A 121,896-nucleotide genomic window follows, 5' to 3' on the forward strand; every position below is an offset into this window, starting at 1 on the left:
TTTTTGCCAGTCTCTCTTGGGTCTCCCCAGGCAGTTGGGGGATAGTTTAGTAGTCAGCCAGGGAAATGTGGGGAGCGATAGTTCTACTATGGCTCTCTCATTTCTAGGACCTCCCCCTTAGACTTCTGCTGGTCCAATGCTCCCCCAGGTGGGTCTGCACCCTCATGCTAGCAAAGCTGAGGCTTTCCCCATTCAGTTTTCTACTGTGCTCACCACATTTAGCTTATAAAGGCTAACCCACAAGTTTGCTGGTTTCTGACCAGATCCATGCTGCTAAGAACTAGGGCAGGGATGGGAGCAGCCTGGGCAAGAAGGTCATAGACTCTCAAGGTTCTTACCCTTAGCTCCAACAGTTTTGAAAATAAACACTTCTTAATTTGTTGTCTCCATTTGGTAAATTTCTGGAGCCCTGAATGATTGTTTTTGTTTATTTTGTCTAGTTGAGCACTTAATTCTTATGGAAAGGATTCACCAACCTTTTCATAGCTGGAAGTTCCCTCTGGTTCATTCTTTCTGGATAATGATCTTTCAGGATGTAGTAAGAACCCTGGCCGGTGTGGCTTGGTTGGTCGGAGGGTCGTCCCATACATTAAAAGGTGGCAGGTTCAATTCCTGGTCAGGTTATATGCCCAGGTTGTGGGTTTGATCCCCAGTTGGGGCATGTGTGGGAGGCAGCTAATCAATGTTTCTCTCTCTTTCTCTCCCTTCCTCTCTAAAAATCAATAAAAATTAAAAAAAAGATGTAACAAAGAATATAAACCTGTTTAATTGCCCTGGCTTAGTAAATCTATTTGGGGGAATTGTATAATCAAGTTAGAAATAACTGAAATGTACAGCATTTGGAAAGCAGTTAAAAGAATTTCATTATCATGATAAAAGACCACCTGGACTTGAAACAGGATCGTTTGAGGATGCATCCGTGCACATTCTCGGTTTGTGCATGCTAACTAAAACTGTGTTTATGTATTCTGATAAAGACATGAGGTGCATTTATAGAGATAGTTTAATATTTAGTTTCCTAATGTCTATAAAATTACTTAAATTCATGATTTTTAAAATTAACATAATTGTTTTCACCCTTCATGTTTAGTGTGTTTATATCTGCATGGATTTTGTAAACATTGAATTTGTTAGACATACCATTATATTTTAAAAGAACTTTAATATTATTTTTGCTATGTTTTTTATATTTGATATATTTAACATGCCTGATGCATGGTTCTGTTTACTTGTTTGTTTTGCAACTAAAACTTGAAAAGTTAAGTTGCCTTCCTGGTCATTACTCTAGAATTTCTAATATGAAAAATGTCCCCTTCTACCAATAATTCACAAGGCTTGTTTCTTCCAGCAAAATCCTTGACAAGAGAAAAAAATTCCTTTAGTCATTTGGAAGGATTTTGAACCATATTGTTTGCCTGTGCTGTGAGACCTATTCAAAGTCATTGCATGAATTCTCCCTCACATTGCTGATGGATAAAACTGCATTGTGCTTGCTTGCAGGACACACCCCTTCCTAACTACTTTCTCCTGAGTTTCTCGTGCATGCACCCCCACCTCCCCACACACACACTCCCCCTAGGTACAGTGTAATTGATATTGTGCAAGATCAAGATCAAGTATGAAAAGGTGAGCTTAACATTTGGCAAATCTCAGAGAGGCAAAAATCTAAGTCCTTAACCAATAGTGTTCCTTCTTAGAGGAACAAGAGGGCAACTGTATTTCACTAAGCCAATGGCTGAAAAAAATGAATCATGAATTGAACATGTTAAAATTATACAATTTAATTAATGGGAGTATAACAGTATTATTTCTTTTTTAAAAAAGTAGCAGAGCCATCAATTCAAATTAATCATAATGCTTGGCAGAGTTTATTTCAATCCACAATTAATAGGGAGACATTTTTTGAGCTCTTCCTATACATGAACTTCTAAATGTCTAGATTTGGCATTTAGAGATAGATATAAGAGTCCTTGCCCTCAGGTATAAAAGATAAATATAATAATTGGCAGCACATGATGAAGGAAGGCAGATGTAGAGAGAATAAAGATTTCTCTGGGGGCTAGGATGGTTTGTTCATTCATTTAACCACATGAATGGAACATTTACTACATTGTAAGCATTGTTCAAGGTGCTGGAGAACATGCTGAATAGACATGGGTCTCTGCTGTCATTGAGCTTGCATTCTAGTAGGGGAAGGTACATAACAAACACACAAATATACACTGTAATGCCAGGTACTATGATGAATAATAAAGTGGGGTGATGGAATAGAGAGAGACTAGGTGGGGAGAGGGCATTCTGTTTCAGATATGTTTGTCAGGAAAGGTCTCTCTGAGAAGAGGGCATTTTAATGGAGCAATGAATTGTATGGTGAGGAGTAGTCAAATTCTGAATATATTTGATGGTAGAGTCTAGAGGATTTACTGATGGACCAGGTGTAGGTGTGAGGAAAAGAGGAGTCAAGGATGAATCATAGATATTTGAGTGAATGGTGATGTCATTTATTCAGATGAAGAAGACTTGGGAAGAATAGATTTTTGCTTTAGCTGTGCTAAGGTTTGAGGTGCTTGTTAGCCATGTAAGAGGAGCTATTGAGAAGAAAACTAGATATTCAAAATTTTAATTCAAGGGTCAAGGGGGATGTAAATTTGAATCATCAATATATAGATAGTATTTAAAGCCATGGGACTAGATGAGATATCCTAGGAGTTAGTATATATGGGGGCGGGGGGAGGAAAGAGTGCTGAGGACTGAATGAATGTTGGGATATTACAATATTTGGGGTTTGGAAGGTGAGCCAGTAAAGAAGACCGAGAAGAAGTGGTCACTGAGATAGAAGGAAAGCTGGGAGAATGAAGCATCCTAGAAAGCAAGAGAAGGAAGTGTTTCAATAAGCTGGAAGTGATCACATGTGTCAGATGCTGTCTGAAAGGCCTCATTGGATGAGGACTGGGAGTGACCAATGAATTAGAAAAGATCAAGTCATTGGCAACTTAGGAAGAGTAGTTTTAGTGGAATTTTACAATCTTATGAGTGGGTTGAGGAAATAATGGGAGGTAAATAATATATAGGCAATTCTTTTGAGGAGTTTTGCTATAAGGAAGACAAAGGAATAGGGCAGTAACTAGGGGTTGACCAGAAGGTATTTGCTTAAGTGGGAGAAATTGCAGTGTAGGGTATTTATATTTAATGGTAATGGTTCGATATAGGATGGAAAAATCAAGGATGCAAAAGCAAAATTCTCGTGATACCTTAATCAATAAAGTAATTAAAAAAAATAAAACTACACACTTTCTCTTATTAAGAAAGCAACAATAAAGACAGCAAATTTACCATATAAAAAACAAACAAAACAAAAACAAAATTCTCAAGCAGAGCATAAGCAGAGGATGGGCCTTACACAGGAGCTGGGACTGTTTATCCACTGGACAAGGAGGGAAGGCAGAAGAGACGGTTCAGATGCAAATAGGTTGGAATATTTGGTGATGAGAGGATATGAAAGCTCTCCTTTGAGAGAAGAGATTGTAAACGTGTTACATCAGAGAGTAGGAGAATGAGTTGACTAAGACCACAGGAAAGTTAATGGTTTAAGTGAGTGGAAGTTGTCTTTAGGTTGAGAAGATGAGCTTATAAGTATTTGTTCATAAAAATATAAGAGGATTTGGTAACAGATTGGTAATAAGGATTTGGCTCATTTATTTTTTAGATTTCTTTCTGAAGTCTAGGCTTCAGGAACAAGATATCCAGAGCAGAACTACTTCTTTCTACGCTCGCATGTGCAACCCCTGGGTCTCCCTGTTGGGGGTGAGTAGTTACATTTTTATCTCAATTGTCCTTGTGACATAATTCAAGGACAATTGGAGATGTGTGTGATCTCAGGGTTGGGGCTGTGGGAAGGAAAGAGGAGAGTCTTAATCAGGAGCAATGTCATTTAATTACCTGTTATATTAGAATTTAGTCAAGACTACAAATGGCAAGACTGCATTTAGTGCAGCATTTATTTTAATCAGTGGGCTACTTGTAAAATAATTAAGCATCTGTGATAACCTCTGGGTCACTAAATTTCTAGGTATACCAAATTAGCATAATTTCACTTTGTTTCTTCTAGGGAGGAATAGGACAAGGAACTAGGAGACAATAACTATTTATTGATAGTTGGTACTTTCAGAGGGTATCTTCTCAAATATCTGCTTAAGTGAGGTTGTTGTTGTTTTTTAAAATTATGAGTGAACTTCAATTAAGCAGACTTTTATAGTGATCAAAGGTTGATGAGCGGGACTAGCCTTGTGGTTTGCCTACAATGTGATGAACCATTAGGTGACTTGCCTTTCCTGCTGTTTCCACAGGCCGTTGGGTCTCTTGTCATCATGTTTGTGATCCAGTGGGTCTACACTCTGATCAACATGTGTGTTGCTGCCGTTGTGTATTTCTACATTGGTCGGGCCAGTCCCGGGCTTCACCTTGGTAAGCAGCAGAGCCATTTTGCCGCCACCTTCCTCTTTCTCTTTAGCATCCACTGAAGAAATGTGTTTTGAGCACCAATTAAATGCCAACACGGACAGATATGAATCCCATTTTCAAGTAGCTTATAGTCTCGGGGGCGGGGACTATGACATGCACATAAATGATAAAACAATTACTTGTGAGATTTATAAGACATGTAGAAGTAAAATGGTTGATAACAATAGCACAAGAGCCAGGAGGGAAGAAATGGAAATACACTGTTTTAACTTTCTGATGCTATATGTGAAGTACTATAATATCACTTAGACGTGGACTGTGATAAGTTAAAAATGTGTACTACAAACTCTAAAGCAACCATTAAAAAATAACAAAGAGTTATAGCTAGTAAGCCAATAAAGGAGATAAAATTGAATTTTAAAATACTCAAATCAAAATAAAGCAGAAAAAGTAGAAAATATAATAAAGGGCATATGGGACAAACAAAAAGCACATAACAAGGAAGTTTATATAAACCTAGCCATATCAATAATCACACTAAAAATAAACGGTCTAAACACTCTCAATAAAGTGATCTAAACACTGAGGTTTTCAGATTGAATAAAAATGCATGATATAACTATATGATACCTACAAGAAACCTACTTTAAATATAAAGACACAAAATAAGTTAAAAATAAAAAGATGGGAAAAGATACAATAATGTGAATCAAAACAAAGCTGGAGTGACTATATTACTATCAGGCAAAATAGATTTTAGAGAAAAGAATATTACCAGGAAAAAAGGATTATTTCATGAAGATAAAGTAAAAAATTCATGAAGAGGACATAAAAAATCTTAACCTTTATGCACTTAAAAATAGAGCTTTAAAATATATGAAGTAAAACCTGGTATAACAAGAAATAGAAAAATTCAAAATTAAAATAAGAGGTTTCAATACCTCTCTCAATTATTGACAAAAACAAGTAGGCTTAACATTGGTAAGACATTAGCAGGCTTGAATAACATTATCCACAAACCTAGATAAACTAAGATTTATAGACCATTCCACCTAACAGAAGAATATATGTTCTTTTTAAATATAAATGAAATATTTACCATATTTTCAGGACATAAAAAGTCCCGATATATTTAAAGGTATTCAAGTAAATTCAAGAACAAAGTATGTTCTCTGACCAAAGGAGAAGTAAGTTAGAAATAAATACCAGAAAGATATCTAGTATTGAAAAATCCCCAAATATTTAGAAACTAAAAAACATTAAATAACACTAAATGACTAAGAACACTAAACGATGCTAAATCAAGTAAAGAAATGAAATAATTCAGGGTTCAAAGAAGAAATAATAAGTAACACTACAAAATATTTCAAACTGAATGAAAATGAAAATATAACATCAAAATTGTGGGATGCAGCTAATTCGGTACTTAGAAGGAAGTTTATAGCATCAAATGTTCATATTAGAAAAGAAGAAAGGTCTTAAATCAATGACCCCCACTTCCAACTTAAGAAAACTAGAGAAAGAAGAGCAAATTAAACCCAAATAAGAGAAACAAAGAAGCAATGAAGATAAAAGTAGAAATCAATAATATATAAAACAGAAAAAAGTAGAGAATGCAAATAAAACAAGAAACTGGTTATGTGATATCAATACAGTTGACAAACTTTATCCAGAGTGATCATAATATTTTGGAGAACTACACACCAATATCCCTCATGACCATAGATACAAAAATTTGTAACGAAGTTTTACCAAGTTGAATAAAAAAATATAAAAAGGATAATACATTGTAACCAAATAAGTTTATCTCAGGAATTCAAGGTTGGTTTAACATTCTGAATTATTCTATGTAATTCACCATATTTACAGACTAGAAGAGGAAAACAAAAACATTTATGAGAAGAAAGTAAAGAGGAAATGAAAGAAATAAATGAAGGCATATACTAAGTTCATGAATTGGAAGATTCAATATTCTTAAGAAATTAATTCTCCCCAAATTGCTCTATAGATTCGACATAATCCCAATAAAAATCTCTGCTGCCTTTTTTGTGGAAGTTAGCAAGCAGACTCTAAAATATTTATATGAGCCCTGGCTTGTGTGGCTCAGGTGGTTGGAGCATCATCCTGTGCACCAGAAGGTCGTGGATTCGATTCCCAGTCAGGGCACATACCTAGGTTGTGGGTTCAATCGCCAGTTGGGACATGTGCAAGAGGCAACCTATCACTATATCTTTCGCCCATTGATGTTTCTCTCTCTCTCTCTCTCTCTTCCCCTCTCCCTCTCCCTCTCCCTCTCCCTCTCCCTCTCCCTCTCTAAAAATCAGTAAAACAATAAAATAAAATACTTATATGGAAAGTCATAAGCATATGAAAAGATGCTCAACATGATTAGTGATTAGGAAATACAAATTAAAACCACAATATTATACTACTACACACCTATTAGAGGAGTTAATATTAAAAATACTGATCATGCCAAGTGTTGGCAAGGATGTGGAGCAACTAGAACTATCGTATACTACTGGTGGAAATAAAATAATACAATCACTTTGTAAAACAGTTTGGCAGGTTATTAAAAGTTAAACATATGCCTGCCATATGAACTAGCCAATGTACTCCTACAATGGAATACTCAGTAATAAAAGGAACATACAATAACATGGATGAAACTCATATAATTATGCTGAGTGCAAGAAACCAGACAAAAAGAGTATATAGGGGTGGTCTCCAGTTGTCTGGTATGTGGCCCTCGCATGATTTAGGGCAGGGGCCTATTGGCTCTTTGTGTGAGAATATGGGGGTGTGGGCTCTGGTTTGGTTGATTTGTATGTCACAGGGGTGTTCGCAGGGGAGTTCTTTGCTGTCTCAGGATCAAGGCCCCAAATGTCAGAGCATCAAGAATATAATCGTAAGAAAGTATAATCAATACTCTACGGTGATTTCAGTTATTTCTCAACAATAAAGCTATTTAAAAACATACATTTGAGAGCCCTTTTCAACAAAATTCTATGATGCCCCGATTTCAAATAAAGCAATTAGTTCTAAGTCCTAACTAAATGAACCACAGCAATGCAGGCAAACGGAAGAAAACATTCTTCAGAATTAGAACAATTTGATGTATATTTTTGAAAGAAATGCACTTCATACACTTGAAGTCACATGCACATTAAGAATAATGCTTCTGAGGACTTTTGGTGAAGATGGTGGAGTAGAAGGGAGAGCAGTAAGTCCCAGAGTGAAGACATGCCCTGCTCAGGCCCTCGGGGTGACCTGTGAGGAAAACCCCGGTCTCTCAGTTCAGGATCCTTCAAAAGCCACCCTCCTCAGTGAAGCCTCGCTGCGATGGTTAATTTTTTGTGTCACCTTGACGGGGCCACAGTTCCCTGATTAAACATTATTTGTGGGTGTGTCTGTGAGGGTGTTTAAGAAACAATAACAATGCTTTAGAAAAGTCATGCGAACAAGAGGTCCTTATACCAGCTAATTTAAGGGACAGAATATATTTTAAATAACACAGTGGTTACATCAGTGATTGCCTCTAACTTTCTTAGGAGTTAGTTTGATCGTAAGAAATTAAAATCATTCCCAGAAATCTATTCACAGGAAGGTATAACATAAAATTTCAGGCCAGTCTCCAAATAAAATTTAGATAACTTAGAACCCAAATGACCACAAGTAAGAAAGGTCAGCTGATAGAATGTTTGTTTATTTGCTTCCTCCTGACAACATCAGAATATGTTAGAAACTTTCTATTTGCAATTGTAGATATTAAAGCAAATATGTATAATTTAGAAGAACATTGTATAAAATGACATTTGATTTGGTTTCCTAAAGTTATATGTAATTCGTTATATGAGATTTAAAAAACAACAACACCCACACCAAAGAAGGGATGAGGTTTTTGTTTTGTTTTTTAAAAATGTTGATTAGGCCCAGCTGGTGTGGCTCAGTGGTTGAGTGTCATAGATCCATTCCTGATCAGGGCGCATGCCTGGGTTGCAGGCTCGATACCAAGTAGGGGGCGTGCAGGAGGCAATTATCAATGATTCGCCCTCATCATTGATGTTTCTATCTCTTCCTCTCCCTTCCTCTCTGAAATCAATAAAAAAATATTTTTTAAAAGCTGATTAGCCCTATTCTAATTAGTGTGTCTGATGTCAGTATAGTCAGTCAGTATCAACAACAATCTCACTTCAAACTTCAGCTCTAACATTTCTACACGGTGAGCAATTGGATTCAAACCCGTGGAAAAGTTCCGGAGTGCCAGCCCCTGTGGGTGTGGGGAGTGTTACAAGATGAAGAAGATGTGCTTCCTATCTTCCAAGGGCGTGTGGTCTAGTAGGGGATTTTATAGCACATGTTTAACACATAGTTTGAATCTAAGAAAAAAATATCAAAATTTTTTAAATTCATAGGACTGAAGTTAGCAAGTCGTCTGCTTTTTTCTCTATAGCACTTTATTCAGTTTCTTTCTTGAGAATTTGGAATTTAGAAATAAATTTTTGGAAACTACATATGGGTACGATGTCCTTAGCAGGCTGCTGTCAGGGAATATTATAATGAATATTGTTTGGTTAGACTGAAAAAGGAAAAAAAATTGTACTAATTGTGCATGTGTGTCAGGAGATATATATTCTATTAAAACTGGGACTCTAGATGCATATCTAGAGCCTTCATCAATATTCATGTATATGTCTTCCCTGTAGGATCAGCCTCCAACTTCAGCTTTTTCAGATGGATGAGGTCTCTTCTGCTCCCTTCCTGCAGGTCAGTGCTAATCTGGGGCCAGGACCAGGGTGGATGAGTGTCCTGTGTCCCACTCCTAACTGGGCGAGGGTGAATTGTGTGCGGGAACCCAACAATTGAGACCCTGGAGGAGACTCAGGTTTTGCTCCTCACTGCCCTCCCCCACCCAGGCTCAGCTCATCAGAAACTTCCTCTGGCTCATGTCCTCCTGCTTTCTATCCTCAGGAATCATGAACAGGGGCCTTATTTAGAATCTGATTGCGGGTGCTAAGTCCAGAGAGCTACTCTCAGTGAGCTCACAGTCCGAGACACACCAGCATCAGTACATCATCACACACAAGGTTAAGCCCAAAGGCCGTTGATCTGACTGTGTTGGTGAAAGTGCAGAAGCCAAGTACAGAAATATATAGAGTAGGGATCTTGGGGGATTTCTGGGGCACCTCCATGTTCAAACAAACAGGGAAAGGGAAGAATCGACTCTCCTGAGAAATAGGAGAAGGCCTCATAGAGCACATAAGATTTCCTGAGTGCCCGAATCTCTTTCCTCCTCCTTCACCTTTCACCCTTCCGGAGACAATGCTACCTCACCTTCGAAGGCCTTGGGACTCTAGGAAATTACTTCCCTCCTCCTTCGCTAACAGTGAGGAACCAACGCTGGAGGCTGGGCAAATCCAGGCAGAACTCAATCAAATGTTTATTTGGTTTCATTTTGTTGGTTTGTTTTTGAAAATCTAGATGTCTGGGTTGCACTTGCCAATATTTCTACCTTCCATGCCCAGACATTGCTAATGGACTATGGAACCCTTTCCCTTGGATCCCGATGTACATTCAGAGTCCCCCCCCCCCCCCCACCTCCCATATTGTTAATTGTGATGTAGACAGATAACATAAAATGTAGCATTTTACCCTTTTTAAGTGTACAGTTCAGTGGTGTTAAGTACATTTATATTGTTGTGCCACCACCGCCACCATGCATCTCCAGAACTCTCTGTCTTGCAAAAACAGAAACACTCCGTCTAGTAAACAGTACCCCCCCCCTTCCTGCCTTCCAAGAATCCTTTTTAAGACAAGTCTTTATAAGCACTACCAATTTGTTCAAGATTGCACAAGCAATTAAACTTTGCTGCTAGAGCCTGGGAGGATGAAGACAAAGGAGCAGGGGCCATGGAAACTGACAGGGTAAAGGCTGGGAGGGAGGGTGGTGTGTGCGGAGATCCCTGTCACCTGCTTGGAAGCTGGGCTAACATTCTGCGCGGAGCTATGGGAGGGGTGGGTCACCTCTTTGCCTCTCTTCCAGTCTGAGGCACCAGGCTGGGTGACTCAGATCACAACACTCCCGCTCTGGTGTCTTTTCCCTGTCACCTCGTCCTGAGGAAAAGTTGAGTTTCAGTGGAAATAGCTTCTGTGTAGAGGCTGCCTATAGATCTGGGGCTGGAGCTGATGAGTGGTTAAGAGTATGGGGCCCTGTCTGTTTTACAGGGATATTTTTAGGCATTTGCAGTGTTAAAGCCTACACATGACCATGGGAGGGCAATACTCCTTATGCTGCGTTCTGAATTCCTAGAATTTCACCTCTGAGGTCACTGTAGTGCTATGTAGAAAGGAGAATGTATCAGGAGGAGATTATTCTTAGAAGAGGGCAATACTTTGGTTGGAACAGAACCCAGTCCACACTATACATAGCTCCGTGGGCTTGTGAAGTGGGCGATGGAGGCATCAGCTAACTCTCAACATTGCACTTGCTGGCCTCACCATGGCTCCTGAGCGATGTTTTGTGATGATTACTTAGGAAGGTGAAAGGATCAAGAAATGTGATTTTTTTTTTTTTAAAAAGTAGAAATTGGTAGCTGTGTTTTCTGTTTTGTAATTTTGAAGGTTGTTTGTTTGTCTGCTTGTTTACAACTATGGACCCAGATGCTCTTCAAAATCAAAGAAGAGGAATGGTGTAGTGAAGGTGTTTGGGCAAAGGAATTTGATTAAATTGCTCCCTCTATGACATCCACAATTCCCAGAATTGTGTAAAATTTTGCCTGACCTTGAGAAAGCTTTCTTTCCTAAAGTCCTAGTAACTCCCCAGGTAAGAATTTTTAGACCATTCTAGATTAGAAAATGAGGCATATTATTACCAGAACTAAGAAGAATGCAATGGTTTCACCTTTTAAAACAAACAAACAAACAAACAAACCAGCATCAATGAAAAAAAAAATGCATTGGCAAAAACACTTCTTGCCCTCTTCTAAGTTGTTCATTGGTCTGGCATTTTTGACACTTCTCAACTTTATTTCTTGAAGGTTCAACCTTAATAGAAGTTAATTCATTTCTCAGAAAACCTCAACCTAATTCATATATGTTCTCAGTGGCTGCAAGGTCTTCATCGTGTGACCTGAATTTCTGTAGCAGCACTTTTTGCCAAAGTCAGTTGAAGCTTTCTGTTGAACTTTTAAAGATTGAAACGTTAGATTTATACCTTTAAAAATGTTTTTACAACTATCAAATATATCCCGTATTTAAACAATTGACATGACTACTTGAAAAGTCGGTGATTCTTTTCGGTTAAATTTCTGAGGGGCAATCACCTCTCAGGTATGGCGAAGGCTTTGGCCCAGGGAGGTGGGGCGGTTTTTCTGAGGCCACTGGGCTGATGGGGGGCAGAGCCATGCCTGTGTCCGTCTTCTGTACATCCCCGACCTCCGGTTGGAGCTCCCCTTACTCCTTAGCCTCTGGCACTTTCCTCGTGTGTCCCAGTTTATTTATTTATTTATTTTTCATATATTTTTATTGATTTTTTACAGAGAGGAAGAGAGAGGGATAGAGAGTTAGAAACATCGATGAGAGAGAAACATCGATCAGCTGCCTCTTGCATACCCCCTACTGGGGATGTGCCCGCAACCAAGGTACATGCCCTTGATCGGAATCGAACCTGGGACCCTTCAGTCCGCAGGCTGACGCTCTATCCAGTGAGCCAAACCGGCTTTGGCGTGTCCCAGTTTATTCCAGCTCCAACTGTGTGTAGGCACGTCAGTGACAGTGGAGTCCACACCGGGACTGTTCTCTGTCTTCAGGCCAACGTGGGGTCAAAGCCTTTGTAGTTTGTCGCGTAGCTGCTTGCTATGTCAGCCTTAGCTCTGGAAATCATTCCTCACTCAACTTTCTTTCCCGTGAACCAAAGAGGTTTCTCTTTCTACTCTCCTCTGGTTTTCAGCCTCTCCATTCCATTATTTCACTTGACAAAAAAGCAAAGAAATGCTATCGAGTCCCCACATGACACTGTTTGGATGGTTATTTTGTACACTTTTATACATGTATGCTAAAGAAAGGTAAAAGTCACTTCTCTCCCTATTTTATACTCATTTCTCACACTTTATTCATAAACATTTGTACATGTAACTTGCACCAGTTATGTTTTTTTTTAATTTTATTTTGTTGTTTAAAGTATTACAAATAGTAATACATATGTCTCCTTTTTTTTCCCCCCATTGACCTTCCCCTGGCCTCCCCAACACCCCCCCTCCTCCCCCCTGCTCCCAGTGTCTTGCATCCATTGGTTATGCTTATATGCATGCATGCAAGTCCTTCGGTTGATCTCTTACCTACCCGCCCCAACTCGCCCCAGCCTTCCCGCTGCAGTTTGACAGTCTGTTCCATGCTTCTCTGCCTCATGAACAAAAACAGATACAGCTGTGTTTTTTAACGTACATGTTCAATAATAAGCACAATAATGTTTTTTTGCAAATACTTTTTCTGTCCCTGGGGAGACTCCTCCTCCCTGTTCAGCGCTTGGTCTTGCCTTCTGATGGGCCTGTGTGTTTCTCTCCCCGAAGGAGCTTGCGATCCCCACAAGAGCAGATCGTTTTGGCGCCGTCCCTGGCGAGGGTTGACATGGAGATGACTCAGCTCACCCAAGAGAACGCAGACTTCGCCACTCGGGACCGCTACCACCACTCCTCCCGTGTGAGCCGAGACCAGCTGATGCCTCCGTACTAGAGTGCTGAGCACTCGGTCCTGGGCCGCAGGGCCTCCTCTCCTGGAGCTGCCTCGTGCTCCGTGGACTCCACTCCCAGAGCCCTTGTGGAGCTGGTTCTCCTCAGTAAGAAACGCAGAGACCTGTCCTCCCACTGCCGTTTTGGACAATGAGCATCTGCATTCTGGTCTGGCCCACCACCGCCAAGCAGGGCAGCCACGGGAATGGCAGTGGCTCTGAAACACACTCCCGGTTGGAAGAGCTCCCCACGGACACCGAGACCCACGGGTGTGGAGGACCAGACCAGACTGCTTGTTCCCAGGGCCTCAATAAATGGTTGTTTAAATTTTTATTTTATTATTTACTCATTGAATAAATAATGCACCCACATGGTTCCAAACCCCAAAGTATAATCATATACACTGAGTGGCCAGATTATTATGATCTCTGAACGCATAATAATCTGGCCACTCAGTGTATATCCTATATAATAAAAGGCTAATATGCAAATTGTCCCCTCGACTAGCAGGCAGGCCGGTCAACCGCCCATGTCCCCTCCCCCTGGCCAGGCTGGCCAGACCCCACCCATGCACAAATTCATGCACCAGGCCTCTAATATATATACTGAGTGGCCAGATTATTATGCGTTCAGAAATCATAATAATCTGGCCACTCAGTGTATATAGTGAAGAACCTCCCTCTCGTCCTTGCTCCCCGTCTGTTCAGTTCCATTCCCTGCCCCAGAGGTCACCACACTGTTTTTATATTTGCTTCCAGCGTTCCTTGATGATAGACCAGCAAATAGGAATGGGGATGCTTATTACTCCCCTTTTATACACAAAAGATAGCGTATTATACATGTGTTCCGCACCTTGCTTTTCCCCTTAACGATCTATCTTGGAGACATTGCCATATCATTACATATACAGTTTCCTCATTATTTTTCATTGTATGAATGCACTGTAATTTATTTCATCAGTTCCACAATCGTGGCATTTGGATTACTTCCAGTCTTTTGCTGCTATTATAATCAGTTCTGCATTGAATAATCTTGTGCATATGTACAAGCGAAAAGAATTTCTGAAGGATAAATTCCCAAACGTGGCATTGCAAGATCAAAGAGTACATGCCTCTGTAAGCTATTTGTGTGTAGTGAAGGTCTTTTTAATTAAAAAGGTAAATTATCATGATTACCCAATGGTTCATGTTCTCAAAAGCATTTATGGTCCCCAGCTCTCCCCACACCTTTGCAGCTGGGTTTTTTTTTTTTTTGGTATAAATGCATGAGGGGCAGGACTATTTTGGTTCCTCTGTGAGCTCAGCATTCATCACAAGCATCCAGGCCTTAGTGGCTCCCCCACATCAGTGGAGCGCCGGGCCCAGAGTCAGTGGTTTCTCTGCCGAGCCCGGAGGGAAGTACTGCTGGGTCAGTTACCACCTCTCTCTTCCGTGGGAGAGGCTCTCCACAGTCAGTGTGCTCAGAATCACCTGGCAGGCTTGTTGAAAGTGCAGCTTTCTGCACCTCACCCATAGATTTCTTATTTAGTAAGTTTGAGAGTCCTGGGCTTTACTTTTTTAAAAAATATATTTCTATTGATTTTAGAGAGGAAGGGAGAGAGAGAGAGAAACATCAGTGATGAGAGAGAATCATCTATCGGCTGTCTCCTGCATGCCTCCTTCTGGGGACTGAGGCCACCACCTGGGCATGTGCCCTGACAGAATCAAACTATGACCTCCTGGTTCATAGGTCAGTGCTCAACCACTGAGCTACACTGGCTGGCTAAAATTCCTTTATTCTTTTTTTTGGTGTGTGGTTTATATTTATTTATTTAAACTTTTTTTTTTTTTTGAAAGTATTACAGATGTCCCCTTTCCCCGCTCCATTGACTGCCTCTACCCCACACCCGCTCCTCCCAGGTCTTACCACTCTATTGTCTGTGTCCCTGGGCTATGCATATATGCATATAAATTCCCCGGTTAATCTCCCCACCCACCCCTCCTCCCTCACCTTCCCTCTGAGATTCCTCAGTCTGTCCCATGCTTCTATGCCTCTGGATCTATTTTGTTCATCAGTTTATTTTGTTCATTAGACTCCACATATGAATGAGATCACGTGATACTTCTCTGACTGGCTTATTTCGCTCAGCATAATACTCTCCAGGTCCCTCCATGCTGTCTCAAATGGTAAGAGATTCTTTTTTCTTTTCTTTTTTTTTTTTACAGCTGCATAGTATTCCATCATATAAATGTACCAAAGCTTTTTTATCCACTTGTGTACTGAGGGGAACTTTGGCTGTTCCCAGATCTTAGCTATTGTAAATTGTGCTGCTGTGAACATAAGGGTGCATATATTCTTTCTGATTGGTGTTTTGGATTTATGTCACTTTGAAGTGGGCTCACTTGGGAAGGAGTTGGTATATAGTTGCAAACTCATGGGTTTTGGGGATGAAAATCTCTGAATCCTGGATCTTACCAGTTCTGTGCCCTGGGGCAGGCTTCTTAACCTCACAGAGCCTTGATTTCCTTCTCTGTGAAATGGGAATTAGAATTCTGCCTGCGGCCAAGTGGAGTTGTGAATTCTAAAGTCGGACACACTTTGGAGAGGAAATGAAGGTGGAAGAGGTGTCATAAAAGTGTTCTTCTCCCACCCCTGCGGATTCCATGTCACTTACTGTGGGGACAGAGAAAGAAGGGAAGAAGGAAGGAAGGAAGGAAGGAAGGAAAAGAAGGAAGGAAGGAATGAATGGAAGGAAGGAAGGAAGGAAGGAAGGAAGGGGAAACTGCAGTGATTCTTGGCACCTGCCAGCCTGAAATTTCAGAGCGAGTGGAGTCCTGCTGCTTCAACCAGCCACACTGTCTCATCGGCCACAGACACAGTGGGACACCTTCACTGGCCAACAGCAGGAAATCTGCACCGGCCCAGCCACAGGGAGGAGAACCAACAAGGGTTACCACCTGGTCACCATTTCAACTCTGCCTCCCCCTCCCACACCCTTGGTTATTACACGCATTGGGCCACTTTCCTATATCCCTTCTCTCAGGCTTCTCCCTTCCCTTCCCAGAGCCTTAGGAATTTTTCTTAGACATCAAAAATCCTACGCCCTCTCTGGTTCTTTTGAACCGAGGCTTACTCTAGAGCAAATTACCCACTCCTTGCCATGTCTTATACCCTCGATGTCCGCATAGATGCCAAAGAGTGGGTCCGAGGTGGTGCTTGCACAGCTGGGGTTATTCCATACTGTTTGCACTTCTCAGCAGGCAAGGGAATACAGAGGTCTGTGCTCACCACACACCACGCAGCACTCTGGCATCAGGGAGATACCCCTGGGCTCCTGGCAGGAGGCTCTCAAGCAGAAATGGATGCTAGTGTATTGGCTTGAGCAGCAAGCACAGGCGTGAGCCTCTGACTCTTGAGGCAGGGGAGGGGGAGGTCACATTAAGTCAGAGGCAACGCAGATGGCAAGAAAGACCCACCCGCATCAGGGGGTCCCCCGTTGGCTGTGCTCCTGGGCACGCAGCCCATTTCCCAGCATCAAGGCTGGTGCACTTTCCCTGGACCCAAGACTGAGGGGCTGGGGTGAGTGGAGGGCAGAGAACAGTTGACCAGTCATTGAGGTGAGGGCGGCCACAAGCCTGCTTCTAAAAGAGGCAGAAGCAGTTCTGTCTCAAAAATAGTAGAGAGCTTCGGTTTTTAGCCTATTTTATTGTTTCTTAAAAAACACACCTATGAGTGTGTGTAAGTGTGTGTGTGTGCATGCACGAGCGTGTCCTCTTCTGACTGTGTTCGTCAGAGAAGGCCCTCTGTAAAAAAATAAATAAAATTTTAAAAAAAGCTGGCCTCAGCAAATGGGAAGCCTGGCTTAAACCATGGGCCACGTGGTCTATGTCAGATTCACTCTGAAGCCCTGAGGGTGAGTGGCATTTGAAAGGATGAGCAGTCGTGCCCCAGCAGCCAGCTAGCGGGCTCGAGGAGTGCTCCTCGGTGCGATGTGACATGTGCCATATGTGGTAAGAGGTTGAGGGTGGAGAAAACAACACTGCTTTCACATACGAACCCCAAACGGAAAGTCTCAGCGGGAGGTGCTCCCGTGGCAGTGGCAGGTTTTCATTGAGCTGCTTGTCAGGTGAGCACCTCTGTGTAACTCTATGTATCTGTATTGGTCAGGGTGGACTTGCTGCTACAACAAACAGCCCCTCAAATCTCAGTGGCTTGGCACTTGATACATGTATGTCTGCTTCATATTGCAGTCTGACACAAGTCAGAGAGCTCTACACGGTCATTCAGGGACCTGGTCACGGCAATGCCTGGGCCCCATGGTCATGGCACCCGCTGCAGCTGTGACCCTGCAATTCATGATCAGCCCTTAAAATTCAGTAAGAAAATCTGTATTGAGCCAGGCGTTATGCTAGACACTCATATTCATTGTCTCCTTCGATCCTCAGAACAACTCAATGAAGAAGGTCCTGTTGTGTCCCCCAAATTACAGAGGAGGAGACAAAGGCTCAGGAAAGTTAGGTAACTCACTCGAGGTCACATAGCCAGTAAGTGGCAGAGCTGGATTTGAACTCAGATCTCTCCTGATCACTCCTCACAGTCCCCATGGAGGCCAGCATAGACCTTGTCTTCTCTCTGTAAGTTCCCATCTACTCCTTCTTCACCTCTAGAGCAGGTGGGCAAGCTATACCCTCTGGGCCAAATCAAGCCCAGGGTCTGTGTTTTATTTCATTTTATTTTAATTGAAGTAAAATCCACACAAAATAAAATTGACCATTTTAATCACTGCCTAGTTTTGAAAATCGAGTTTTATTGGGACACAGCCACGCCCATTTGTTCACTGGCTGCTTTTGCCCAGCACCAGCAGAGTTGAGTAGCTGAGACAGAGACCACATAGCCCATGAAACCTGAAACGTCCCCTCTCCGGCCCTTTGTGGAAGTTTCCTGGATCCTGCTTTAGAGGGTTTGCTCTGGGCCCAGGCCTTGGGAAGGTTTGCTCAGACATCTGTATCTCCACTAGGAAACGCCTCTCCTTCCTAAAGGTAAACACTCCTCCTTTGCTAGAGGCTACACTTTGACACCTCCTGGGCCTACCCCCTCATCCACCCCTGTTTCCTCCTCCTTCCCTTGTACTACCCCCCCCCCCCCCGCCCCCGACACACACACACACACACACACACACACACACACACACAGGCAAGTCCTGGGAAATACACACCTGTGCCTGGTCTGCCAGGTGCCATCCATTTTTCTTTCTTTCTATGCCAAATGCCTGGTATAAATTATTTACACCTGGATATCCCACTTTCTCTCTGTATACTTTCCCTCCTCACCCTCCACAATCCAATGTCTGCCCTTTAGCAGCCTTTTGGATACATCTCCATGTTGATGTCTTGCAGTTACATGAAATTCACATAATCTACCCAGCATCCCCATCTTTGCTAATGCCATATTCTCCTGGTCTCCTACTGTCTCAAATCATACTGGGAGGCCATCTTTGCATCCAACTCTCTCTCTCTCTCTCTCTCTCTCTCTCTCTTTCTCTCTCTCTCTCACACACACACACACACACACACACACACACACACACACACACACAACTTTGCTATACTTACATCTGTTCTGTCACCAGATTCAACCTGTTGCCTTTTTTGGAAATGACTCTTGGGTTGCTCTCTTCCTCATTCCCACCATCCATTCCTCAGCCCAGGCCTTCATCACTTCACGTCTGGATCCCTGCGGTGGCTCCTGACTGGCCTCCCTGCCTCCCTCTGACACTGCTAATCTGCTCTCCCCAGCTCATTTTCAAATACAGAGCTCAGACAGAACTGGGCCCTTGGTGTCTGCCTGTGGCCTTCTTTCCAGAGTCCTCTCCCCATGCTCCCTGTTATACTGAACACAGCAGGTCTCTGTAGATAGCACCTATTACTTTTTTCCACTTAAAATGTTCTCATCTGTCTTCTTTGCTTGGTAAACTCCTTCAGGAATGCATTCTAATGTCACGTCTCTAGGAAAGCCTTCTCCAGAAAATCCTCAATGTTCTCAGAGCATGTGGTTCATACTTACATAAGATACTTTATATTATTCTTATTATGGATCTGTCTTTTCACCTAATCTGATGGCTAGTCAAGGGCAGGGACTCTCTATATCTTTCTCATCCCTGTGTACCAAGAGCCCAGCATAGTGCCTGCTGGCACAGAGTAGGTGCTCAGTAAATGCTCCTCGAGCAACCACTTTGCTCATGTGTCTCTGCCCTGAAAACTTACACTGTCTCTATTTCCTACGGCACTAAGTTTAAGGCAGTGGTTTCAACCCTGGCTGCACATTAGAATCACCTGGAGAGCTTTTAAAGAATACTGATGCCCAGGCCTCGTGGCCAGAGATTCTCATTAGGTAGGTGGGATCCAGGCACTGACCTTTTGTAAAAACTCACTGGGCAATTCTAATGTCCAGCCAGGGGTGCGGATCACTAGTCTATGCCTAGTTCTCAAGGCTCTCATTCATTTCTCCATCTCTTCACGAGCCCTCGTGTGGCTCCCTTCCTGACTTGTTCTCTCATTCCGGCCATCTTCTCCCCCCACTCAGATGAAGGCAGGGACCCTGCCGCTTTGCATGCCCTGAATGCCAAGCACAGGGCTGCCAGTGTCATGGAAGCCGAGGGCCCAAGCCTCCGAGCACAGGGTTTGTTTGGTTGGGCGGGGAGGAGGAGTTGGGTGGGAGCTGGTGGCGGGTGCCTAGCCTATGCCCACAGCAGTGTGGGAACAGCACCAGCTTCCCTACACTAGCAAATGCCCCGTGCTGGCAGAGAGCACAGAGCCTTAGGTTTGCTCTGCTGCTCAGCAGACATGTAGCCCTGTTTCCTGTCCCACACTCTTGTCTGATTCTCTCCTTACGATGCAGGGTAGTGGACGGGGCACTGGGCTGGTATCTGAAGACAAATGCAGTCCTGGCCTCCGTGTGTCCTCTGTGGGTATGCCCCTATTCCTTGGGGGTGGGGGAGGAAAGCTGGGCCCGTCTCTTGGGTCCTTACAGCTCAGAGAGGATGTGTGTGTGTGTGTGTGTGTGTGTGTGTGTGTGTGTGTGTGTGTGTCCAGGATCCTCTAGCTTATAAACCATGGTCACTTGGAAGGGGCAAAAGATGTCTTGGCCACATGTTCCCACTTGTCCATGTAAAACTGAGACCTTTGGCCCTAACTGGTTTGGCTCAGTGGATAGAGCGTCGGCCTGCGGACTGAAGGGTCCCAGGTTCGATTCCAGTCAAGGGCATATACCTTGGTTGCAGGCACATCCCCAGTGGGGAGTGTGCAGGAGGCAGCTGATCGATGTTTCTCTCTCATCAATGTATCTAACTCTCCATCTGTCTCCTTTCCTCTCTGTAAAAAAATCAATAAAATATATTTAAAAACACAACAACTAAGACCTTTGGAAACAGGACATTTTGATACATTTACCGTCAAACCTTAGTTCTCCAACGTCTCCCATCTCAAACAATTCGCTTCTCAATCCAACAACCCTTTCATGCTGATCCCTGTATGATCAGTCACATGTCTCTTAGGCGACAAACAAAGGAGAGAATGTGTGAGTATTAGTCAGTTTACCACTGTTAACATCTCAGAAAATCATGCTGTGAATATTTCCTTTTTGCTTTTGTTGCTGCTTATTATTATTAAATTTTCATTTTTTACTATACATTTCATTTCCTTTTTGTTAAACTTTCATTTACATTTTATGTCTGTTTTGTCTTTAAAGTGTTTATTTATAGATTAAACAGTACATTAGACATGTACTGTATATAAGACAGGTTAAAATGGAATCATTTGGGAGTCTGGAACGGATTAATTCAATTTACATTAGAAAAATGGGAAAAAATACTTTGTTTTTTGAACAGCCTTCCGGAACGAATTAAGTTCGAGAACCAAGGTTCCACTGTATTACCTTTTATTTATTATTTATTTATCCTTTATTGCCTACAATGGGTCAAGGATTCGGGAGATCTTTTGTCTAATGAAAGTCACAGATTCAATGATTATTTTCAAAATTTAAAAACAGATAAATCAAGAGCCTCATAATGTAACTGTTAATAATTTCTTCTTTAATAAAATGATGTCCTTGATTTTTGCATGATACTTTTCCCCTCATCTCCATCATCTTACCCACCTACCAAAAGGAGAGATTACATATTTTGCAGATGAAAAAACGGAGCCTCACTGAGGTTCATTGATTGGCTCAAAGTCGTGGGACTGGAGAAGAGAGAAGCCAGAACGAGGACCCATGTGTTCTGCTTCCTATTCCAGAGCCCTTTTCTAAAACATCCCACTTGGTCATCTATCTCCATGTTTCCCAATGGAAATAGTTTTGTCTCCTGATTATAAAAGTAATACATGCCTTCAAAAGAAACACAGATGAAGGGTAATGGCAGCACTATTTGTAATCGCTGTTAAATGGCCATTAACAATAGAAGGGCAAATAAATTGTGGGCTAGCTCCACCATGGGTACCATTGATTTGGAGAATGAAGAGTCTGTTACTACAGGCAACAATCTGGGTGAATCTCACTATCACAATGCTGAGCCATAGAAGCTAGACACAAGAGAGTACATGTTACAGCATTCTGTTGATATAAAAGACAAAACCAGGTGTTTTGTATTGTATCCAAAAATACTAATCTAGCCCTGGCTAGTTTTTCTCAGTGGTTAGAGTGTCAGCCCTCGCACTAAAGGGTCTCAGGTTTGATTCCCAGTCAAGGGCATGTACCTTAATTGTAGGTTCAATCCCTGGCCCCAGTTGGGGCGCCAGTGGGAGGCAACCAATCGATGTGTCTCTCTCACATCCATGTTTCCCTCTCTCTCCTCCTCCCCTCTCCCTTCTCTAAAAATCAATGGAAAAAATATTCTCACTCCTTGAGTGAGGATTAAATTTAAAAAACAAACACCACTAATCTATCCTGGAAGAGATCAGGATGGTGGTGACTTGTGTGGGGAGAAGGACAGGAGGGGAGCATGGGCACCTTTCCGTCTGAGTGCTGACCCACTGATGCTGTTAGTTGGCATTAGTGAGCTCGGTGTGGCCCTCTACAGGTGCACTTTTCTCTATGTAAGCCATATTTCAATAAAAACGTTTTAAATAGTTGCTCATGCTCTTGTAAGAAATTCAGACAACACAGAGAAGTCCACATAGTCCTCAAACAATTTAAAGAATAAAACCCAGAGAATGTAAAAGTTTATTTCATAAATATTTAAAGCATGTATTTAGTTCTGTGTGACAGTTTGTTAAAGAGAAGAAGCACAGCACGGTCGGTGTGGCTCAGTGGTTGAGTGTTGACCTATGAACCAGGAGATCATGGTTTGATTCCCGGTCAGGACATATGCCTGGGTTGCGGGCTCGATCCCCAGTGTGGGGCTTTCAGGAGGCAGCCGATCAATGATTCTCTCATCATTGGTGTTTCTATCTCTCTCTCCGTCCCCCTTCCTCTCTCTCTCTCTGAAATCAATAAAAATATGTTGTTTTTTTAAGAGAGAGAGAGAGAGAGAGAGAGAGAGAGAGAGAGAGAGAGAGACAAGAGGAGAGGAGAGGAGAGGAAAGGAGAGGAGAGGAGAGGAGAGGAGAGGAGAGAAGAGAAGAGGAGAAGAGAAGAGAAGAGAAGAGAAGAGAAGAGAAGAGAAGAGAAGAGAAGAGAAGAGAAGAGAAGAGAAGAGAAGAAGCAGAAAAGAGAAGGGGAGAAAAATGGGAATGAGTTGCTTGGAAGAAAGGCATAAAAGGAGAGCCTGGTGGGGACGGAGAGAGAGGGTTGTGCCAGGAGGCGCTCAGGGATGCAAAGGGAGACAAGAAGAAAGCAGAGACGGAGATACCCAGAAACAGCCCCACAAAGAGACCCCAGAAAACAGTAGGCGATATAGAGAACGGCCAAAGAGTGCGAGGCTCACTGAGGTGCAGAGGAACAGCAAACCCCCAGCCTCCCAGCGAGCGGAGAGGAGTGGCAAGAGGACTGGATGAGAGGCGAGTGTGGCTGTTTACCTGCCTGCTCACCTGCACTGTGGGAGAGGAGTGAGCGATCGCGCTTTTTGACAGGCGGGGAGGGGAGCTTTGCAGTCACACGAAGACGTTGCCCTCCCAGTGCCGCTGGCTCTGGGCCTGGCACTTGGAAAGAGCTCATCAAATATGTGTTGACTGGCTGATGGAAGGAAATGCCACCTGAAAACCCAGCCCCTCTGCCCACAGGGGGACCTTCACCTCTGGGTTTTCTCTCCTGCCCTCGGGCCCTGACCACTTTGTCCAGGGTCCTGGCCTGCCAAGCACTTCCCTGCCGGCTCCAGGGAGGATTTTTCACACTGGAAGGTTTTTGCAAAATAGACCGCTTTATCAGAATCCTGTTGCGTCGGAGAATGTTCCTGGCTCGTTGACGTTTACAGTGCGTAACCGATTTTATCAGAGGAATGTTGTTTGGAATGAAATGGTCCTCTCAGATGGGCAGACAAGAAACGGAAGGTCATTCGAGGACCCACCCCAGGCTGTCTCAGTTGGAACTCAAGATTGCTGGACGTGATGCTTGGGAGCCTGGCCAAGCCATGAGCAAGCCTTCCTCCCTGGAGGCGGCCCCAGCCTTCAGCAGCGGATTGCAGTGTTTACATTCTCACCTTGGCCCTCCAGTGCAAATGCCTTGGAGCCCTGCACCAGCTGGGGGAGAAGCAGCAAGGGGTCCTTGGCTTGGGGTCCAGCAAGCAGCCCAGCTCAGCCCCAACAAAAGGAAACCATTCTTGACATTCCAGAAAGAAGACAGTGAGGCTGATCCCGGGAGGTCAAAAATAAGGAGATGGGTTTATCCCTTCAGTTCTCTTGTCAACGTTCCAAGGCACTCTGCTTCCTGGAGCTCTGAGCAAGACAGTGCCGGTGTAGCAAGCATTGCCTGGATGCCCCGCATTCTCTCTTTTCTGTGATAACCCTGGCGCTGTCAGGGCCAGCTCAGCAGCTTCTGTCTTCAGAGGTTCTTGATGTTTCACTGGACAGAGAAAAGGACTGAGTGGTTTGCAGAGACTGATATGGGAAGGGAGGATGGGACAGGAGAGGTCAGAAGTCTTCGTTCCTGGAGGGAGGGAATCTACCCTGAAGCGGATGAGGGCTGAGGTGCCCCAGCTCAGACCAAGGATGCTGGATGCTGGTCCGCAGAGAGGAGCAAGTTGGGAACAGCTGGTGCTGCTGGACGCACTCCACTCATCTCTAAGAGCCCTGGACAGGGCTGGCATTCTAGCACATCTCTCCCACTCTCTGCAACTATTTCTCCGCTTCTTCATTGTAGTGGACAAAATTGTGTCCCTCAAAAGATAAGCTCAAGTCCTAGCTCCTGGTACCTGTGCATGTGACTTTATTTAAAAAGATCTTTGCAGATGTAATCAAGTTAAAATGAGATCATACTGAATTAGGCTGCGCCCTAGATCCAGTGACTCGTGTCCTGACAAGAAGACTACATGAAGTGATGCATCCACAAGCCAAGGAACACCAAGGGTGGCCACAACCACCAGAAATTAGGAGGCTAGGAAGAATTCTTTCCTAGGGCTTTCAGGGGGAGGGAGGATGGCCCTGCTGACTCCTTGATTTTGGTCTTCCAGCCTCCAGATCTGTGAGAAGATAAACTTCTGTTGTTTTAAGTCACCAAGTTTGTGGTGCTCTGTTACAGCAGCCCTGGAAAACAAATATATTGTGTTCCTCAAATTTTAAAACTCCTCAGGCCCCATCCTTTCAGTCCTTCTACTCTTAGCAAATATCCTTGTCTCCTACATTACTAAGAAAATTGAGGTCCTCTTAAAACCCTCAGACAGAAATTCAAACCCCTTCGCTGTGCCACCATCTCCTCTTTCCTCCTCCCAATGCCAGTCCCTCTGCCTACACTATGGATTCCATCCCCTTCTGCTTCTCAGAAACCTTAACCTTATCAGTTTCCTCCTTCATAAAGCAGTTGAGTCAGTTGATCGCTTAACCATCTTTTCTCTTTCTTAGAATTTTTATTTTCTCTCTCCCAAGTATACCCTTTCTTGTTCAAATTCTCCCACTAAAAACAAGAAAAAGTCCCCTACTCCTACATTCCCCTGTAGTTACTGCCCTAACTCACTCTTCCCCTCAAAGCCAAACTCTCTCCACCAGCTTGCTCCATTGTTGCTTCTGCTCCAATCACTCCATTGAAACCTTTCCTGTTTTGGTAAGATGACTTCCATGTTGCTAAAACCAATGGATATTTTCCATCTTTACCTTAGATGATCTTTTGGCCTCCTTCCCTTTGTCCCCGTGACATGACTATCTCCTGGATTTCCTCCCATGTCCCCATGGCTTCTTCCCAGTCTCCTTTGCGACTCAGTCTCTTCTCCCAGCCATCTCATGTGTGTCTTTAGGGTTCACTCTACTCTCTTCCCTAGGTGATCTGACTCCCTTCTATGCAGATCTAGACCTCAAACTAGAACCTCTCCTCTCAGCTCCAAATTACCCCATCTCAGAGTTACCCCAGACCCAAGGCCAAAACAAAGTTAATGATCTTGACCTCAAACATCTAGTTCTCATCCATTGCTCCCTCTCCTTGTGCATGGTACCACCATCCATCCATCCAATCACGAAAGCCAGATCTCAGGAAGTCTTTGACCTCTCTTCCTCCTCCTCCATATCTTTTTAATTATACATCCTACAACCTCAAGAAGCATCCATATGCTTCTCTGAACTCATTTCTATCATCCTTGTCCAAGAATTATTATTTCTCACTTGGAGTTCAGGCAAGAGCTCTTATTTCTTTCTAAATCATTCTCCATTTCATAGCCAGAATGATGATTTCCAATTGCAAATCATGTCACTCCTCACCACTTTATCTCCTCTGTCTACATCTTACCTCACATCTCCCTAACTGAAAACATTAAAATGACTTCCCTAAATTTTTTGTTATTGTTAATCCTCACCTGAGGATATATATTTTCCATTGATTTTTAGAGAGATTAAAAGGGGGGGGGGGCGGGAGAGAGAGAGAGAGAGAGAAAAGAGAGAGAGAGAAACATCGATGTGAAAGAGACACAATGATTGGTTGCCTCCCACACGAGCCCTGACCAGGGCTGGGGATTGAGCCTACGATCAAACCCGTGGCCCTACAGCCCGCAGATGGACACTCTACCCACTGAGCCAAACCAGCCTGGGCCCTAAATTTTTTAAGATAAAGCAAAAATCTTTAAAATGGAGCAGTAGGGTCTGCCTGATCTGGTTGCTATCAAAGCCTTCAGCCTCACTCTCTTTCCTAGATGATTCCTCCACGCTCTTTCTCACTCCAGGCACATTAGCTTTCTTTTGGTCCTTTACATTTATCTCAATGCCTCCTGCCTCAGGGCCTTTGCACATACTCTCCCCATTCTCCTTTGCCTGATTAACAGCCAACATATCAATAGCCTACATAGCTTTCAGATCATGGCTCAATCTCATGTTTACAGCAAAACCTAATACCCCCTCCCTAGTGCTGTGCTTTAGAGCACTTTCCACAGTGACAAGTTTGCATTTATGTTCTTTTGATTACTGACTGTTTCCTCCAAACCTTTAAGATCTGTGTGGTCTGAGACTCACCCAATACCAGCACAGTGCCAGGCACAGAGTAGACACTTAATAAATATTAGTTCAATGACTGAATAAAAGAAAGAAGCTACTATGTTGGGTCCTGGGGTTACAAAGATGAGTATGGCATTGAACTTCCCAGAAAGCAGCTCATAGATTGGGGGTGGGAAGAGACAAGCAGATGAGAGGATGAGTAAACAGATCCGGGGTGTAACAGGGTAATGAGCACACAGCAGAGGAGCAGGCCAGAGGACACGATGATGCCTGGGCCCAGCTCACCACCCCCAGATGAAGCTCAGTCCCGGCGTCTGTGACTGATCTCTCAGTAGTCACCGCCCCAGCACTGTATCCCAGCCATGGCGATGCTACCACTGCCACAGATTCTGCAGGGGCACTGTCCTCGGGAACTGGGTACACTTTGAACCTGTTCAGAATGCAGTGTTATTAAAGGCTCTGGTTACAATAATAGCATTGTGTAGCGTGTTTCGGTCAGAAGAGCTCCTGGTGCCTTCCGGACAGTGATCTCATCATGTCCTCAGACCAACCCCGGGAGGCAGCAAACGGTAAAGATTTGTCTTCCCACTGTACAGCTGGGGAGACTGAGGTCAATAGAGATCACTTGACTTGGCCAAGGATTGAGAACAGCTCAGGATCAGAACTTGGCGAGAACCCAAGGCCCTCTCTCCGGGGTCCACCAGCCAGACCAATTGGCAGAGGCCTGCTCAGGCCAAGGATGTGCTGCAGCAAAAGCCTCAGGCTTGTTTTCTTTGGTGCAGAAGCGTATGTCATCACCCCTTGGAACTGCAGAATGTTAAAGCAAATGGGCCCTCAGAGATCATCTGACTCAACACCCTTGTTCTAGGAAGGAGGAAACTGATGAATTTCCTTTACCCTTCCTTTCCTTTCCCTTCCCTGCTGATATTGAGTGGCAGGGTAGAGATTGCTAGATGTCTACTTAAACCCCGTCTCCCCTTCTTTGCTTATATGGCTAGCCTGTATTTCTCAGACACCTTTACAGTTGGGCGAGCCACGTGACCATGTTCTCTCCAGTGGGATGTAAGAGGAAGTAAAGCATGCCACTTTCAAAACCTCCCATGCTCACACCTCCATCAAAACCTCCCATGCTCACACCTCCATGTTCTTTTCACCTCTGGCTAACTGAGATGTCAATTCCAAGGGCAACTTTGGAAGCCTTCCATACATTAAAGAATGGCAGAGCTGCCATAGTGTGGATCCCTGAAGGACTGTGTAAAGAGTCACCCCACTGGCCTAAACAGCAGTGCCTAAGGCTGTTACGGGAACAAGAAGAATAAAACATCTATCATGTAAAGCTGCTGCATTTGGGGGGCCTATTTGTCACTGCAGCCTCGCCTAAACCTAATCTAATTAACTCAAGTAGAAACAGGAAAAGCTCTGACTACAGACAGCATTGGGTAGTGGAGACACTGGACTCATGGCTGATTTCACTGTCAAACACTTTGGAATATTCCCACACCCCCTCTGGAGAGGTTAGGAATGCTTGACTCCTCACTCAGTCCAGAAATTTGGTCTGAGGTTGCATCCCACCTGTTTCATTATACATTAATGAACCCCCAGAGCTGGAATGGATCTGAAATATCATCTGATTTATCCCCCTGGCTCCAGATAGGGCCTCTTCTAAACCATCTGAAATGACCATCAAAATTCTTGTCTGGATTTTTATATCTCTGGGAAGTAAACACTACAAATGTCCTTGAGCCTTAAGCTCCTGTTTCATACTAGTATATTCTTGCTACTGTGTTAAGTCTTTATTGAACCCTAAAACAAGAGAGCTGGAGCACTCCCTTGCAATCATCTAGGACAGGGGTGGGGAGCCTTTTTCTGCCAAGGGCTATTTGGATATTTCTAACATCATTTCATGGGCCTTACAAAATTATCAACTTAAAAATTAGCCTGCTCTATGTGGTCAAACATTTAATTAATTCACCCTTAATGCCTTGGAAGGGCCAGACCAAATGATTTCACGGGCCTTATACAGCCCTTGGGCCGGACATTCCCCATCCCTGATCTCGGAGGTCGATCTTTGTTTTACAGATGAGGAAACTGAGGCCCAGATCACAGTTAAAACAGGGGCAAAATTAGGACAAGAAGCACGGGCTCTAAGACCAAGTTGACTACTCTTTCCAAAGTTCTATCCACCTCCAACTTGCTCTTGCTGTTTCCTCTTGTTCTGTCCTAGGAGGAGATTAAAAAATGCAGAGGTTCATCTTCACTGTGATCCACCTTTCCAGGTTCTCCTGTGTCTCCCTCTCCTCCAAACCCTACTCAGCTGGCCCGGCCGGCATGGCTCAGTGGTTGAGTGTCGACCTATGATCCAGGAGGTCATAGTTTCATTCCCAGTCAGGGCATATGCCCGGGTTGCGGGCTTGATCCCCAGTGTGGGGCATGCAGGGGGCAGCCAATCAATGATTCTCTCTCATCATTGATGTTTCTATCTCCCTCTCCCTCTTCCTTCCTCTCTGAAATCAATAAAAATATATCTTATAAAACAAAAATCCCTACTCGGCTGACCTGAACTTGATCATGGCTCTTAGAAGGTAGAGAGAAGATCAGAGAGGAATGAATCCGCGGTGCCTACAGGGAAGGCACACGTGGAAGGTGCACAATTGCTCCTTGGGCCTTGATAATGAAGGCAGAGTCTCTAATGGGATCTCTGAATCCACAGGAGAAGCCCGTAAGGACCATTAACCCTTGACCATTACTGGTTGCCTGTGGTGATAACTCGTGCTTTGTGAAATGTCCTCTGAGGAAGGAAGGGAGCCACAGTGGCCAAAACTCTAAGCACAGTGTCTTGGCGCGTTGGGGCTTGTCTGTCTGTGTCTGAGCAGCTGGGCAGTCCCGCTGTTAGTATGAGAGGGGGATCCTGAGAAGTTGAGCTGGAGCCATGAGAGCAAACCAAGTTACTTGCAGAGGGATCATTGTATGGCACTTTCTTGGAAAGACCTAGGAATTCCCACGTGAGGGCCCTGGAAAGTTGGGTTTTTGTGGTTCTTCAAAAACAAAACAAAATAAACCCTAATTGTTCCTCCTCGCTCCCCTCTTTAAGGTGAGCTTGTCTATACAGAGCATCCTCCTGTGTTCTGCCCAGGGACTCACTTGGACCGAATCACCAGAAAGCGGGCCTAGGTCCATCGGCAGCTGCCCGGGACGCCCTGATCTGCGCGTTCCCCTGGAGGTGGATTGCGGAGCTCTGGATGTCAACAGAGAAGGCAGAGAGATGGTGGCGAGACAGGCCTGGAAGGGAAGTCCAAACTCAGTTTCCTGAGCATCTGGTGCTCAAACAGGGGCCCCCAATGGAACGGATGAGATCCCCAAGGAGCTCCGGTTTTCATTTCAGTGGCGACATTGTCTGAATTACTGCAAATTCTGAATAATGGGAAGGGTCCAGAATTAATGATGCCACGTGACCATGCACCTTCGGGTCTAGCTTCAGAACCTTGAGCAAGTTCTTTTCCATTTTGAGCCCCTCTTTCTTTACCTAGAAATGAAGAGGCTTGCAGCCCCAACATTAGACATTTTATCATTTATTTACTGGAGAGGGAGGGGAGATGGACCCATAAAGGACTTTATTTTAGCAGGAAAATCTGTTTACACCAAATCTTTGACTCTCTCCCCTGAAGGTTGCCATCTAAAATTCAGTGATTTCTGTGTGTCTTTTTGGTTGAATTTGCGATCGGTAGCCCTTTTCCTGACGGCGTTTGTCCTAGCAGCGCCTGAACTCACAGTTTTCTTTTCCCTGCCGCCTGCCTGGGTGTCCTGGTGGGGGCCATTCTGCAGAACTCTGGTGTGAGCCAAAGGCAGTGGTCGAATGGGGATGGAGTCCAGGCTTGAGAGGAGGGCGCGGTGAGGAGGACTCCCGCACTGGCCTCAGGGTGAGGCGTTGGGCTTGGCAGCAGCGGACCCAGCACCAGCCCTGGGGCCGGAGGGGGGGGGGGGGGAGACACTTCAAATGAGTATGGGGCGGCGACGCCCGGGTTGGGGGTCAGGGGCACGGGTCCCACTGCTCCACCTTATCGAAGCACCTGGTAAAGTCTAGTTCGTGCGAATTTCATCACCCAGGACCTGCTTTTCACTGTGTGCAACGAAGGAGTTGGGAAATTCTGGTTCCTGATTCGGAAGACTGGCCTTTTCAAATGCAAAACAACGCGAGTGTGTGTGTGTGTGTGTGTGTGTGTGTGTGTGTGTGTGTGTGCGCGCGCGCGCGTGTGTGTGTGTGTGTGTGTGTAAGAGACCCAAGTTGACTGGCTCTGTGGCTGTCACCGCGTGGTCCCAGCCGGCCGCCCCGCCCCCGCCCCCTTCCTGCCCTCTCCCCGCCCCCGGCCCGGCCGCCCGGCGGGTGATGTCAACCCGCGGAGGAGCCGCCCGCCCCGCGACCCGCCTGGGCTAATTAGCATGTAGCGGCGCCGGGGCCGCCTCCGCCGCGCCCGGCCGGCCCCCGGGCCCCCCCCCCCGCGGCTCCCCCACAACTTTTGAGGCGGAGACTGCGCTCCCAGCCTCACTTCGCCGACTTCCCCGGCCCGCCAGGCACCCGCCGCCGCTCCCCTCGCCCCGCGCCCGCCCCGCGCGCCGGGCTTATGAGCGCGGGCGGCCGCCGCCACCATGGCCTCGCCGCGCGCCTCGCGGTGGCCGCCGCCGCTCCCGCTGCTGCTGCTGCTGCTGCTGCCGCTGCTGCTGCCCGCCGCCCCCGGGACACGGGGCCAGCCGTCCGCCCCGGGCCGCGGGGCGCCTCTCGCAGGCGCGGGGCTGGCGCGGCCGCCGGAGCCCGGCCCCGAGCACGAGCTGCAGGCGCCGCCACCCGCCCCGCCCCGGGCGCGCCGCGGGCCCGCGCCCCCCGGACCCCGCCGGTCGGCCCCTGCGCCGGACGCCGCTGTCCCCCGAGGCGGGAGCGCGGGTGAGTGAGAGCCGGGAGCCGGCGCCCTGCGAGCCTGGGTTGGGGGCGTGGGCGCGCCCCGCTCTGCACCCCCCGCCCTAGGCCCCTGCGCGCTGCCCGCCCGCCCGCCCGGGTGGGGGCCCCGCTGACCTGTGCGGACGTGGGAGCCCGAGGGCGGGCTGCGGGGGAGGCACCAGCGGGTGGAGTGGATTTCCTAGACGATTTCGCTGGTGGCTGGGCCGGGGGGTGTGACCGTCCTGTTTTCCCTCCACCCCTTGGAAGGAAACTTATCTCCCATGGTGTACCCCGGGCCCCCAACCCCACAGACACACCCCCCATTAAAAGGAAAGAAAAGGGGAAAACCCCAAACCTTCCCAAGCGCCTCTACCACCTCTCTGAGGGATGACGTCCGGCCTGTCCAGTCCCCAGTTCACTTCTTTTCCTCTGGATAAAGAAGTGGCCTCTTCAGGTACAGAGCCTGACTTTCAGATATAAATAACTAATTTTTACAGAATCCCAGTCCTTGGGATATTGTAAAGGACAAAGGATGGACCTGGAAACAAAACACTCTACTGGTTCACTCTGAAAGCTGAAGGACTGGGGGAGGGGGGGGGAGGGTTTGCAAGGTCGAACCCCTGCAAGACAAACGCTGACACGGGACTGTCCCTGGGCCTTTTCCTCTCCTTTCTCTACATACACAGCCCCTGTCCGACCTGCGCCGAGGACCTGCCCACTCCCCTGCGCTCCTTTTCATCCAGTTCCTTCCTTAGGTCTGGGAGAAATGCTAAAGACGCCGGGAAACTCCAGCCACACTACCATTGTGACCTTGGGAATGCCACCTCTTTAGATCTGTTTTTCCGTCTGTGATATGGAGGCAGTGATCCCTGTTCCTCCTGGCCTCCTAGTGATGATGTGACAAAATGAAAGTAAAAAGAATGGAAAGTGCTTTGAACCAAGTCAGCAATGTGGTGGCGTTAGCCAATGCCTTCCTGTGAGTGACACAGGCACCGGCTCTCCCAGGGTTACCCTGGCGAAGCTTCTAACACCAGATGCTGATGTGGAGTTTAGGTGAAGGTGGTGAAGATTTTATCCCCCTGGTTGGCACTTCATTTACGTTTCCCACATCGCACAAACTTTGTGGTATAGGAATTAGCTTCCTCTAATTCAATAAGGCTGGGGGGGGGGGGGGAGGAAGTATATAAAAAAAGAACTCTGATCCTCCAGTGAAAACTCAACTCCATATTCAGTAGTACTCCCATCGTTGCAAAATACCTTGTCTTGGAATTTCTAAGTCACTGGCACAAGATGGAGAAACTGAGGAACAGTAAGGGCAGGGAGAGGAAGACCAGCTTCGGAAGACCAGCTGGAGACACACCCACAGGGACTCCGATTGTAAATGACTTACAACGCACATTGTTTTAAGTTCCACGGGAAGGAATTAAGAACATAAAGGAGCACATTTCCTGGCTTTCTTGCACTAGGAAAGGAACTAAGGAACGCTGTAGTAAGTGGAGCGAGTGCAGGGGACTGAGGCCGTGTCAGAGGAGACCCAGGCATGGAAGACTGGTTTCTCTGGCTGGTAACCAGGCTTTCTTAGCTTCGGCCCTCATCTTCTTAGGGGATGGGTGGGAGGGATGAAGCCTTGCAGGAAGGTGGTGGTGGGACCTTTGGCTGGATGGAGCTGGCCATGAGTCTCCTTTTTTTTCTTTCTTTCTTTTTTTTTTTTAAATATATTTTATTGATTTTTTTTTTTTTTTACAGAGAGGAAGAGAGAGGAATAGAGAGTTAGAAACATCGATGAGAGAGAAACATCGATCAGCTGCCTCCTGCACACCCCCCACTGGGGATGTGCCCGCAACCAAGGTACATGCCCTTGACCGGAATCGAACTTGGGACCCTTGAGTCCGCAGGCCGACGCTCTATCCACTGAGCCAAACCGGTTTTGGCTCTTTCTTTCTTTTTTTAAAAAAAATATATTTTATTGATTTATTACAGAGTGGAAGGGAGAGGGAGAGTTAGAAACATCAATGAGAGAGAAACATCGATCAGCTGCCCCCTGCACACCCTCTCCTGGGGATGTGCCCGCAATCAAGGTACATGTCCTTGACCGGAATCGAACTTGGGACCCTTGAGTCCGAAGGCCGACGCTCTATCCACTAAGCCAAACCAGTTAGGGCAGCCTTCCTTTTCTTATGGCTGGGAATCCCTACACGTCTCAGAAAGCTAGGGGTTAGTCACAGAGAGCTAGGTGTTACAGGGACCCTGGCAGTGGAGGGAAACTGGTTTAGGGGACTCAGCAGGTGAGAATTGGGGCTGAGTTTTTTCTTCTAGCCAAGGACTCCCTCTCTGCTTTAAGTGACCCACCTGTCCTCACAGGTTCGGCAGAGGACTCTGCTAGTCTTGGCTTTACAACCTTCCCAGTTTGATTCCTTTTGGGAGATGGGAGCGATGGAGACTTCAGGTGCCTGAGATCTGGCAGAATGCACGGTAGAGTCCCAGAGAGCAGGCAGGCAGGAGGCGGAGTAGTCCAACACGTCTCTTACATAGGAGGGTCTGTCCTGGTGCCCCCTGAAGGCCGCCCAAGGGTGATCTAAGGCTCCTGGATCTCAAGGCGGGTGTTAGAAATCTGGGTTAGGAGAGAGGAAATTGATTGCCTATTGAAAACCGCTAGAAGCTACTAGCATGACTGAGGGCATGACCTGTGCTTGTTTTCTGGTGGTGGCTCAAACAATGCCACTTCATCGGGAAAGAAAGAAGAAGAGAACTGTGTTGCCTGATTTCAGTGAGTCTGAGTTTCCTAATAACCCCCAAGGATTTCTCTGGGCCATTTTGGATTGGCCATCATGTACCACAAGACACATTCAGTTAGCTCCCCAGGCAGCAGTCTCCACGCTGAAGGGCCTCCAGAGGCCCGCTGGTCCACATTGCGTCCCACGGGTGTATCTGACGTCTCAGCAGCCGGCAGATGGCCGTCCAGGCTGTGCACCAGCGTTTTTTTGTGTGTGTGTTTGGGGAGGTGCTCCCTCCTGCTGGTAATGAGCCCAAGTCTAACAAAGGATGTGTTTTGATTGTTGGGAAGCTGCTTGCAGCCCCTTCTGCTTGCAGGAATGCTCCTGGTCAGAGGCTGGCCCTCTGGCTTGGGCGGAGGGAGGTATCCTTCTCTTCCTGGGGCCATTTCTAGTCCTTTGCCTCCTCTTGACAAAGTCGAGGTTCTCACTCTTAAGTAACCGCACTTGCAGATTCTGTCCGTGGGTTGTTGGCTGCAAGGCCCAGGAGAGCAGCGCCCCACCCCACCCCACAGCCGTCCTTAAGCTTTTGTGCTCACCTCTCTGGCTGTTTAGTTGTTGCTGGTAATTCAGCCATTGGAGATAGAGAGGATGACAAGTCCTGGGGATTTGCTTTTACGTGTGTGTGTGTGTGTGTGTGTGTGTGTGTGTGTGTGTGTTAAACAACCCCAGAGCTTCTAAGCCACAGATTTAAGCTGGTTTTTATATGCCTTGATGTTTGCAACTTATAGGCCATGCTTTAATTGTGAGGTCTGCAGATGAGGGGAGGGGGAGGCTTAAGTCACAATGAGAATCAATGCAGGAGGAAAGAACTTTCCCGCCCAAAAAGGGAAATGACGCTGAGGAGCTGAGCAGCCAGCCCAAGGAATAATAATCGTAGAAAAATGCAGTTCCCTGGGGTAAAGGAAGCGCTATGAGCCCAGTCCCTCCTGGGCTGTTACATAGCTGTCGCCTAAACTGCTGTAACTTTGTGGGCCAACTTTGTCATTAGGCTTTAGCTGCTGGGGAGGCCAATACACGGGGCCGTGGAAACCGGGGCTGGGCAAGAGGCAGCCAGGCTTTCCTCTAGGAGTTCGGCCACCTCTGTCCTGGCCAAGGCCCGGGGCGGTGAGGGGGGTGGGGATTCCTGAGAAGCCTGCTTGCTTTGATGGAGGGTGTCCCAAATAGAAGGACGGGTGTGGGGAAAGGGACTCTCCACACCTGTGTGTGTTTAAAAGCCACATCCTTTTCACCCGGCAGAACCCCTTTTATTGCTTCCCTCGGCGTGGGTGCAATTGCTGCACTGCTCTTTTCTGCCCAAGAGCTGAATGGTGTGGGCAGAGGGAGAGTGAAAGGTGTTTGATGCCCAGCCGGGCAGTGACTGCGTTCCCCGTCCTGGAGGCAGCCTCTGCCCTCCCGGTGATCCCCTGCGCCTTCCAGCAGCTCTGCCCAGCTGGCGGAAAACACGGTGCTTGGAGTTGACTAGTCTCAGAGTCGCTTCGAAAGAAAGCAAGCGGAGGACAGATGGCAGTCGAGTTTTCACAAGCCCCTTATTGCCTTCTTCAGCGGCTCCCCTCTGCCCCCAGACCCCTTTTGTATAAACGCTGGCGTCGGCTGTAATAAATGCCTCTCCCTTTGAAGACGCCTAGGGCAGCGACAGGGAAGGAGATTGTTGGTCCCTCTTTGGACTTCATGCCTTGAGCACGTACCTGTGGTGGGAGCTTGCCCGTGCCTCATCCCAGTTAGACTGAGAGCTGGTGAGGCTAGATCACACAGTAAATGGAGGAGGCAGAGTTTGAATCGGTTTGACCAAATTGACTTGCGCTTTTCACAATGCCATGCAGCCTCAGTTTTCCCATTGGTAAAATGTGAGGAGTTGTTCTAATCGCTAAGATCCCCTCCAGTGCAGCATTCTTCTTCCTCTCTTTTCCAGGCCCTTGCTTGTGCCCCTTTTTATAGAGTAGGGACTAAGATCGAAGTGTGGCAGATGTCTCAGTCTGTGTCACGTCTGACTGATGTATAAATCAGAAAATATTTACATTTCTATGGACGAGGAGGCTGTGGCAGGTGGTAGGGAGGTTTGCAGTGCAAGCCTACCATACCCCCAGGGAACAGGCAGTGTTTTGAAGGCACAAACATCAAACTTGTAAAAAGTGCCATTATGACCCTAACCGGTTTGGCTCAGTGGATAGAGCGTCGGCCTGCGGACTGAAGGGTCCCAGGTTCGATTCCGGTCAAGGGCATGTACCTTGGTTGCGGGCACATCCCCTGTAGGGAGTGTGCGGGAGGCAGCTGACCGATGTTTCTCTCTCATCTATGTTTCTAGCTCTCTATCCCTCTCCCTTCCTCTCTGTAAACAATAAAAATATATTTTTTTTAAAAGCGCAACGATGCATTAGTGATTCGTAAGTGAAAGTCACAGGGAGATCACACACTGACCGAAGGAGTGGTGCGGGCAGATGGGCTGCCGAGAGGCTGCTGGGGGTGGTAGTCCGGGGAGACTTCCGAGCGAAGACGGCGTTGACTGGGGTAGGGGTAGACAGAGGCGAGGAGGGCATTGGCACCAGCAAAATCGCAAACAGGAAAAAGCTCAGGACTTTTAACATGGAGGTGGTCAACAGCCAGGGAGGCGGGGTTGGGGCCGGGAGAGGACGGGGGAGACTAGTTGGGCTCCGGGATAACTGGACTCATTGAAGACGAGACGGGAACGGAGGCTCCGGGCAGGTGGTGGGGGGCTGTAGAGGCCTGATTAAGGCGTTTGTTTTTGTCACATTGCATTGAGATGGCTTTTGAGGAAGGGGTGGTATCATTTGCTTGTTCCTTATTCTTTTGTGCTTGGTACTGGGACCCCATGGATGAAGCACATGCAGATATGCCCTCCCTACAGCCGGGAGTTTTGCAGAAATGTTGAATGTTGGCAGGCATGGCCTCCATACGTGGGGAGGAAAAGACCGAAAACAGTGCATGGGCTCGAATGGGGGTAGCGGACCTTGAAAGGGAGCGATGGGAGGGCCGTTTAAAAGGGTGAGGCAGGAGGCCCCGGTGGCCGCCTGGCGGTGGGGATGCTGGGACAGTGGAGAGGCGCTGGCGTGCCGTCCGAGTCCGCCGGAGCTCCCGGGGCTCGCCCCGCCGAGGCTGTAGCCCGTCTCAGGGGGGGCATCTGTGGACAGTTGGGAATGTGGAGCTGAACTGGGGAGAAGTCGGGCCGGAGTCGGCCTGGAGGGGCTGAAGCCACAGGACAAGAGGAAGCCTCCGACTGGGTGGAGAACAGCAGTGTGGCTGGTGGGGGAGGAAGTGGCGCCGGCCCGGGAGCCAGCCCCGCCTGAAGGCGCGTGAGGGCTGGCTGAGCAGTTTGGATCGGGCAGGGGCTTGGCAGATGGTTTGAATATAGGGCCCAGTTTATGCCCAGAATGTGACGGTCTGTGAAGGGACATGCAGTTTGACGTGTTATCCGTGTGGACTTGTCTCATCCGGGCACTATCCAAGTTATCAGGAAAAGGGAGACGGGGGGAGCATGAGGCCTGAGGAAAGGCCATTGGATTTGATTCCCAGAGGCTGAGGGGAGCCTTTAAGAGTTCAGGAAGAAGCCTGCTCACCGTGTGGGAGACGGCAGATGTTGCCCTCCCTGGACACAGTTTAACAGTGACACGAAAGAGGCAAGTCAGGGAGAACCAGCACCCTTGATGCCCAGCCTCTAAACCTGGTGTCAACTCCCCACTCTTCCCACGTCGGAAATGGGCAACATCATCTACTTCGTTACTTAAACAAGAAGCCTAGAGGCTACCCTCCATTCTTCTCCTTTCCTCACCCTCTACTCCTTCCTTCCTTCCTTCCTTCCTTCCTTCCTTCCTTCCTTCCTTCCTTCCTTCCTTCCTTCCTTCCCTCCCTCCCTCCCTCCCTCCCTCCCTCCCTCCCTCCCTCCCTTCCTTCCTTCCTCTCCAGTAGATTCTGTTTCTAGATTATTCTTTGTCTGCACTGCTCTTTTCTCTTTTCCCTGTGTGCACTGCTGCTCTCCCTCTAATCCATGCTCACGGAAGCCCAAGTGATCTTCTTAAAATGTAATTCAGGTCACCTCACTCTCGGACTGAAAACCCTCCAAGGACTCTGCGTTGTACTTAGAATAAAATCCAGACTCCCTGTTGGAATGTAAGGTCTGCAGGATCCGACCCTGCCAACCCTCTGGCCTCATCTTGCTCCACACCGGACAACTCTCTATACGTCAGACTTTTTCCTGTCCTGAAGACTAGGCACATGGCGTCCCCTGCCTGGAGTGGAACCAGCCTCCTAGCCAGTGCAGATGCCCTAAGGCCGGAACAAGCTTGGGTGTGTGAGACTGGAGAGAAGGAAGGCCATGGTGGCCAGGTCATGTAGTTGCCATGAGAACCCCAGTGAGGAGGTCCGATTGTCTTCTGGGCTCCATGGAGGGGTTTCAGCAGAGGAGTGATGTGGAGGGTGGACCGTGGGAAGACCAGAGGAAGTGACGGGGAGAAGCCAGGGCTAGTTCCGTGCCTGAGCCATGCTAAGCTCTCATGGTGGTGGTTGAATAAATGATTGCTCAAAGAGAAAATGGGTCCAGATGTCAAAGTTGGAGGTGGAGAGAGGAATGCATGCTTGCAGTATTCTTCCTGACTGAGCTAGCCTCAAGTTCCCGGATCATCAAAACACGGAGTAGGCTAGTCAATACCTTCCTGAGGCTTTACCCCCCAAAAACAGTGGGAGAGTGGGCTGGACAGTCTTCTCTGGGTGAGGGAGAGGGCAGGGCTGCCACTGGGGCAGAGCAGAGAGGCCTGTATTCTTGCTGTGGGGTGGGGTGGCGTCCATGATACCCAACTGGGGTGCTGTGGCGGGGGAGGGTCTCTGGAGCCCAGGGTTTAGATGTAAGTATCTGAAGTGTTTGCCTTTTCCTTGTGTTCCTGCCTCCCTCCGTGGCCCAGGAGCTGTCAGAGGGTGAGGAGGCTTCTCCCTTCAGGCAGGGCCCTGCTCCCTGACATTTGTTCCCCTGCCAGACCAGGGACCCTCTGCCCAGAGGGGCCTGGCTTACCATCAGTCAACAGTGAGGCCTTGAGGTGACATTTTTTGACTTAGGCTCAGGTTAAAGTGCTCACATTTTGGTATTTCCAAGCTGTGTGGTCATCTTTAAAAAAAAAACCAAACACACAAAATATTTTTATTGATTTCAGAGAGGAAGGGAGAGAGGGGAGAGAGAGAGAGAAACATCAACGATGAGAGAGAATCATTGATCAGCTGCCTCCTGCATGCCCCGCCCACAACCCCGGCATGTGCCCTGACCCAGAATGGAACCCTGACCGCCTGGTTCATAGGTTGATGCTCAACCCCTGAGTCACACCAGCAGGACTGTGTGGTCATCTTTACTTTTTAAAAATTATAACATTAATTTTTTTCTTCATTATAAACATTTTATGTGTTTGTCATACAATTTGGAAGTTAAAGAGAAAAACAAATAAAATATCTCCTGTATTTCAACTACTAGAAGTGTATTAAAACATTAGCAATTCTTATTCTTTCTCATTTATATGGAATATAAAATTTTATTTATCCGTATGAATGTCTAGTATAACTACTGTTGCATTACACCATAACTTTTTTTGTTGTTTTTAAGCTATTTTTTTATTGGATATACAGACTGTTTTCAGTTTTTCACTAGTATAAATAATGCTGTGATAAACATCTTTGTACATCAGTTTTTGTATTTGTACCTGATTATTGGCTTAGTGTCAATTCCTGGATGTGGAAAATTTAAGATGCTGACAGCACTACCAAATGGTCCCTTAGAATTGTACCAAATAATACTTTCACTGGACATTTTGATTAAAACAGAGCACTTTCTCCTATCCTTCTTTTTCACCCAGGTATCTTCTGATAGTGCTGTGTGGGGGGCCATCCCAGCATTGCTCTCCTAACCCCATTTCCTGAAACTCCTTGGGCTAGTCCGAGGCAAGGTGGAGAGAGGATGCTTCAGTGGGTGACTTGGCAGGATGTGTGGTGAGCAGGAAGCCTGGTGGACACTCCTGGTGGAAGTGGGTTCCTCTGGAGAATCTGGCAAGCTTTGCCGTGGGTGTGTCGAGGTGACTGCATCTGGGCAGGGAGGCAGCCTAGCAAAGTGTTTTGGCAAAGTGCCGAGACAGGAGGCAAGCAGTGTTTTAGAAGGAACTGGAGTGCAAAATTTGGGATGGGACAAGAGAATGCCACTGGGACCTGTATCTTTCTAAATGAGAGCCATTTCATTGGCAGTGATTGATGCTTTACATTGTGGAGTACTGGGCAAAATTAGATTTTAGATTTTAGGTCTATAAGAACATTTTGAGAATTATAGACTCAGGGTCAGAAGGGACCTTAAAAGGTCCATCTTTATTCATTAAATGATGGAAAAGCCTACTTCCAAAATGAGGAGGAAAGAGAAGGCTTCCGTATCATTCCAGAGCTCCACTCTTTGGCCTCATCTTCCCTAGTTAATTTCCAGCCAGAGTCGGTGAATCTCACTTGGTGCTCAGAAACTTTTGGTGTCTTTGTTCAGGGCATGATGCAAAATGCGAGGTCACCTTCGATTGGGAGATTATGTGATAAATCCAGATGCTTCCAGCCAACTCGCAGACACAGGTAGTCCTGGAAGGTGCTGGAAACCAGTGAAGCTGTTTCACAACCACCATCGTGACGGTCAGAGCTGCAGTTGGGGGTGGAAATGGTACTCCAGCAGCCCGGAGTGGCTAGAGGTGAAAGCTGGTCCAGAAGTTCAAGTTTTGGCTCATCCTCTTCGTCAGTATGACTTTGAGCAAATCACATCCACTTCTGGGCCTCTATTTCTTTATTATGAAATGCGCGGTTGGTCCATCCCAAGCTAAAAGCTCCGTTCCTGCGAGGGCCCACCTTTGTCCTGTGAACCTGCCGACTTCCGCAATGCTGGCGTGAAGTGTGAGGAGACCAGCACCTGGTTTCTGAGCTCAGGGTCCAGGGGCTGGGAGCCTGCAGAGGGTCGAGGAAAGGCGCCTCACAGAGGATCTGCGTGTAGCCCTGCAGGTGAGCCTGCTAGACCTCCAGCTCCTTGAGAGGAAGCAGCAGGTTCTATCCATCTTCGTTCCCTGGTGCCTAGCACGGGCCTCAGCCCAAGGAGCATCTGTCCAGCCTGCAGCCTCAGCTGCCTCGTGGTACTGCAGTCACGCCCGCACCACGCGGCCTGGGATTCCTGTCATAAGGAGCTGGCAAGACATCTGCCAAGTTTACAGAGGCTGTTAAACATGGGCCCTTTGTTTTTTCTTTAGTATTTTGTTTCTGGGGTACTTGTGCTCCGTGGAACTATTCTGGCTTTCCTGTCATGTAAGAATAGTTGAGGGAAAGCTCACAGTCAGGTGGGGTTGGTGGGGGCTTGAGGGGAGGCTCTGACCTCACTGGAGACCCTGAATAACAGCGCCGCCCACCTCCCTGCGCTGGAATGGAGTTGGGTGGCTGGAGGCAAGGAGATGGACTTTATAAGTTTGACAAGTTTCTGCTCAGGATCTTTGCTAAGTTGGGAGATGAAGACCAAGGAGGAAGACACGGTAAGAAGAGACCAGAGGCCAAGGTCAAGCTCCGCAGTTGGCCCTGCACCGTCCTGGGCCAGCGAACTGAAGCAGTCACATTGGAAGAAGGAGTAGCAAGCGTGCAGGGAGAGATGCTGGTTGTAATCTGGTGGGAGGATAGTCTTTGCACAAGGTCGTGATGAGTGATTATCGTATGTTAGGCCAGTATTGAAAACCACTCCTTTTTCCTTCCCTGAGTGGCCGGAGGAGACAGAAACAGCTTCAACTTGGGGGCGAGTGTCACTCCTCTAGGCCCTGGGGTGAGGCTATGTGGTGAGACTTTTTCTGGGATCACCTTTTTCCAGGGTGTGGATAAGAGCCTTGCTGGCTTTGCAGTCACCGACCTGGGAGGTCCTGGCTTGGGGGCCAGATTGCTCAGTTCAAATCCCAGCAGTGCCACTTGCCGGCTGTGGGAGCTTGGGAGGTTATTCAGCCTCTCTGTGCCATCCGTTTCTCACCCGTCAAATGGGTTATTACTAGGCCTCACTCAGGGAATGTAAGTGTCATGTAACCCCTGCCCAGCGGATTGCTCAGGGCCTGGGCAGGAGTGTTTTGCAAGCACTGGGAACCATGATGCTACTAAAACCAATGCCTACTTATCCAGACCATCGCGTTGCTGACAGCACCCACACGTCTCCGGGCTTCTTGGTCAGGGGGCAACCTCTGAATGCAAAGGGCTCAAGTCTACCTCCCAAGGACCTCTGTCACTTGGTCCTTCCTCTCCCAGGACCCCTGCCAGCCTCACCCCTTGGTATTCCTAGAACTTTCTCTTCATCCTTAGCTTCGGGTGCAGAGCGGAAAGAGCAAGATTTGAAGTGAGAAAAAGTAAATGCCACAGTCCTCACCTGGAGACCCGATTAACACACATGAGGCAATTAGGACTTGATAAAAACAGGATGTGAGGGTTTGCTGCAAAATAATAATACTTTAAAAATCGATCATACTGGGACCTGTGTGGCCGGTGAGTGCTCCCCTTCTGCTCAGAACCTTTGGAGGCTCTTGACACACGCCTCAAAGCGTTTGAAGGAGTTGGGAGAGCCCGCATGTGGGCCACAGGGACTCACTAGTGTTTCTTTGCAATGAAACCTCCTTCTGGATTCCAAATAGGGTCCCCACCTCCATCTCCTGCATCAGTCACTAGATTGGGCTTTGAATTTTTGTCTGTTTCCAAAACAATCCAAATCCACTGTCGAGGGATGGAAATTCAGGAAACTGGAGAGTATTGTTCAGGCTCTATTGAATATTGGAGAATTGGAGAATCCAACTTGGGCAATCAGCATTGTTGGAATAGGTATGTCTTAATGGGACCACTTTGAAGAGGCTCCTATCCATTGGAGAGGTGAATTCTTGGGGTTTGTTAGGAATCATTAGCCGCTGGAAGAGCTAGGGAAGGGAGATGCCAGTGGCGGCTCCAGAGCTCTGTTGGGGTCAGAGGACTTTTGGTCTTAACTCCTTCACTTTCTAGCTCAGTGGCACTGGGCAGCTACCTCATGCCTCTGGTCTTAATCGCCGCCTGTGAAAAATGGGCGTCATAATAGTACCTCTTTTGCTCCTTAACAAGGCTTTTGAGGCAGAACAAATATAATTATGACTGCAACTGCAATTTGAGGTATGGACATTGCGAGTAATTTGAGTCACAATAAAAGGAACTATGGGCCAGGTGTTTCACCTCTGCGCCTGGGTCCATGTCTGTAAAATGGAGATGATCATCCCAGTTCTGTCCACTTCACAGGGTTTTGTGGGGGGTAAAATGAATTAATCCACGTGGACAAGCTTCGTAAACACGTGCTGTGTGTGTGTGCGTGCGTCGTCAGCGCTTCCCAGAACACATAGCGTCATGACCATGCTAAGTGAGGTGGGGGTTCATAAAGAAAGTAGATGCAGGAGGGTGAGCAGAAGGTTGGAGAGGCGGTGTGGAGAGGGAGAACACACGAGGCAACCTCAGTGGCCTTTTTCAGTCCTTCACCTCGGTCCTCTCGGCTCCTCGGGTTGCCATGGTGAACTCTGGCCCACTCCTCCCTCCCACCTGCTGGGATGCTCACAGTTCTGCCCTTGGCCTTCCGCCTCCAGCTCAGTTCGGTGAACATTTATTGAGCACCTCCCCGGAGCCACAGTCCTTCATAAGGGACATGGAAATGGCGAACAAGACAAAGGAATAGCGAGGGAGAGTTGTCTCCGGGAAGACTTCCTGGAAGTGGTGGCGTCTGAGCTGGTTGTGAGAAATGAGTCCGGTTCTGCCAGAAGGCCGAGGGGAAGGTGAGCAGGGTATTCCAGGTGGATAGGACGGCAGGAATGAAGGAACGAGGCGTGGAGGGAAAACTTAGCATGGCTTCACCCATCTTCCTTGAGGGGGGTCTTCTCAGAACTGCCTGCCTTCTCTTCAGAAGTCCAGTTCCCTGCCTTCAGCTGCCTGCATGCCAGACATCCATCCACACAACAGGTGACGGTTTTAAATGCAGACATGTCACCCTCTCCTCCGCCATCACCCACCCTCCCTTTGGTTATTATTAACTCACCAACGTCTCTGTCGCACATTCAAGGCCTCAGCCATCTTTGCCTCGCCTTTTCTACTCCTGTGTGACCACCGTCGACTCCCCGCTCCTCTCTTCCTTCCCTCTCCCGATTCCTGTCGGCTCTTCACTCCATTTGGACCGTGAGCTGCGCAGGCTGTCCAGGTTGCAATGCTCCCTGTGCGGGGGAGCCTGCGGCGTGCGGGTCCCCCACCTGCGGAGACCGCCGCCCTTCCTGGCTTTCCTCGTCCGAAGTTGGGGCTGCTTTGGAAGCTCTCGGTCTTTGTTTTGCTCTTGCCTTTCTTATCCTTCACTCTTTCCCTACTGCTGTGTTTTTAAAAGTTGGGCTTCTTTGGAGCCAGACAGACCTGGGTGGGGTCCTGTTCTACTGTGTAACTTTGGCAGTTCACTTCCCCTCACTGCAGCTCAGGAAAGCGGGGTGATGGCGGCACCCAGCTCTCAGGGCTGCCCTGAGGATTAACTGGGACAGGGCGGCTGAGGTGCTCAGCATGGCGCCTGCAGGGAGCAGATGCCACACACAATCCCCAGTTCCCCTCCTGGGGTGTGTGTGTGTGTGTGTGTGTGTGTGTGTGTGTGTCAGCTTTTTCATCCTCCCCAGCTTCATTTCTCCCTCCCTCTGTAAGTTTCTCCCTTTTGTTCTATTTCTCTTTTCACCCCCTTCCTTTTTCCTCTCTCTGTTTTATCTGTGTTTTTTTTTTCTTAGCTGGCATTGGCCTACAACTGATTTTTAATGTGTTGGTTATATTTGAATCGAGTGTCAGGTTTCCCAGCCTTCATTTAAAAAGTCCATTAGTAAGCTTCTAATTTATCCCTTTAAATAGCTCTTAGGTATCCAAGCCTGGAGGGTCCTGGGGGGCCGAGGTGAGCACTCGCCCTTCAGTGACAACAGTGGTCATGCCCCCCCTCCCCCCCACCCAGTTCAGGCCTCAGGCCCTTTCTGCGGCTGCAGCATTCCACTGTGTGCATTTTCTGACGCTGTACACTTCCCAGACAAATGATGTTTCTATGATTTCCTTAGTGTCCTGGGCCACTTCACACAGGTCTGTAGATTAAATTAACCGCGGAACTTACAACAGTCGGCCGCCCACGCCCAGGGAGTGTTGCAAGCCGGGGCCACAGGGCATTAAATCTGCCCCGCCGCCCCGGTAGCCGGCCCCTCTTCCTGCCCCCTCTCCCCTTCCTCCTCGGAACCAGGATGTTTTTTCCTTGCTTTTTTATTGTTTCGCTAACCTGGCAGGCCTCCTTAGGTGGAGCCCTGCCACCAGGCTTCCTCTCGGGGTGTGATCAAATGTTGGGGTGACAGGGCAGCCCCTTCCCCGTCCTGGCTGCCCCACCTTCACCCCCGGGCGCCACGGGGAGCGGCTGGGGTCTCCTCTTCAGCCCCTCTGCCGGGTGTTTCGTGTTCTAACGCTGAAAGGGGCAAAGACAAGGGAGGCGCCAGGGAGACACCCCCCAGGAACAAGGTAGGCACCCCGGGCAGAAAGCCTTGTTGTTGACTTAGTTAATTGAATGAGAATCTTCCGACCTTGGACCCTAGGGCTTTGTCTCAAGTTTTTTTGTTTTGTTTTGTTTTTCTTTGTTTAAATCCGTAGAATTCATTTCTAAAGTTAAGAGCTTGAGGTCACTTCAAGGTCTTCATCTTTCACTCAAGCCTGGGTAGGCAGCCTCTCTTATCGCCCCCGGGCCACCTCAGGGGTCATTCCTTTTCGGAAGCCTGACCCCAGACTCGGGTCAGCAGATCCTGGTCCCGGTCGCAGGTCAGTCCCGCAGGCCTGTCTTTCTCCCCAGAGGATGGTCCCTGAGCCAGAGCTGCTGTCTCGCACGCCTGGTAAACTTTATACTTTCCATGACTAGAGGCTGTTCCAGGGGAGTCTTTTTTAAAAACTCAGGTCATCGGCTCTCAAGTCCAAACACTTCTCAATGTGCATGGTTCTTCTTAGGGCCTCTCCTTTCAGGGCAAGAACAAGGAAGGAAACGAAACTCCCCGTGAGCCCTGGACAGTTCAGATCAAGGGCTGAGTCTTTTGTTCACACAAACTCATTTGGCTCCTAAACACCCTCCACCCAGATTCATGACATCCGCAGCAGCCTTTCAAAACACAGCCCGGCGCGGCCAGCTGAGTGGGAGGCTGCCTTTCTGGTGAGGGCGCAGCCACCTGCCCCCCACGCCCCCGGGTTCCTGTGTGCCCCAGAATATCCCACCGCTGGCCATCCGGCCCCGAAATCCCCCTCGTTTAGAGGATTCCTGGGGTGAACACTGTGATCTGGATGGAGGAGAGGGCGGGAGCCCGGAAGGGAGGATGGGATTCTGGTCTCAGCCCTGCGCCTCCAAACTCTCAGGGCTGCCCCGCTCCTCACACCCCAGCTGCGAGGGCGGGCGTTGTTTACCTGGGTCAGCTCTCTTGGAAGTGGTAATCTCCTGGAGGCAGACTCGGCCTTGTCTTGTGTGTGGATGATACTCAGTAAATGTATATATAACAAAATATACGTAACATCACATTTACCATGTTAGCCATTTTTAAGGGCACAAATCATTGGCATTAAGCACATTCGTAGTGTTGTGCAAACGTCACCACCATCCATTTCTAGAACTTTTCATCACCCCTAATAGAAACGTATTAAGTAATGACTCCCCATGCTTCCCTCCCCCCAGCCCTTGCTAATCTCTAGTCTACTTCCTGTCTCTATGACTTCGCCTCTTCTAGGTACTTCATACAAGAAGAACCATACATTATTTGTCCTATTGTGTCTGGCTTATTTCACTTGTCATAATGTTTTCAAGTTTCCCCCATGTTGAGGCATGTATCAGATTTTCTTTCCTTTTTTAAGGGTAAATAATATTCCATTGTATAGAAATACGTTTTGTTTATCCATGTACCCATTGGTGGGCAGTTGGGTTGCTTCTACCTTTTGGCTATTGTGAATACTGCTTCAGTAAACATGGGTGGGTGTACATGTATATGCTTTCAGTTCTTTTTATTTATTTATTTATTTTTGAGAGAGAGAGAGAGGAAAGAGAGAGAGAGAGAGAGAGAAACATCAATCATTTGGCTCCCATATATGCCCCGGCTGAGAATTGAACCCACAACCTGGGCATATACCCTGTCTTGGACTTGAACCCGCCATCTTTTGGTTTACGGGACAATGTTCCAACCAACTGAACCACATGGACCAGGGCCCTGCTTTCAATTCTATGTGTATATACTTAGCAGGGGATCATATGGTAATTCTATGCTTAAATTTTGAGGATCCACCAAATTGTTTTCCACAGTGGCTGCACCATTTTGCATTCCACCCGCAATGCAAGAAGTCTCCAATTTCTCCACGTCCTTGCCAACACTTGTTATTTTCCTTATTTCTTTTTCGTAATAGCTATCCTAAGAAATATGAAAGTAAACTTTTTGAATTCATAAATGCCACTCACTAGCTGTGGATCTTGAACTGTTACTGCCCCTTCTGGAGCCCAGTCCTGTCATCTGAGGGTCAGACTAGTGGTTGCTATGGTCCCTAAGGGGGGAAGGTCATCTTTGGAGAGGGATGGGGGCGTCCAAGACAACCCAGCTAATTTCCCAACTCAGGCCAGAATGAATGAGGCAAAGCACTGTGGATGCTAGCTAGTGAAGCAGTCTGCAGGCCACACTGTTAATTAGGGGAGAGCCGCCTGACTTTTCGGTCCGCATTGGTTTTCATATGGGTGGTTAATTGGGAAATGAAAGAGCTGGCCCTAGTCCCTACCCTGCCACTTATTTTCTGGGTTACCCTGGGAAGGTGACCTTCGTACTGAGCCTCGGCCTTCTCTTCTGTGAAATGGGGTAAGAATGCCTGTCCTGCCTGCCACTTAGAATGTCAGGATCTAACAGGTTCATTTAAGGCCCCGGAATTATCCCATGAAAAGCGCTTTGCAGGTTGTAAATATGTGGGATTTCTTGACTCGATCTCTGGGAATAGGAGCATCGTTTTGTTCTCCACAAAGTTTCTGTGGACCCTCCTTTTGCAGTCCTGGGGTCCATGGCCTCTCTCTGCTGCATCCCAGCACCTACCACCTTCCTGGCCGCTGCTTTTAAATTTGTCCTATCCTTCCCTCGTCACCCGTGTCTCTTTCACTGGCTCTTCTCCTCCCTCCAGGTTCAAGTTTCCCTTTAATCCAGTCCTTGACCCTTTACATGCCATCTCCTTGCCCTTCCTTCTCATCCATTGTCCCCAATATTAACTGCCGGTTGGACCTTTCCCCTTGGAGGTTCCAGCCTCACCCCAAACTTCACATTTCAGAAAGAGGCTTTTCTTGTCCCTCAAACTTGTTCTCCATCCTGCCTCTACTCTTCCTTGTGATCCTTCTTTTCACGGCCCGTGAGATTCCTCCCTGACATTGAAGCTGATTTAAAAGTCCTCTTGTGCAGTCCTCCAGCTAACACCGTGCAGCTGTTGTCTAGCAAGTCTGTCTGACTCCAAAGCCCCTGGGATGCTCACCGTCTCCTTCCTCCCAGGGAGACACGAGGCCGCGCCATGCCGTTGGGTTTAAGGCTGAAGTTGAAGGCCAGTGGGACCTTTCTGGCCCTGACATTCGGGGTGGGATAGAATGGCACCTGGGTCCAGAGTGAGTCTCTCTGCGGGTGAGCGTGTGACCTTGAATAATCACCTCATCAGGCTGCTCCTCAGTTTCCCCAGGATTCCCACTTGACCGGCTGACATGGGCATTAAATGAGATAACACATGTGGAAACACTTCGCACTTAGTGAAGTCTGAATCTCAAGAGGGAAGTGAACAGAGAGGGCTGGCGCGTCCACTCTGTGCCCCAGAAACCCGAGACTGTGGCTGGCAGCACTTGACACATGGCCTGCTGAAGCCATGTGTGGGGGCGCCCGGCCCTCCGGGAGGAAATTGCCTCTTTGGATGACACAGTGCACTCCCGTCCACGCCCACTCCACTGCTCAGAAACAATGCACGTTGAAAAACCCCCATTCATGGGGTGGGTGGGTGACGAGGAGTTGACTCTGTAGCAGCTGCTAATTAGGAAATCCTACTCCCAGGCTGTGCTAGTGTCCCTGATGATGTTGGTTCACAAACAGATGTTTCGGAACATTAAGACTCTACAGAAGTGGAAATTGTCAACTGGTGGGCGGGGGGGGGGGGGGGGGTGGGGAGGGGGGGGGGCAGAGCAGGCAAAGCAATAAAACTGCCTTGTTAGTTTAATCTCCAATCACGGTTCAAGGGAAAGTGATGGCCTGACCCAGGGGGCTGAGTGGAGAGGGAAGGATGGTATTTCCAGCTCAAAAGCGACCTGGGAAATCGGGACAGCTAACCTCCAATGTGAGGCTGATGGGTGTGGTTGGGTTACCACAGGATGTGGGGGGATTTAAGCAGTTGTCTCTGACCATCAGGGGAGAGGGGTGTCAGCGGTGAGGAGTACCAGCTTCTGCCGAGCCTCAGGGTGCCCCCCCGTCCCAGCATCTCCCCTAAGTGTCTGGTGGGCACAGCCTCTTCTTTTCACTCCCCGTCTGGCCCAGGCTCTGCAGCCTGAGCATCCCTTCTCCTTCCCACTTCTCCAGGGCATTTCTCTTCTCCCGAGACCTCTCCCTGCTGTGAAGGTCCCTGTTCCGTCCTGCCCACTTTTCTCTGAATTACTCTCCCACTCGGGGTTCAGACCTGTGCTGAACAGGAGCCACAGACCAGATTCAACTGCACTAGCCCTAAGCAACTCAGGGCTTCTGAAAGGACCCGTCCTTTGCCTTGAATAAATATTGTATCATGTGACCCATCGTTCTCCCTGACATACAACATGGAACGGTGTAAAGCACTTGGGTGATCACAATCAACTGAGACCTTGAGTGGCTGAGGGTGGGCTGGGTGCCGCCTGCCCCCGCCACCTGCTTTGCTAATCCCTCATCGGAGGCATAGTTCAAGGGCAATAGACGAGGTGGAGGGACATCTGAGTTCATGGGGCCGCAGGATACCGCTCTTTTGGAACTCCAGGCAGTGACATCCGGGGCCAGTCATGCCAGAGGCGCTCACTCTGTGCCCCCAGGTCTCCCTGCACCTGCCAGGAGGGGTCCCTGGAGCAGAGCTGGAGCCAGGCAGCACCCAGCAGCTGCTCAGCCAGCCCCAGTCCTTTCATCAGAATGCACGGCTTACGTTCAGGAGGGCATGGGTGGGGCCTTCACCTCTGGGACCAGCTCTGATCCGCTGCCTGGAGATGGTTTGGGAGACTGAGCCAGGACGGATTAGCAGGGCCTGCCAAAGCCGTCCCCACATCTGTTTGTTAAACGTCGATCGACCTCAATCCATTGAACAGCTGTGATGTAAACCACTCACTATGTACCGGATACTGTTCGGAGCTCTCGCGTGTACTGTTACAGCCCAGGGAGGTGGTACTCTCACTGTCCCCATTTTACAGATGAAGAAGCCAAGGCCCGGGGAAATCATGTCTCTTGTCTAAGGTCGTAGAGCCTGTAAGAGGGAGAGCCAGAAGTCCCGTCCTGACAGCCTGACTTGCACCACGGCCTGTGTTACCACTGCCTGTCTTACTGAGAAACCGAGCTCTGGGTCCAGGCATGGAGCCGGAGGCAGGCTCTTTTCCTTCTAGATGCTTTTCCTTCTAGATGAGAGGGCGTTTGCATAGGGAACACAGATTCACAGGCATGGGTAACGTAAGCGACTTTTTCATGTTGCCTCCGGGGTCCCCGGGGGAAGAAAGAGAAAGATCCCTAGATAAAGGACAAAAAGGTAAAGAGTTTCTCACCGGTGTAGGCAACGGTGGCACTGTGACCCGGGGAAGAGGGTGGAGGTGGCGTCACAAAGGCAGGTCTCAGTTCAGCAGGACCTGGAAGGGGCAGCACTCACCAGGGTTGTGTCTTGTCTGCGCTCTGGAGAGGTGGGCCCTGGCGCCTCTCCGTGATCAGGCCTCCCGCCCAGGCCACCGCTGGTGCTGAGAGAAGTTAAGCATCCAGAGGCTGAGTGGTCCAGGCATGAGTCAGATCATCAGTCCTTCAGGTGAGCAGTCACAGGCCACTCACACGCTCACGTTTCAGAAATGGCACGGGAGCCCAAGCCCACATATTAATTAGCAATTTGCGTGAACCAGCTTTATATTTAAGTCTACAGGCTTCACCTCCCTTACAAGGTGGCTTCCGGACCTGGAGATACCAAGATACCAACTTTTTTTGTTCTTTTTCTTAGGAGATGCATTTTTAAAAAAGATGTGGTGTTTGTTTGTTTTTAATCCTCACCCAAGGACATGCCTAAGTAGAGGGAGGGATGGAGGAAGAGAGAGAAAAATATCAATGCAAGAGAGGAACCGTGATCGGTTGCCTTCCAGGATCAAACCCACAACCCTGACCGAGAACAGACCCAGCAGCCTTTAGGTGCCCAGGACGGCACTCCCCACCCCCGGGCCACTCCTGCCAGGCTGTAAGAGATGTGTTTTTAATGACACGGGATCATATGGCTCATTCCAATTTGTAATTTATGTTTTTACTTAATAATAGAGGGTGAGCATAATACATATGTAAAACTACTACTAATATATTTTGGTCCGTTCTTTAAAAATTTTATTTTCTCATAATGAAGTTAACCAATTCCCAATTGCAGACATATAGGTCATTTCCAGTTTTCATTTTTGTAGACAATGCTGTCATAAATTTCCCCATGCCTGAAACTTTGTGTACTTCTTTAATGATTTCCTTGGAATTAATTTCCAGAAATGGAATCCCTGGGTCAAAATATAGGCCCATTTTTAAAGCTTTTGAGATGGATTACAAAATTTCTTCCGAGAAAGAATGTGCTCACATGACATTCTTACCAACATCATACACAGTGTCCGTTTTCAGGTGTACAGCATAGTGGTTAGATAACCATATACTTTCTGAGTGGTCCCCCCTCCCCCCGATATTTCAAGTACCCATGGTAGCAAATGTCCATTTTCTCTATACCTGCAATGACATGAGGTATAATTTTTTAAAATCTTTGCCCATTTGATAGGAAAGGAAAATATATAAACATTTTAAAATGTCTTTTCTAGTTTGTATTATTTTATTTCTTTTCAACAATATTTTCATATATTTTTCTTCTCCACCTATTTTCTTTTGTGAATCATGCATTCATGTTCTTTGCCCCTGAGATGTACACCTTGGGAATGTGAAGGAGTTCTTCATGTATTAAGAATGCTAAACTTAGCATGTGCTGCAGACATTTACCCCGGTTTGTTATTCAACTTTTATAAAATTTTACTTTTATTTTTATCCAACTTATACATAGTATAAAAATCAAATATGTATTCTATAAAGCTGTTATAGAAACCCTGCCCACTCCTATCATCATTTTCTGCTTCCTAGAATCAACCATTTTCAACCCTTTTAACTGATTCTCTTTGTGCTTACATCCAGATCTGTAAATAACATGCTTCTGTTGCTATTGATTGATTTTTTTTTGTTTGTTTTGGTTTTAGGCAATAGTCATAGCTTTCTCTCAATGGAAATTTTATATCATTTCAAGCTATACCATTCAGAAGTGACATACTCTATTTCTATTCCTTACAGTTCAATTTGAAGAACTTCAAAATGCATTGTTGACACGATTTAAAGTTACCTTTCTCCTACAATGTGATTCTGATTGTACCCTCCCAATTTATGTGATGTTGTTAGCCAGGATTTGCTCTGTCTTATTTTGTTAATCCCACAAGTGAGAAATTGTTTTTATAAATCCATTATTTCTTTATATTTATGTACATATTTACCATTTTCTTTGCTCATTATTTCTTCTTGCATCTCATAGCTTTCATCCAGGATTATTTTTCTTCTGCTTGAAATAAATTCTCCATAATTTCCTTTAGTGGATGTGGTTGATAAACTCAAATTTGACTGAAATGTTTCTATTTTGAAACATAGTCTTCAAGATGTTTTTCAAAGATAGTTTTGCCGAGTATTCAATTCTGTTTTTCCTCTCTCAGCACATAGAAACTATCCAGTATCTTTTGGCTTCCATGGCTGCTGTTGAAAAGTCAGCAGTTAGACTGTCATCTTCTATAGATGGCTTGTCATTTTTTTCATGTGGGAGTTTTTTAAGACCTATTTTTTTCTGTGATTTTCTGCAGTTTCACTATGACAGGGGTTTATATTTCTTTTTTTATTTAGTTCTCCAAGGTTTGCAGGGTTTCCTTACTCTGAGGATTCATAATTTTTATTAGTTCTGTAAAATTCTCAGCCATTATCCTGTGGACTATTGCTATTTCTTCTTGATTTCTCTTCTCCTAGAACCCCAGTTAGATATATGTTGGACTTTCTCACTTTATCTTCCTTTTGTATCTTCACCTGGTTTTCATATTGTCTGTCTTTTTATGTCATCTAGGCATTCTCTTGTAATCCTTAATTCTCTTTTCAACCATATTTAATCTGCTGCTGCATTTCCTAATTTTAATTATTATATTATTTCATTTCTAGAATTTCCATTTAGGCTTTTAAAAAGACATTATTTATAATGTTTTTTCTCTCATTTTCAATTTCTTAGTTATTTTCATGTAATTTTATGTACTTATATTTTTTGTCTGATAATTCCAATATTTGAAGTCTTTGCTTGTCCAGTTTGCTGACTTGTGTCCATGGATACCTTTTCCCTTGTATATTTTGTGATTTTTTTTTTTTTTACTGTGATCTCTTATTCCTTAGAATTTATCAGTAAATTATGAAATTGGATTGTGGTCATGTTCATTTAGAGAGCATTCACATTTGTTTCGGCCAGGTACCTGAAGGCACTATATATCAGGACCACTATTTTCCGTGTGTGTGTGTGTGTGTGTGTGTGTGTGTGTGTGTGTGTGTTCAAGACCGCTTTTAAGCACATTTGGCTTGAGTTGTACCCAACATAGATATTTTGAGTTTGTGCTGCATTTGCACATGAGGGCCAGCTTTATGGTTACAAATTCTTGGCAGAGATTTCTTTTTCTTTTACCTAAGATCAGGATTGAAGGACCTTGCTGTTTTCCTTCTGCAGGACAAGTTGGTTTCTGTTTGCCTGACACCCAGGGTATAGCTCTGGTTCCCGCTTGATACAGCAGTTTCCTCTCAGACTCCCTCCTTGAGAGTTTTGTCTTCTGTCTCTTGCATCCTCGTAGCTCTCAGAACAGAATTTCAAGGTCACAAATGTTGAGCAGGTGCCTCAGGGAAGCTGCCAGCTTCAGAATTAGCTTACCTCCCCCTCTGCGGCCCCCATGAATTTCAGTTCTTGCTTCATTTTTGGCCTCAGAAGATTAAATTCTTTACTTCTTGACAATGCAACAATACATTTAGATATATTTTTAAAAATATTTTATTCAGCACTTTGTATTTAGTGGCAAGGTTATTTGGGAACCTCAGGACTATCGTCTGTCTACCTTTTAGTTTTGTTTATAGTGTGCATTTTTTTCTTCTTCCAGGGAGAGAGTGGTTCCATGCCAGCCATGTCCTGTTTCCTGTGGCTATTCTTTTCCTTTTGGAGACTGCAGTGGAGTTCCTTGACTTGACTGGGGTCTGGGACTTCCACTCCTTACCCCTAAAGACGGGGGCAGTGCTACCTCCTTGGAGGCCCAGCTACATAAGTCTCACATTCATCTCAGGGTATAATCGAGCTAAATTCATTTCCTTATCTTTGCTCGTGGCTTGCCAGCTTTGGGGCATGGGTTTTGAGTCCCTTCTATCGTCCCGTAATCACGTTTTTTCCTGGCTTTTGAGAATAACGTCTCTCATTGTACCAAGAGGATGGAGAAAGCATCCTCAAACCCTTTCACCGCCTCTTGGGAGGCCAGCTTGCCTCCGCAGCTCAGACAGGAAGAACGAAGGGAACGTGTCAGATGGGTCACCGCTCTTCACTGTCCGAGTTTCAAGTTCAGTTTAGGGACTTTGCAGCTGCCCCTGGAAACATCCCTCCACATCCCATTTCTGGGTGAGTTTGTGCCTTGCCTGTCGGGGGCTGGGCCCCAGAGGAGTACAGATAGATGCCCGGACAACGTCCCCGCCTCTTCAGGAAGCTTCCCCTGATGATCGCTTACAGGAAACAGAATAGGAAGCGTGAAAACAGTAATCTCAAGGGATTGGGGAAGGAAATGACTCCCTGAGGAAAGTTTGTCAGAATCTCTTATGGAAGTTTTTATAGCCACCACCCTGCCAACCCCACTGCTCCTGGTAGGCGTAGTCCAGAGTGGGGAAGTGCTGAGAACGATGGATCTAGAATTGCACTGTCCAATGTGGTAGCTATTGTGGCTGTTGAGCTCTTAAAGCATGGCTCGTAAAATACTCACTGGGATTTAAAAGTTTAATACAAAAAATGCAGATATCTCAATAATTTTTACATCAATTCGATATTGCAGTGGTACTATTTTGGATGTCAGGTTAAATAACATATGTATTCAAATTAATTTCACCTGTCTCTTTTCACTTTCTAAAATGTGGCTACTAGAAAATTTAAAGTTACATCTGTGATACGCCTTCCCGGGTTGGACTTGGGTGTCCACCCACCTGCCCTGACTCTGACCTCTCTGCCTTGATAAATGACCTTGACACTACACGACGATTTCCTCTGCGCCCTCAGCTTTAACTTCATCCTCACAGCGTTGTTAACCAATGTCCCCTTTGTGATCCTCTTGGGTGACATGGAAGTAAATGATCACTTAAAATGCTTTCTAATATGCATTCCTAATTCATAGACTTCAAGCAATAGTGCGTCCTCATAGGCACCATTTCCTCAGCACCTCTGAACTGGAAGTAAGCGAGAACGGGGGGCTTGGCTCTAACGCTCCTCCTCTTCAGCACTTTACCTTCCAGCGGAGCACAGCTGAGAGCTGAGGGCGTGGGCTTCAAGATGGCTTCCTGGTAACTTCAGCAAAGTGGGGGGAAAAAGAGCGCCTACCTCCCATAAGTGCAAGGATTACATGAATGGGTGCATGTGAAGTGTGTAAATTAATGATTGGCACATACACACACACACACCACAATTCCCTTTATTATTAATTTTAACAAAACAAGATCATACTCTAAATTCTATTTTGAAGCCTGTTGTTTTAACTCAATGGTACCTGTAAAATATCTTTATTATATAACATATTTTTTAATGACCTCATGTATCCTTTCATATGGATATACTGCAACTGGTTTAATTGATCTGCTATAGGAATTTTAGGTTTTCTTCCCTTCCTTTCATCTCTCTCTCTCTCTCTCTCTCCCTCCCTCTCTCCTTTCTTCCTCCATTCCTGTGAAGTTACTGCATCAAACCCATGTACATTACTAAGGTTTTGGTAAAATGGCCAAATCCTCGCATGTTTTGCCAGAACGATGCACGTCCCGCCTCCTGCCTACAAGAGTAGGTGTAGGATTAAGAGCTGCCAGCTTTTACCCCCTCCCATCGAGAAGGCACGTTCACAGCCTCGTGCTCATGAAGACCTCCCTTCCCTCCGCTCACACCTGCCCTGCGTCCCATGCCCCTCCCTGAGCCTGCCCAGCTGCCGGAGGACCCCGTCCTCTTCCCTGAGCCCCGCATTGGTCTCTCTCAGTTTTCATCATTCGTTCCACGTGCTGTAAAATTTAACCCTATAAACTATTGTTGCTTCCTAATTTCTTCCAATGGATTGATTGTAAGAATAATTACTGTAGGGGGTAGGTTGCGGGGGTGGGGGGTGGGGCGGGGAGAAGAGAGGTGAAAATATTATCCTTGAATCCACTTCTTACGGACAAAGCTGCTCATGGTTTCTGAAGGTTCCTTTCTCTTTCCAGAAGCCAGCAGGTTCCCACCGGTCCATTTTCTGTTTGTTTCAGCTGCTGTACGGAACCACTGGCCAGAAGGCAACACTGAGCCCCACGCAGGAAACGTCACCTTTGATCAGAATCAAGCGGACTTTTCCACGTTGGCCTCCGAGGAGGGGGTGAAGGTTCAGACCCCCGACCAGAGCCACGCTCCTTCAGATGCTCCAGAAAACTTCACTCCGCACGCTGAAACAGCAGGTGCTGGAGGAGCAAACCACTCCTTGAGGAGAACCAGGGTCACCACTTCCCCTGCTGGGCCCGAGCGAGCAACAGCTCTGACTTCCCCGAGCACCACCTCAGGTGAGTTTGTGCTGACGACGCCCACTTCATGTAGAAAACCATTTCTGCCAGTCTCCTCTCTTCCTCCCTGAGCCTCGGTACCATCGCGGGGTCCTGGGTGGGGATCAGCCCTGTGACTTGGGCTGTACCTGTGGCACGCTGAGGTGAACCGAGTTAGAAGTCTCAACCAGACCAGGGTGCCGATTTGCGGAGAGGCCTGTCCAGTCCCAGAGAGTCTACGTTCCAGGGCCGGTCTGAATGCAGACAGCGCCCAGTGACCCTGCCACACGCTGCAAGTATCAGCGGCGCCACGTGCAGTGGCGTGTGTGTGTGTGTGTGTGTGTCTGTGTGTGTGTGTGTGTCAATGTGGCTCAAATAGATGTTCCTTCTCCAGTCTGCACAGCTGGCGGTTTGCTGTTTTCAGCAAAGGTTTTCAAGAAGGGGCCGGGGCTGGATGAACAAGATTTGATTGAGGAAGGAAAGCCAGAAAATGAGCGCTGATTAAGTCCCTGCAACACACAGCGTGTCTGGTCTCAGTCCTCACATTATCCTCCGCGTAGGAATTTGGAAACTGAAGCTCAGAGAAGTCAGTCCATCCAAAGGGTGTAGGTCAAACAGCTAACAGGTTTCAGAGCTGGGATCTGAGCCTCAGTCTGTGGATCTGAGCGAGATGCCAGAGCAGCTAGGGGTGGGCGCCTGGACCACGTGAGGGATGCTACAGAGGAGAGAAGCGGGGGCTCTTTGTGGGGCTGCAAGGCCAGCAGCCTCCCTTGGGGGAGGCGTGAGTCCCAGAGCAGAGGAGCAGCGGGTAGGTGGTTGGGGGGATGGGGTTGGGGACAATTGTGGAGGACTTTAAAAGGCTGGCAGTTTAGGTTTGCTGTAGTGGCCAGAGTTCCTGAAGGTTTCTGATCCAGACAGTGACATGATTGAAGTGAACTGGGGAGGAGTCACCTGGCAGGCAGGTCTGAGAGGTCTGGGAGGGAGATGGGCTGAAGGGAACCTGGAGTCTGGGGGACCAGGCTCTGACCGGGAGGTCTGCTGGCGGGACATCATTGTTGCTGTTTGCTTTCAGCCTTGGGAAGGCTTCCCCTGCCAGCCAGCAGTCCAGGGTCAGAAGGAAGAAGTGCCCCTTCTCACCCAGAGAGCAGAACCTCCTGGGGTTCCCCGGCGAGGGACACGGGGCTCTCCGAAGAAGTGACCGTGCAGACCCATGTGGCCACTTCAGTTCTGAGCCAGTCCTCTCGTCCTGCCTTGGAGATGGGAGAAGAGGCCCCACTCTCCAGGAAGGGGAATTCCTCAGAGCCAGAGCTCTCCGGGCTGGTTTTCCCCAGGACCTCGGCTTCCTCCCCGCCCTCAGGTCACTCCGCAGGTGAGCACCCCATCCCCATCCCCGCCTATTATATTATCCTATATAATAAAAGCCTAATATATTAAGTGTCCGGTCGTCCGGTTGGCCCTTCAACCAATCAAAGTGTAATATGCTAATGATATGCTAAGGCCGTTCAACCGCTCGCTATGATGTGCACTGACCACCAGGAGGCAGATGCTCCAACTGGTAGGTTAGCTTGCTGCTGGGGTCTGGCCGATCAGGACTGAGTGAGATGGGCTGGACACACCCTGGAGCTCTCCTGCGGTCCCTTCCCGGCTGGCCAACCTCTCTGGATGACTTGGAAGTCATTCAGAATAGAAGTAACAGAATAGAAGTAAATAGACGTGCAAAGCCAGACTTGCTTGTCACAGGGGCCAAGGGGAACAGGCATTAAGCACAAATGCAAAGTATTTGGGGTAAAAGTACAACCCACACAATTGATCTCAGTATTGAAGTTCATCTTTAAAATATGTTTTCTTTAAGGAGGAAAATAGCTGGTTTGGTGGCTGCTCTAAGCCTTTCTGTCCACCAGCCCCTGCTTTTCCCTTTCCCCCCACATACATACATACATCCATAGCAAAGTCTAAGTGTTGCTGGTGTGAATTCTTGCACAGGAGGTCACATGCCGGAGTGAATGAAGTGCTGAGCATTGTTTCATTTGATTAGGAATTAGATTTGTTGTTCTTCACTGTTGCAAAAGTTTCTTTCAGTGGCAAAGATAACAGATAGGCATTTTTCTAGGCATCATTTAAAAAAATATGTTTTTATTGATTTCAGAAAGAGGAAGGGAAAGAGAGACAGAAACATCAATGATGAGAGTGAATCATTGATGGGCTGCCTCCCGCACACCCCCTACTGGGGATCGAGCCCGCAACCCAGGCATGTGCCCTGACCAGGAATCGAACCGTGACCTCCTGATTCATGTGTCAATACTCAATCATTGAGCCACACTGGCCAGGCTAGGCATCTTTTTTTTTTTTTTTTTAAATCATACAACGCAGGTATTTGCAAGGCTGCAGGAGTGGAGTACCGTATTTTCCAGCATATAAGACGACTGGGCGTATAAGATTTTCCAGGGTTAAAAAGTAGTCTTATACACCGGAAAATACGGTACATGTTGCTAATAATATGGTCTCAATACATACATCAAAAGAATTATAAGGTACCGTATTTTCCGGCATATAAGATGACAACCCAGGAAAATCTTATACGCCCAGTCGTCTTATATGCCGGAAAATACGGGTACTCACCTTTCTGCTGTTTCAATTCCTCCTCATCAGTTCAGTCTCGCTCAGATGTTCCCGTCTCCACGAAGCCTTTCTTCAGCCCCTGACCCTGAGTCATGTACCTTGTCACACTAGGTTAGCGAATGCCTGTCTGCCCCGATGGCTCATAATCCTCTTGAGCACATTGGCGGTGCCTGTTACTTCTCTTAGGTGCCCCACTGCCTGGAACAGGTCTGGGTGATAAGTCATGGGAGCAGCATACGCCCAAATACCACCCAGACCCGGGCCAACGAGGATGCTGGGAACGGCCCACCTTTGCTCTTCCCTGAGGTTTTGGGCCGACGCGGGGCGCGCCGCAGGCGCTTTCATCCCCGTGCCCAGGGAGCAGGGCAGAGAGGGTGGCAGATATTCTTGGGGAAGGGAAGTTAGGCTGCTTTAGAACTGGCCACTTCAGAATGTTTAGGGGTCAGAGGTTTTGAGAAGTACTTTGCAAGACGAGGGGTTTGGGTTTATGTCATCAAAGTGAAGGCCGAATCCAGAGGTCCTCTCTGTAATGCCTGTTTAAAGCCACCGCTTCCTCCCCCGTGTACTCCGTACCCCGTTTCCTGCTCACTGGGATGTGTGTGATTTACGATTCGTGTCTTTCCGAGATTGCTTTTTAAGATCGTTCTCAAACGTCGGTGAGATCGGATGAAAGCTGCGATCCTTTCCAGCTTCAGAGTCCTGTGGTTCGGTGATTTACCACCAGCTCCACTAAAGGGTGGGAAGGAAGCATTTTTGAAGAAGCCACACTTCGGTTCTGATCAGGGTCATTTAATATTTATAAGTTAAATTCAGCCCATGACTGTGGTGTAGTTGAAAATCAGCTGATGTTTCTAACTTGACTGCCCTTGACTCTGTGGTCCCTTGTATTTTTCCACATTAAAAAAATAGTATTCGGTCTTCAGATTCCTTTTAGAACCTTGTGCACCTAATTTTAAAGAGAAGCACCCTGTCTTTCCAGTGCTTGAGTCTTTCCCTGAGCATTTCTCTTCCTTCTCCGCGAACTGGATGCTCTGTGCTGGGTGGAGTCCCACCTCCTTCTCAGGTGCAGAACAGGGAGTTGCTGCTATTAAATGAGGGGATCGCCGGGCACCCAGGAAGCCTGGATCCAGCCGCCAGCCTCCTCTCCTCCCTGTGGGGATGCAGAGGGGACAGGCACAGGGACCTAAAGCCAACTGGGGAACGAAGTTCTGCTTCACTTTTCAGGCGGGGCTAGTACCCACTCACCTGCTAACTGGAGCTCTGGCGTGCCTCCTCCCTCCCATTGCAGCTACATCTTGAGATTTTACTATCTCTTTCTGGCCACAGGATCCAGAAGCTCCAGGCAGATGGGCAAGAGTGCTGAGAGGGCTGGCGGGACTTGTCAGGAGCAGACTGGGGTTGCCGGCCCAGCTGGCCGATCTGTAGAATAGGAGTGAAGAGGAAGTGTGGCGGGGGCGGGGGGGGGGTGTAGAACGCGGGGGGGGGGGGGTGTTTTTTGACGCTTGGCCACTCCATACACTAATAAATGTGGCTCAGTGAGGCCCTGGCACTTACACTGGTCAGATGAGTGGCGCTCCTCACGGGGGTCAGTACGGTGGCAGCCAGGAGCCCAGCCCAGGGAGAATGGGGCTCCTTACTTGAAACATGAAGGGATGAGAGCAGATGATCCTGAAGAGTCTTTCTAGTTTCAGCATCTGTCACTCCAGCCTTTTCACTCGGTGCCTCCTTTCACCCCTCACTCTGCCGCACAGAAGCAGGCACGTGGCACATCCTCTTCTGAGGAGTTATTTGCTTCCCACAAGAAATCGTATGGCAACGAACGGATGCATGCAAGCAGGTGTAGGCCCAGAGAGCTAAATCAGATTTAGAACAAGAGGTGGGAAGCCATTTGAAATTATTTTTCTTGCTGCTTTACATTTTTTTGCTGCTTTATATCTTCCTATACTTTCCATAATGACCATATATTATCCTATATAATAAAAGCCTAATATACTAAGTGTCCGGTCGTCCAGTTGGCCCTTCATCCAATCAAAGCGTAATATGCTAATGATATGCTAAGGCCGTTCAACCACTCACTATGATGTGCACTGACCACCAGGAGGCAGATGCTCCGACCGGTAGGTTAGCTTGCTGCTGGGGTCAGGCCGATCAGGACTGAGTGAGACGGGCCAGACACACCCTGGAGCCCTCCTGCGGTCCCTCTCCAGCTGGCCAACCTCTTAAATCCTTCCCCTGCTCTGATCGTGCACTGGTGGGGTCCCTTGGCCTGGCCTGCGCCCTCTCGCCATCAGGGACCCCTTGGGGGGATGTCCAAGAGCCGGTTTCGACCCAACAGCGGAACCACTGGTCACTATGATGTGCACGGACCACCAGGGGGCAGATGCTCAATGCAGGAGCTGCTCCCTGGCGGTCAGTGCGCTCCCACAGGGGGGTGCCACTTAGCCAGAAGCCGGGCTCACAGACTGGGAGGTCTGCTGGTGGAACATTCATTGCCTCCGCAGCAGTCGGCCATCCCCCAAAGTGCTCCTGGACTGCAGGAGGGTGCAGGCTGGGCTAAGGGAAAAAGGGAAAGGGAAAAAACTAAGTAAAGCAACTGACAGGGAAAAACAGTTTCTCTTTTGAAGGTGGAAAGAGATATGTGTGTGTTGAATTGTGTGAGAGCAGCTACAATGGAGCACTAAATTTAGTGCCGAGCTTCCTGGAAACCAGGGCACAAAGGGAAACCGGGTGGGGCATGAGATTGTTGTCCGATAAGGTAAGCATACAATTCCATCCGTGGGCATAAGTGTTTTGGGGGCAGTAAATTCTAAGAGGAATATTTATATAAGCAATGCTGAGGATCATAATAGAAAATGCCATCAATTGCTAGTTTGTGGAAATAGTGCTAATGTTCTTTAGAAGGTGGTATTTTATATAGATTCTCAATTGGAGCTGCGGGTGTAATAATGGATCTCGACTCATGAAAGTATTTCTGTGGGCGCTGAGCTAATGTGGTCCAGGTAAATTGCTTTGCGGTGATTTCACTTTGTAAAGAAAGAGAGCGTAAGTCACGGAGAGTTAGCATATGTTTCTCAAATCTGAGCTGCTTCAGCTGGATTTTTGGCAGGTTCTGGGTAGCAGTCAAGCCAAGGCTGAGCATTCTGGTGCGTGCCTGAGGCTCCCGTGTTTGTGCTGGGAGAGGAGACTGACCCCCACACTTGACCAGCCGAGGAGGCGTTCTTTTCACCTCCTATAATGGGAGTCAGGGAACGGGGCTTGTTTCTGCTCCCACATGGACGGTCTTCCCATTTTTGAATGGCTGCTTTAACCTTTTGCACTCGGATGTCGAGTGTGACTCGACACGGTTAGCATCGGTAGCAGCTCGTATGTCGAATTGTATTGAATGTATCCATAATTTGAAATATTAAAAAATCCAAATAAATAAGTTTGTATGAAAAGAAGCTCCAGTTTTTTATTCTACTGCCGCGCTTTGTAAAATCTGGGGTATTTAAAAAATTAAATCCCGAGTAGAATAAAGGAATCGAGAAAAAAGCAAGCGAGTGCAAAGGGTTAAGGGTAGACATGAACAAGGAGAGGCAGCTACTAGCTCATCGATAGAGCTGGCCTGTTCATTTAGAAACGCGGTAAATGTCCCCCTCTGTGTAGGCGCTCAGTTAGCGGTGTGAGCGGTGACCGTCGATTAGTTTGACCAAACATTTTGTCGTTTTAGTAAGAGGCACCACTCCGAGGAAGTCTTCACACTGCTTCAGAACTGGAACCGAGAGCGTTCTGTGAGGTTCCGTGTACCAAGGTCTTACTTGCCACAGCATATAAAGGTGCATACAAAGTACTGGCACGTCGCAATTGGTCTGTCAGTGGCAGCTTTCAATAATGATGATAATGCGTTGCCGAAGCAAATGTTCCACAGAGCCCTCGGGGTCGGGGAGAACACAGCCACTTTCCTTCTGTGACTGTCGGCATGGATGCCTGTTGTCATCGTGTTTCTGTCCATGGCTTTGCTGGACAGGTAGTCAGGCCGAGTCCAGTATAACCCGCCGCCGCACGTTGAACCGATGAAATAATAACGTTTACTGGGAATACAAGTGCCTTGGAAGAGCACCCGGCAACCCGATAAGGCTGTAACTCGGTGGATTTAGACGGTAGCTGTCATGAAGTGAGGCCTGGGGAGCTCAGTGGTTGAGGGAGGATTTGGGATGTACCGATACACAGTATGCTTTCCTTGTGTTAGACTACGGAGTTTGTGTTCTAAGCAGAGGTGGGTTTAGGTAAGCTGGGACTCTGTGTTTGTGCCTGGCTCTTTCTTTTCCCTGGTTTTAATTCCTAGTTGTATGGATCGCCTGCATCTTCATTTTGTCTTCATAAAGGGCCGGTGACTGGGGCTGCCGGCCGTGGGCTGTGCTGTAGGCATAGCTGGTGCTACGGTTTGTACGCGAGTACGAGGAAGCTTTGGGTTTCCTACGCTCTTTCTGATTATACTTAATACTTATTTGCACTTTTGGTCAGAACTGCACATAGGACTGGCCTTCAAGGAAACATTTATAATGAGAACTTGCTTTTTTCTTTCCTGGGTCATAATTAACAGCTTGCAACCTTTCGTTGTAAGGTATAGAGTCCTTTTCATTATTTTTGGCAGAAAAAGAAAAATGACACTCTTTTTTTTTCTCTTGCCTTTGGATCTCGCCTGCATGCTTCTTCCCACTGACCAGCCTTTCCTGCAGGCTGTTCCTGTTTGGAGTGAGGATTTCGGCGTGCCCTCTGAGGTCTGTGCCCAGGGTGCCTTGCAGAACGTACTCTGTGAGCAAGCGACCTGGGCAGACTGTGCGTTTTGAACAACGGTGCATAATTCAGTTCTTAGAGGTTCCTGATGATTATTAACCCAGTCTCTGCCATGGGCTCCTCAGAAAAACCGTTCCCAGCCTGGAGTCCGTGATCTCCTAGGGAACCTTGTAGAATGTAAACGTAAGAGCTGCCTCCGGAGCCCGAAGAGGTGAAGTACACGAATGGAGCCTGTTTGCTTTGGGCTGGAATTAAATCAGTGGGGTGACAAGGACCGTCTCCTGCTGGTTAGGAACTCTCTTACGTAATCAATGCATTTCAGCCCGTCGTCTTTCAAACCGTAAGATTCACGGTTGCCCTGAGGGGGGAGATAATAGAGAACCCTCGGTGGTGACAGGCTGCGGATTGTTGTTCTGGGCGGTGTTCCTGCTGGGCAGAGCCCGAGGCCTCCTCAGTGGTGACCTGGAGCTGGGTGCCTGGAACGCCCGTTGCGTTCACTTTTATGTATGGGGTTTTCTTCTGTAATAGCATTTGAACATAAGGTTACAGCTGCTAAAATAAAGCAAGCAAAAACCTGTACTTTACCACAATGGCCTGTCCTATATAAGTTATAAGGTGAATTCAAGAGTACTCGTTTCTTCCTCTATAGACGCCAAGGCAGCCCTGGCCGGTTGCTCAGTGGTTAGAGCGCCGGCCCATGCACCAAGGTTCCCAAGTTCGATTTCGATCAAGGGCACATACCTGGGTTGCAGGTTCCTCGCCCCGGTTGGGGCTCATGGGGGAGGCAACAAATTGATGTGGCTCTCTCACATCAATGTTTCTCTCCCCCTCTCTCTCTCTCTTCTCTCCCCCTCCCCCCTGCCTTCCACTCTCTCTAAATCAATGGGGCAGGGGGATATCCTCCAGTGAGGATTAACAACAACAAAAAATGTGTTTATCTCTATCAGGTCCACATGATTTAGATTTATCTACCAAAATGTAATAGACATTATTTGTATTTAGATACAGCCCTGATTTTTTTCACCCTCCCCAGGAGTCTTGAAGCTTTTTTTTTTTTTTTTCTTTCTCCATTTTAGCTTCTGGAAGTATGGACGAGCTAAACAACTCCACGGCTCCTCACAGCCCCTCGGTCAGCTGGGCAAAGAGTGTGCAGGTTGCCACCACCTTCCCCAGTGACGTCCCAAGGGTGACCCAGTCTTTAACTGTGAGCGCGGGACAGCTAAACGACACAGAAGGTTTCCCTGAGGACTCTGAAGTTGCCCCAACGTCAGCATCACTTCATTCTTCACCAGCTGTGGCCGAATTGAGGAGAAACACCGGAATGACCAGGAGTCTAGGGGATGGGAAATTCAGTGAGTCATCCACAGAAAATGGATTTGGCCTTACATCTTCTGAGGTCTCAGTGGGATTTTGGCAAAATGATTCCCCAAGTAAGTATTCAATTTTGCTTGATCTATTATAGACATTTAGAAATTGTTGGCACATCACCCCATCACCAAAAGGTTTTGAGTTCAATTTCTGGTCAGGGCACATATCTAGGGAAGTGTATGGCAGGCAACCAATCAATGTTCCTCTCTCATATTGATGTTTCTCTCTCTCTCTCTCTCTCTCTCTCTCTCTCTCTCTCTCTCTTTCTCTCTCTCTCTCTCTCTCTTTCTCTCTCTTCCCCCCTCTCTTCCCCTCCCCCCGCCCCTGTCCTCCTTCTCCTCTCTCTGAAATCGATGGAAACATATCCTTGGGTGAGGATTGAAGAAAAATACATTGTTGGATTTTCTTAAGGGATGGCGTCCAGACCACTTACAGTCTCTAAGAAACAGAATGTCCCTCTGTGGCACCATCTCTCCCCTAGTGTATCACATCATCACACTTCGATTTGCATCCTTATGAAACAGTGTGAAGTGCGCCCAGCAGGCACTCCTCCTGCTTTCTGTAGATGGCGAAACCCAGGGTCAGGGGTTTGGGCAGAGCTGCGACCTCAGCCTCGGACCCTTCACTGCTGAGTGGGTCTTGTCACTGCAGCATCGTCTCCAAAGGGAGAGCTGCCTCTTTAAAACTAGTTTGAGTTACTTTATAGATCATCCTCAGAGCTACACCGTGCAGATACAAATATATTCCCCAAATTCCTACAGCAAAATTAGAAAAATCTGTATGAATAATAGGCCTGGTTTAGGAAAAGGTTTCTGCCCGAGCCCTGTATTGAGGTGTGTTGTATTTTATTGGGCATAACTTCCTCTCTCCCTTGACCCCCTCTGGGGAAAGAGAATATAGTACTCAAGCCTACAGGCTCTTGGGCTGCTTTGCACATGCGGGTGAAAAGCTCCCCTCGTCACCAGCGTTTATTTTTAGTATTGCTATCTTATGGACACTGAAGAATTTTGAATTAGTTATTTAGAATATGAAAATGCTTGTCAGGTTACACATATAATACATTCTATGCAAGGTCATCCTGAAGGGAACCTTCCTCAAGGGGACATGTCAGTGGTGGAGGGGTCTCTGTCACATCCATGTAATGGCATTTCCCCCTGACACCTTGCAGTCTCGGAAGGACCCCAGCAGGCCAGCCGCTCTGATAAGAGGAATGGGAGCCCCGTGTCTCGGACTGAGTCTGTGTCTGGGTCAGTGCCGTTGGGCGGAGCTGGAGAGAGCACTGCACCCTGGATCTTGACCAACAGCAAGACATTTGAAGATGTGACAGGAAGCTCTACTTCCTACCCTGGAGTTGTGAACTCTTCCGTTTTGACCCAGTTCTCAGCCTCTGCCCCACAGCCTAGAGGAAGTGACACCGTGCTGGGGGGAGGGAGCGACGCCGAGCTGGCCACCGAGTCTTCGTCCTCCTCCTCCTCAGAAAGCCTGGAGTCCTCAGCACCGCGCGGTGAACGCTCAAGTGAGTCCCCCCTGCACACACGGGGCCCCGTGGAGGGGACAGGGCTGGCCAGGCCTCTGGTCTGCAGCACAGCAAGGCCACGCGTTAATGAAACAGCTCCACAGGATACTCTAGTGTCAGTGGTCCCAGGCCACTCTTCCAGCTGGTGAACATAGATATACCTGCATGTCCCCCACCTTTTTCTGGCACCTCTCCACAGAGTTGCTGTTGCCACCTGCCCCTCCCACAGAGAGCCCAGGGACCCCTCTGTCCACATCCTTCCACTGCCTATAGCCCACCTCACACCCTCCTGCCTGCCTCAATCCCACAGTTCACCCCCGGTCCAGGCACTCATCAAGGGAGACTCTCTTTTGTAATCGACTTAGTGAGATATAATTCACATCCTATACAATTCTCCCATTTAAAGTGTACAGTTCAGTAGTTGTTAGTATACGTACAAAGTTACAGAACCATCACTACTATCTACTCCCAGAAGATTTTCCATCACCTCAGAAAGGAACCCGGTGCCAGAGGTCACCCCCCATTCTCTCCTCCTTTCAGCCTCTGGCAGCCACTAAGTTGTTTTTTGTCTCTCCATGGGTTTTCCTAGTCTAGACATTTTCTACAAATGGAATCATACGATCTGTAGCCTTTGGTGTTTTTCACTCAGCATAATGTTTTCAAGGTCCATCTGTGTCAGTACTCCATTCCTTTTTATGGCTAAATAATAGTCCTCTGTATGGATGTACCACATTTTGTTTATCTTTTTATCAGTTGATAGATGTGTAGGTTTTTTTAAAATCTTCTGGCTGTTAGGAATTATAACTGTTGCGAACATCCTAGTGCTAGTTTTTGTGTGGACTCGTGTTTTCAATTCTCTTGGGTTGTGGGTTAAATAGTAACTCTATTTTTAACCTTTAGAAGAACTGTCCATCTCTTTTCTAAATCTTCCCACCAGCAATTTGCAAGGGTTCCTTCCAGTTGCTCAGCATCTTTACCAACACTTGTTAGAGTCCATCTTTTCTGACTGTCGCCATCCTGATGGGTGTGCTGTGGTGTCTCGTTGTGGGTTTGACTTGCATTTTCCAGCTGAGCATCTTTTCATGTGCTCATTGGCCATTTGTGTGTCTTCCTTGGAAATGTGCACTCAGATCTCTTGGCTATTTTTAAATGGGGTTATTTGCCCTTTTTTGAGGTGGAGAGTTCTTTGTGTATTCTGGCTGCCAGTCCCTTCTCAGATACGTGATTTGCAGGCATTTCCTCCCGTTCCTGGGCCATCATTTCACTTCCTATGGCATTATTTGCAGCACAGCAGTTCTTAATTTTGGTGAAGTCCAATTTATCAATTTGAGAAAACTTTTCATTTTCCTTCCTAAAAATGTTTTTGGGTAATTTTTAAAAACTATTATCAGCAGCCCTATCCATGTGAATTGTATGCTGACTAAAGCAAAAATGCATTAACTTATCATTTAAATTTATAATAGGTTTAAATTCGTACCTCCTCACCACCAATAATAAATAACATCTCCATTTGCCCCATCCTAACTAATGAGGAAAATTAGCATGTGATCACTACTCATGTGATGTGATGTGAGAAAGCGCATCTGGGTGGAGGATACCCGTGTGCCCTTTTGTGCCTGTGCATGGAAAATGCGTTCTCTGTCTCCTAAACCCAGGGATCATTTTCCGCCCTCACCATTGTGGGGCTCAGACTTGTCCCCCTTCAAACCCGGAGCTGAGGTTCTGCAGCCTTTCCTTCCCCTTCCCTTCAGGACCCTTTGCTCTGCAGCGCCTGCTCTGTTGCTTCTTGTAGACAGTGGAGCAGGTCTCGGGGCTGGGTTGTAACGTGCTGGACACGGAATAGCCTCGTTCCTGAAACCGCTGCACTGCGGTTGACACGGTGCTTTATCTCGTTTCCTCTGATCGCCCAGAGCTGACTCTGCCAGCCAGCCTTTCGGAGTTCTCCAGCTTCCTTTTTGGATTCAGATGGAGCCCCTGTTCCAGGTCATGACTCCACGGGGGTGTCCGTCAGCCTGATGGGGCTGTTTGCCTGAAGTGTGTCTAGCAGGTCTTTTCGGTCTCCCCACCCCAGGCCCTGTCCTCTTTACCTAGGGAACTTGTGCTCCGATCCGCTCAGCTCTCGAGCCTCCCCTGGCGGGTCTTCCATGGGTCCCCTAGGCCCTTCAGCCCAAGTCAAGTAACCTCCTCCCCTGGTTCCTGGCTCCTGGGTGCTGCTCCAGGCCCCCGTGCATCCCTGTCCCCCTCACTCCTATCTCTCGTGAAGTGAACTTACCTAACCCTCAGCTTTACCTTCGTTTTCCATCAAGGTGTGTCCATGGGGCAGCAAGAGCTAGTCTGGTCTGGGAATAGGAATAAGAACCAGGAGAAGAGCCTGTTTTCTCTCATAGAACCAGGTTATGAAGTATTTAGGCCAAGAAAAATTGAGCCTCACTTCCACACCCAAAAAAGGAAGGAAGGGATATTTATTCACGGGTCACCTGTCCCTATTCCATCCCCACCAAGAAAATAAAACAAATGCATTCAAAACACACACACACACACACACACACACACACACACACACACACACACACACCAAGCCTGCCTTTAACCTCTGATCACAAGAACGAACTCTACAGAAGGACAGGCCGTGTGTCACGTCATGCCTCGCTGGTCCTACAGGAGGTGAGAGCCTTCGGGGTCACGTGGGCTCCCTGCTCGGTCTCGTCAGGAGGTCTAAAGCCCCAGTGGGGTTGTTAGTCTTTTGCCCACTCTTCACCTCCCCCGCAGCCACCACCGATTTCCCTGACATAAGCTGTTTATTATGTATCGCCCACCAAAAACATTGCTCCTGTTCACTTAAGTACTAAACCTTCCCATGAGTCCGGGTCCCCTGCACATGCTGACCCGCAGCGCCTCCCGAGTGTCCGTCCCTGACCGGCGTCTGCAGGAACACCGCACGCCTGGCGTTCTCAGATAAAGACCCTGAGGAAACCCAGGGGAGCGTTCGGGCTAACGCAGTCCAGGAAGCCAGGCTTATTCCCGAGACTCAAGTCCATGCTGTTGTTGTCTCCCCTGCATTGACCCCCGCCCCCCTGCACTGACCCGTCATCCCCTTTTCAATCTTTTTTATTGAATTTTTTGGGGTGACACTGATTAACAAAAGTATACAGGTTTCAGGCGCACCATGTCACAACACGTCATCTGTACACTGTCCTGTGTGTTCCCCACCCCAAGCCAACGTCTCCGTCCGTCCGTCACCATTTATCTTCCCCAAGCCCTTCTTCACCTCCTCCCCTCCTCTTCCTCCCGGCAATCGGCAATCCCCGCAGTGCTGTCCGTGTCCATGAGTTCTTCTTTTTTCCTCAACACCCCTCCGTTCCCCCCAGGGCTGTCAGCCCGCTCTCTGTCTATATCTGCCTCTATTTTGCAGTTAGTTCATTTTGTTTATTCAGTTCCACGTGGGAGTGAAATCCGGTGGTATTTGTCTTCCCCTTTGCAATCTCCTCGTAGCCACTGAAGATGGTCCTGAGCTGGGAGTCAGTGCCGACCCACAGGAGGGGTCCGAGGGGACCCACGGAGCCCGCGCTCACAGCCCCCACACTTCAGCCACTTTCACTGGAAACGGGGAGCGCACACTGCGCTCCGTCACCAACCGGACTTCCGGGGATGAGGGGCGCTCCCAGACGGCACCCCGAGAAGCAGAGAGCGCCACTCCCCATGGGAACGTGACCGCGGCTGGTAAGGCTCCTCGGGGGTGATGGGCTGGATCTCTTTCCACGCTCCTGCAGCTCCTCGCTCAGCTCGCCCACGGTCCCAGAATGATTAAGTTCGCATCCACCCCAAGTACCTTACAAGCTCTTTAGGAAGAGAACTTTCTGGGTTCTCCCCCCTCCCCCCTCAGCCCGCCCCCCACTTACCTAAGGCGTTGGCCAGTGGTGTCTGCCAGGATGCTTAAATAAAAGAGAACAGCCACTTTGCGGCTGAGGCCAATCTCCTGGGAAAGAAATCTCTCATTATTCGGAATGGAAAGTTGGGAGGGCTTTCCTTTTTCCATTTAGGCGTAACAATTGTTCTATTTGGGGTCTTAAGAGCTTTTAAGATACCCATTTGCTTTTATCAAGAAAGGCCTGTGGAAGAAATCTGGGCCCGTTCCCTAGTCTTCGGGCCCTCGCCCCACTTCTCCTTTATTCCCATTTCCTTTGCCGCCACCGCGTTCCTCACCGGAGGTGAACCTGCGCTCAGACCAGGCCCTGCCCGCCTTCTGCGCGGTCTCTCTGGAGAGCTCGCCGCTGGAAGCCGCGTCTCCAAAGGAAGTTCGTGGAGAGGACGCTGGCAGTCGGTCCTCAGTGGGCGTTCAGGGGGTTGCCTGTTTGCTTAGTTGGCCTAACTTTGGTTTTCCCCTTGGCAGTCACTGGAATTATCTACCATCCGGCGAGCGGCACAGACACCGAACGGAGGCCTTCCAGCCGCCACACAGACCACACCTACGTCTCCTCCACTTTCACCAAAGGGGAACGAGCACTGCTGTCCATCACAGACAACAGCTCCGCCCCGGACACGAGGGAGAGTGCCACCTCTTCTGTTAAGATCTCAAACTCCTCACGTTCGGACGCTCCTTCCCCGTCTCAGGTGCAGACGGAAAGAAGTAACGTCTCATCCTTCGGAGGGGCGTACGCTCCTCCTTCCACTGAGTCCCTGGGTCTGCATACAGCCCACCTCCCATCCTACACGCCCACCATGAATACGTCAGGCGCCTGGGATCTTCCGGGCACGCGTACTGGACGGGTCAGCGACTCGCCTCCTTCGTCGGGGCCGCCTCTGCCCCCGCCCTCCGTGTCACAGCCCCTCCAGTCCTTCTCCCCGACCTTATCCTCCACCAGGGCCTCCGCTCACCCACCGGCGTCCACCCCCGACGCGCCCACGCCTTTGCCTTCCTCGCCACCCCCTTCGCCCGTATCCCTGACAGTCCCTGCCCCTGTCTCAGTGTCCGTGTCCCAGGCAACCCTTTCGCCTTCATCTCTTACGCTGGCCCTGCCCGGGGCCAGGGACACTCCCGTGACTGCAGTTCGGACGGCGACCGTGGCATCGTCGGTGGCCATGCTCTCCCAGAGCCAAACAGCGGATCCTAAGAATCAGAGCAACCCACACCACGAAAAAGTGGCCACGGAATCAAAGCCCCCGAGCTGGGAGTCTCTGCCCACAGAGGCCCCGGTGAGCTCTGCTTCGGGGATCCCCGTGGCCCCCGCTTTCACAGAGCCCTCCACGGAGCCAACCCTTCCAGCCACAAGCACCGGCTTGGCCCGGACGCCTCCAGCGTTGACAGCCACCACTCCCAAGACGCCCCCTCCCCCCGTGCCCACTCCCGACCCCTCGTCAAGCACAGCCACTCGGATGGCCGGCCCCCCCGCAGTGCAGACCACGGCTGGGGAGCAGTTCTTGCCGACCAGCCCTGAAATTCCAGCGCCACGGACCTCCACAGACGTCGTCGTCACCACAAAAAGGAACCAAGTGCCTGTCGATGGTGCCACCCGACGGAGCTCCCTGACCAGCGTACCCACGTCAGCAACGGTGTTGACCACGGGCAGCCCGGCTTCCCATTTCCTCAGGACATCTCCCTCTCCCCGGAGCACCCACGCCTCTCCGGCGGAAGTGTCGTCCCCCCGGGCCACCACCTCCCGTGCTCAGAGCGGCACGCAGTCCCCCACGGCACGGTCGTCTCCAGCCTCAGGTAGCGCACAGTCACACGAGCACCGAGTGCTGGGCGGGGGTCGTGGGCACGTGTGGCTGTGGCTGCTGTTGGCAGTAGCACAGTGTGGGATGCTCTCCAGTGCTTCCCGCAGGAGCACTTAAAGCATAACATATTGCCACCTCATCTCCTCACCCCTGAGTTACATAATCCCTCCCCAACAAGGAGGAGAGGATGCCACTGGCTGGGCGGCATCAGTAGCCGGTGTAGCTGTCGCTTGTAATGCCCCGCACCTGAAAGAGCTTTTCAAGCACGCCCTCAGCTCTCCCAGAGCGGCCGCGGCACGCGCTGGAGGGTAGAGGCAACGCAGTCGAGAAGCTTTAGGCGGCCTGGCTGAGGCACCTAGTGAGTCGGTGACTGCTCCCCGGTCAGAGCCCGCGCTTCTGGGCCGGGCAGGTGGCTCCACAGTCACCTGGGAGGCTTCCCTCGGTCCAGGTGGAAGCCCTGGCCCCTTTGTGTCCCTCAGATTACGTTGCTGGTTGGTAGATGTGGGTGTGTGTGTGTGTCGGGGGGGCGGGTAGGTGGGCATGTTCCATAAGATGGTGACGGACTAACCTGTCCCATAGTGACTGCACGGTGACTGAAGCTATCTTGAAGTTCCGGTACACACGTGACTCTTGGTCGTGTGAGGAAAGGGAGAAGTAAGACGGTCTGTCTTTTGATGTCCTATTTAGAAGTGGACACGTGGCCGTCCAGACCCAGGGAGGGACGGCTGCTGGTGCTGACGGGGTGCAATGGAGACGGTGTCCTAGGAAAGAGAGGACGGGACGTGCTCTGTAGTGACTGCAGCAGGGACTGTTAGTGGCAGGGTTCCCCGCGTCAGCCATCAGCCGTCTGGTGGCTGGAGGGTCATGTGCCGCCTGCCCGCCCCACGGTGCCACGAGGCTCAGTGCCCCCTCTGTACCCGTGATCCCAGCACCCCTGGGCAATGAAAGCTGGATCCTTCCCCTGGGAAGGGTGGGACCCCTGCTTCAGAGTTCACAGGGCTTCGTTGCCAGCAGCCAGATACACACCATCTCCCTTCGCTGATTGCGGCCCTTGCAGTGGCACCTGTGGGCGGGAGTTAGCATCATCACTGGCTGGTGATGTGGACTTTGCAGCAGGACCCGTGGGCTCAGGGTTCGCTGATCGCTGCTGAGCTTCGACGGGTGATTTCAGCTCCGTGAAAGCAGCGGCGAGGCGTAGGAGCACCGTCTTTAGGGTTAGCCCCGTGGTCGGCAAACTGCGGCTCGCGAGCCACATGCGGCTCTTTGGCCCCTGGAGTGTGGCTCTTCCACAAAATACCACGGCCTGGGCGAGTCTATTTTGAAGAAGTGGTGTTAGAAGAAGTTTAAGTTTAAAAAATTTGGCTCGCAAAAGAAATTTCAATCGTTGTACTGTTGATATTTGGCTCTGTTGACTAATGAGTTTGCCGACCACGGGGTTAGCCCATCGGTTTTCAGGGTTATTCTTTCGGAGTTAGAAACCTTGACTTCCGCCTTCTTTTTCTCATTCTACCACCGCTTCTCTCCTTGGAGATGATGCAGCTATTTTGTGGGATTCGGCTTTTCTACGTATGTGTCAGACACCTTTACTCGGGAGCGTGACAATGCAGGTTACACAGGCCGAAGCAGAGAGCTGTGGTCACTGCCCTCGGGAGCTGGGAGTCCAAGATGACATGGAAGCCAGCGCATCGTTGGGTCCAGATGACGCCTACAGGGCTGGCTCATCGTTACGTTACGTAAAGAGCTGGCATGGTCATGCTCCCCTCCAGTCGGCTTTCTAAATGATGGCACAACCTGTGGAGGCCCACCTGTTATTACGTTTTGAGGTTTTCGGATAAAGGGAAAGCTTGCTGCAGGAGGATGGTTGATCAGGGATCCTTTTCCCCTTGATATGTGTTTTAAATGGGCATTCGTTCCAGTAGAATTTCTAAGGATCACAAGGCAGAGTCATCGTCCATCCTGCGCGGAGGGGCCTGTGAGCAGCCTTTAAGCCAGTTCTTGCGCTCAGGGGTCCAGTTGTCCGGCGCTGTGTCTGCCCACCAGCGGGCGCCAGAATCCAGGCCCACCGCGTCTCAGTCGCCCCTCTCGGGAACCCCTTCTGTTTTCGTACTGTGGCCTTTCAGGGCAAGTAAACAGAGATAAGTGAGGATCAAATATTAGCCAGGAGAATTAAATATTTACCGAGAGCTGCCTTTACATTTCCTGTGCGGTTAACTGCTTTGTTCCTGGAATGTGTTTTAGTGAACAGCTGTGCCCCTAACCCTTGCCGCCACGATGGGAAATGCGTTGTGGACCCCGCCCGCCGTGGGCATCGATGCGTGTGCTCAGCTTCCTGGCAAGGGGAGGACTGCAGTGTGGGTAAGAGGAAAAGCCATCCCCGGGGGTCTACAGTCCAGTAGCACATCGAGGGAGGCAGCAAACTCGTTTTTTCTCCAAAATGCAGGGGAGTGAGATGTTTAAATGGATGCCCTGCTTGCTTGAGCTTAACCCACTCATTGTCATCTGCAGAATAATGTCAGACCGTGAGGCTGACAGGTCTCCAGATCTGGCCTCATGCTGTGGGCTCCCTACACTGCGGCCACCCTGGGCCATGCTCGGCTCCCCAAAGACCCCTCCGCTTTGCTCTCCTGGCCTCCACTGTGCTGGTGCCTCAGCCTAGAACCCCCCGCCCACCTCCCATGTCTGCTTATTAAAGTTCTTCTAGTTTTAGTCCAGATATCATTTGAAACAGTCTTTTTTTTTCTTTTTGTCTTTTTTTCTTATTGTTGACGCTATTACAGCTAGAAAACAGTCTTAATCCCCCCCCCTCCATTACAATCTGCTACTCTTTCTGTTCCTCCCAATCCTGCCTCGTGTTTACAGTTAGCTCTGTGCACAGCTGCCTCCACCCTTAATAGGCTGGTAGCCCCTTGGGAATAAGGGGAGTGTCCTACTGGTCTCTGGGGCCCCACTGCACCTCGTGCCTTTGGGCCCTTCGTCCGTGCTTACTGTGCTGGCTTATGGCTTTGCTGTCGGATACAGATTCAGGGTGGCCTGTGTTCTATCCTCTGCAGATGTGAATGAATGCCTCTCCAACCCCTGCCCACCCCTGGCCGTGTGCAACAACACTCAGGGATCCTTCACCTGCAGATGCCCCATTGGGTACCAGTTGGAAAAAGGAATATGCAATTTGGGTAAGAGGGTTAGTCTGTTCTTTCTACACCACACTGTGTTTTGCAAAGTGACATAAAAAGTGACATTGCTTTTCTCCCTAATGGAAACCAGTATTAGTCTGAGCTGTAGTTTAAGGAAGAAAGAAGTGGAGGCTGCCTCTTGTCCCACCACTTAGGGAGATAGCACCTGATATGAAACCTTTTTGGTGTGCATGATATGTTTACATAGCTGAAATCATGTGATATTTGTACAAACTTTACATCTTAAACATCTTCCCCGTGTTATTAAAAATATGATACAAACTTCTTAATGACTGCATAAGTATGCCATGGTTTGTGCCTAAACTGTTTGCTTCACCATTTCACCCTGCAGTTAGAAAAATAAATACGTATATATCAAAGAATATTCTAACTACATTGTTGAAAAAATATATTTTAGGGAGAGAAAAAAGAAGGGAAAAAAAAACCCTGATTGTCCTACCAAATTCACACGTTCTTTTTGTTTTTAAAAACAATCTTCATGTTATTACCCATAGGCAGATATATTTTTACAAAGCTGTTGCCATGCTTGTACCATGCAATTTATCACATTTTGTTTCCTAATTTGATAAGATTCACGAAGCTGGTGATTTTAGCTGTACTCACTGCTTTAAGATGAAGACATAAACAGCCCACATGGAGACTAAGGCCCTGACCAGGTGCTCAGTGGCCAGGTGTATACAATTGCTTGATTGGAAGCCAGGTTTCCAGCCCCATCCCTCCTATCACAGGATAATGTGTCAGTTGTGAGGGCTTTCTTGCACACAGTGTATAGCCCTGTATTGGAATGCCTGAGTCCAGTACATAACTGGAAGAAATTAGAAGCAAAGGACATCGAGTTATTATCTAAGCTCGATAAGGAAACTGGCAGGTAAAGGGACTCATCTTTGAATCACCTTAAACCGCCCCGTGTGGTACTGAACACACAGAAAGTACTCAATCAATTTTATTGTGAGAACAGGTGTCTTTGTCTTTTGAAAATATCATTTGCATGAACTCCTCTTGCCTATAGGCTGGGGGGAATCATCAGACTTTTTGGAAGGTTGTGTCCAACAACAAATCTAAAACAACTTAGTAAGGAGTGTGAGGTCCTTTATTCAAGGGAAGCCACCCACGGAGGGGAGTGCAGTGCCTCCCAGGAGCGGAGCACTCCTCCTGGGGGACGGTGGGCAAGAGCGAGTGCTGCAGAGGGTTCGAAGTGGGACCGAGGTGGAAACAGGGTGTGATTGGCGGAGGTTGCATATCTGACCTTACTGAGAAAAATCAAGGAACTAGGAAATAAGTGTAGGGCCCAGGGCTGGCGTGGTGTTGGGGAGTGGCTGGCTGGAAATACTGTGTTTCTGGCCCGGCAGAGCCTAGAAATGTATGTCAACAGTTGCTACTCTATTGAAATAATGGTAGAATTTTGAAAATTGGTTAAAATACAAGGATTAAATCAAAGCATTAAAGAAAGAAAAATAGGAATATAGATATCAGTCAAAATCCAGAAGTCCTCTTATTCTAATAGTTTATTTGCTTTTGGGGAACCCATTCCACTTAGCTGCACCCTATAAGCCAGGAGTTTCGGATTAAGAATGGAGAAGGTGGACATGATTTTGTTTGGAAGCCGTGTGCAAAGCACACCTGCCCGGGAACGCAGATGCCTGGCTGCCAGCCCCAGAGCCACCACCTGCAGCCCATGACCCCTGAGCCTCAATTTCCTCATCTGTAACGCCAGGTCACCCCCTGGTCTGCTTCCCACTCAGGCTTCTTGTGAGCATCAAATAAAAGGATGTATTTGAGCAAGTTTTGAAAATGGTAGTGTTCTCCAAGAAAAGAAAAGAAGAAAATGGTAGAGTCCTCCAGATGGGAGCTATCATTTAACATTAGTCTTTAGCCGCTTGGGCCGATTGGACCAGAATTGAAAGCAATGAAAATAATAAACTACTCTGAATACAAAGGAATAAGTATGGGTCTTAAAAAAAAATCATTTCAATAACCTGCGTAAATCAGTAGTTAAATTTGAAGTAAAGAATTGCCTTAACCCGGCTGGTGTGGCTCAGTGGTTGAACGTTGACCTATGAACCAGGAGGTAACGGTACAATTCATGGTCAGGGGACATGCCCGGGTTGTGGGCTTGATCCTCAGTAGGGGATGCGCAGGAGGTAGCCGATTAATGATTCTTTCTCATCATTGATGTTTCTATCTCTCTCTCCCTCTCTCTTCCTCTCTGATAGCAATAAAAACATTTTTTTAAAAAGCTGCCTGAAAGCTAGGGGATGTAACTGCAGGCATGAGGATGTCTGTGTGCCAGGGAGAGTGTAGGGCTGGGAGGATGCTATGTGATGCCATCTTCACGTGCACATTCGCTCTGAAAGTGGAGGTCACATTTACTTTAAAAAATGATTTTTTTAAGACCCATACTTATTCCTTTGTATTCAGAGTAGTTTATTATTTTCATTGCTTTCAATTTACTGTCGTGATTCAGAAGAGATCTGTGTTCTTAACATTTGCATCTGTATGTTTCTATGCAGAGCGTCTGGGTATAAGCCTGGACCTGTGAGATGTAAAGATGAAGGAGCAGATGAGGGTTCTGGAAGCCTGTGTGTGGAGTGTCCCTGGGGCACCAGTATTGGGAGGAGAGTGGGTCGATTGTGTTAACAATCATCTTTCCCTTTTCAAGTCATTTAACTTCATTGTTCATAAACATCAGAGGAACATGCAAATTAGAGCATGCTAAAATGCTTTCATTTGGCCAAGACTGTTTTCAAAGAGCTCCCTGCTGCTCAGAAAGAGTCCAAAGCAGCTGGCTCCACTGAACTGTAGAACAAGCAGAAGGATGTTAAATAAGGATTAAGGGCTTCAGACAGTAAGTATAAGATGTTAAATGTTTTCCCTGGCTCGTTTGTGAGCCTTTTTCTTAATTCAGCAAGCAAGCTTTCTGTGAAAAAGCAGCTTCAGGGGTTTCTGTGTTTCGGGTTATTATTGTCTTCCTGTCCAGAGGGGAAGGTAAGAATTTAATATAAAGGAAGATAAGAGCCAGATATAAAGCAGTCTATACTAATGTTTGTTTGCCTGCCCGTTTGTAAGTTCCATTCCCCTCAGGCCCAATCAGCACAAATTGATATTAACTAGAATTTGATTTTATGGATGACATGGGCCTTGAAAATGGGGCTGCTCTCTTTCATGTCTGAATCCAACATTATCTTGAATACTAGAAGCCCGGTGCACGAAATTCGTGCACGGCGGGGGGTTGTCCCTCAGCCCAGCCTGTACCCTCTCCAATCTGGGACTACTGGAGGGATGTCCGACTGCCCGTTTAGGCCCACCAGGATCGGGCCTAAACGGGCAGTCGGACATCCCTCTCACAATCCAGGACTGCTGGCTCCCAACTGCTTGCCTGCCTGCCTTCCTGATTGCCCCTAACTGCTTCTGCCTGCCAGCCTGATCACCCCCTAACCACTCCACTGCCAGCCTGGTTGATGCTTAACTGCTCCCCTGCCAGCCTGTTTGCCCCCAACTTCCCTCCTCTGCCAGCCTGGCCACTCCTAACTGCCCTCTCCTGCAGAGTTGATCACCTCCAACTGCCCTCCCTTGCAAGCCTGGTCCCTCTCAACTGCCCTCCCTTGCAGGCCTGGTCCCTCACAACTGCCCTCCCTTGCAGGCCGGGTGCCTCCCAACTGCCCTCTCCTGCTGGCCATCTTGTGGTGGCCATCTTGTGTCCACATGGGGGCAGGATCTTTGACCACATGGGAGCAGCTATATTGTGTGTTGCAGTGATGATCAATCTGCATATTACTCTTTTATTAGATAGGATAGAGGCCTGGTACAGGGGTGGGGGCCAGCTGGTTTGCCCTGAAGGGTGTCCCGGATCAGGTGGGGGTCCCCTTGGGGCGTGGGGCAGCCTGAGCGAGGGGCCTGTGGTGGTTTGCAGGCCGGCCACGCCCCCTGGCAACCCGAGGGGAAGCCCTGGTATCTGGAATTTATTTTCCTTCTACAATTGAAACTTTGTAGCCTAGAGCGGAGCCAAGCCTGCTGCTCCCTCCAGGGCAGCAGCCATTTCTGTGGCAGTTAATTCACCTTCTACAATTGAAACTTTGTAGCCTTAAGCGGGTGCGCCCGGCCAGGGTGTGCGGAAAGCTTTGCTTCCCCTGTTGCTGCCGGCAACCCTGGCCTGCTCTCTCAAGCTCCATTCTGCCGCCATTTGTTTGAATTTGTTTACCTTCTATAATTGAAACTTGGTAGCTTGAGTGGAGGCTTAGGCCTGCAATGGCTATGGAAAGCTTGGCTTCCTCTGTTACCTGGGAAACCTTGCTCTCTGTGGCTGTAGCCATCTTGGATTGGGGTTAATTTGCATACTCACCCTGATTGGATGGTGGGCGTGGCTTGGCTGGTGGGCGTGGCTTATGTAGCGGAGTGATGGTTAATTTGCATATTACCATTTTATTAGAGAGGATGGGTCATTTCATTACATGGCCTATGACCGTGGAGTCTGGCAGCCCCCGGGAGTGGGGTCCCGTTACAGAGGTTTGGAGCCTCTCTTTGTAGCCCTGTGATTGTCCTCAGAATATCAGATTCCTCGGGGGTGCTGAGGTGTAGAGGAATGTGGGAGATGGGCACACATGAGGTTAAATGTTCATTTTGGCCCTTGGGAAGTTATAGTGATAAAGAGGGCATTTCCTCTGAACAAAAGGAATAGGGGTTGATGGGGTGATTCTGGGGAGAAGAGGAAACCTAAGCATGCCCTTGAAGGTCAGGACTTGTCAACCTGGTAAAAGCCCTGAAGTGCAAGAGCTCTCCTCTCTCTAGAGCAAGCATGTCACACTCAAAGGCTAACGCGGGCCAAATAAACAAGGTGTAAGTTTATGTGGGCCGCAAAAAAACAGAAGCTTCAATTTTCACAGAGACGTAGGTTTATTTTGATAGAGACATGCTGAATTCAAAGGGCTGAAATAAATGAGTAATTGTCAACATAAAATAAAAGAACATTTTAATAAAAATTAATACTTTTTCTTGAACATTAACTGACCAGACACTGAATAACTGCACAAATTAATAAGCGTAATGCAAATAAACCTATGTTTCTTGTTCTCCAAAAGTGAAACATTTCCTTTCAAGCCCACACCAAACAAGTCAGTACAAGACTAATGATGTGGCAATCGGCTGCCAAAATATTCGCTGCTAGTATTAGTGGAGAGAAATGGTGTGCCTGTGCGTAAGGCACGTAAGGGAAATGAATGCAACACGATTATAGTAATCAGTCCTTAGCGAACGTTGTAGTTCGTTACTAATAATTACGTATACAAGGATATTGTAAAAATTAAGTTACAAAATTTTTTAAAAATGTTTCTAACATACCATTATATTGACTGGGCCACAAAAATATTTGTTGTGGGCCCCCTGCGGCCCGCAGGCCATGAGTTTGACATGCTTGCTCTAAAGCGCTATGCCCGGCCAGTGTGAATCAGTGGTTGAGCATTGACCTATGAACCAGAAGCTCACAGATTCCCAGTCAGGGTGCATGCCCGGGTTGCGGTCTCAATCCCCAGTGTGGGGCATGCAGGAGGCAGCTGATCAATTATTCTCTCTCATCATTGATGTTTCTATCTTTCTCTCCCTCTCCCTGCCTCTCTGAAATCTATATATATGAAAGCCTAATATGCAAAGTGTCCCCTTGGGAGTTTGACCAAACAGGAGATCACTAGCTATGACGTGCGCTGACCACCAGGAGGCGGCATGGAACGAAGGAAGGCCCCAGCCAGCAGCTGCTAGGGACCCTACCCGTGCACGAATTTTGTGCACTGGGCCTCTAGTAAATAAATAAAGCATTATGGGGCCCGAGAAGCACTTTTTGTGTCTGGCCCCACGTCTCCCTCCTGGAGTTATGTAGTTTGGGCCAGCTCATCTTTCTTCTTTGCCACAGCTTTACTGGGCATCTATTATGGGAAGGCCATTAGAGAGACGTCAGGCAGGCTCCTCTCAGCAGCCTTCCCTCCCACACAAAGGGCTCCTTGGAGTCTCTCACCCAAAGGGTTACTCAGTCTGAGCCATCAGCTCAGCTCAGTAGGGGCTCACCTACGTGGAGAGGAGCCCAGAGAGGGGAGGTGGTCTTTGAGGTGGGGTAAAGCCGGGTGCCCCGGATATTTACAGACACACAGCCTTGTGTAGGTCAACCTCTCGTGTAGCCTAACGGGTTATGTTTTTATTTGCAGTTAGAACCTTCGTGACAGAGTTTAAATTAAAGAAAACGTTTCCCAATTCCACCGTGGAAAAACATTCGGACCTGCGTGAAGTTGAAAACGAGGTCACCAAAACGGTAAGTTTTCTGAAAGGCGTCTTCCTTCTAGGCCTTTGTTTTCTAGAACAGATTTCATTCAGAATTGGGAGCCTCCTGGGGGTCAGCTGTGTCTCCCGGGCTGTCCATTTCTGTTATGTGTGGAAGGTAAACTTCGGGGGTAGAATAAAAGGCCTCTCCGAAACGGAGGGGGGTGTTGAGAAGCAGCGGTCCCCAGGAGGGGTGTTTCTTCGAAGGTGTCCTCGCGGGCAGCCTTTGTCGGTGGGTTGCAGTTTCTTTTCCCTGTGTAAACTGACAGCCACAGACCGGTAGATGACGTGAACCTGTAAAAGCTGTTGGTGGAGAGGGAAGACCCAGAACATCCCGCAGCCCTCCTGCCGCGGACCCGCTGTGTGGACCCGCTGTGTTCTCTGGGTTTAGGGACGTGGGGAGGCTAGCGCTCTTTTTCTCCAAGGGAATGCCAAAAGGGGAGCCGTTCGTCCTGGTTATCCAGGGGGAGAATTCACCGCATAGATTATCGAGGGGCCTTTGATTCTCCTATCCCTCTCGGCTTACTTTTTGTCAGGGGGGAAAAAAAGGAAGGGAGGGAGGGAGGGAGGGAGGGAGGGGAAAATGGAGAGGAAGAAAGAAGAGATGAAATGAAACAGTATATTTTGCCTCTCAACTGCTATCTGAGTCTAACATTTGGTGTCTAGAAAACCAAAGTTTGCCATTAAAATAAGTTCTAGAGATCAGTCTCTTTCTGATTTCAGTTTTACTTGTTCTTTATGGGTGGGAGTTAGTGTAGTAGCCACAACCTCGAGGATTTTACAGGACTGTGGATTTCATTTGCAAACTTGAGGTTGCAGTTCTGTTTCCGTATGTCCCGCGCACCTGCTCTGACAGGGTTTGACAGGTGCCTCACTAAGAGGTATTCTGACACCAGGACACATGGAAAACGGAGGCCCTGGAAGCTGATGATGTTGCCTGAGCTCACACCCAGCAGGTGCCAGGTTAGGGAGCAGGCCGCCGCCAGACCACCCTCAGGCCTGACACCAGTTGCAAATTCGGGGATCCCCAGACACCCCCCTCGATTTGACGATTCACTAGGGCTCACAGGTCGCGCCTGAGGCTGTTGCACCACGGTTATGGCTCGTTACAGTGAACAGGTCCAGGGTACAGCCAGCCAAGGGAAGAGAGGCATGGGACAGGGCCCCAGAGGGTTCCAGATGTGGCGCTTCAGTTGTCCTCTCCCCACGGGGCCACGCACAGGGTTGGCGCCTCTGGGCAGTGATGTGCATAGTATTCACGGAGCGTGCCAGCCAGGGAAGCTCGCCTGAGTCTTGGTGGCTAGAGCCAATACGTTGTGCTCGCTTCAGCAGCACATGCACTAACATTAGGGCCAAGACCTAGACATGGTCAACTGCCCATAGGCCTGACCTCGGGGTCCAGCCCCTCTGGAGGTCCAGGGGCTCCCATATAACTCAAAGCGCTCACCATCAATCATGCTTCTAGACTCTCTGGAGTGGCCCAGGCCCCCGGGTAAACAAAGGCAGGCCATTCCAAGGCTTAGACCTACCTCCCAGGAGCCTCAGGCCAGACCTCTCTTTGGGCAGGGTTTAATTTTTTACTATAGAGCAGGTTTTATGTCTACTTTTACATCTTCTAACCCTATACCCGGCGTTCTGGTCACTCCACCACACCTGCCTCTTGGTCAGTCTTTCCTTGTAAGATAGCACAGGGCTGAGAGCCCCGTGCCCAGGTGCAGTCCTTCCATTACTCAGCGCTCCGTGGCTGCTCTGACTTGTTAAGTTGGACCCAGGATCAGCCTATCCCTTATGAGCGAAGTGACACCCCCACCCCAGGAAATAGTGGAGATTTAGGCAGTGACTGAAGAAGCCACTCAAGTGGCCCTTCCCAAGATGCCATTCTGTTCTGAACTGCGCCGCTTCTGTCTTTACCTGGGAGGAGGAAAGCTTGAGAACTAATGCCAGTAATAAGTCATTGCCTATCAAAATATAAAGCCGTGTCCTACGAAGCCATAAAGGCCTGATAACATCCCATGTTTGAATCCTTCTTCTGAAGAGCGAGATGTACCTGACACACGGGCCGGGAGGCCAGGTGCATCTGCACTGCCCAATGTATTGAAACCCCCTGCTGCCTGGAAGGAATCCCTGGCCCCAAAGTGTGTGTGTGGAGGGGACGGGGGGGGGGGGGGGGGGTGAGGGGGGGGAGAGAGACAGGGAGGCAGGCATGGTGCTTTCATTACACCCTGAGGGGTTTCCTGCTCTCTCTGAGGGCACAAGGCACACGGGCAGAGTCACTCTCAACAAAAGGGTTCTTGACCCACGTAATGTAATTTCCCATGTTTGCCGAGGACCTGTCTTAGAGTCGGGTCAACTCGCTGTACATCAGGAGGGGCCTGCTTGGGACCTGCCGGACCTGGGGCAGCGGGAAGGAACCAGCCTTTTCATAAGGCTCGCTCACTAGGCGAAGTCCAAATAAACAGTTGCCTCGGAGTTTCTTGAGACCCGGGGTCTTAGAAGAGATCTGCTGCTTTGAAGATGTTTTGCATCCAAGGGTGCTGTTCAGAACATCCGCCCCTGCCAAGATTTGCCCCACTGATTCACGCTCTGCCTCTCTTCCTTTGTACTCGCGGGGCCACAGAATAGGCGCAGGAAGGCATTTAAGAAGGGAACACAAAAAGCACACCACTCCTCTGTCAAGCCCCCTGCTGACAACCTGATGGCTGCAAAATGCCTGTTTAGCACCGAGAATAGGAAATCGGTTCCAGCTCTAAGGCTTTTGTCTAGCTCACAGTTAACAGACAAACCTGTTCTTCCTTCCAGCTGAATATGTGTTTTTCAGTGTTACCTGGTTATACCCGATCCACAGTTCGTGCTTCAGGGTAAGTGCATTCGCTTGTGAACCAGTCTATAGAAGGGGGAGGGTATTGGCACGTGGGTGGCAGCAGTAAACCCGGGCCCTCTTTTGACCAAGCCACAGGGTGACCCAGGGCCAAAGTCACTGGACCTTCATGCCGTCCCATTCATTCCCTCGCTGGGCAATGGAGATAACGGCTCATTTTTCAAAGGCCTTGGGGCCCACCTGTCATCTTGGAGCGATTAAAAACCTACACGCTTTGCCCGTAGAGAGTCCAGCGCCGTGGTCCTGTCGCTGCAGACCACCTTCTCCCTGGCCTCCAACGTGACGCTGTTTGACCTGGCCGACGGGATGCAGAGGTGTGCCAACGCCTGCAGGGCCTCTGCTGAGGTCTGCCAGCTCTTGGGGTCGCAGAGGCGCATCTTTAGAGGTGAGAGGACGGCCCTCTGGGATGACCCCGCCCGTAGGGTTAGGCACACACCTGGGATAGGAAAGTTCAAGAAAGCTCGTCACAGAGCCAAGCTATCTGTGACACAGGCGTTTCGTGAGAGACCTTCGTGTCTGTGGACCTTTGCACACGCAGGCGTGCACATGCACAGCCTTGAAGTCGCCTGGTCCTTGGCCTGCTGCCCCTTCTCCTCCTACACGGGAGCTGATGTAATGAAGCAGAAACCACTCTTCTTTCCCTCGAAAAGCTCCTGCTCTCTCTGGGGAGGCAGACGTTCACACAGAAGTGCCTGCTCGTGGGTACCCCAGACCTTCATGGGGATATGCCATGCAGTAAAAGCAGCCTGGGGGATAGGACCGGCCGTGTGTGTTGGTTTGCAGGTTACCCGGGCACAGACACAGGCCAGATGCCGCCAGCTGCCCAGTGTCAGTCAGGGTGATCTCCCTGTTCTTGTTCTTGCTTCATCTGTTTTGTCAAAAGCTTCTGCGGTGCATCCGGTGGAAAGCAGATGAAGTGAGGGATTAGAGACAAGTTCAGGTTTGGGGCTTAGAGGGAGGTGTTGCCTCTGGGAGGGGAAAACTGCTGGAATCAAAGGGCTTCCTCGCAAAGGGGCTTGTCCCTGCTGCCGTCTCATAAGTGATCGGAGCGGCTCTGCTAAGCTCCTTCCCTGCAGAGTTAGGATGTGGGATCTGTGTGGCCCTCGCACCTGGGCCCAGATGCTGGGGCCTAAGTTGTAGGTGGCAGTTGCTCTCATTCAGCGTCACTGGGGAGTTAGCTTCAAGTTCATGTCCCAGTGGACTGACTGCTCTAAACTCCAGAGCCCTTTGGCTTTACTTTGTTTGTTTTTGTGATTCAAGGGTCCGCAGTTGTCCGTCCTCCTTGGCGATTAGGAAGGGGACCTTTCAGTTCAGTAAACACTTACCGAGTGCACCCTAGGTTGGGGTGAGGTCACACTTTGTCCCCAGTAAATGCATTGCATGCCTTGCAAATCAAGTGGCCAGATTCTTGGATTCCTAAGGTCCTGTTCAGAGCAGCCCTGCCCCCCTCTCTGACTCCCATTCTTCCAGCTTGGATGTGTGTGGATCCTGGGAAAGCCCCTGTTTTCCTTATTGGGGTCCTATTCTTTTTTTTTTTTTTTTAGGACTTTAACTTTTTTTAGAGCAGTGTTAGGTTCACTGCAAAGTTGAGAATGAGATACAGAGATATCCCACATTCCCCCACATGTGCTGGTCCCCATACTTTGTCTCTCCTTCCAGAGCTTGTGAAGACAGAGACAGCCAGGCATCTTGGCTCAATGCAGGCTCGCATCTCTATTCTGAATCCCACACCTTCTCCAGCTTTTGCCAACACGCCAGCTTGGTCTCTCACTCACCTTTCTGAGGGCTAGGGAGGCTAGGGAGACGGGCGTGCCGGGCAGGAGCTCTCAGGCTCTGACATCTGGGTGTCTCCAACATCTGGGCAGCACCGACAACTCTGGACTCGGCCATGGGAAAGGCAGGCTTTGACCCTTCAGTTCACAAAATACGTACTTCCTCTCCTCTCGGAACCCTGCAGCTCTCATGTCTCCAGAGGTTTGGAATCCTTGGAAATCCCCCTGGCAGGGTCTCAGCCTTCCACTTACATAAGTTCTCATTGTCTGTCTGGCGGATGTCATGCCCAGGAAGGACCATGGGAACTGGGGATGTAGAACAATCACATCGCCAGGCCTCAAACGAAAATGGGGTTCTGCCTGGTTCCGTTGGATGGATTTATGGTAGAAAAACTCTGTTCTTTGAGAATTTTTAGGTTAGCAACTCCTCCATTGCATGGGCAGGGCCAGCTTCCCTTGCGTTCCCAGGAGTCTGCCTCCGTGCCAGGCGAGCAGTTAGCCAGCACGCTGGATTAAGGGGCAGGATGAAAGGAAAACATGACATAGCTTCCAGAGAATATCTAATCGGGCCAGGCCCCTCGGGCTGGCTGCCGGACAAGGCTGGAGCTGGCCTGGCCGCCTTGGCCCTGGAGGTATTTCTTCAGATTAAGGCTTGAGGACTGGCAGCGCCTTCAGAAGGTAGAGATGAGGGATTGCGGGGGTTTAGGACCTCTCTGCTGCCAGCTTCGCAGTGTTGGCTTGGTGAGATTTTTCATTTTTTATTTTTCTCCCTTAAATACAGACTTTTCACAATAAACAAAGGAAGTTCTATCACACACACAAACAGGGTTCTGATTTAGCGCGTCAGCCTCCACTGATAAAGACAGGAAATTTGGTGTTGGGAACCAAAGTTGTGTCCTAAACTTACCTCCCTGTGACCAGGCCATCCACCAGGCCCCAAGCTCTCAGGACTCAGAAAAGGAGGCTGATGCTGGGACCCCCATCCCACTCCCCCACCCCCACACGGTGTGGGCATCCGCTCCTGTCACCAGAACTGGCGTAGGCAGGGACAGTTTTGCCGTGTTGAGAACTGGTTTCTGAATAGGTTGGTGTCTTCCTTAAGGTGGGGAGGGGAGACCCTCCTCACGGCACCATGTACACATTGCCCGGCCGTGGCTCTCTCCCCATCTGAACTTGCTCTTGTCTGCCAACAGCAGCAGCACATGTCAGGCTTGCTGTGCCCTGCACACGGGTCTAAGTTACTGCTTACTCTCCCGTTGGTTTCATAGTTTTGTTCTATTGTCTGTGTACAATTACAAGTGTCGTTTTGGGGAGGGACTTACCTTAGATGGTAGAATGTACCCTCATTGTGTCTGCTGTGTACAATCCCAGAGAGGGTCCAATGTGTACAATCCCAGAGAGGTCCAATGTGTACAATCCCGGAGGGTCCAATGTGTACAATCCCGGAGAGGGTCCAATGTGTACAATCCCAGAGGGTCCAATGTGTACAATCCCAGAGGGTCCAATGTGTACAATCCCAGAGGGTCCAATGTGTACAACCCCAGAGAGGTCCAATGTGTACAATCCCAGAGAGGTCCAATGTGTACAATCCCGGAGAGGGTCCAATGTGTACAATCCCAGAGCGGGTCCAGTGTGTACAATCCCAGAGAGGGTCCAGTGTGTACAATCCCAGAGGGTCCAGTGTGTACAATCCCAGAGGGTCCAATGTGTACAATCCCAGAGAGGGTCCAATGTGTACAATCCCAGAGAGGGTCCAGTGTGTACAATCCCAGAGGGTCCAGTGTGTACAATCCCAGAGGGTCCAATGTGTACAATCCCAGAGAGGGTCCAATGTGTACAATCCCGGAGGGTCCAGTGTGTACAATCCCAGAGAAGGTCCAATGTGTACAATCCCAGAGAGTTCCAATGTGTACAATCCCAGAGGGTCCAATGTGTACAATCCCGGAGAGGGTCCAATGTGTACAATCCCAGAGAGGTCCAATGTGTACAATCCCGGAGAGGTCCAATGTGTACAACCCCAGAGAGGTCCAATGTGTACAATCCCGGAGAGGTCCAATGTGTGCAATCCCAGAGAGGTCCAATGTGTACAATCCCAGAGAGGTCCAATGTGTACAATCCCAGAGAGGTCCAATGTGTACAATCCCAGAGAGTTCCAATGTGTACAATCCCAGAGAGGTCCAATGTGTACAATCCCAGAGGGTCCAATGTGTACAATCCCAGAGAGGTCCAATGTGTACAATCCCAGAGAGGTCCAATGTGTACAATCCCAGAGGGTCCAATGTGTACAGTCCCAGAGAGGTCCAATGTGTACAATCCCAGAGAGGTCCAATGTGTACAATCCCAGAGAGGGTACAATGTGTACAGTCCCAGAGAGGGTCCAATGTGTACAATCCCAGAGAGGGTCCCATGTGTACAATCCCAGAGGGTCCAATGTGTACAATCCCAGAGAGGTCCAATGTGTACAATCCCAGAGGGTTCAATGTGTACAATCCCAGAGAGGTCCAATGTGTACAATCCCAGAGAGGTCCAATGTGTACAATCCCAGAGGGTCCAATGTGTACAACCCCAGAGAGGCCACATGCCCAACATGAGAGCTTCTTGATAATAATGAAAATGGTGCTTTGTCATCCGTGAAATGAACATGGCCCACACACCCAGGGCTGGACACAGCCAGGTGGGTACACATGGAAGAAATAGGGCCTTAAAGTCAAGGAGGTAGGAAGCCTGAAAGATGCACGCCTTCGCGGCCTGCCTGTCTCTCGTGGTGACGCGGTGACGAGGTCCAGCGGCACCTTCTGCGTGTGTATCGGGCGCTGCGTGTGGACCAGTCTCTGAGGTGCTGGAGACCCAGAGATGAATAAGCCGGGAGACACGGTCAGTGTAGTGGGGAAGCAGGCAGGGGACACAATAAAACTACAGCCCGCAGAGAGCAGTCATCTTCCACTGCCCCTCCATCGTCTGGGTGCGGCGTGCCTCCCAGGCTGCACAGACACAGGCTGAGACGCCTTCAGCTCGAGGCAGGTCTGACCCCTCAGCTTTCTCCATGGAGCATGGTCTCGGCTTCTGGGTGTGTGTGGTCTCCCCCCGCAGTGCTTACACGAGAAGATCCCACACCTTCGAGGTCCGTCCTTGCCATGGACCGCAGCTGGGGCCAGCTCCCTGTTTCTTCTGAGTCTCTCCGTCTCGGCATGCTGTGTGAACGCTCAGTCAAGAGGCCTGGGGGCCGACGCGGGGGAGGAGGGGCAGAAGGCAGAATGGACTGGGCAAGGAGCGTGCACCGGCAGGCTGTTTGGAAACCTGTCCTCGGAGCCTCTTGACGCAGAGAGTTCATGTGTCTTACGGTCTGAGGTGGAGGAGGCTTTGTTCGGTTTCACTGTCCTGTTTTCCATTCCAGCGGGTTTCACTGTCCTGTTTTCCATTCCAGCGGGCAGCTTGTGCAAGCGGAAGACCCCGGAATGCGACAGGGAGACCTCCGTCTGCACGGACCTGGACGGGGTGGCGCTGTGCCAGTGCAAGTCGGGCTACTTCCAGTTCAACAAGATGGACCACTCCTGCCGAGGTGCCTGGCCGCTTCTCGGGCTCTGTGGCCGCTTTGCTTTTCTCTGCCGGGGCTCCTCCTGCTCCGTGGGCCTGCTCTAAGCTGGGGGTAACCGGCCCTTGTTGTTTGGCTCGCTGCAGGGTAGAATACATTCCCTCCTTGGAATAACAGCGTTATCTCTGACCCTGCGCTGGCCTGGCCCCTGGGTTCAAAGGGAAAGAAAAGAGAATGGAATGCCTGTGGCCGGCAACGCCTTTTCTTCTTCTTCTTTTTTTTTTCCCCCACTTTAAGGACGTTAGAAAAGTTGTTTTAATTCCCAAAGCTTTATTCTATTGCCTGCTAATCTTTTTAAATGGTGATGCAAGTATGGAGTCAGGCTGTACCTTTTAGCAGCAGCTGTGGCCCACGTGGGTCAGACCCTCACCTTGGCCTCCCTGAGCCTCAGTTTCCTCTTCTGTGAAATGGGTGTAGTGACACTTCACTGATATTCTAAGAGTTAAAGAGGGCACTATATACATACGGTGGTACTGCGGAAGCCATCCACATTGCTCTTGTATCTTACCCAGGTGGTTGTTGTTGAACAATGAGCCTTAGTTCTTAAAGGTTTCATAAAGTATTTAAGGACAGAAAGCTAATTCCACAAACCCTTTAGGTGAGGCTTAAGTTCATTTAGTTTGAGATTAGAGGCTGCTCAGTGAGTGTAGGGTAGGGCCCAGGTCCAGAGTGCGGTGTAGCCTGGCTAGGAAGGACTGCAGCAGCCAACACTGGCTGGTGATAGGTGTCCTGGAATCAGAGTCAAATCGCATACTTGCGAAAAGCGGCATGCCACTTAGAGCTGTCAGGACTGCCCGCTAGAGGACTCACTCTGTCAGGAGAGGATAAAAATACATCTGAGGGCAGCGCTGTCATCCTGAGCGTCAGACCCGGGGGCTTAGGTTCACGTACGTCCTCCGCTCTGCACGCAGCCCTGCGGTGGGCGCTGAGAAGAGGGCCGGTGCTCCGTGATGGGCAGCTTCACGGTGTTCCTCGGCACGTCAGGCTGCCGCCTTCATACAGAGAGATGACGCTTCCTAATTCCATCTTATCTGGGTTAATGCAAAGTGCTCCCGGCCCTTCTTAGACACTGAGCCTTGTGGGAAGGTGACCTCTGCTAAAATCCATCTGCTGGGGCGGCGTGGCTGTCGGGAGGGAGAGGGAAGTGGGCAGCGGTGCAGGCATACAGAGTGCCGGCCCCGGTACACCGCGCCTCTGGAGCTTCTGAAGGCCACTTCTGCCCCTGGCTGGCCCGGGCCACTTCCCCTCTGCTTCCAAGTCAGCAGTTTCCTATTTGGGTCGCCCGCAGACTGGCATTAGTGATGGCATAGCTGTCAGAGGTTTTTCAAATGCAGTGACACAGGCCCCGGCGATCTGTGTTTATCCAGGGGTGACCCGAGAAGCAGCATAAAGAAACCGTGGTTAGCTTGTGGGCTTGCTGCCGAGGGCCTCTGCAGCCTCATTTCTGCAGTTAGATTTTTGTCTGTAGCCGTCAGGCCCCCGATGAGTACATGTGGGATCTCCCTGGTCACAGCCCTGTCCGCTGGGTTCTGATGGGTCAGCAGTGACATCTTCTGGCCACTGGTGCTGGAGCACAGAGGTATTTAAAGTGAGTCCCCTTTGGACACCGCAAATCAGGGGTCAGCCCCCTGTATAAATGGGAGGTAGAGATGTGGGTGTGTTTTCTAAATCTCTGCAGTTCATGTTTGCACACTAGCATAGCTGCGTGGTTACCTGTCGTGCACGCACGCGCACACACTTAGTGTCTCACGTGTCTTTACAGTGCCTTTACCAGACTTTCTAACCGTCTATAAGATTAAAGTAGGTGACCTTCCCACAGCTATCGTGGCCTCCTTCCATCATACAGGCTTCGTGATGAATTCCAGCTGCCTGTTGGCAGGTCTCTTTCTCTCACCAGACGGCAAGTCCCTGGAGGGCGGTACCTGTGTCTAGGACATGCTCAGCATGTTGTGGGGTTTAGCAATGTCTGCTGAATGAATGACAGGACAAGACTGGCAGGGCTTGAGTTAGTTTCCTGCAAGAGAACAAAAGAGTTTTTAGGACTCCACCGCTTATTTTTCTTAAAAGGACAGAGGCTGGAATTGTATTGTGTTCCATATCCACAGGGAAGCCCAATTTGGACATATGTGCTAGTTAGTCCCACCTTCATTTCATCCTCAGTGCTCCGCGGGTCAGGGCCCCTCGGGGGTGGCGATGAGGCGCGCTGCAGCGCCTAGAACAGCACCGTGCCCACAGTCGCCTCAGTCTTCGATGAATGACAAAATGAGCCCATTCAGAATAAGGAAACATCATCATATCTGGAGTCAGGATACTCCCGAAGCTAAGTGAAAACAGCCCAGCCCAGCAGCCCGCACGCAGGCCGGGCAATAGATGGGCGTGACGTGGGCCCAGATGACAGTCACGGCCCGGGAGCTCCCACCCAGCAGATGCGGGTTGGGTGGGAGGCTCATGGGAAAACACTTCCAGGAAGAGGTGTTGACGTAGAACTGGCTGGTGTGACATCAGGGGCCCTTGGTGCCGCGATGGGTGGGGATGTCACTGGGGCAGAGCCGTGGCACGCAGGGGCAGCTTCCCATTCCGTGACCTGCCGTAGCGCAAGGACTGCCACGCGTGCTGCTTCCCACGGCCCAGAGGCAGGAGCGCTCGGCTTGTTCCTTAGGGAAGGCCCACGTGAGACGGGGCGTGGAGAACCCAAGGGTGTCACAGGGTTAGGGGAGGGGCTTCGTTCCTCCGTCCCTCATGGGATGTGATCATGTTAGACCTTGTTGCCAAAAGGAACTGAAGCGCCTAGATGAAAATTCATGCAACAAAATGAGATTTAATTTAAAAGGTACATCGGGCTGAAGGAGAAATAAAATGACTGCTTGGTTGAGGCTGGAAGGGAAGTGTGCAGAAAGGTAGACCATCAGGTCCTGCATGTCTGCTAGTGGCAGCGACCCGTCCGAGTTCTGAGCGTCCTGGACACTGAGGCAGAGAAACCTGGTTCTGAAAACAGGAGGGGCCCGTAACCTACAGCACAGCTTGAGGAGCACCCCACCTTTCCTGACTCTGGAGGCTAGAGAAGTGCTGGGCGTCCTCCTCAGGAGGTGACCGAGCGGTACCATGACATCCCACAGTAGCTGCCGTCGGGCCTGCCCGGGCTGCTGCTGATCCCAGGGAGCCCTGAATACAAGAGGATGTGGATCAGGAAAAGCGATTCCATGGAGCCAGCGCCGTGCGGTCCAGGTCCACAGCTCTCAGGATCTGCTGTGAGGTTTAGAACAGTGCTTGCCAATCTGCTCCACAAACCTCCAGTGATGTCTGTGGCCTTTGACAACAAAGTAGATGCTAGGGACCTTTAACATCTAACATTAAAAAATAGAGGGAGGAACACTATTCAGCACAGCTATGTAGTTAACATTATTGTGCATTAATCCATAAGGGAGGATGTGGGGAGTCTGCGAGATCACTGGCCGCAGCCTGCAGGGCGGGCCCCCTCCCCTTTCCCAGCCGTGCACGCTGCGGTATCACGTCCCACAGTTAGCGTGTATGCTGTCTGTCCGGGGATCACTGCTCTATACTGTGTACCTGTTCTCACCCGTGATTATTGTATGCACCAGACATTAATCATGAATCAAATTTTTATCATTCCTTGCAGCAACGGATTTGTCGAGGGGGCCATTTTTTATTGTCTGCTTTCTCCCAACCTGTGTTGTAGCTCAGGGTGTTCGGTTAGCTGACTGGAGTGTTGAAAGTGTTCTGTGATCCAATCTATTCAGCAACTGCGGACTCAGGGGGGTGGTTGGGCCCACACAGCCCTCCAGGGAAGCAGTGGGCCCTGAGCCGTACCACCAGAGGGTTCAAGGTTATGTCCTTGGGCCACGTGCTGGTTAGGGCTCATCTCTATATCCCTGCACAGATGATCAGATAAGCTTCTTTTATGAAAACAGGCGCCCACTAGGACCAGAGGCCAGAGGTGCCACTACCACCTTGTGGGGGCATTGGGGCCAGCAGCGGTCTGACCTAGAGAAGGTGAAGCACTTGTCTTCAATAAAGGTCTGACCTAGAGAAGGTGAAGCACTTGTCTGTGTATGTGATGCTGCCCGGGGGCCACAGAGAACTCCCAGAGAGCATGGCATTTGTTGTAGAATAATTTAAAACATTTATTTGGTGGTTGCTATGTGTCAAGCACTGTGCTAAACCTTATTTTACTTAATCCCCTCCAAGAAACTATAAGGTCGATATTATTATTATTTATTCTTTATAGATGGGAAACTGAGAACCACAAAGAGGTTAATTTATTTTTTTCTTGGTAAAGTTATGAGTTGAGCTGACAACATTATTTAGCCCAGATAATAGATAATCCTAAAGCCATTTGTGGCCTTGTGGTTCTAGAATATTCTTGTGGACTTTAGGTTGACTAGTGTTTAATGAGCTGCCAGTTTGGGCCAGGGGAGGTAGACACCTTCACGGACTGTCCTTTTCTCTTTCAGCGTGTGAAGACGGATATAGGCTTGAAAACGAAACCTGTATGAGGTAGGTTCCAGGTTCACTTATTCTAATGCATTGGTTACAAACCTTATTTAGAAACTAGAGGCCCAGTGCACGAAATTCGTGCACTGGGGCGGGGGGTACCTCAGCTCAGCCTGCATCCTCTCCAATCTGGGACCCCTTGGGGGATGTCCAACTGCCGGTTTAGGCCCGATCCCTGGGGGATCGGGCCTAAACCAGCAGTCGGACATCCCTCTTACAATCTGGGACTGCTGGCTCCCAACCACTTGCCTGCCTGCCAGCCTGATCATCCCCAAACCATTGCCCTGCCAGCCTGATCGATGCCTAACTGCTCCCTTGCCAGCCCAATCACCCCCAACTGCCCTCCCCTGCTGGCCTGTCGCCCCTAACTGTCCTCCCCTGCAGGCCTGGTCGCCCCCAACTGCCCTCCCCTGCTGGCCCAGTTGCCTCCAACTGCCCTCCCCTGCTGGCCCGGTCGCCCCTAACTGCCCTCCCCTGCAGGCTCAGTCGCCCCCAATTGCCTTCCCCTACTGGCCCGGTCACCCCTAACTGCCCTCCCCTGCCAGCCTGATCGCCCAGAACTACCCTCCCCTGCCGGCCATCTTGTGGTGGCCATCTTTGATCCCATGGGGGCGGCCACCTTGTGTAAGGGCATGAGGGTCAATTTGCATATTACCTCTTTATTCTATAGGATTACTTAGTAAATTGCCTCAATGATTTCTTTTGAGATTTTAGACTAATTCTTGTTCTTTTTCCTTGTTGACTTGCAGTTGCCCATTTGGCCTTGGTGGTCTCAACTGTGGAAACCGTGAGTATGCAGAAGGGGCCAGTTCCACGTGGGCAGGGCCTGGCAGGGCTGTCAGCGAGCAGGGTGTCTGTTCCCACCTGCTCCTCAGTTCAGATCTGCTGTTCTCTCAGCCCCTGTGCTGAGAGGTGTGTGGAAAGCAAAGTGCTCTGCAGGGACTGAGATAAACGCCTCCCTCAGTAGCCCTGGCTGGGAGTGTCACTACAGTGAATTAAGTGTGAGGCGTGAGGCAGGCCGGGAGGGGCCACACCCAAGGAGAATCGAATCTCTGCTTCTGGGAGGGGGTGGTTTGCAGGTTTTGGAAGACTTTGGTAGGTATGGAGGAGGCAGGAGGAAGAACAACCTAAAGGTCTCGGGGCAGCCTGGGCCATGGTGTTCGCTGGACAGCGTGTAAGTGGATGAGGCTGAGGATAGAGAAAGAGGAAGATGGAGAGCGGAGGACTAGGTTGGCAGGGGGTTTGGATGGCCAGCCTGAGAGTATAGACTGATCCCTATCTGTTGTGGAACTAGCAGGTCTTCGAGCAGGAAGGCAGTTTGGACAAGAAAATCAAGCCGGGCTGCAGTGAGGAGGACAGACTGGGCAGGGAGGGGAACATGGCGGGGTAGAGACTCCAGGACAGTCATAGCCGGGGCTCGGGCTAGAATCAGCTTGTTGATGTTCGTGCTCCCCGAACCACAGCAGGTAGGAGGGGGGTAGCTAGCTGTGTGCATGCGTGGCGCGTGTCACACCTGATTTAGTTCTTTGGAAAAAAGCAGTTGTGATGAATTTAGAATCACTTTCACTGACATTTTCTTATATGGAAACCTGACAAATTGAATCACCCTCAAAGTTATGAAAGATATTCTGGGGTGTAGGATGGAATGGGGATAATAACACTCAGTGCTTCATTTTAGGACCGCTTTGTCCTTTATTCTATAGGTAAGCATGCCAACGGTGCATATTCTAAGTTTACTTAGACCACAGGTAGACACGATTTTATCTAACATGTGTAACCGTCCCCATATCTGTTCCCCAGGGGTGCACCTTGCATTTTATGTCCTCAATGATATTTTCTTTGCTCGTAAACTTTCTTTTAGTAAGTTTCATTATGTACCTTTTTTGAACATGAATAATACATTAAGTAAAATAAAACAAATTCAGTCCTGAGTACACACTCTCTTGGTATAGTCAACATGGAGTCGCTTGAAGACCAGACTCTAGAGATTTGGGGTTAAATATCCATCTAGGATCGCCGGTAACTTTGGTCATCCGATTTATCCCAACTGCAAACTAGCAGAGGTTACAGTAGACAGTCTAAGAGAGAAAGACTGGAAGTACTTCCAAAGCAACTATATTTAGAGTCATACTGAACAGAGAGGGAGGAACCCACAGAATGAATGATTATCTTCTAAGAAGTAGCCACCTGCGGCCACTGAGTGGTGGAGTAAATGACCCTGAGGACATCAGCAGTTCCTAGGGGCACCATGAAGCAGCTTTAAGTGCAGACATTCATGACGAAGGACCGAGTCATCACACACCAAACAGTGCTCCGTGTCACTGTGAACTGATTTTTACTCACAACACTTCTAACATCAGATATGTGGGTTTTCCTCACCCCGAGCAGTTCTGACACCACTCAGACCTCGCAGGTGAAGGGCTCAGTCCCACAAGACTGCCCCCACTCAGACACCAATCCCGCGTCCAGGCCTCGGGGACTCATGACCAACCAGCTGTAAATCAGGGGTTCCCTGGCCCCCCTCGTCAGATTCAGTACTTTGCTAGGACATAGAGCATCCTTAAACTGATCAGGGAGAGGAGTGGTTTGCACCCAAGAATAAACCAGAGAAGACCTAGGACTTTTCAATGTGGAAAACGGAGGCTGAGCAGTCAGGTGAAACGTGTAAGATACCTGAGACTTGTTTCGCCGAATGCTGCAATACCAGCACTAAAGGGCACGGTCTTTAGAAGAGATGGTGGTGGGGCTCACAGTAGTGACTGCAGCAGTAGCCTGCGGGCCTTGTCCTAAGGCAGCGGTCGGCAAACTCATTAGTCAACAGAGCCAAATATCAACAGTACAACGATTGAAATTTCTTTTGAGAGCCAAATTTATATATATATATATATATATATATATATACACAATATTTCTTTATTGATTTTCAGAGAGGAAGGGAGAAGGAGAGAGAGATAGAAACATCAATGATGAGAGAGAATCACTGATTGGCTGCCTCCTGCATGCCCCCCACTGGGGATCAAGCCCACAACCCAGGCATGTGCCCTTGGCCAGAATCGAACCCGGGATCCCTCAGTCCGAAGGCTGACGGAGAGCCAAGTTTTTTAAACTTAAACTATATCGGTAGGTACATTGTTATTAACTTAATTAGGGTACTCCTAAGCTGGCCTTTGCTAAAAACTCAAGGGGCCAAAGAGCCACATGTGGCTCGAGAGTCGCAGTTTGCCAACCACTGTCCTAAGACATTAGACGGATTAAAAACAGAGAGGCAGAGATAACATAAAGAATCATTTAAGCGAGGGCGGAGATCACAGCAGAGTTGCATCACATTCGCAGGTAACGTGTAGGAATAGAGTCCCGTCAGATGGCAGAGAGTGAATGAGCCAGAGGGCGAGGAGTGTGGAGCTGCAGCAGCTGTGGGGGGAGCCAGGGAGCAGGAGGGGAGAGAGGCCACCTGCCCCGTCCTCCTGGGGCCTCTCGGCTCTGACAGGTCTCATAGAATGAGCCAGTGACTCGGACCCGCTTTGGTCAAACAGCTTCCCAAAACGTTTTTACCGAGAGAATGCTTCCTACTTCTCAGTGAAGGGAAGAGTGAGCCGTAGAGGGAGTGGAAGTAGGAAAAGCCCTCTAGCGGTGGTGGGGAGTGAGTGCATGGCATTGTCCTAAGTGGCAGCTAGTGGTCTCCCTACTCCCCCTCCCCCCCGCCCCGGGATTATTAAATACGATAGGTGTCTGGAGATGACAAACCCCTACATCCGTGGGCTGTTCTGTAAGTTTCTGTGTCTCCCCATTTTGTGTGTGGGGTCTTGGAAGTAGCCAGGATGTCTCTCTGATCTGGAACTTTTTTCTGTTTATGCAAGTTGCTCTCATGTCCAGCAGGGGGCACACTGCTATCTGGATGGAGCCTAGCTCCTGGCCGGCCACCTTTTGTTGGTGACGCGTGTGTTAACTCAGGGATGGCGTGTAAATACCACTTGAGATCTGTATTAGTGTTAGTGTTGCCAAGCAACTAGTAGGGGCTGATAACAAATAGTATCTGCCACCTGCTCCGTTCCCTGAGTCCGGGACCAGCCCTGGGCGTTGGTGAAGGAATCAGGAGCACCTGAACTTCATCCCCATCTGTGGCCATGGCGCCTTGGAAGTCTGGCTTGTCACTCAGTGTTCTGTGCCAAGCACCAGGGCTCTGACCACTCTCCACTGCCACTTCTGCTGTCATCCAGAGGCGGCGAGTGCCTCCTGGGGGCTGTGCTTGGGCTGGGTTGTTTTGTAGACAACAAGTGCTTGTTCTCTCTGCATCCTCGGGGCACACATTCTACCGAAGCTCAATGAGTCCGGCGCCCAGCTTTGTCCAGCCAAGCCATGGCCTTGAGCCTCCCTCACTCCTACATTCCTGGGAGTCGTCCAACTCTACTGTATTCTGGGGTTCTGCATAGCCTGTGACCTGACTGTCCAATTAGCTCTCCAGTTGTGTCCAGATTGCACGCCTTGTTCCTCACAGAGAATGTCCTTCAACCTGCGAGGGCAGTTCGAGCCCTTCTTTCACGTCCCTTAGTTCTGAGGCAGTGAGGGCCCAGCGGGACTCCCGGGTGCACCTGGCAGGGCCACCTACGCCTGGGCCGCTCAGGGCTGCACCCGTCTCATCACTGCCCTCCTTTTGATTATGTTCCCATGTAAACCGTCCCTATTTGTACCCCAGATTCCAACAGTCCTTGGACCGCGTGTCCACTGGCCCCATTCCTCTCACAGGCTTGCGTGAGGATGCCCCCCCCCCCCCCCCCCCCCGTCCTTCTCTGGCTGCTCCACCTTTTCCTCGGTGTGCCTGCTCCCTCCTGCGCTTGAGTTTCATATTGGCTCCTCCTCGCAGTTTTATTCTGTCTCCCATGACATCCCGGTTTAGCTCACCCTTTTTCTCTTTTTAAAATATGTCTTTTCATAACATGAAGCAACACATGCCCATTGATTTTAATATTTATCCCAAGATAATTAGAAAATAAACATAAATTCAGGGGAGAAGAAAGCTAAACGAAACGGTGTCATCGTCCGTGAATCATCACTGGTCTGCATCCTTGCTGCTAAGTGTGGGTGGACCCGCAGCCGCAGCAGCTCCCAGGAGCTGTTGGAAATGCAGTTTCCACCTCTCCCCCCCGCGCCCCCCAGTCCAGTCCTGCTGCAGCAGACCCTGGACTTTAAGTGAATTCAGTTCATATGCAGGTTCATATGCATTTCCAAGTTTGAGAAGCACTGGTGTTCTGTATCTGCCCAGCGTTATGTATGGAATTGGATCTCACCGAAGGTACTATTTGTAACCTGCTATTAAGTTGAGTAAACTGTGCAGTATTTTCATTCACCTAACTTTATACTGTCACTTTCCATACTCCTCGGCATGCTACTCTGTGGATTACCATCATAAACTTAACCATTCGCTTGTTACCCTCTTTAAGTTTGTCTTACAGTTCCATCCTCTAAGCCATCTTCCCACTTTGTGGTTAGTGTCCTTTTGTGATTATGGAACTCACATCATCTCCTAGATTACCCTTATCTGGCCGCAGATGTTTCGTCCACCCCCTTTCATATCCACAACCTGCCCCTTCACAGCCCATCCTTTCCGTGCGAAGGTTCCCTCCCTCCCGCAGATTCCTGCACAGCCGCCCAGCACGGCCAGCGGGGAGTTAGAGGTGCACAGGGCAAGGTGAGGGGAAGGGGTGCACAGCTTCCATGCCCTCCGAGTGTGTGACTCCCCCCAAACTCTCCGAACCCTGTCCTTTTGGGGTTTCTGGAGGTATCATTACAGAGGCATGATTGATTTAATCATTGCAATCAATTCAACCTCCAGGCCCTCTCCCCTCCCCGGAGGTCAGGAGGTAGGACTGAACGTTCCGACTCTCTAATCACAAGGTTGGTTCCCCTGGCAACCAGTCCCCACCCTTAGGTGTTTTCCAGAAGTCACCTCACGAGCACCACAGAAGACACCTTTATGGGCTCTCATCACTTAGGAAACTTAAGGGTTTTAGGAGCGCTGCCTGGAACTGGGATGAAGACTGAATATGTATTTCTTATTATAAATCACAATGTCACAGTTGGCTGAGGTTCTCTTCTGGAGTAACGAAGCCTGCCTAGCTGAAGCAACAAAGACAGCTTATTGGCAGGATCCCAGGGAGTGTCATGGGATTCCAGCCTCAGGGGGATGCAGGGGCCACAGCAGCTGGCCGCCAGGGGCCTTCCTTCACGGGACCCCACCTTCACCTCTGCTCTCCGCTGTGCACAGGCGCGCTCCTTCCCAGGCCACATGGTGGAAATAGGCTCGCCAGGCGTCACCGAGTGTGTGCTACCCGTCCAGCCATTTTGAAGGAGGAGGTTCTCTTATTTCCCCCAAATTGAAATTCCTGTGAAGGAACTAATTGATCCATGTGTTTCCTCCCAGGCCAATCGCCTGTGGCCAGGGGAAGGTATCATGCCAGCCTGACCACCCTACCATAACCTGCCCTGGGGGCGAACAGTTCCCGAAAGAGGGCTGGCTAAGCACACAGTCCGGTAGAACCCACTCAAATAAGCATACGAGCAAGGACAAAAATAGTTTGTGGAAAGGGCTAAGGCTCAGAATGGTTGGCTTAATGAAAACTGCCGACAGTGATGACAGCGACATCAACCTAGGATCAAACTATAAGAATAAAGAAAAGATAGAGCCGCTGCGGGAGAAAGACTGAAATGTCAGCAAATGTCAGAAAGTAAGCCTGGCCAGCATGGCTCAGTGGTTGAGCGTCAACCCAAGAACCAAGAGGTCACCATTTCGATTCCCGGTCAGGGCACAAGCCTAGGTTTTGGGCTCAATCCCCAGTAGGGGCTGTGCAGGAGGCAGCCGATCGATGATGTTTCTCTCTCATCGCTCTCATTGATGTTTCTATCTCTCTCTATGCCTGTCCCTTCCTCTCTCTCTAAAAAATATCAATTAAAAAAGAAAGAAAGTAAGACAGAATTCCAAGTCCATTCTGGAGATCTCCTCAAAGTGGAAAGGATAAGACAAACAGACGTAAGCCGACACCCACTGCCTTCTCTCACCTTAATAAGTCACCTTTCAGAGCACCTGCAGAACTGATGAACGTTACAGTTGATGTTGATTCGAACCCCATGCACTTGTACATCATCACGTGGCCTCATAATAAATCTAAAGTCAGTACTTGAGTCCAAAGAATCACATAGTTCATGAACTGACTTCACAGCTGGTATGAGAAAAAAGATCTGTGGGTTGTATTGCCCATAAACTTATTACAAGTTTCCAGTGATATGGCTGCCAAAGAACATCAAACATACTCTTTAAAAAATTATATATGTGTATAAAATAAATTATGTATATGTAGTCACACACAATTTCTACATTTAGAGAAGGTTACGAGTGAGTGTGTGTGTGTGTGTGTGTGTGTGTGTACAATCTGGGACAGCCCTAGCTGGTTCAGCTCAGTGGATAGAGCATTGGCTCGCAGACTGAAGGGTCCCGGGTTCGATTCCAATCAAGGGCATATACCCGGGTTGTGGGCTCCATCCCCAGTAGGGAGTGTGTAGGAAGCAGCCCATCAATGATTCTCTCTCATCATTGTTTCTCTCTCTCCCTCCCTCTCTGAAATCAATAAAAATATATTTTTTAAAAATCTGGGACATATAGAAAACCCCAAGGAAGAAAGTAAAGTACTTGAGGCAGCCCTAACTTCCATGAGTGTTTTGGTGAGTTCCCTCCCAGCTCTTTCTCGCTGCTCATGTGTGCTCTGAGATTCCTCTCCTGTGTAATCTAAGCCCGTGCTACCCAAGGCCTGGTCTGCAGGCCGGCAGTCTCGCTGTGCTCCCGGAACTTGCTGGAGGTACAACTTCTCTTCTTGGCCCACCCCCAGACCTGTGGAATCAAGCCTCTTCAGGTGGGGACCGCCTAAGTTTGCACAGCCTCTGGGTGATTCAGACCCCCAGGAAAGTTTCAGGAGCACGAGGGTACACCAGTGCTCCTCAAAATGTGACCTGCGAGCTGTTATCGGGCTGCAACAAGATACACAAGATAACACAAAAATTGAGAGGAAACACGTAGAAACATTTATGTTAATCTTAGAAGCATTGTTGTTAGTTGGACATGCTGTGACATCCAGCCATGGGATCCTTTTAAAAAAATAGTATTGTTGTATTTCACAAAGTCACTCCACAGTAGACTCCTTAAAAAAAGGAGAAGGCGCCCTGGCCAGGGTGGCTTAGCTGGGTGAGCGTCGTCCCATGAACCAAAAGGTGGCCAGGTTGGATTCCTGGTCAGGGCACATGCAGGCTTTGGGTTGGATTCCTGATCTGGGTGCATACAGGGGGCAACCGAATGATGTTTCTCACTCACACATTTGTGTTTCTCTTTCTCCACCTTCCTCTCTCTAAAATCAATAAAAAATAAGAATCTGCAGGCCCACTAATAAAAAAAAAAAAAAAAAAGGAGAAAGGGAAATTCATGAAAGTTGGTGCCTATGGGGAAAGATGAGACTTTATTTTCTTTATTTAAAAATAATATAAAAATGCACAAGCAAAGAAAAAGAGGTCCTGGACCACAGATGGTTTGAGAAGCACTGGGCACAGTGCTTCTGAGTCTGTCTCTTCTGAGACAAAACTGCCTGTTTTCAAGGGGAACCTGCCACGACTGCAGCCACCTGTGAGGCCACTTCTAAATTGAGCACCTGCCTGTTTTGCTGGCGTGAGAGGTTTTGCATCTGGTGTGGAGGGATGAGTAGGAGCCAGACTTTGGTCTTTAAAAGCAGAGGGCCACTGTAGGTTGGTTTGTTCGTTTGTTTCACTGTAGGTTTACTAAAGCTGGGAAAGAGCGCGATCAGATTTGTGTTTTGAAACGAGGGGCCAAGACGGTGCAGGAAGGTATGTTGGGAGGCGGTTCAGTTGTCTAATCAAGAGTTGACTGTAGCTTAGGGGTTGGTACTGGTGATGAGAATGAGTTGAAAATCAAGATTTGTCTTGTGTCTTCACGTTTGTTAAAAGTGAAGATTGAATACTTTTATTAGGAGATGAGGGAGGGGATGACCTCATTCCAAGGTTTAGCTTTGTTTTCTGTACATCTTAGTACTCATGGTCTTCAAGATAACCAAGTTTCTGTGCTGTTTATTCAAATAAAGGGTAGGCAAATGGTTGCTTAGCATGCATTTGCTTTTGTCTCACGGCCAGCTCACTCTCGGCTCCGTGCATTTTCCTGTGGTGTTACCTGAAGGCATGGAGCGCATGGTTCCATCTTATTTTACTACAGGGAACCTGGCTATCAGTCTCTTTTACATCCTGGACCATAGAACCTCAGAGCAAAATTTTAATTTTATTTCCACAACAATGGAAAAAGCTATCCTGCACTGGCTGGTGGTTAGAGTGCCGGCCATGCACTGAAGGGTTGTGGGTTCAATTTCTGGTTTAGGGCACATACCTGGGTTGCAGGTTTGATCCCCAACCAGTCAGAGCGTGTGTGTAGGAGGCAACTAATCGATGTGTCTCTCTCACATTGGTGTTTCTCTCCCTTCCTCTCTCCCCCCATTCCTTCCACTCTCTCTAAAAGAAAGAAATGAAAAAAATACCCTTGGGTGAGGATTAATTTTTTAAAAATCATTATTTAATAAGCTTTACTAGCCCTGACTGGTTTGGCTCAGTGGATAGAGCATCGGCCTGCAGACAGAAGGGTCCCAGGTTCGATTCCGGTCAAGGGCATGTACCTTGGTTGCGGGCACATCTCCAGTAGGGGGTGTGCAGGAGGCAGCTGATCGATGTTTCTCTCTCATTGATGTTTCTAACTCTCTATCCCTCTCCCTTCCGCTCTGTAAAAAATCAATAAAAATATTTTTTTAAAAAAGAGTCACAGATCTTTAAAAAAATAAAAATAAATAAATAAGTAAGTAAATAAATAATAAGCTTTACTAAAATATGATTTTGCCAGAAATGCACAGGTATAAAATTTATGGATTAAAAGTTAATATTGTTATGTGTGATATGTACCTGTGTATGTGACTGCTAATTTTTGGTAGTTAAATTCCATTTGTATGTATTGAGGAAACCACTCAGTGCCTAGCATGGTATATGCAGTGGTTCCCAGCTGTGGTCTTAACTGCCCAATAATATTTCTTATTCTTATTTTTTAAATATATTTTTATTGATTTGAGAGAGGAAGGGGGAGAGAGAGAAAGAGAGATAGAAACATCAATAATGAGAGAGAATCATTGTTTGTCTGCCTCCCACACACCCCACACTGGGGACCGAGCCGCACCCCGGGCATGTGCCCTTGACCGGAATCGAACCTGGGACCTTCAGTCCCCAGACCGACGCTCTATCCACTGAGCCAAACCAGCTAGGGCAGTAGTATTTCTTATAAAACTGGAAAGTCTAACCTAGGGTCACCTCCTTTTTATTTTATTAATTAAAATCCTCAAACCAAATTTAGAATTTTTATATTTACTGTCACTATACATTTAAAAAAACAAACAAAAACGAAACAACACCAAAGGATGGGAAGTAGCCAAGAAAAGATTCTATGTTTTCTCCATTAGTGTTTAGAAACCTATTTTACTGGAGGCATAATTTACACATAATAAAATGCACACATAATGAGGGGAAACCAGGAAGGACAGAGTCTTAGAAGACAGAACAATGATTAAAACCAGGTAGATTTAATTTTTGAAAAATTCATCTACTTCATTTTTCTCTTTTTTCCATGGATTATGAAAATGCCCTCAGGGCTGGTCTGCAGGTACCCTTGGGAGCCATTCCAGGAGTGGCTGAGAAAGAGGGACTTGACTGAAAACAGTGTAGGGGAGAAAAAATAACTTTTCCTCTACCCTTCTACATTCTTGGCTGACACCCCCAAACATCACCATAATAAAGTATATTAACAGGTGAACAGAATTTAATTACATAAGTGCACATGGGAGCCCCACAAGATGAGACTCCAAAGGCAGCCAGTGATTGAGGCTAATACACCCTCCTGAGCTAAGGGTAGGACCAGGGCCCTGGGGCTGCAGAGTGGGGAAGGCAAGTCCTGGGAGAGTGAGAAGAGGAAATGTCTGGCAAACAGTAGCTTCCCCCCCCCCCCCCCCCCCCCCGCCAAGTAGGACGATCTCTGCACTGAAAAAGTTCTCTCTGCTAATAGCTCTATTCCTGGTGCAGGCGGGCGGCCTTTCTAATGTAACTCTCCCTTACAAATGGGTAAATAATGCTCTGTTTTCAGAGCTTCACCTATGTCTGCAATTTCTCAGAAATAATCCATATGCCAAAGAGGCATATTTTGGGCTGGCAAATTCTGCTGCCCTCTGACCTAGAAAATGTAGCGTTAACGCTTGAGGAGCCCTTGCTGGGGGCCCAGGAAGTGAAAGGTGAGGTCACTGTGGGGTCAGGAGGAGAATCATACTTGTGTATTCGTTTCTTCATTCATGACCTCTTACCAGTCTTTTTCTTTTAAACCTGTTTAGCCTATCAGCTTATCACCGTGGTGATTGCAGCAGCAGGAGGCGGGCTTCTGCTGATCCTAGGCATTGCACTGATTGTCACCTGCTGCCGGTGAGTGATGGAGTTCACACTCTAATTCTGTTCCTTTGTATGTGCTATGCAAGGGCCATTTTTTTACTCTTCGGGAATGTTCGGGGTGGTTTACAACATTAAATCGTAATATATGACTGAACCACTAAAAAAAAGCAGAAATATATGACTGACCCACTAAAAAAAGCAGAAAGGGAAATTTATGGTAGGTAGTGCCATTGGAGGAAAGAAAAGACAGCAAATAGGACTTTATTTTCTTCAATGAAAAGGAATATCCAAAAGCACAAGCAACAAAAAAGATAGATTGGACTGCATCAAAGTTAAAAACTTCTCTGCTAATGTATGGGACAACATTTTTTCTCTACCCTTTTAGGTTCTTTGGTCTGATAATCAAGTTAACATAAGACAGTTTAATGGGATAAAAACACATTTAATTATGTGTATAGGTGGTGGGTGGTGGCACATAAAAAGGTGAGACCCACAGGCAGTCAGACAATTGAGGCTTATACTCCATCCTGAGCTAAGAGAAGGGGCAGGGGCCTGGGACTTCAAAGGGGAGGAAGGTGATTTACAGGGAGATGGAGAAGCCAACGTTCGCCCTGCCATGCAGAGACAGTGGGACACAGAGGGGACTTGGAACAAACAGGCCCTGCTGAGCTCCCCCACAGCTTCCCATGCCCAGCCCACACTCTTTGTAGTGATCTCTGGTGATAGCTCTCTTTCTGGACCAAGCCCTCCATCAAAATCCTTTTAGGCAGTTTAAGGGAGGTATAAAAGCTCTTCCTGAGTCTTTTGGGCCTTGATTGTCTCCAGCTCAAATTTGTCTGCAGGCCAGAGTGGCATGTTCTGGGGAGACTTGTTCTGAACCCCTTCAACTTAAAAGATCACTATCAAGAAAGTGAAAGGACAAACCAAAGAATGGGAGAAAGTATTTGCAAATAAATCATATGTGTAATAAAGGACTTGTGTCTAGAATATATAAAGATGTCTTACAACTCAATAATAAAAAGACATTAAATCATAATGGACCATTTTAAAAATGTCCAATTTTAAAATGGAAAAGAACTTGAAAAGACATTTCTTCAGAGAAGATACACAGTGTCCAGAAGGCACATGAAAGGATGTTCAGCATCATTAGCCATCAGGGAAATGCAATCGAAACTATCTTATACCCACTGTGATGGCTAATTTAAAAAAAGAGCCCTGGCTGGGTAGTTCAGTTGGTTACAGTATTATTTTGATACACCAATGTTGCAAGTTCGATCCCTAATCAGGGCACATACAAGAATTAACCAGTGAATACATTACTAAGTGGAATAGCTTTACCTCAGGTGATTGGGTAATCAAAACTGAGGGGTTGGAGAAAGGTACAAAGAGAACAATGCAAGGTCATTTTCAACCAGCACTTCTCTCTAAAATCAACCAGTCAGTAAAATATATTTTAAAACCCAGGAAATTACAAGTGTTGGTATGAGGATATGGAAAAATTAGAACACAAATACACTGCTGTAGAAATGTAAAATGATGCAGCCACTTTGAAAGTGTCTGGCCATTCCTCAGAAAATTAAACACAGTGTTGCCATTTGACCTAGTACTTCTACTCTTATGTATATACCAAGAAAAATGAAAAGTTATGTCCACACAGAAACATGTACATGAATGTTCATAGTAGCATTATTCATAATAGCCAGGAGGTGAAAATAACCCCAGTATCCATCAACTGATGAATGGATAAGCAAAATGTGACATATCCATACAATTGAATATTATCTATATCCTATCTAATAATAGACAAATATGCAAATTGACCGCACCTTCGCTACGCCCAAGCCACGCCCACCGGCCAAGCCATGCCCACCAGCCAATCAGGACGAGTATTCAAATTACCCCAACAAAGATGGTGGCTAATTTGCATATCAAGACAGCATTGAAAGAAGCCAAGAGCTGCAGAAGGGAGTAAAGCTTCGGAGAAGCAAGCAAGCCGGGGGAAGGAGAAGGGAGGAGCGAAGGCAGGGCCGGGGGCGAAGGGAAAAGCAGGCGGGCTGGCGGAGACGACAAGGGAGGAGTGGAGGCGGGGTAGAGTGCAGCAGGAAATCCTATTGCAGGATTTTTCCTGCAACGGGAACACTAGTATATATATAAAAGGCTAATATGCTAAGTGTCTGACCATCCAACCAGTCGCTATGATGCCCACTAACCAGCAGGGGGCAGACGCTCAACATAGGAGCTGCCATGGCGCACACTGGCCATTTATAGAGAAATGGCACTGCAGACCTGGTGCCCACAAAGCAACACTTGGCTTCCCCCAAGTGGGACACAGGCCCTGCCATCACCCCAGAGCGACATTCCACCAAATCACAGCCAACACTGCCAAGACCCTGTTGTGGAGCGGATGCGAGTGAATGACCACTGGAGCCCAGACCAAATTAAAATTTAGGGAGCCTTTATTAGCCGGGCGGCTGGGCGACCCGACGACTGCTCTGCCATTCTCCATGCAGGGAGACCAGAGAGCAGCAGCGACCCTTTGTGTAGGACCGCTTTTAAGCCCATTAACCACATCCGATTTTTGCAGAACAAGTAACCCAAGACAAAACAGTTTTTCCCAAGCAATGTCAGGATCATGCTTGGGAAACGTTATTCACAAGGACATCCTGTTCTTCAGAAAGCTGACAGTGTTCTATGAAATAAGGCCTACGTGCTGGGAAGGGGCCATGAGACCGTATCTCAAGGCCTGGCCTAGTGTCAGCACTGACAACTCTATCTGGGGCATAGTCCACGGCCTCTCTGGAATGCTCAAAAATTCCCACTCTCCAACATTCCCCACTGGTTTTATGTACATGAGTCAAATCATTGACTCTTTTGGGTCATTGTTGGCAAAGGAGTTATATTGACCCATGAGGACTATAAGCTTGATATCTTAAGCTGGGTGTGATGAAGCCACGTCAGGATCCCATCGACCTTGACTGCTGTGGGGGTGGTCCTTTCCAGGTAGGAGTCAGTCCTTGTGTGGCAAATTTCTTTACCCAAACAGAGTCACCAGGGTGGAAGGATGGACCAGATCAGAAGTTGGTATAGGCAGACTGCTTTCTGGGTAGACTGTAAAGCCTGTAAGAACTTGAGTAAAGATTGGTTATGGATTTCAGCTTTTCTAGATTGGGTTTCCATGTAAGCTGGCGAGGTGGGTAGGTCAGGGTTTGGAAGAGTCTCTAGAATCTGTAGAGGCCCCACTGGTTTTAGGGCAGCCTCCCGGGCTGCTTCATCTGCAGCCTCATTCCCTCTTACTTCTGGGGAGTCCCCTTGTCTCACATAGGTAGAGATGGAAAGACTTAATTACATCTGGTAGTGCTAGTTGGCCCATCGTCCTTGCTCTGCTCATATCTGCCTAACTGCCTAATATATTACCTCAAGGATCCTGGCTCTGAATTCTTTTAGGGAAAATGGACGTCGTTAGGCTCTTGTAGCTACTTCCTGCTGAGGCGGGTCAGAAGTTTCTCTCAGAGCCAAGAGATCCTTGCTGTCTGTCAGAGGGACAATGAGGCCTGGGCACAGAAGGAGGTGGGCTTGTAACCTGGCGGAGACAAACTGTAACAAATGGTCTGGTGGAAGGGAAAGAAAACCCTTCAGTTTTAATAACTAATATTGAAATAGAATTTTTCTCCTCAAAATTACCCCCATGTTTATCAAAAGAGCCAAATCAAGATTAATTTATCTAGTGTATTTAATTTGGCCAGATTGTTTGCATAAACATAACAAGAATGGTAACCGACTACCTTTGTCGGAATTTCATGATTGAATTTTAATGTGCCCCGTAGGGCCAGGAAGCCAAGCTATCCAGCTGCCGTCAGGCCTGCCTGTAGTATCTGCTGAGTTAGGTGAATCCCTCACCTGCAGTGGCTCTACCCGGGCCCATGCTCTTGGCTTTAAGGCCCATCTCAGTAGCCCTCCTACTCATCGCGGCTCAGAGTGCTTGGGGGTCCCGCAGGGACACAGAGGCGCCCTTATTGCTCCCCTTCTACTCTGACCAACCGCCAGTGATGGTAGGGTTTGGGCCTGATGCTCCAGCACCAGCTATTTTCAGGGCTACCAAGCAGGATACCAGGCTTTCTCCGTGGCACTCTTATTGGCTTCAAGTCTTCAGAGTTCAGGCAGGGCTCTTTAAAACATACTCCAGTCAAAGTTTCTGATTAATAAAACCACTATTGGAAACCGGTCTTATTGTATTTATGCAAAGAAATGTATTGCCATGATTTATTAAGTATTGCCAAATTTCGGAGGAATTGTATAAGGAGAAAAATATACTGACCTGCTTTAAGATAGAATTTTCCTTGCCAGTCCTTTTTACGGACTTTTCAAATTATAAAAAACAGTAACTGTTAGATTTCTTCTATTAGTCCCTCCCTAAGTACTTTGGCATAACTATTTACCCTCTGTTTAGGGAGGCAGAATGCAAATTATTTACTCTTCCTAGCTTACTGGCCTGTATTATTTGATTTCTTTACAACATATCTCTTCTCCTTCTTACACCTACACAACCTTCTATTGAAACAGACACTTCTAAATTAGCCTTTAAACCTTCTTTCTATGTCCTTTAAAAATGCATAACCATGCCTCAGACCTTCTACTCAGTATTCCTTATTCTTTGAAACCTCAATCCTTGAATGATTCCTAAAAAGCATTAACAGCCAGAATTTCTTAGATTAACATTTATGACTTAGACCTTCTGTGATAAAACTAAGAGATGATAAAAATATTTCCTTATTGAGAGACAGAGATTTTTAAAACTTAAACTAAAGATACTATATCTTAAAGTTCCTTTGCTGAATATTCCAACACCGCCCAAGAAGTACCCAGTAACCCCTCCCTGCCAGGCTCTGTCTTCATGTGTATTGGAAGGGTTAAAGAGAAGAAAACGGGCAGAGGAAGATCCACTGTGTTTTGCCAGCAGAGTTCAGATAAGCAAGAAACCAAGGACGCCAGCAGCTCTGGTTGTACCCAGTAAAATCAACAAAAACCTATCTCTCCCTGCTCTCCCCCTTTTCTGCATTAACCATTTACTCTGTCCTTAGCAGGGGAAATAAGGCAAGCGGTTTGAGATTCTGTATAACCAGGCTTTTTACACTTAAGGAACAACTGCTCTCCCTCCCAGATTTTTCTTCTTTACTCCAAGGCCGCAGAGGATCTCAACCTTCACCACTTCTGATATCTCCAACCATCCCCTGTCGCCCAGCCTAGGGCTTCCCTATCTCAGCAGGCTGACAGTGAATTCTACCGCCTCTACCCTTTCTACACCTGCTCCGGAGAAGTTTTAACCCAAGAAGTTCCCTCTTGCTTCTCTGGATTGGCAACCTTCACAAATTAACCCTAGAATTCCAAAATTTCAATTTAATACAGCACATTCACAAATCAGAGCAAACTGAAATCCTTACCTATACAAACATAGACAGAAATTTTTATTAGCTAAGTGGGCTGATTCCTTCTCTGACGGAGAGCAAAAGACTCTGAGAAAAAGGTGTCTCAGCAGCTGCTAAAGACTTTTGCATTCCGTCACAGAAGGTCTGCCCTATCTTTAAACAAATTAAACAACAGAAAGAGATAACAAATACACTCACACTTACATTTATACACCAGACAGTCTGAGTTTTTGACCTAGGGAAGGTGATCAAGCTCCCCCTTCCACTCACTGGGATATGGGAAAGTTGGCCATTCCTGCTCACAAAATTTCTGTAAATCAAAAGCATTAACGGAAGCTCCGTAATCATCCGCTCGCCGCTTGAATTCCTGAAAACTTTTCAAAAAACATTGCAGGGGCGTACAGACAGAAGCAGACTGACCTATTCTAATGATAAAGACAATTAGACCACAATAACACACAGAATAACAAAGACAATGACAACCAACAGGATCGCCGGGCACCGTCGTGCACCGGGATCTGGTCTCGGAAGTAGGGCTGAGTCCAGCCTTCCAGAGACCCCAGATGGGCACCCACAAACAGAACCAGAAATAAGTTTCTTACCAGTAAGAACCAGATCCAGGTGGCTCCTATCAGAGTCAATCAGGAAATTTAGCAGACGGGGTTTCCGACCTCTACCAGTCCCGGGGCTGAGGAACGTCTCTCAGAGATCTCCCCCTGGGTTGGAGAGTCCGGGGACCCCGGTGGGCTCCGGTCACAGGACCAGTCAAAGGCTGGTTATCTCGCTGGGGCATCTCCAAATGTTGTGGAGCAGATGCGAGTGAATGACCACTGGAACCCAGACCAAATTAAAATTTAGGGAGCCTTTATTAGCCGGGCGGCCGGGCAACCTGGCGACTGCTCTGCCATTCTCCACGCAGGGAGACCAGAGAGCAGCAGCGACCCTTTGTGTAGGACCGCTTTTAAGCACATTAACCACATCCGGTTTTTGCAGAACAAGTAACCCAAGACAAAACAGTTTTTCCCAAGCAACGTCAGGATCATGCCAATGACGACCATGTTATTCACAAGGTCATCCTGTTCTTCAGAAAGCTGACAGTGTTCTATGAAAGAAGGCTACGTGCTGGGAAGGGGCCTTGAGACCGTATCTCAAGGCCTGGCCTAGTGTCAGCACTGACAACTCTATCTGGGGCATAGTCCACGGCCTCTCTGGAATGCTCAAAAATTCCCACTTTCCAACAACCCCATGGCTCGAAATGCAGCCCACAGCCCAGCCCAGCCCAGAAATGGTGGCTGTGGGTGCCAGGTAATGACATCACATAGCAACGCCTGGCTTCCTCTCCCTAGCGACTAGCCTCCTTGGAGTTTCTTCAGCCCAGGAACACAACTTGCTTTATAGCCAGGTGCAAACATTTTACAGTTTAATCAAATGTCTGTGAAATGTTTTCACCTGCCTCATCTCATTTGATCCTCACAGAAGTTCTGGAGTAGGTAAATAGGAGACTCAGTAGAAATCCTATTTTCTTTTCATTAGCCAGAAAATGGAGACTTAGAAAGTTTAGAAACTTGACATGACTGAAAAGAAGTAAGAAATGGTAAACCTTGAAAATGACTTCAGGTTTACTCATTGTGCAGAACATAGGCAAACACTGCTGCAGTTAAATATTTCACCCTTTGTTCTCCTGTGTGACCTACAATAATAGTCTGCTTCATGTTGATATTTACTGCTGTGTTGCTGACAATTACCTGAAAGAGAAGTTGGAGTGCTTTGCTGGGCTGGAAAAGGTTTAGCTAAATCAGAAAGCAGGTCTAATTAAGCAAATATATATATATATATATACATATATACATATATATATGTATATATATATATATATATATACACACACACACACACACACACATACTCTCACACACACACGTATAGGTGGTGGGTGGTGGCACATAAAGCACTGCCAAGACCCCGGGCGTTGCTACGTGATGTCATTACCTGGCACCCACAGCCACCATTTCTGGGCTGGGCTGGGCTGTGGGCCGCATTTCGAGCCATGGGGTCTTGGCAATGCTTTATGTGCCACCAACCACCACCTATACGTATGTGTGTGTGTGTGTGTGTGTGTGTGTGTGTGTGTGTGTATCTTGCTGGCGCCAATGACACGTGTATTTCCATCTGTCATTGTCGATTATGAATTTGGTTAACACTTCTATTATAGAGAAGGGTGAATGAATAGCGATATTAAAATATTTCTTCTAATTAATTTCCTTTCAATGTGCACGAATTCGTGCACCAGGCCTCTAGTTCAACCATAAAAAGGAATGAAATACTGATACATGCTGTAATGAGCATGAGCCTTGAAAAAATTATGCTAAGTGAAATAAGCCAACCTTCAAAGACCAAGTATTGCATTTATATGAAATGTTCCAAATTGGCAAATCTAATAGAGACAGAAAGCATATGAGTAATTGCCTAGGGCTGGGTGGGCAGAGGGTAGAATTGAGAAGTAAAGGCTAAGGAGTATGAGGTTTCTCTTTGGGGTGCTGAAACTGTTCTAAAATTGTGATGATGGTTACACAACGCTGAGTATACTAAAACCACTTATTGTATACTCTAAATGGACAAATTAAAAATAAAACAAAGATGAAAGGGGTTACCTGAGATACCTGAGCACAGAGAAGTTGTAGCAGGCCCGGGATGAGCAGACGCAGCTGTGTGCTGGGCGCTGGGCTTCCTGGGAGCCAGCGGGAGTGGGTTTCTATTGGGAAGGGAAGAGAAAGCACAGAGTTGGTTCCCCTTCTCTGTGATTAACTATTCAGATAAGGAAACATTATGACCCTTGATTTAGATGCTAATAAATGGCAGACATTCTCCTGACATAACAGATGGAGGAAACCTACCAAAAGAGCAAGTTCTCTTTTCGACCACTGACATGCAGGATGTTTTAAGATACCCTTTGTCTCCGGTAAGGCTGAGGGACCAGGTTGCCCTAACCACCCATTCGGGATGCAGGCTTCATGGTACAGCCTTTGCCGGTCACTTACAAAGTTGCCACCAAATGATCGAAGATAAAGTTTGTTAAAAATAAACACATTGAAACCTGTAAAGTATTTTTGTGAGTTTATTTGAGCCAAACTGTCAACATATGCCAGGAAGCAGAACCTCAATGAATTGAGATAATGCTCCAGAGAATGGCGGGTTACATCTGTATTTATATATTGCAATCAAAGGAAAGGGACATAGGAGGGTTACTTGAAATCCATTGGTGATAGACTAGAGAGGCGGGAGAAAGCAAAGCAGAGAAACCCCTGGGATTGGATAAAAAGTAAAATGATAGACACATACTTAGGTGGGTGCAGGAACAATTAACATGATAATGAAGGAATTTGTGGTATCTGTCCTGGAGCCCAGGCACATTAGGTTGTGCCCCAAGGGGTCCAGAAATAGGGAACTTACAAGTTACCCAGACATTTCAAGGAAACGTATATTATTATAGATGCAAAAAGACAGATAGGCTCAGTTAAGGTAAAGGTTGACCTTGTCAGGGAAGATACCGGCCTAGGAAGTAACTGCCCACCATAACTGCTTTTAAAGTTTAATTTCAAAGACCATCCTTTGTAGCAATGCCTGGCTTCCTCTCCCTAGCGACTAGCCTCCTTGGAGTTTCTTCAGCTATTGAGATGCATGAGAACGGAAGCACCAAAAACCTCCTCCAGATGACGGACGTGTATTACTTTAGGTCTCTGAGTTTGCAAGACCGCCATGCAGGCCTTCCCTGAGCTTGTCAGGTTAGCATGTGGCCCTTTTCATCCACAAGTATGAGTGAAATAAAATTCTGGGGCTGAGACTAGGAGCTGGAGAGAGAAACCCTGGGTGCTCAAGGGGACATAAGCCTCCTGTGTGCCAAGTGCCCTGTGCCGGTGTGAGTAACCATATGGGGAAGGACCCTGTGACGGCTGGTCACTGGAAAGGAAGGCTAGTTGTGGATAAGTAAGCCATTGTGTGAGACCAGGTGCCCCACCCTCCCGGGGCAGCACAGGGGCAGGCTTATTCTGAATTTGCAGGAGGAACAGCACCCAGACCACACATAGGACATTTGCTTTTATGACCGCGGGTTGCTTTGTGCTTCCCGAAGAACATTTACTTATAGGAAAAGGAGGTAGAAGGAAGAAACGTCCAGGGTAAATATGGGTAACAATGTCTAGTACGTAGGTGACGAACATATTCCAACCATTTCCAGTGACCTCTCACAAGTAGGGGACTTGCCCCAGGGTTTCCCTGACCCACTGACAGGAGACGTGTAGGTGTATAAATAGGTGGCTTTTTTTGCAAACAAGACATCCTGGTTTTATCGTTTATGAAGTGGCTTCATGTGGTAGAAGAGCACTAGCCAGGGCGTCGGACGGCCTTTGTTCTAGTCCCAGCTTTGTTGGCAGCGAGATGTGGCCCGGTGAGCAAGTCGCATCTCTCCGCCCAGCCAGAGGCACCCCATCCCCAGAGCTCCTGTTTTAATAAATCTGCGTGACATCTAGAAGCTCCGTGTGCATTGTGATGCCCCAGCGGGCCGGGAACCAGTGGGCCGAAGGCCTTTCCTCTGACTCTGGGCTCCCGGCTGCCCCCACGGTGCGCCGGTCTGTCCCCAGGAGGGTCTGAGTCAGCTCTATGGCAGCTCTCTGACAGGTCTGCCCATGGCCCCCTGGGCCTCTTAGGTGGAAGGGTTTTTGCATCTGTTCTTATACCTAATTGCATTTTTACTTGTTTTTGGCAAATACTAAAGATAATAACAATAATGACATTCCTAGGTGGGCAGCTACAAAGAAATACCGGTATAGTGGTAGCATTAGGTCTAATTTACCTTGTAAAATGCTGGATGGTGCTTTCACAAATACCTGTTTGTGGGGGTTTATTTCAAAATTTATTCATTTAAATTTTCAACTACTGTTTTACCCCACAGAAGGAATAAAAATGACATAAGCAAACTCATCTTCAAAAGTGGAGATTTCCAAATGTCCCCGTACGCTGAGTACCCCAAGAATCCTCGCTCGCAGGAATGGGGCCGAGAAGCTATTGAGATGCATGAGAACGGAAGCACCAAAAACCTCCTCCAGATGACGGACGTGTATTACTCGGTGTGTATCCCGTGTCCGGGGGGGCGGGGGGGGGGGGGGTACCGCAGGCTCCCGTTTCCTCCGAGAATTAAAGGGATTCTGTTTGGCTGTAGTAAAAGCACTACAGCCAGTTACAGGTTAAAGGGAATGATGGCCTAAGCCCTTTATGGACAGAACTTCATATTCAGTTCACTTATGATCTATTTGCATGTTCGTTATTGGAACTGACAGTGAGATATGAAGGCTGTTTCCACAGAGCACATTGCCTCTATGGGATGGTGGCAGTAGCCGCCTTGTTATGGACCTTGCTTTTAAGTTATAGGCGTGGATACTGAAAGATAGAGAAAGAATTTAACGACACTTAGCCTTTGGCCCTTTCCTTTTTATCTCTTGTCTGCCCCACTTTACCTCACGTCGTTGGGTAATCGAAACTGAGGGGTTGGAGAAAGGTATAAAGAGAACAATATAACCTCATCCACCACCAGCACTTGTCAGAGGTTTCGAAGATATATTTAGTAGGTGTTTAATCATTTGCTATGGCCCGCCCTGGACTGTGTCACTTGGACAGATGGGACACTCCCTGCAACCCTTGCTTCTTCTGTCCCACAGCGAGGAGTCCATGTCCTATTTCCAGGCACTGCTCAGTTCATTTCGCATGACACTGCGTCATCCATAAAGCAAACACATAAAGCCGAAAAATAAATAGATGTCAGGTGACTTCTCACGCCATGTTGGAGCGGTAGCAATAAACATGCACCCTGGCTCCGCTGGAACTTAATAGCACCAGGCAGCCCTGTGACAAAAACCACAACCCCTCTGGTTGCTATGGCGACTAACCAGGGGGCTCAGACTTTGGATGGGAAGGGCAAGTTTGTTTATGGTACGAAAGGGATTGCTTCCATGGCTCTTTGAGAAATCTAACCCTGGAGGAAGAACGAGAAGACCCAGAGGAAAGATAAACGTAGACACAAACTTCGCTCTGGTTCAAACGGTTTTGTTGCTATTTCAGCATAAAGGGTTGGTTTTGTTTTCTGTTTGTCAGGGAAGTTCTTTTGCGCTAATAACTGAAGCCATAGCTAAGCCAGTGTCTTCCCAGGAGGGACCGGTGACCCCACACTCACACCCAACACCACCTTTGCTAGGGTCTCCTCAACCCCAGCGGGTGTGACAGCATAGCAACAATCAGGCCTGCAGAGTCAGAGGACCCAGCTGTGCTTCCAGGGCCTTAGCTAAAGGATTGCCTTCAATAGAGACCATGGAGAACTTAAATGAACACCATCTGCATTTCAGAGAGACTGAGCACTCTGTGGCAGCAGAGCCGGCCACGGAGCCCGGCCACGGCATGAAGCTGTCACCCGTGTGAGTGCTGTCGCTCACCGCGGTCTCGGGTGTGCAGGGGGCGTTCCCAGGACTTGCGTTTGCTATGTGCAGTACCGATAGATGTCTTATTTCTGCCAGGCGAGCCTTCTCCCCCAGGGGTCCCGCATGAGGGCCTCCTCAGAGCCGACTTGCCATTCCCAGGAGCGCCTTTTGCACATCAGACAGTCGCAACCTGCTAAGCTGGGACCTGGTCGGAGACACCTAAGAATCGCTGTTGGCCTCCTGTCTGGGGGTTCTAACACCAGCGCCGACAGGGGGGTCAGGCGACCCTTCACCCAGTGAGTTCAGCCAAATGCCAGAGAGCATTAAAGCTGTTGTGCTCCACAGAGAAAGACACTCTTTTAAAAGGTCATGTTAATAATCACATAATAATTAATCTGGATAATAGTAAAGATAACAGTTAACCCAGGTCTTTTCCTATGTTGGTCTAAAATCACTAGACTGTCCTTGATCCAAGTTTTTTCCATAAAGAGCCGGCCTCGGGGAGGGCCCTGGCTTCCTGGTTAGACTTTGCTCTGCTGAGTACTAGCTGCCTCCATCTGAGGTTTATTATAATGCAGCATTCTTTATATATGTGTGTGTGTGTGTGTGTGTGTGTGTGTGTATGAAATTTAAACCATGAATAGTAAATGGACCTTTTTTCCTTTTCTCTCTGGCCTCCAGCCCACAAGCGTAAGGAATCCTGAACTTGAACGAAATGGACTCTACCCGGCCTACACTGGATTGCCGGGATCTCGGCATTCTTGCATTTTCCCGGGACAGTACAACCCGTCTTTCATCAGCGATGAGAGCAGGAGAAGAGACTACTTTTAAGTGAGAAGAGAGAGGAGTCCATTGCTCTGAGCGAGTGGCTGGGACCGCTGTTGCTCAGAGGACTGCACGGGGCCCGCCTGGGCTGCTCCCAGGACTGTGGAGCCGCGCTGGAGGGGCAGGCAGGAAGAGGGACAGGAGTGAGGGGCGTGGCCACAGCAGAAGGGCACCGGTGGAGCCCGTGGACGTGCCACCGCCGGCCGCTCATTTGTTGTTACTGTGAATGTGCACATGGCCAGTACCGGGAGGTCTCGGCGCGACCGCGGCTCCACTGGCTGCAGGGATGACGCCGGCTAGGGCAGCTCGCTGGGCACCACTGCAAGCACCGGGGTCTCCTTCGTTTGCACTTTAGTACATTGGGCAGGGAGGTCTCCTTTTGGGTTTCTTCCAAGACTCCCAGAAAGAAGGCCTCGTTTCCCCAGATGCTTCCATGGGCCTCAATTTGGTGATTAATTTATAGCAAAATACTGGCTGGTTAGTTGTTTTCCTGCCCAGCACCGTGTGCTAAACAACAGGTGATGGTGATGAACATACCACTAAGGTCTGGAGATGCTGTAGGTTCTTGTACAATATTTTAATATGTTTCCAGGTCTTCTCGTGCTGCAGTCTCCAAGCCAACCCCCGGAAGGAGAAATGGAAACGTGTGCGGCTCAGCCCACAGCTCCAGTTGGTTTGTTTTTTTTAGTCAAGGTGACACCTGGAGTTAAGGTTACGTCTTCCCTTTGCAGTTAAAGCTCGCTTTTTCAAATAAGCTGGACCAGGGCAAAAGGACTTCCATTTGGTTTTAGTTAGAGGCACCCAGCTGCCCTTCAGAGAGGCCCAGCAAGCCACACCCGGGCCTGGGCGGACGGAGGCCCGAGGAAGCGCTAGAGATGCAGGCGGCGGGTGCTTTTCATCCCTGAGGACATGGCGTGGTGCCTGGGTGTCTGACCTGCATCTTTGAGGCCGAGGCCGCTCCAGGTGGAGCGGAAATGCTAAGCGGAATGCAGGTTGGGTGTGAGCTGCCATTTCACCACTAAAGGAAAAACAGCGTGTGTAGTCTCGACAGCTGACTGTGGTTAGAGGAATGGGCTGAACGGGCAAGTTCATTGCCTGGAAACCCCAGTGCCGTGGGAAGCCGGGCAGATTCCCGCGGAAGGATAGCGAGCTGGGGTGGAGCCACGTGTAAGTCTGCTCGCCTCCGATGCTGCACCTTTACCTGTTTCCCCGATCTCACCCACAAACTCGGTATAAACTCTCAGCTCACTGCTCAGAACTATTTATTCACCGAGGAAGTAACTTATTTTCGCTCATCCAGTGATTTGCACCTCTTTGTACTACTATATAGCTTCCTGCAGAATCATGGTCCTAATTCAGGTCAGCATTGGAGAACTAAAGAGAGCGTGGGCCTCTGGGAGGGGGACGTCGCGTGTCTTACTTATTGTGCCTGTGGCGAGGGGCCTGCGAGGGGCATGTGCAGTGCTGCCTTCAGCTGCTCCCTGTGGGCTATGGTTGTTCTGCTTTGACACGTCCTAGTTTTGGATGAAGTGGAGAACACAGAGGTAAAGAACGGGTCCCACCCTGGAGCTCCGAGCTCCGTGGAACCCATAGTGGGGACAACTCTGGCCTGGGGCCGTTTCTTTAAGGTCCTCTAACCTCTTCAGAATGTGTCTAGCCCTCACTCTCCTGTAGTCCTCAGCCTAACAGTTTTAAGTGCGAACTCCTGTGCCCCGTGGTCTCCACGAGTCCTCGCCCCCCTCCAGCAGCAGGAGCCAGGAGTGCCAGCCCGGTGTGCGGCCTCCAGGTAGTTCAAGTGCACTCATCTCATGAGCTAGATACAAAGAGAATGCTGTTGTAGTCAGCGGGTGCCAGCTTAAAGGCGCCTTTTTGAAATCTCGGC

The 121,896-nt window shown here is 48.5% G+C and overlaps 2 protein-coding genes across 2 annotated transcripts in view; both read left to right on the top strand.

Annotated features, from left to right (window-relative positions):
• SLC12A8 (solute carrier family 12 member 8) overlaps positions 1-13,484 on the top strand; it is a 149,148-nt gene extending 135,664 nt beyond the window's left edge. The window contains exons 11-14 of the mRNA XM_054709647.1: positions 3,707-3,804; positions 4,347-4,464; positions 9,168-9,228; positions 13,029-13,484. Of these exons, the coding sequence (XP_054565622.1) occupies positions 3,707-3,804; positions 4,347-4,464; positions 9,168-9,228; positions 13,029-13,191 (440 nt within the window). The 3' untranslated portion in view covers positions 13,192-13,484. The remainder of the gene's footprint in view (positions 1-3,706; positions 3,805-4,346; positions 4,465-9,167; positions 9,229-13,028) is intronic.
• Positions 13,485-31,369: 17,885 nt separating this feature from the next.
• Positions 31,370-120,375, top strand: HEG1 (heart development protein with EGF like domains 1). Its single transcript, XM_054709655.1, has 18 exons — positions 31,370-31,661; positions 57,283-57,570; positions 58,622-58,918; positions 66,021-66,374; positions 67,481-67,828; positions 71,321-71,548; positions 72,219-73,538; positions 75,782-75,898; positions 76,594-76,713; positions 82,923-83,026; positions 85,834-85,892; positions 86,137-86,297; positions 91,109-91,243; positions 95,749-95,791; positions 96,538-96,575; positions 107,248-107,335; positions 117,674-117,848; positions 119,871-120,375. Exons 1-18 carry the CDS (start codon positions 31,370-31,372, stop codon positions 120,018-120,020), a joined length of 4,317 nt encoding a protein of 1,438 aa, XP_054565630.1. The 3' UTR covers positions 120,021-120,375.
• The last annotated feature ends 1,521 nt before the right edge of the window (positions 120,376-121,896 follow it).

Source organism: Eptesicus fuscus, chromosome 3 (genome assembly GCF_027574615.1).
Source record: "Eptesicus fuscus isolate TK198812 chromosome 3, DD_ASM_mEF_20220401, whole genome shotgun sequence".
NCBI classification, from domain to species: domain Eukaryota; kingdom Metazoa; phylum Chordata; class Mammalia; order Chiroptera; family Vespertilionidae; genus Eptesicus; species Eptesicus fuscus.

Excerpts from the sequence above, each read along its gene's own strand:
- HEG1 (XM_054709655.1), top strand. The coding sequence starts at position 31,370 with ATGGCCTCGCCGCGCGCCTCGCGGTGGCCGCCGCCGCTCCCGCTGCTG. Across the intron at positions 57,571-58,621 it reads TTCCCCGAGCACCACCTCAG|CCTTGGGAAGGCTTCCCCTG; the intron begins GTGAGTTTGTGC and ends GTTTGCTTTCAG. Across the intron at positions 66,375-67,480 it reads TTGGCAAAATGATTCCCCAA|TCTCGGAAGGACCCCAGCAG; the intron begins GTAAGTATTCAA and ends GACACCTTGCAG.